Raw genomic sequence first — 141475 nt, 5'->3', positions numbered from 1 at the left:
CCTGCAGCAGAGGCCGCCGGAGGCTCGGGCTCGGGAGAGACCGACGAGGAGGAAGGATGGAAGGCCGACGCGGCAGGAACGAAGGGGCCCGCTGGTGCTGGCTGCTGCTGCTCCTGCGGGTACAGGTCGCGGTAGCACTTGGAGCAGAGGTCCAGCGTCGCGGGGCTGCCGAAGAAGCCGCAGTTGTTGGCGCACAGGCGGTGGCCGTCCTGCCACCTCTGCTGCTGCTGCTGCTGCTGCTCCTCCGCCATGGCCGCCGGACCGAACCGAGGGAACGGGAAGAAGGCTAGGTGGTGGGGGGGGGGGGGGGGGGGGGGGACGGGAAGCGGAGGGCGGAGGGCGGAAGGGATTAAAAAGGCGTAGCGTAAAGTGGGCGAAAGGTGGGGGGATCGATTTGGCTTTCGTTTCAAGGGACGGGAAGGGATAGCGACCACCGTACGACAAGTCGACCGCGGAGTGACGGCGATGGCGACGCCGGCGACGGTTGGCTGCCTGCTACGGCCGGGTGAGCTGTGACGGCAAGGAGCACGGCACGAGGACAACGGGGGGATCCAACGGAACGGAACGGGTGTCTGTTTGTTCACACTTCAGAGCTGCCGATGCCGACCCACCGTGCCGTCCAGTCAAGCTGTTAGCAAGGGCCTTGTTTACTTCCATCCAAAAACAATTTTTTTTTAAAAAAAATTCTCCATCACATCAATTCTTACGCCACATGCATAGAGTATTAAATACACAATTTATCTGTAATTTACAAGACGAACTTTTTAAGTCTAATTAGTCTATAATTGGATAATAATTGTCACATACAAACGAAAATACTATAATGGTCCAAAATTTTTCCGGCAGAGAACTAAACAAGGCATAGACTTAAGAAGATCCTACCAGATATTATATCACCCACACAAAGTGTCTTTGTTCTAGGTTGTCTAATTACAGATAATGTTCTCTTGGCATACGAGTTGACGCACTATCTGAATGCCAAGAGGAAGGGAAAGAAAGGCGTGGCTGCAATTAAGTTAAACATGAGTAAAGCATATGACAGACTAGAATGGTCCTTTTTGAGAAGTATGACATCTAAAATGGGTTTCAATGAAGGGTGGATCAAACTGATTATGAAATGTGTCTCAACAGTGACTTATCAAATTAAGGTCAATAGTGAATACATAACAAGAATTCATCTGCAACATGGGCCAAGGGAAGGTGATCCTTTGTCACCCTATCTATTCCTCTCATGTGCGGAGGGTCTATCAGCCATGCTGCAAATGGCTAAAGCAAATGAAAAGATCAAAGGGTTCTGCATTTGTCGTGGTGCACCAAGGGTAAATCACCTTTTCTTCGCAGATGACTCCCTTATTTTAATGCAATCTATATACAACGACGCTTTTGAATTAAGACACATCATGTCAATACATGAGAGGGTATGTGAGCAAGTTATTAACAAGGATAAGTCCTCAATATTATTTAGTCCAAATTCAGAAACTCGAGTCAAGCGGCACATTAGGGGGATTCTGGGAATAACACAGGAAGCCAAAAAAGAGAAATACCTAGGTCTCCCGGTGTCAATTGGTAAAACTTGCAAGAAAGCTTTTGAGTATATAAAGGAAAAGTTATGGGCACGAATTCGAGGTTGGCAAGAGAAACTCCTCTCCAAGGCTGAAAAGGAAATTCTTGTAGAGGCTGTTGCACAGGTTATTCCCACGTATGCAATGTCATGTTTTGACTTGACCAAAAGACTATGTGATGAATTAAGCACTATTATTGGGCGATATTGGTGGAGCCAACAAGACAACACACACAAAATTCACTGGTTAAGCTGAGAGAAACTTACTAGGGCAAAGAAGAAAGGAGGATTGGGTTTTAGAGATTTATATTTATTCAACCAAGCAATGCTGGCTAGACAAGCATGGAGGTTATTAACTTGTCCGGAAACCTTATGTGGACAAGTCTTGAAGGCTAAATACTTCCCAAACATGAGTATTCTGAATTGTCATGTTTGGGCTAGTGTTTCATACTCATGGCGAAGTATTATACATGGACTGGATCTTTTAAGGGATGGTATTATTTGGAGAATTGGAGGAGGGAATTCAGTTAATATATGGTTTGATCCATAGTTGAATAACATAAAATACATCATATAACATCGCATGTATACTGCGTGAATATCATAAAATACATCATAGAACATCACATGTATACATCTATCGTAGAACATCCCATGTATCTATGTGAACATCGCAAAAATACATCATAGAATATCACATGTATACTACGTAAATATCATAAAATACATCATAAAATATCATATAGATACTACGTGAACACCACATGTATACATGTATCATAGACCATCCCATGTACATACTACATAAACATCACAAAAAATCTTAGAACATCACATGTATATATTACATAAATCATAAAACACATTATAAAATATCACATGTATACTATGTGAACAAATTTATACTGCATAAATATCACATGTAAACATATAGAAATTAAATAAATAACTTAAAAAAGAAAAGAAAAAAAGAAAAAAGTCACATTTAATAAACAATAGGATATAAAACACTAAAGCATGAAAATGATTAAAATCAAAAACATATTAGAGCAAAATAGAAATAGAAAATGAAAACCAAAATAAAAAAATCCATATTAAACATAAAAATAGAAAGGAGAAGTAAATAAAGAAAAATAAAGAACATAAAAAATGAAACTAAAAATAATTAATTAGGGCAAAAGAAAAATAAACAAAAAAAAGAAAACAAGAAAAGTGGAAAGAAGAACAAAAGCCACGTGTAAAAAAATAAAAAGAGATAAAAAGAAAAGAGAAAACGCACAAAATAAATAAAATAAAAATAAAATAATAAAAAGAACAATAAAACAGAACAGAGAAAAGGAAAAAAAGGAAAAAGAAAAAAAAAAGAGAAACTGACTTATCGAAGGGATCGTGTCCAACTGGTCGGCAGTGGAGTACGACCTGACCTGGTCCTTAATACTGGTCCAACAGCCTAAAAGCCCAAACTAAGAAGGGCTTCTTCTCCATTAATTTAGGTTTTCTTCACCTAAAAACATTAGGAAAAAAATCCACATTACATTCCTTAATTTTTGCGAAAGTCCTTTTTTCTCTGTGAACTCTAAAATAAAAAATTAGGTAAAATATCTCCCTCAACTTTTAAAATCGTTAATCTTACCTCCCTCGCCTTATAATAAGGAGTTTTGAAGGCGGTTTTGTTTTTTTCATCTTTATTTATTTTGGCTAAATCTTTAAATCATTAAAAAATCAAGTAAATTATAAAATAGGAAATCTACTTTGTTAGACTTCACAAAAGTAGATCTACACAATAAATATATAATATGGTATGCTTTTTGTAAGTACAATCAAGCCCTATTGTGGGTTTTGGTGTTAATGACAACAAAATTAGAGGACTAACAAGTTTTATCGAGTTAATGAGCAGGGGATCAAACTATTGAAGTGATGTACATGTTGCTGGTTTTCTGAAAACATGTTTGAGCTGATTTAAACTCAAGGACGTGTTACTCCGTTTTACATTCTTTACTTGAGTTTAGGAAAAGCCGTACTATTAAGGGGAATTCTAGAATTGTTGATCAACTGTGCAACCAGATGCTCATCTTCTCAAAACAACTTCCTCTTTCTCAGCCAAAGCAGCACACAAAACAGTTCTCCTTTTTAACCTGCTCTGGCCAGGGCAGCAGTGCCGCCCATCATGGGCGGCAGTGCCGCCCTCTTCTGACCGTTGGGACCCAGGGGAGGCTTATACCTCTGGACGCTCCTCACAACGGTCACCACTGACCTCAGACGACTTATCTCTTGCTCAGACAGACCAGAGCTCTCTCTCTCTCCTCCATTGTTGCTCTTATTCCCTCAAGCAATCTTTGATTTCAACCATCAATCGTTGAGAGAAAAGGCAGCAAAACTCGATTGGAGAGTAGATCCATCGTTTCCAAAAGTCTAAGAGCATTTGGTTCACGTTTGGTCGGCGGTTTTAGGGTTTATTACTCTTCGAGCTTGCTCCTAGCCGGCTAGGCGTCGCCCATGAGCTTGCCCACCTGTGTGGCAGCCTTGGGATGTTTGTAAACTTACATTTGCAGCTAAGAAATTACCCCTCACTTCAAGAGTTTACTCTCTTGACTTGAGAACGAGGGTAGGGCAAGGCTTTGTGGCAAGCCTAAGCCTTTTGTGGCTTCCTCAACAACGTGGACCTAGGCAAGCCCTTGTGGTGAGCTGAACCATGGGATAAATCTCTGAGTCTTGTGTGCTTCTTGCAGATTATTACTCAAGGTTATACTCTTCTAGGGTTTGGTAACCCGATCTAGTCGTGTGAGACTTTTCTGTGGTATCCAGTCTTCGTACTGGATCTTTCCTTTGTTTTGCAGGATTGGACCCTTCTTAATCTAAGTTTTCTTCCTGCAAAGTTTTACCACCGTGGGCCTTTTCTTTGTAGTCCGGCAGTGCCGCCCTAGAAGGCCGGCAGTGCCGCCCTCTGTTCTAATAGAGTGTTGAGTCGTTTTTTAATAGGCCTATTCACCCCCCCTCTAGGCCTCTTTTACTTCGAGGAGATCCTACAAGTGGTATCAGAGCCTCGTTACTTCAGATACGCTTCACCGCCTGAAGTATGGGAGGTGGAAGAGGTTCAAGATCCGCCCGAGAGCCAAAAGATGATGATGTGCTTGTCGAGGATGCAAGCAGCGGCAGTGAGATGTCACTGTCCACAGCAAGCAATGCCACCCTCAAAGATGACAAGACCACCGATGCGGAAAGAAAGAAAGAAAGAAGAGCGAGAAGAGAAGCAAGGAGAAAAGCAAAAGAAGAACAACAAAAGCATGATGAGAAGCTGAAGAGAAAAGAATAAAGAAAGCGCATACGTGAAGAAAGAGCAAAAAGAAGGGCTGCAAGAACAAAGCAAGAAGAAAGAAAGACGTATGATGCTTCTTCTAGTGAGCTATCTAGTAGCTCGGAAGATGGTGATGATGATGCGTCGTATCACGTTTCCAAGGAACAAGAGAAGAACAAGAAAAAGGCAAACAAAGACAAGGAGAGCAGCAACAAGAAGAAATATTCAGCCGTATCCTTTAATTATTCTTACCTGACTAATCGTGACCGCAAGTCTTTCATTAATGTGCTTGCCAGGAAGTTGCCTCATTTCGATGGGACAAACTTTGCCAAGTGGAAGCACTTGATGAAAGCTTATCTTATCGGTCTTCACCCCGGTCTTTGGGAAATTGTGTGTAGTGGATTTCAAGCACCGGAGAACCCCGAAGAGCCAACAAATGAAGAGCTAGCTGCTGTCCACCTCAACGGACAAGCCACAAGCATTCTCCTTAGTGCTCTAGATGGAAATGAGTACAATAGAGTGATGAATGTTGATGTGGCAAAACAGATTTGGGAAACCTTGCATCTTGCACATGAAGGTGTAGACAAAGTGAGAAGAGCCAAAATTGACCTATTGATGGCTAAGCTAAATAGGTTTGTGATAATTGATGGAGAAGGTACTCAAGAGATGTTTGATAGATTGATGACCTTGGTTGGCAAAATTAGAGGGTATGGTTGTGAAGAGCTTGATGATCACAAGGTGGTGAAAATCATGTTGGAAGCATACTCACCAAGAAATGAGACCGTAGTCACCTTGATTAGGGATAAGAAAAAGTTTGAGCACTTCACACCAAATGATGTGCTTGGAAGATTGTTGACTTTTGACATGCAAAGAGAAGAAGCAAATGAAAGAAGGAAGCTCGGTGAGCTACAAGCAAAACTTGATGGCATGAAGATTAAAGAAGTTGCTCTCAAAGCCAACAAATCAAGCAAGAAAGGAAGCTCAAACAAGATCAAGGACAACAAGCAAGCATCAACTAGTCAATCCAAGGAACCAAAACAAGTGGAAACAAGAGAGGACACAAGTTCATCTTCAAGTGAAGAAGAAGAAACACAAGGGACTGATTTCAAGAAAATTGATGACATGGCCTTATTTATAAGGAAGTATCACAAGGGGCTGAAGCAAAATGGATATAATGTTGTCCAAAGAAAGTTTCCAAACAAGAAAAAGAGAACTTGCTATAATTGTGGCAGCACCGATCACTTTGTTGCTAAGTGTCCTTATGAGAAGAAGGAGAATAATTACAAGAGAGACAACACTAGAGAAGGCAAGTATGAATACAAGAAGAAAAATAAGCAATTGGGAGAAGCACACATTGGACATGAGTGGGATTCAACTAAAGAGTCAAGTGATGAGGGTATGAAAGTTGCAACCTTGGGAATTCAAGGATCATCCTCAATACCGAAGCTCTTCTCCAACATGTCCGATGACGATGATCATATCACCCCTCACATTTGTCTTATGGCAAAGGGTGAGAAGGTAAAAGCAAAATCCAAATCCTCTCTAATCCCTAGTAATATATCAAGTAGTGAACTTAGTGAAAGCTCTAGTGATGATGATCTTAGTGACAATGATGAATTCATTCAAATAACAAGAAAGTTAGATCCTAAGACCAAAATATTCATCACTAAACTATTGGAGGATTTAGAGAGTGTGCGAGCTGAGCTAGCAACAAGAGATGATGACTTACTTGAGCAAGAAAATATGTACATTGCTTGTAAGGAAGCTCTTGTGTTGGAGAGAAGTGAGGTGGACTCTTTGACTAAGGTTTTGACCGAGGAACAAAGAGAACATGCTCTCACAAAGAAGGCAAATATTGCACTCAACGATAAGTATTGTGTCTTAAAGGAAAAGCACAACAAACTTGAGAAGCAATATTATCTTCTTTTGGAGAGCAACTCACAGCCCTCTAATACAAAAGGCACCTCTAATTCCTCCACTAGTTCAAAATGTGAAACTTGCCATAACATTGACAAAAATAATTATGCTACTAACCTTATGAACATATGTGAAATGAGAAAAGAGATCTCAAGATTAAATGTTGTGATAAGTGAGAAGTGCAACAAGGTTAGTAGTGGCAAGGAGAATCCATCAAAGAAAGCACAATACAAGGAGGGAAGACACCCCTATATAAAGGATGGACTTGGTCTAAAGAAAGGGGCCAAGACAAATGGAAGAAAGGTAATAAATGGATATGAGTGTGTGAAATTTACTAGCAAAGGAAAAATGGGTACAGAACAGCCTGCACAGAAGGTGACACCATGGCTGCCCCGAGCAGCACTGCCAACCAAGAGCGGCAGTGCCGCCCCCCACAGAAAAGGGAAGGCTACCAATACCTTCTATGCTAGTGCAAGTCCAAGAGGCATATGTCTCAGCAAGAGAAAAAGATTTTGAAGCTAAGAGATTCAATCTGGGGCACACCAAGCAAGCTTAAGTACCAACCCAAGGCACAAATATTTCGACAAAGCTTGAACTCTAGTTTTGTGTTGAAAAACAATAGCAAAGGGGAAGTGATTGCCAAGTTTATTGGCAAAGACAGAAACATTTATCTTCACACCTCTATTTGGGTTCCTAAGATTCTTGTGACTAACATGAGAGGCCCCAAGAATGATTGGGGACCTAAAACTAGCAATTAAACTTGTTTTGCAGGCATACTCCTCCGGTGGATCAAGTTGGGTGCTTGATAGTGGCTGTACAAATCATATGACCGGAGAAAGGAGTATGTTTTCATCATATTCCCCAACAACAAACTCCAATGACAACATTGTTTTTGGTGATAACTCAAAAGGGGAAGTGATAGGTCTTGGTAAAGTAGCTATATCACTTGATCATTCTATTTTAAATGTTTTACATGTTGATTCGTTGAGTTACAATTTGCTGTCCGTTTCTCAACTTTGTGAAATGGGATACAATTGTCTCTTTACGGATAAGGGTGTGGAAGTCTTCAAGAGGGAGGATGCCTCTATTGTCTTTATGGGTCGGTTGAAAAATAAACTTTACCTTGTTGACTTCAGCAAGAGTGAAACCAAAATTGAGACCTGTTTAGTGGCAAAATCCAGCATGGGTTGGCTATGGCATCGCCGGCTAGCTCATGTTGGGATGAGGAATTTGGCCAAACTCTTGAAAGACATCACATCCTTGGACTAACAAATGTTAGTTTTGAAAAAGACAGGATTTGTAGCGCTTGCCAGGCCGGAAAACAAGTAGGTGTACCTCACCCACCAAAAAGCATAATGACTACCACTCAACCCTTGGAGTTGATACACATGGATCTCTTTGGACCGGTCGCCTACCTAAGCTTTGGGGGTAACAAATATGGTTTAGTAATTATTGATGATTATTCACGTTTCACTTGGGTGTTCTTTGTCTATGATAAGTGTCAGGTACAAGACAAGGTGAAAACCTTCGTCAGACGAGCACAAAAGGAATTTGGTCTTCCTATCAAGAAAGTAAGAAGTGACAATGGGACCGAATTCAAAAACACTCAAGTTGAAGAGTTTCTTGATGATGAAGGCATCAAACATGAATTTTCAACCGCGTACACCCCACAACAAAATGGTGTGGTAGAGAGGAAGAATAGAACACTTATCGACATGGCAAGAACTATGCTTGATGAATACAAGATGTTGGATATATTTTGGTGTGAGGCCATTAACACCGCTTGTCATGCCATCAATCGCCTCTATCTACACAAGAAACTCAAGAAGACTTCATATGAGCTTCTCACCAGTAACAAACCCAAGGTGTCTTACTTTAGAGTGTTTGGGTGTAAGTGCTTCATACTAAACAAAAGACCCAAAACCTCTAAGTTTGCACCTAAAGTAGATGAAGGTTTTCTTCTTGGCTATGGATCAAATGAGCACGCCTATCGAGTCTTCAACAAAACTCTAGGTAGAGTTGAAGTGTCGATAGATGTGACATTTGATGAATCTAATGGCTCTCAAGTGGAGCAAGTTGATCTAAGTGTTGTAGGAAAGGAAGATCCACCTTGTAAGGCAATCAAGCAAATGTCCATCGGTGACATTAGGCCACTGGAAGGACAAGTTTCAGAAGAGGAGGATCCACCAGCTGTTGCTGCACAAATTTCCGCTGACGTACTCGACAAGAATGTGCAACACACACCTGCTGGAAATCAGCAGGGCGGCAGTGCCGCACCTAAGGGCGGCAGTGCCGCCCCCTCCACCTCAGCAGCAGACCCTCTTGCTCCTACATCACAAGTTGAAGGAATCAACCTAGAGCCCATTTTTGAACAAGAAGAAGCTGAAGATTCAGAGGAGCAGACAAAGCTTGATGAGTATCCAAGACTTCGACAAACTATACAATGAGATCATCCCATCGACAACATTCTTGGAAGCATTCGAAAAGGGGTAACAACCAGATCTCATTTGGTTAACTTTTGTCAATTTTACTCGTTTGTCTCCTCTTTGGAACCACTCAAGGTAGAACAAGCACTTGAAGATCCAGATTGGGTCATGGCAATGCAAGAAGAGCTTAACAACTTTGAGAGAAATCAAGTATGGACCTTGGTTGAAAGGCCAAATACCAATGTTATTGGAACAAAATGGGTCTTTCGCAACAAGCAATATGAACATGGTGTGGTGACAAGAAACAAGACAAGATTGGTAGCTCAAGGATTTACTCAAGTAGAGGGATTGGATTTTGAAGAAACATATGCACCGGTAGCAAGGCTTGAGGCAATTCGGATCCTCTTAGCCTTTGCTGCCCATCATGACTTCAAGTTATATCAAATGGATGTCAAGAGTGCATTCCTCAATGGTCCAATACAAGAATTGGTCTACGTTGAGCAGCCACCGGGATTTGAAGACCCCAAGTTTCCAAACCATGTGTTCAAACTCCAAAAGGCGCTCTATGGGCTGAAACAAGCACCAAGAGCATGGTATGAATGCCTTAAGGAATTCTTGCTTAAACAAGGCTTTGACATAGGGAAAGCCGATCCTACACTCTTCACTCATAAAGTTCGTAATGATATATTTGTGTGCCAAATATATGTCGACGACATAATATTTGGTAGTACTAATCATTTGTATGTTGAAGAATTTAGTAGGACCATGACGAAAAGGTTTGAGATGTCCATGATGGGTGAATTGAAGTTCTTCCTTGGGTTTCAAATCAAACAAGTGAAGGAAGGAAGTTTCATAAGTCAAACCAAGTACACTCATGATATGCTCAAGAAGTTCGACATGGTGAATGCAAAGCCTATCAAAACTCCCATGCCAACTAATGGACATCTTGATCTAAATGAAGAAGAGACAGCCGTGGATATCAAGGTATATCGTTCCATGATTGGCTCTCTTCTTTACTTATGTGCATCTAGGCCGGACATAATGCTTAGTGTGTGCATGTGTGCTAGATTTCAAGCCATCCCGAAAGAGTGTCACTTAGTGGCTGTTAAGAGAATTTTACGATATCTAGTTCACACACCAAACCTTGGCTTGTGGTATCCTAAGGGTTCCAAGTTCAATCTACTTGGCTATTCGGACTCCGATTACGCCGGTTGCAAAGTAGATAGAAAAAGCACATCGGGGACATGTCAATTCCTTGGACGGTCCTTAGTGTCTTAGAGCTCTAAGAAGCAAAATTGTGTAGCCCTTTCCACTGCGGAGGCCGAGTATGTTGCAGCCGGTGCATGCTGTGCTCAACTACTGGATGAAGCAAACCCTTAAAGATTTCGGATGTCACTTCACCAAAATCCCATTATTGTGTGACAATGAAAGCGCCATAAAGCTTGCAAACAATCCCGTAAGCCACTCAAGAACTAAACACATAGACATCCGACATCATTTCTTGAGAGACCACGAAGCTAAAGGAGATATCAAAATTCGCCATGTGAGCACCGAAAAGCAACTAGCCGATATCTTCAATAAACCCCTCGATGAGTCAAGGTTTTGTGAGCTGCGTAGTGAATTAAATATCCTTGATTCTTGTACCGTGACTTGAAATCCAACACACATGTGTTTGTCAACCTAGCGACATAGGCAAAATCTTGAAAAATTGATTCACAAGTCTTTCAAAATGTTTATAAAATGTCTCTTAGTATTATGATCATAGTATGTATTGTTGATTGTTTGCTGATCATAATATTTAGAGATTATCATGTCCTTATCTAAAGTAAAGAATAGGAAAAGGTTTTAGGTGTAACCCTGCAAGTTGGGCAGGGCGGCAGTGCCGCCTATTAAGGCCGGCAGTGCCGCCCTTTGAATCCACAGCGGATTCGGGTCCAATTTGGCAGAGGCGCGGGGCCCATCTCCCTCTACCTCTTTTCTCTCTAGCTCTGCCTCTCTTCTTTCCTTTCTCTCTCAGTCGCGCACAACACCTCCCTTCTTCCTCTCCTCTCCTCTAGGGTTAGGGCAAGGTGCAAGTGCTCATAGCCGTGATCTCCACGGCTCTTGGCGAGTTCCCAGCCTCTCCTCTCGTTGCTGGTGACTTCCCCCCCACTCAAGCTTTGGGCATTGCTCTTCTTTCCTCTTCACTCAACGCATAAGGTAAAAGCCTAACCCTAACTCCTTCAATCCATGGAATGTGGTGCTCTGACTAGGGATTTGAGTTTCTAGGGTGAGCATGAAGGTTTTGGGAATGGTTTGTGTGAATAAATCGAGTTGATTTGGAAGTTCACTGTTAGGGGGATCTCGGGTAGGGCGGCAGTGCCGCCCCTAGCAGATTGAACCTGCTGGCTTGAGTTCTCTATGGCAAAGGACTCTTAAATGAATTGGATTTATTCTTACAAAGTATTTCACAAAATCTCTCATACTTACCCTACCAAATCTCTAGTTAGGGTTTCACTTATTGTTGGATAGAACTTTTTTTCTGAAATTGTGATGTGTAGTAGAGGTTGTTGAAACAAGGATTTAATTAGAATGAGAAAGATTTGACATGAAGTAGTGAAGCCACTGAGGGCGGCAGTGCCGCCCCTTCCAAGCTGATTCAAAATAGTTGGCTTCTTACTTCATATCCATTTTTCTTCTTCTAATTAAAACCTATTGCAGCCATCTTTACAACATACTTAAACAGTTTCTTATCCAGTCCTATTACTTCTTTGCCTAGATGGATCGAGGAGGAGATGATGCTAGAGGAAAGAGGAAAGTGTGGACAAAGCAATTGGCTCGCAGAGGCACGGGGAGGACAGCTGGAGGCAGTGGTGCAGCACCTCGAGCCACTGATAGAGCAGCACATGATCAATATGTGGATGAGGAGGAAATGAATCAAAGGATTGGATACACCATCCCAATTATGCATGGCACACCAAATCACCTCACGGAGTTTGATGACAGCTATATGAGGGACAATGAGGAGGAGTTTGTTCTCAGAGAGCCTCACAACAATGTGAGACATACAGTGGTTGACTATGGGAGGAGTTGGAAGGCTAATGGTGATGCCAGAGAGATTGATCCTGATGCTGCAGATAAGCTTTTGGGGGTTGATTACAGATTTTGGAATGTCTTCCACTCCAACTTCTATGCCACAGCCATCATGACAAAACCTAGGGGCAAAATATGCAAAATGCAATATGTTGATTTCAATGAGTTGCAAGATAGAAATGAGTTTGTTGCTGCCATAAAGACCTATGACAGATTCCAGTTGACTGATATCAAGAGTTTCAGGTATGATTGGAACAGAGAGATCCTTGCACAGTTTCATGCCACATATTTTTGGAACAAGGATGAGGACGAGATTCACTGGATGACAGATGGTAGGCATTATCACATTGATTTTGTCACTTTTTGTCGTATTCTTGGTTTCGGACAGATTCATAGATCTTTCAGTAGGATCCATGATGTGCGTCGTCTTGAACCACATGAGGTGAGTTTTATGTGGGAAGATCCTAGCAAGGCTGATGGGAGAAGGATAGGGTTAAAGGCCATTTACTATACCATGAACAACTTGTTTAGAATCACTCTCAATCCTAAGGACAATGCAACTGATCTAAATGGATATATCACTAATGTGTTGTCTAGATTCCCAGATGGTGAGAGATTCAATGTAGGGAGATTTATTTGGGTTGAGTTAGCCTATGCCATGGATGATGGAAGAAGGTCGCTGCCATATGCACCTTACCTGATGTTCATGATTGAGAGGGTTTCCGGACAGAGATTCCCCAAGGACTGCTTTCATGGTGTATACAACATAAAGAAGACACATGGGGGTAAGGGTAGCAGCGGGGCAGCAGCTGGTTCACCCACTAGAGAGACTTCCTTTGCTCACAGAGATGTTCCTGAGTCCTCTAGGAGTGGCAAGAAAAAGAAGAGCAAGAAGCTGGGGAAGATGAGTGAATGGATTAAGGCTATTTTTGCTACATGCACCTATGCTGCAAACACTGCTTATGAGGATCGTTTGGAGAACAGAGAGGCAGTTAGGGAAGCTAGGGAGTTGGCTGGTCTTCCCCCTCTTGCACCGGTTAGGCCTCCTCCTCAATTCCCTAACCTACCCAGTCTGTCAGACACATCTTCTGAGGATGAGCAGCCCCATGGAGATACACAGGAGCAGCACTTTGAGCAGCCTGATGGTGATGATAGTGATGATGAGGGGATCCGGGCAGCAAAGGAAGATCCACAGGTTCAGGCGACCTTGCTACGTGTCTACTCTCGTCGCCCTCGTGACCCTTCAGAGGCAGCTGGGCCCTCTTCGTCAGCTCCACCTTGCCGTTTAGGACGCTTCACCTCGACCACTCACGTTCAGGGACGGGCTAGAGTTGACTCCAGCAGCGACGACGAGTGATTTCTCTTCTTTTCTCTTCTCTTTTTGGTGCTTGACGCCAAAGGGGGAGAAAATTAGAGGGGTCAAATTTTTTTTTCTCGAGATCTAGCTGCGCTTCTTGTTTTATCTCTTGAAAGTAGTCTTTTAGCTTGTGAGAGAGAACAGTTGCAAAACTCTATTTTATGTATTATCGTTACCTTATCTCACTATTTGCTTTGGATATGGACATGTGTTTAAGACCAGCAGTTTCATTGTTCACTGTGTTGTTTCTCCTCTCTAGTTTCTGCTGTGTTTTTCTGTCTGTTTTATGACTGTTGGGTGATAGGCCGGCTGTGCCGCCCTTCTAGGCCGGCAGTGCCGCCCTATGCCTCAGCAGCCAAGCAACTTTGTTGTTTAACTGTCTGTGCTTCACGTCTTGTCTTGTGACACTTTGCACATCACTCCACAGCAGGCATGGATGTAGGGGGAGGCCCTTCTACCTGAAGATGTAAGACCTTGCATCATAAAGCAAGTTCTTAGGATTCAAAACTCATTTACATCTTCAGGGGGAGGCCCCTATACACCTAGCTTGTAAATCTTAATTCTTGTTTATATTGTTGAAAGCTCTAATTAGGTTGTCATCAATCACCAAAAAGGGGGAGATTGTAAGTGCAATCAAGCCCTATTGTGGGTTTTGGTGTTAATGACAACAAAATTAGAGGACTAACAAGTTTTATCGAGTTAATGAGTAGGGGATCAAACTATAGAAGTGATGTACAGGTTGCTGGTTTTCTGAAAACATATTGGAGCTGATTTAAACTCAAGGATGTGTTACTTCGTTTTACATTCTTTACTTGAGTTTAGGAAAAGCCGTACTATAAAGGGGAATTCTAGAATTGTTGATCAACTGTGCAACCAGGTGCTCATCTTCTCAAAACAACTTCTTCTTTCTCAGCCAAAGCAGCACGCAAAACAGTTCTCCTTTTTAACCTGCTCTGGCCAGGGCGGCAGTGCCGCCCTCTTCTGACCGTTGGGACCTAGGGGAGGCTTATACCTCTGGACGCTCCTCACAACGGTCACCACTGACCTCAGACGACTTATCTCTTGCTCAGACAGACCAGAGCTCTCTCTCTCTCTCTCCTCCATTGTTGCTCTTCTTCCCTCAAGCAATCTTTGATTCCAACCATCAATCCTTGAGAGAAAAGGCAGCAAAACTCGATTGGAGAGTAGATCCATCGTTTCCAAAAGTCTGAGAGCATTTGGTTCACGTTTGGTCGGCGGTTTAGGGTTTATTACTCTTGGAGCTTGCTCCTAGCCGGCTAGGCGTCGCCCATGAGCTTGCCCACCTGTGTGGCAGCCTTGGGAGGTTTGTAACCTTACATTTGCAGCTAAGAAATTTCCCCTCACTTCAAGAGTTTACTCTCTTGACTTGAGAACGAGGGTAGGGCAAGCCTTTGTGGCAAGCCTAAGCCTTTTGTGGCTTCCTCAACAACGTGGATCTAGGCAAGCCTTTATGGTGAGCTGAACCACGGGATAAATCTCTGAGTCTTGTGTGCTTCTTGCAGATTATTACTCAAGGTTATACTCTTCTAGGGTTTGGTAACCCGATCTAGTCGTGTGAGACTTTTCTGTGGTATCCGGTCTTCGTACCGGATCTTTCCTTTGTTTTGCAGGATTGGACCCTTTTTAATCTAAGTTTTCTTCCTGCAAAGTTTTACCACCGTGGGCCTTTTCTTTGTAGGCCGGCGGTGCCGCCCTCTGTTCTAATAGAGTGTTGAGTCGTTTTTTAATAGGCCTATTCACCCTCCCTCTAGGCCTCTTTTACTTCCAGGAGATCCTACGTACAAAGTTTTTGCTGTGACTTTAGATCTTTGTTTTTTGTAATTAATTAGAATAATTCATAGTTGTAGTTTCTATGCTCCAATTGTGATAAAAGTTTTATGGTGTGCAAATTAGTCTATGATTGATCTGTAGTAAAAATTTCATACTCATTGATCATACATAGCTTAGTTATAAATTTATTTATATTTAACAAGTATAAACCTAAATAAATTCTATAACTAAGTTATACATGATCCAGTGAGTATAAATTTTTTGTTGTAGTTTAATTATATAATAGTTAACCCACCATAAAAATTTCATCACAATTGGGCCATAGAAACTCTAGTTATGAATTATTTCATTTAATTACAAAAAAATATAAATCTAAAACCACAATAAAAATTTTATACTAAAGTATATAATATTATATGTTTCATGTGTAGACTACTCATGTGGAGTCCAATAAAGTTAGATTTTCTATTTTATGATTTTTTGTGATTTACTATGATTTGTTAAAGATTCAGCCAAAATAAATAAAAAAGAAAAAGACAAAATCATCTCTAAAATTGCTTATAACATATGAACGGTTTAAAAAGTTGAGGAACATGTCTTATTTGATTTGAAGTTTAAATAGAAAAAATAGAATTTTGTGAAAGTTGAGGCCTCGTTTAATTTAAAAAATATTGTAAAATAAATACTGTAACACTTTCGTTAAACTAATTAGGTTCAAAAGATTCGTCTCGCAAATTGCAGGCACATTGTGCAATTAGTTATTATTTTTATTTTTATTTAATGATCTATGCATGCGATTAGTTATTATTTTTATCTATATTTAATGATTCATGCATGCGTCGTAAGATTTAATGTGACGGGCTGAAATCTTTTGTAAAATTTTTTTGACTAAACAAGGCCGTAATGTCAATTTTTTTTAAAAAAAAATAGGCTGTCTCTGAAGTCTGAACTAACAGCTTCCGTGCCTTGATTAAGGCCTTATTTAGGAAAAAAAATTGCGACACTGTAGCACTTTTGTTTGTTTGTGATAATTATTGTGTATCATGGACTAACTAGACTTAAAAAAATTCATCTCGTCAATTCCGACCAAACTGTGCAATTAGTTTTTATTTTTATCTATATTTAATACCACATGCATGCGTCTAAAAATTCGATATGACAGAAAATTTTGAAAATTTTTAGTTTTTTAGGTGGAAGTAAACTTGGAAAAAAGAAAGCTTTCGCGTGGTCCACATAAAAACCATCGCCATTTGGTCACTCTTGACCCCTCCAAAAACCGCTAATTTCCTCCCTACTCCCCAGTCAATCCCCGCCCCGTGTCGCCGTGTCGGCCAGGCCCTTGCGCGGCCGCCGTGGAAGGACCCCCAGCGATGGGCTCCGGCGAGGAAGACACAGGAGGCGGAGGAGGGGCGGTGCGGGGCGCGGTGCTGAAGGCGCTCGTCGTCGGCGGCGGCGTCCTGCTGCTCCGCCGCCTGCGCCGCTCCACCACCCGTTGGGACCACGCGCGAGCCGTCGCCGACGCGCTCTCCGGAGAAAAGGTGACCCCGCCACCCTCCCTGGAGAAGTGTTTGGTTCCCGGGGCATTCCGATGCGGCCGCATTAAGAATTCGTCAGAAAAATTCCGTCCTTTTTCTTGTGCCGCGACGAGAAAAATCCTGATGCGTGGCGTCTTTTTTCTGAACGTAGATAGAGGAAAGAAATGCTTGTGTCTTAATGCGTTTCCTGATGTACAGTTCTCGAGGGAGCAGGCGAGGAAGGATCCTGACAACTTCTTCAATTTGAGGTCAGAATTTATTCTAACAAAAGCACTGTACTCGTTTTTCTTTGTTCGGATAAGTGTTTCCACTGCCCATTTGATTAGGCTTTTTGTCTTGGGTCTGGTCTGGTACTCTGGTGGTACCTATGATCTATGAACTAATCGTAGGCTTGTTTTGGGAGGGAGGTATATGCACAAGCACATCAATTGAATATTCCCTGCAAACTTTCTGTGTTGATCACTGCAATTCGCATTGTCGATAACCATAAATGTTGCTGACCATGGTTTGTGAATTGTGATAATTTAGCTTTGGTGATTACGGGTCTGTTTTTTTTTTTTTTTTTACAACTTGCTGGATATCTATAAAATGGTTTGAAAATGCAATACTTGTCACATTGGTATGAACACTAACTGTTTTGATTTGATCTCTTCTTTGTTGGGTTTTGATGCTCTGGGATCATCTTGTAATATCTATATTGATATAATAGTCGATTGAGGACAGCCATTCTTTTTAAATGATTTACTTGTGTACTGTCTAGCTGTTGTCTGTGCCAGCCGAATTAAAGCGCCATACAGAATCGTCTAGCAAATATGCAGTGGGGGCTGCACAAACGATGGAACTTGATAAATCATTGATGTTTAACAAACCTTTTGTACTTTTGTTGGATGTGAAAATGCCATGTCTTGTATTGTATTTCATGTTTTCAACCTTGAGCAAATTGTTTATGAAACTATATATCCTTTAAAAGGAGCTTTTTTTATTGTAGAATTCATAATTTTGATCTAGTGTTTTCAACCTTGGACAAGGTTCTTTTGATCGATCCATGGATCAGTGACTGAATGGTTACACTGACCTGTTATGGATTTCTTTAACTGTATCCTTGATTGCTCTTTCTAGTCTGCTGTTATCATTGACTCATTATGAATATTTTGCTTGGATGTAAGTAATTTGGTAGAACCATAGAAGTGATAAGCATTAATTATGCAGAAAAATTGCTGTTTATCTGCACTTAAGATGCAAAAATTGTTTACACACCCATAATCATGTACATTGCTGTTCTTTTTTTTAAATCCTTTTCAACTCACTTTTTCCATGCATGAGACAAGTATTTTTGAAGCATGTGCTGACGTGTTTGTAGTGACATAATGTCCTGCGTTGCAATTCAGCCTTCTTTTATTTTCAGAATGCTCACATGTCCTGCAACCGAGACGGTGGATGGTTCAAGGGTGCTTTACTTTGAGCATGTATGATAATTATCTCTTCCCTTTCTTCGTTATTACAGTGCCCCTTTTTGGTATCTCAATTCCATGGTTTCCTTTCCAGGCATTTTGGAGATCTCCAGAAAAGCCTTTTAGACAAGTAAGTAACTCTATAAACTATATGTCACTCCAACATATCTCCTTTTTGCACTTACCAATTCATATGTAGGATATTATTTTCTATAAGTCCTGAGTTATATAATGTTATGCTAGTCAATATAGTCTAAACAAGATGATATATAATAAGAATCTTCTGCTCAAATGCTTTATTTTACTCGTACATTATTTTGATGAACTTCCAGTACACCCATGTAACTATTTCCTTTTATTTTTAAATCCTTTCTTCCTGGTTAACCTAACCAGATGAAACATTTCTTTGCCATTTTGCATTATATATTCTTGCGATGTGTAATGCTTTTGTTTGGCCACTGTAATGATCTGATGATGCCATTAGTTTGGAGTATTGAGAATATGGTTCCATTATTCTGCAAGAAAGGCTTCATATGCCTGTTGATAGGATAGTATTCAGATTAAATTTGGATTTCTGTTCTTCTGTGTCCATTCTATATTTCCAATATCTTATGTGCTCTACATATATGCAAATAATGATACGTTCTGGTCCCTCCAGAGATTCTACATGGTAAAGCCCTGTCCGAAGGAGATGAAATGCGATGTTGAGGTGAGCTCAAATCTAACATAGTTCCTCTTCCTCTGAGATATGCAATGTCGTGAAGTTGATATACTGAACAAACTAATGCATCTTTACTAATATTTATCAGAATTTACCAGTAGCATTCAGTTCATTCTCCTCTACTTGTGACTTTTGTCAAAAAAAGAGAGACTATTTGAGCAAATGGTATATCCTATTCCTATTTAACTATAAACCAGGAAAATATGCATCTGGTTCCAAAACATGATGTTATTTAAGGCCATTCCCACAGTTGCAGTTCTCATGTTCAATACACGTGGTTAGGTATACTTAATGATTACTCAAAAAGCTTGTCCATAGTGGGAGCATAAAATGGTCTATTTAGAGTACATGGTATTTTCTACAGTGCTGCTTTTATTTGATTGTTCTGACAATTTTGTTGTTGTTGTGGCATTAATAACATTTAGTGAGTTTATTAATATCTAGAATCATTACCTTTTGTTTTCTGGTGTCTACAATGGCTGTGGCATTAAAATTTTGGTTGAAGTAATGCAACTTCTCATCGATGTTCCTGCTTTTAGGAAAACTGAAAGATTATAATATTTTAGAACAACTTTGTAGGAAAAGCTGACTAAAAAACATTTTAATTTCTTTTTCAATGGACAGTTGAGTTCATATGCAATTAGGGATGCTGAAGAGTACAAGAATTTCTGTGACCGTCAAAAGGATCAGAGGCCACAGCCAGAAGAAGTAATTGCGGTATGTCATGTCCGAACACAATCTTACTTTTCAGAATGTTTGCTTGTGAATTTTCCCCCTTCATTTACTCATGACTGTTGGTGACTAAACTCTTGAGGGACAGCTGCAAATGAAATGATGGAAATATTTTACAACAATAAGGTATTATCAGCTTAATGATTATTCTTAGACACCCTGTGCATATTAATGTGTTTAAAAGGAATTATGGACCAGGTAGAGTTGCCAATGAATGAATGAATGAATGAATGAATCCACAGGAAATAGAAATGCTGTTATTTGTATTATCAAGGGAGCAGGGGCGAAGCTACGGCTTGCCATTGGGGTCTGCTGACCCCGATGAATTTTGAAAAACAAAGAGAGAATCAATCTACATGATTGTTATTTGCTCTTATGACCCCGCCTTGCTTCAGCCAAGACCCCGATGGTCTTCTAGCCTGGCTTCGCCACTGCAAGGGAGGGATCACATCTGTCAGCAGACCAAAGATGATGTAGGGTAGTTCAATGGGTTTTCAATATGATTGATTTATAAGCCATGGATCACCATTTTTACTTTTAATATTCCTTTGCAGCCTTTGGTGTTTTGAATATGAACTTCAATGCTGTTGTGCTACTCCTGACCTATATTCAGGCCATTATGTGCTTCACTCAGTGTAATACTAGGATGACTGATGAGTACCTAGTTCCTGAATGAAAAGAGCATGGTCTCCCATTTTTTATGCGACATAACCACTTAGTTTTAACACATTCTGTAAGCTGTATTCACATCTACACTGTAACTCCATATGTAGTCATGTGTTGACTGATACAGCTTTGCATAGTTCATTCCTAGCTCAAGCTTTATACAACTTGTGATGTTCGTTTTATTCACACAAGGCACTGTGTAATGTTACCCTAAATATCTTATATATCGCTCTAGTATTTAGGTTTAACTTTGGTGTTCAGGATATCGCAGAGCATCTGACCACCATACACTTGTCACGGTGTGGCCGTGGAAAACGTTGCTTATATGAAGGATCTACCCCACCTGAAGGTTTTCCCAACAACTGGGTGAGCTAATTCCTCTCCTCTCAATTAGCAATTCAGCATATTCAGTTCTCTTTCTGACTGAATAATTTGCAGACATCTTTTTAATTTAATCTACATCAGAGCTCACTAGTGGTAATTCTTGTCCGCAATGTTTCGCTTGTTCCCATCTCAACATTGACATTTTATAGAATGGTGCATCATATTGTACATCGGATTTGTCCATCCACAAAAACGGTGAAGTACATATCTGGGACAAAGGTTTTGACGATGAAGGGAACCAGGTTATTTTCATATATCTTCACCTGCTAGTGTTCCAGTTGTTCTGCCAAGATTGTGTGAAAGAGAATCTTGACAATGTGCTCACTTGCTCAGGTTTGGGGAACCAAGGTTGGCCCTTACGAGTTCAAGCCTGCCCCCAAATCCAAATATGACGACATGTTCTCGCCATTAAATTTCTCCGCCCCTTTGTCACTAGAGAAGAAGTTGGATAAAGCATATGTAATTGATGACCAGTAGAGGCTGAGCCCAAAATTTTGTTCATAGGAATGCAAGAATAGCATGTATGTATATATTGTACTGAGTTCTAATGCATTTTTTTTGACCAACCTGTGGATCTTGGTTGTCCATGTTTAGTATGGTGAGGCATGATACCTAGTCTGAACCAATTTAAGCTAGTATGCAAGATGACCCAGTCGCATTGTATTTGTATCCTATGGTGTATTATGCCATGTCAGAAAAGATTTGTTCTAAGCAAATTACATCAGATGGTATATAGTGTACTATGACAGTGACATTAAGATTCCTGATGTATATCGAATTATTTGCAACCCTGGAGCATTCATTGATTGGACTTTAACTTGAAAACTCAATCTAACATTTGTTGAATTCATAAATTAGTTAATTTTCTATCATAATCCATCTTAACATATGTGGAATGAGGTGAAATAATACCCGGTACTTGGTAAGAGCAACTCCAGTAGGGTCCCTACTTAAGCCCTAATAGCTAAATATGGATGCTCAGGCTAAAAATATTACTGCCTCTGGTCTGCCCCTACTCCAGACCTCATATTTGGGTGGACACCCATATTCCTCTCTCAGATCCTATTCTGGTTGGCCCAACATGACAGCCCCCATCCTGCATCACGTGTTCTAGCCCCCCCGCGCGCTCCCTCTCTCTCTCTTCTCTTGCACGTGCACAACACCATGCTCCCTCTCTCTCTTCTCTTGCACGTGCACAACACCATACGGTCGTCGGATCAATCCTCCAATTATCCATGGGCCGATTTTCGTGTCGTACCGGCCCGAAAAGCACGAGGCCCAATAGTGCTTTGGGCTGGCCTATGGCCCGTTATATGAAAAAGACCAAATTTAATATAGAATTTAACAAAGATAAGTAAATCACATTTAATTCGTAGACATTAATATTTCACAATTCACGTAACACAATATACTCAAAGATCATATTTCACTTGTAAAAAATTACAAGTTTGACAAGTCACATAACGATACTTCAAGTTTCACAAATTTTCTGATACCGGGCCGACACCGTGCCTGCTGTTAAAAGTGGGCCGTGCCGTGCCGCTCGGCGGGCCGAGGGGTCGGCCCAAGCACGGCCCATTACGTGCTTCGGGCCGGCCCGGGCCTGGTTAGGATCGGGCCGTGCCGTGCTTGTGCCGAGTCAAATGACCGTGCTTTAGGTCGTGCCTTCGGTCCGCGGGCTGCATGCTCAACTTTAGGTGTTTGGTTGTCAGCTTAGGGTCCGTAAATTTATAAACTCATCGTGTGACCAAGGTTCTTCACAAATTTGTCTAATAGCTGATGTGTAGACTACTTCTACAGGTATTCGTACAATAACAAGGCTCTTCGTAAATTTTGAAAGAAAAAATGTGTGGGACATACCACTACCTATTTTGTCTTCTCTGTCCCCCCCCCCTCTCTCTCTCTCTCCCGATGTTCTCCTACCATTAATTGATGTAGCCTACCCTTGCGTCAACCTGGAGGTCATGAGCAGCCAGTTATGCGTTGACTAGCATGTTCTCTCTTGTTTCTCTTTCTTGCATCTAAAATTTTATTGAGAAATTTTGGGTTTTAGTTTAGCATTTTGCAAAATAGAACTAAACACCATGTAAAAATTTTAACAAAAAGGTAGTTATTTTCTATTTTAGATTTTTGTCTCAAGAGACCAAAAAAGCCTCAAAAGGCCCTCATGAGGACAATAAATTCTACATTTTTTTATGGAACTAAATATGATCCTGAAAATTTTAGCATTCCATAGTTGGCATATTGCATTTTGTTTTTTTTTGAACTAAACACCCCCTGAGTTGACTATTAGACAAGTTGACATAGTTTATTATACTTGCTCTCAATAGAAACACGATATATTAGTCGTGAACACTAGAGTTTATTAGTCGTTCCTTGTGTTGTGGGGGACTGGGGGTGGCAAAACAACTGCCGCCAGCTAATGATCGAACACTCGATCTGCAGCTCGTTCGAGGTCAATGTCTATCACTGAAGTAAACCATCTTGATGGTACTAGCAAGTTGTGCACATCATCGATTGGAATGGGCGCAGAGAACATGTGCTATTTATATTTATGGCACCGTTATTAACTCTCCCGTACAAGATTAATTATTTATTGTACTAATACTTATTGCGTGTCTTGGAATTTTATTTGATTTAAGATTTGGGTCAAAAATCTAATTAAATTCTAGTTAGCTCATTATCATTGATACAAGTATCATGCAATAAATTTATGTCACATTGCAACACACATGGGAAAGTTATTTTTGCCCTCAAGGGCATATGCTCCCACTCTCTCTACCACTGGATTCGCATTGAGATGTGTGTTTGCAAACTTCTCAATGCGAATCCACTGGTGGAGAGTGGAAGCATATGCCCTTGAGGACAAAAAAACTGCGTTCAACACACATGCATATTTGCTATGTAAATATAACACTGTAGCCTAGATACATAGTGCACACAATTGAAGAGCTATATATATATACATACATTATTGTGTATTTCGACATAATGTACATCTAAGTATATAATAAAAAATATGTATCTAAAAAAATCAAAATGTCTTATAATTTGAATGGAGGGTATAGACGTTTTGATTTTTTAGATACATATTTTTTATTATATACTTAGATATACATTATGTCGAAATACATTATAAAATCAATGTATAGAACAGATAGAGTAATTATTGAGGTAATTATTAACGCATATAACTTACGTTGCTCATATGATCATGGTTGGAATATCCGCAACACTGTAAAATATTTTTTTTGATATAATAACATATAGATGTAAATATATTTTTCTATAAACTTGACCAAAATTTAATTTAGGGTAAAATAAATAAAATAACTTACAATTTTTTTGCGAGGAAAATTAACTTACAATTTGAAAGGCAAGAGCGGAATATTAGCCGTGGCTGTCAGAAGCTCCCAAAAAGAGGGCCAGCCTAACGCAAGCCAGTGGTTGACTTTTAGCTTGTCCCGTGCACTTATATAATGGACCCTCATGATCAATCTGTAGCTCCCACCATATGATCGCACTGACAAGACGACGAAGCAGAAAAAAAGAACAGCTCGTTGCGTTTGAGATTGAGGATGGGCGAAGGGAGGGCCAAGGCTCAAGCTCTGCTGCTCGCGGCTCTCGTCCTCATGATGAGCTGCTCGGCGGCCGCCTCTCCCTCCAACTGCAGTACGTACAAGTTCCCCGTTTGAACTCATGATTATATCGCCTGCATCTATCTATAACTACTATATGATGAGTACTACTATAGCTATTGCTAGTTTGTTATACGCGCTACACTTGCATCTTTTACGTCATTATAGGAACCGAACTGTCATTATTTCTGGAAAGTTGCTTAATTAGTAAGCCAGCGAATGCTAATCTGCACATGTCATTACGGGAGGTTGATTAACTAGCAAGGAATTTGAATCGTAATTCGCAACATCGTTCCTTGCAGTTCCGAGGAGGCTGCTAATGGCGTCAGGGTCGTACTACCGGCGAGCGCCGTGCAACGACGACCCGATCGGCCGGCGTCCGACACCGAACGATGGCCATGAAGAAATCAGCGGGTCCAGGACCCCGCGGGTGGGACCGCCGTCTCCAACGTGGGGAACCACCCGAGCGGCCGGGACCTCCCGCCCCACACCCCCGGGGATCATCAACTAGAGCTGATGACACATGCTTTGAAGAAATAATTCACCATCATTGCCGCTGTTGTTACTCTATTCTTGGAACTAATTCTAATCTTAGTCAGTTTTTCCATGTGGATCGCGCTATTACATGTGAAACCTTTATATTGTAGTCATGAATATTTTAAGAATAAAATGTAGTTTCTCTATTATATGTCTCTAAATTTTTCTATTTCATTTATTATATTGACTAGCAAGAATACCCGTGTTTGCAACGGGAGAAAAAAAAAGCTATCAAATCTATATCGATATCTCTATTACCTAATTATATATAACTATACCTAATAATAAAGAGACAAAATTTCAGATTTTTTTTCGTCCATCCATTTCTTTTGTCTGTCTTCCTCTAACTATCGAACGATAGAGAGTTTCTTTTATCTAGACTTATATATATATATATATATATATATATATATATATATATATATATATATATATATATATATATATATATATATATATATATATACCCATGCTCATACGAGTTAGAATAACTTGCGTCTAAACTAATATGGAGTAGGAGTCCTAATATAAATAGATTCCTCACATCCTAATTATTTTAAATAGAACTCTTAATAGTCAAATAGAAAAAGATAAGAAGTACGTTCTTTATTTTGCTTCACTTTCTTTATTTAGTTAGATGTCAATTGGAGGCAAAAGAAAAATCAAAGTCTTAATTTTTAGTTGCTTCTTCTTCTTCTTCTTCTTCTCTAATAATAGAAAAGCAAAAATTTTGGTCGTTTTGGATTTTGGTCGAGCTCAACTATTTGCTTATTTCGGTCTAAAATTGGTTTAAACTCGTGTTAGGCTTCCGAGTTAGATTCAGCTCATAACTTTTATTTTTTCCCTAACCCAATTGGACCAGGAGTCCTCGTGCCATAAATAAAAAATAAGCTAAAAATAATAGGAAACTAAATCCGAACGAGAGGAACATCGTATAATTAATCTTATCGGTGGACATATAAAGATATGGTGGACTGAAATTTTTATAATTATATATTAAGAAAAGATTCCTATGATTTTCCTCCAAATCTGCATCCAAAGAAAAATTTCCTACACGGTTCTCATTCACGTGAACCAAAGGCATAAACAGTAATAATTCCCATAGGATTCTTAATCCTATGAACCAAAAGGAGGCCTTAGTAAGATGGTTTCAATTGTTGAAGAATGTAATCTAAAAAAATGATTTTCTCATTGATGAAGGCAAATCAGACTCACGAACCATATGTGAGGGGGAAAAGCCACCGAGCCCAGCAACGTGCAAGCCCACGGCGCGGTCTCACGTTTGCGGAAGGTGCGCGTGCGCGGCTTGTCTCACTACTACAAAAAAAATCTTTTGCATAGCGTTTTGAAATTATTTTCGGTGGCGGGCAGCACTTCGGACCGTCTCGGTAAATGTCTCAGATTAACCGAGGCGGTTAGTTTTTATTAACCGAGACGGTCACAAAAAACCGCCTCGCAAAATTTATTTACCGTGACGGTCATCTTAAGAAAACCGCCTCTAAAAATAGTTTATTTTTGAAAGCGGTCCTCTTATAACAACCGTCTCCGTAAATCTATTTTCGGAGGCGATTATGTATTAAAACCCGCCTCGGTAAATGAAGCCCCAACAACAACCCATATCGGCCCGATATGCGTCGACTGTATATATACACACGTCCGACCCCGAAACCCTAACATAACTCCTAGCCCAGCCACTCCCTCAGCCGCCTCTCCCCAGTCCCCACACACGGCCGACCCCGCCACCCGCTCCCACTCCCCCCCACATGCCCAACGGCTCCAACTCCACCCTCGACTCCGACCGATCCCCTCCCCTCCATCTCGGCTGCACTCCCCTTCTCTCTCTCCCTCACTCGCAACTCCCTCAACACACGGCGAGCAGTGCTCCCAGGCCTGGCAGGCCATGGCGCCGGCGTGGTCGTGGGCGAGGCGAGGCGGCACGAGCGAGGTGAGGCGACACCGGCGCGATTTGTGGGCACAGCGAGCAACGTAGGCGCGTGCATGATCCGGTGGCAAAGCTTCCTTCCCCGGCGCTCCTACACCGGCATCGCGCGCCTTGCCGTTGGTGGCCGGATCCAATGGAGGGTGGCCGGATCTCTAGTGGGCCCACTTACCTATGACGGAGGCCAGATCCGGCGGCGAGGCTGCTAGATCTAGTGGTAGGGAGGCAGATCCGATGAGTGAGGCCGGCAACGCTCCTCCAGCTAGCAATGGCGGCAGCGGTCCATGGATGGGCTCTGCGGGCCCATGGATGGGCTTAGCGGGCTTATCCACGTGTTTTCTTTTTTTTGTTTTTTCTACGCGATTAACCGAGGCGGGCAAACAACCGTCTCGAAAAATAACCGTCTCGGTTAATCAGTTTTGCCTATTTCATTAAATATTTTGTGTAATAGTGTCTTTTGTAGTGATGCCGCGTGGTGTGCGCCCAAGCCTGGGATGTCGACGTTTTCGTCCGACGGCCCAACTCGAGTTCAGCAGCCCCGGACTTACGGTCCGAGCTGGTTCTAAGTCGGTTAGTATATTTCGATTACGAGAAGGAATATTCTGCCAATTCCGGGCGACAGAAGATCGGCGGATGGGGCAGACTGGAATTTTCATAATTTATTATTAGGTATAGATAGATTATGAGAGATTGAGGGAAATATACTAATAACTGCTGGCGACGTGCATGTTACCTTTTTTTAATAAAGGAAAAGAGTATGGCTTCATCTCTTGAAACCAAGAGAATCAGACCAAAAGATACGAGATAAAAAAAAAGAGAAAGAGAAGCCACAAGTGTCCAACTCAAAGCTTCATTCTAAAATTGCTTCGACATCCAAAGTCGACAAAGAAGTTCATTGCGGCTCGACAAACTTGGGAGATTTGTTCCATGTCATTTTCACATAGCTGTAACTGCCCATTGGCGTAATCAATGTATTCCTCTAAACAATACCTGCAAAAAAATTTTAGGTTGACACTTATCAAAAAAACGACTTCGTTTCTTGTAAGCCAGCATATAGTCCAATAAATGGCTGCCCCTCCTATCAACACTAAGGAATTATTCAGACTGCCACCCTGTTTGTACCACTCATTGAAAAAGTTGTGAATATCTCCAGGAGGTTTCAGCCCTAAAACAAAGTACACTGCTGACTGCTCTAAAAAAATTAGTATGCATGCTGTCAAAAAGATGTGTTGTATAATTTCATTCCTACGACAAAAGGCACATAATTTACTTCGATTCCAATTCCTTACCGCTAAATTATTTTTCATAAGAGTAACCCTCTCTTTAGGAATCATAAGAAAATTTTAATTTCAAATGGTACAACCGTCAAATTTTGTGGGACATATACAACCCTGTGTTGATAAGGTATCTATACATTAAATTTACTATAAAGAACCTATCAAAAAAATTAATGTAAAGAATCTGTTTTTTATAACAAGCAAAAAAAGACATCCCTTTCCACAGTTAAATGTATGTTCACTATTCTAGCTGCTAGATGTTGCCACTTAGTCAACTTGTTTCCTACTAAGGCCCTTCTAAAAGAGACATTCAGTAGAGCTACAGTATTTTGTTTAGCCGAACAAATATTATATAAGTTTGGATATTGTGCTTTAAGAGGATGTCTTTCCAACTGGATATCTTCCCAAAACCTAATTTGGGAACCATATTTTCCAATTTAAATTTGCTTAGTTTTATAAATTGATCTTTCACTCCCATCAAACTCATCCAGAAATGTGAATCACCGGCTTTTTTTGAGCTGTGTTATGTTACCTACGGAGTACTCCCTCCGTCCTGTAACATAAGACATTCTAGCATTTAAAATTTATCCTCAAATATATAAGGCATTCTAGAAGCCAGAAATTAATTTTGCATTTAAACTTTCTATTTATCAACTAAACACCATTAATCTTACTGATGATAGCATCTTATTTAGAAATAAAGTGAGGGCACATGTGTCTTTTTTATTTTCTCTTAATCTGTTCTAAAATTATAGAATGCACTATATTACCGGACGGAAAAGTACACAACAAACTCTACTTTGACATTGCCACCACTACAGCAACGTTGACTACTGAAGAAACATTGATATCTCGATGATCACATTATTAGTGGAGCAGATCTAGGCCAGCACCAAAGGTTGACCTCAACAAAAAGTTAAGGTCCATGTAGGTGGACCGGATAAATTGAGGGCAATGGCAATCCAATGCAGGCCACCTTTATCTCGGTGCCATAAAACTCACTCCTTTCTCGGTCTCATGTTTGCTTTCCAGAGGAAAGTCACGACATGTTAGGGCAATTCCTTGCCACAACCACAACGCACATCTACTACCTCTGCTACTGGTGAGATGAAGCAACTGATGCTTCTGCATGACTCCTGACACCCTGTGAAAACCACCACTTGAAATGATATAGCTAGTTGATGCAGACATGGAACTTAATTACGGCAGCAATCTAGTGCGGTGCATTGGACGTGGCCTTATATGAAAATTGCACGTATGGCATTTTTATTACCATCATCAAGCATGAAGTTCTACAAAAATGACAAAAACTTCATGCTAATGTATCTAATGATAATTATTTTACGTGACAAATGAGATAAAGTGATTGGCATGTGTGTGCATGAGAGAGAGAGAGAGAGAGAGAGAGAGAGAGAGAGAGAGAGAGAGAGAGAGAGAGTCCAGGTCACGGACGACCAATGCCTTCATGCAATGCTCACCATCGACCGGCCCGGAAACGAAATCCGACGATAAGTAGTGGTTGTAGCTGCATCTGATGGACTACGATGTGGATGCACCGAATTTGGGGACAAATTAAACAGTGGTGGCGTCGGAGAGCAATTCTGAACTTTGACAGAGTTCGTCTGCTGCAGGCCTGCGTCGCTAGAGGTAGTAGAACCGTAGAAGAGGAGGCGCGGAGGTGCTGCCAGGCTGCTTGGGCTGGCTATTGCAGCTCGCAATTGGGCCGAACATGGGGCATACATGAACAGGCCGTGAAGGGAGTTTGCCACGGAAAAAGGGGGTGAAAGCATTTTGGTTCTCATTGACAGGATTTATAGAAACGCATATAAACTATTTCTACTTACAAACCAATTCATAAACTATTCTAATCACAAACAGAAAAATGCAGCACCATGAATACATCAAAACACAATATATATCCTATGACTAATTTGTGTGATTTAGAAAATAATATTTTCATTGGACAAGGGGTTTCGGCACTAGTAGAAAAGAGTACAACGCCGACGCCCCTTTTTTATACTACAGGCGGTTGTAGTTATCACGCGCCTGGTGTAAAAAGGGCGGTGTCAGAACTACGAACCGTCTGTGAATATGCATTTTTACAGGCGGCTAAACCGCCTGTAGAAATCATGTATTTCTACAAGCGGTTGTCCTAAGGAACCATCACTAAAAATCATATTTCTATAGGCGGTTTTTTTAACTAAACCGCCTGTAGAAATCATGTATTTCTACAGGCGGTTCTCCTAAGAAACCGCCCGTAAAAATCAAATTTCTACAGGCGGTTTCTTAAGAAAGCCCCTGTAGAAATATTTTGAAATTAAATTTTTTGAGTTTTTCAAGTGACCTTGTTTGAAAAAACTGTCAAAATGAAAGTTGTAGATCTCGAAAAGTTATGAAACTTTGTAGTTGATAATGTTTTCATTTGACATCATCTTGTCGTCGAAAACTGCGTTTGAATTTTATAAATTTGAAATTCAAATTTTGTAAATGACCTCGGATGGAAAAACTTCCAATATAAAAGTTGTAGATCTTAAAAAGTTATGAAACTTTGTAGTTGACAACTTTTCCATTGGAGTCCGTTTAGGGCCTCAAATAATCAATATATTCTCAGTTTGGGATAATACGTGGGGAACTAAACTCTAATATAGACACAAATAGGTGGAGTGGTAGAGGAGGCTACGCGCAAGCGCAAGGTCTCAGGTTCGAATCCCACCGGCCGCAAAGCACACGATTTTACGCGAAAAAAGCGCGACTTGTCAATGGGCCTTTCCTATAATTAAACTCTTTTTTTCCCGTTTTTAAAAGTCGATTTTGTATTTTCTGTAAAAATATTTCTACAGGCGGTTCACATAACTGAACCGCCTGTAGAAATTCATTTCTACAGGTGGTTCTTAGTTACCGCCTGTAGAATTGACCCATTTCTACTGGCCTCCAGTGCAGACGGGGCTGAAAAACGCCAGTAGAAATAGGTTTCCAGCCGCATGTAGAGTATGCCTATGTACTAGTGCGGGGTTGTCTAAAATTTTAACACAAAAAAGTTGTTTATTTTTTGTGTTTCATATTTACATCCCAAAATTAAATATTTTGTGGTGTCACAATTTTTATAGGTGAGAGGTAGAATACTTGGTTTTGTATCAAGAAGTTATAAAGTAGACCAACATGGGCAATTCATGATTATATAAACTTTTCTTTTTTTCGAAAATGATGCTCCATATTATAGTTGCTAGAGAGCATTGCTATAGAATTCATTTTCACCAACGATATTTTTACCGCCGGTTTGGCCCCAACCGTTGGTGAAATCATGAAAGTAGGATGATTACCACTACTTATTGATAACACAAACCATTAGTATATAGTCCATCATTAATATCGGTTCATAATAAAACTGGCAATGATAACCATGGTGCAGCACAGTAAAACTAATACCTTTTTCAAATCAAGCCTGTGAGCAATGACCACTGTAACACCCAAAAATTTACAACTTTTGAAATAGGTGAAAAATGATTTAATTTGGTATTTTGGTGCTCATGAAACATAGGAAAATAATATTTTTCATTAAAATAAAAATTTATCATAGGATTAGAAATATGGTTGTGCATTCATGCTGGAAAATTCATTTTTTTATTATGATGAGTGATTTTGACCAAAGTTCAAAATTGTTTCAAACTGATTTGAAAATGGTTTGGAAATAAAAAGAAAGAAAACAACTTTCCCCTCTGCTCTTCGGACGGCCCCTCTTTTCCCTCGGCCTCGGCCCAACCCAATGCGCCACCCCTTTTCCCTTCTCTCTCTGGCAAGTCGGCCCCGCGCCGTTAGTCTCTGCCAGGTGGGACCCGCAGGTCAGTGGCATCCTCCCTTTCTTCCTCGCCGTGTCCAGCAGGGACTCCCAACCGAAGGCAAGCATCGTCCAATCCAATCTTCCTGAGATTCTCCTGCCGAATCACGCACTACCGAGCCCTATAAAACATCGAGCAGCACCCCGCATGTTCCTTTCGCATCCAAACCAACTAAGTCGTGCCCTAGCTTCGGATTTCGCAAAAACCGGATCTCGCCGAACTCCGGATCAAGCCGCTGTCGCCATTGTCGAGTTCCATTGCTCTCGGGTAGTTGTAAGCCTCGTGCCGAGCCACGCGACGTGATCGCGATGCCACTGAGTCTTACCCCTCATGAATTCATGCTCTGTGACACTCGTCGCAGGTCGCCGAAGTGTTCAGGGAAACTCCCGTCCGCGGTTTGCGTCGCGCGCCTCTTCCGAGACCTCCCCGAGCGAAATTTTTTTTATTTTTAGTCCAAATTTAAAACATATTTCAAATTTAACTCGCTTATAAAAATATTTTCAAAACTAGGCCGTTTGGACCCGCCACCATGCATGGCGGGGCAAATACACAGAACTCCGCCATGTATGGCGGCGGGGTACTACCACTGACGTGGTATGGTTCAGCGGACACCTGCTGACATGGCTAACACGTGGCGTGGTACGTGGCAAAGAGTACCCCGCCACTCATCATGGCGGGTTGCAACCCCGCCGCGCATCATGGCGGGGTGCTCCCTGTGACAAAACGGCCCACCCTCTGCTTTCTCTGCGTTCCCTGGTAGCACTTTCGTTAATTTATGGTAATTATAGTCTGTAAATTACACTAATTATACGGTTTGCCTGTAAATCGTAAGACGAATCTTTTAAGCCTAGTTTTTATAATTAGATAATTTTTATTAAATAAAAACGAAATTGATACAGTGTTAAAATCAAAAAGTTCTTGGATCTAAACAAGACCAAAGAGAGAGGGGTCAGGCTGAGAGGCAAAGTGACCACATGAATAGTCTAGGGTGTTGGGTCTTGTTTAGTTTTCAAAAAATTTTGCAAAATTTTTTAGATTTCCCGTCACATAAAATCTTTAGACGTATATTTCTAACTTCAAATAAATTTATTTAAAAATTAGATTTAAATATCTATTTAATGATACTAATTTTATATTATAAATATTAATTTTTTTTAATAAATATTTATTAAAAAAAATTTATAAGAAACGAAAACGATAAATATTTAGGAATAAAGAGGTAGCAGCTACAGCGCTACAGCGCCTGCTACATTGCTACCGGCTTGGCCTGCTCCTGCAGTACTACAGTGCTACAGGCTTGTCCTGCTCCTACAGTGCTACAGGCTTGTCCTGCTCCTACAGTGCTACAGTGCTACAGCGCCTGCTCAAGTGTGTTGTATGCTATCTCTTTATTAATAAATATTTGTCGTTTTCGTTTCTTATAAAAAAATTTGATTAAATATTTATTAAAAATATTAATATTTATAATATAAAATTAGTATCATTAGATAGATATTTAAATTTAATTTTTAAATAAATTTATTTGAAGTTAGAAATATACGTCTAAAGATTAAATGAATGAAAGTGACATCCGGGAACGCAGAAAAAGTAGGGTGGGCCGTTTTGTCAGAGAGCACCCCGCCATGATGCGCGGCGGGGTTGCAACCCGCCATGATGAGTGGCGGGGTACTCTTTGCCACGTACCCCGCCACGTGTTAACCACGTCAGCAAGGTGTCTTCTGAATCATGCCATGTCGGCGGTAGTACCCCGCCACCATGCATGGCGGGGTTCTGTGCATTTGCCCCGCCATGCATGGTGGCGGATCCAAACGGCTTAGTTTTGAAAATATTTTCATAAGCAGGTTAAATTTGAAATATATTTTAAATTTAGGCTAAAAATAAAAAAATTCCCCCCGAGCTTCGATAACCCCCCAGGTGAGTTCGCAAGGGTCCTCTCTTGCTCCCGGAACTTTTCCCGTCAAAAACCGAGCTTCCTAGTGCCTTCTCCACCAACTCCGACGAGCTCTGCTCTTTTTCGGCCATGGAGCCACCGTGGACTCCCTCTGTTCCGGCCAGGAAACTCCCCTCACCCCCCTGAATCATTTTGAGACATCCGATCCAAAACCAAGGGCCGAGATTAGAAGATACATCTTCGGGGTAGATTTTGATAAAGAGCCCTCGAAGTTTTTCTAAATAAACCCGCAGTCCTTTACGCCTTTCTAGAAAGACGCTATGTCCTTTAGAAAACGTATTTTACCTCGGTATGATTCAAAATACGTTTTCATTAAATTACAAGTTTGCCACTGGATTTTTTTTGGCCATAAAATATTCATTCTAACTCCGATTTGACCCATTCAAATTGCGTTAAGTTCATAATCATGAGCTCTACATGTTAGTAAAATTGTTTACTCAGTTTAAAACTTTTTAATTTCGTGACCTTAAATAATTAATTACTTTTCTATCCAAAATCTTAGAAAATTCATAACTTCTATGTTTTAACTCCGATTTTCATGATCTTTATGTCTATGAAATCATAGCGATGCGTAGAATCATTTTATAAACTTTTCATACTGTTTTTATATGTTTGGTGTACTGTTCTAATTGTAGCCTTGTTTGCTTCGTGTATGCTTTCTCCGATTGTTTGTGTGATCGATGATCGAGTTTAGTCGGAGAGCGGTTTTTGATGATCAAGATCAAAGCTTTGGCAACAAGTAAGACCAGCAAAACCAAAAGGATAAGCAAGAGCAATTGGATTAAGACAAGTATAGCATTTGGATTTTATTTCTGTGACCATGATCCTTTGACTAGATTAATGTTAAGTAATAAATGATAAAAATGACTTTTTAGCAACTTGATGATTTGTCTGTACGTGATCACCCGGGACAACAGTGCAAGCATGAGGGTTATAATGGCTCTGGCTTTAGCTCAGTATGAAGACCTTTTCTAGCTTGTTAGAGGTTACCCGAAAGGGCGGAGGGGCTGAACCGTTTTGTGTATAGTGCGAGCCTCTGTCCTTATGTGTATAGGCTGCGCGTCATTGTGCCATTTGGAAGGGGGTATCTATATCTGCGCGCAAAGGAAACCTTGCGGCCTGTTAGACGAACTTTTGAAAGGCTTCATAGTGATCCCTGCCGACTTCCCTAGGACGGGGGTTAAGAGACTAGCTACCTCGGACGAAAGGGTAAATCATGACTCATGGGTAAAGATGTACAACCTCTGTAGAGTGTTAAAACTAGTATACTAGCAGAGCTCACGGTCAGAAGTGGTCTTGGGGACATCTACATTAAGGGTGATGATTCTTATGTGTTAAACATGCTCATTATTTATTGTTTACTGCTCTACATTATTTATGTCACATTGGTCATGAGATTGTGGGAGCTATACAATCTAGTTGCTATACTTGTGGAGTTCGACATAGACTCACTCTTGCCATTTACCTCAAACCTCAGGAGAAGTTTAGGCTTGTGATCAACCAGTCAGTTGGATCCTGTAGAGTGGAGTTAATACCCGAAGTTGGAGTTATCTTCCGTTGTTTGCTGCTTAAGTTTATCTCTAATTTATTATGTACGTTATATAATAATTTATGCATTGTCTTTTGATATTACCCCTTATTGTAGCTATATGTGAGATTTGACTTCTAAAACTCACATATGGTGCATATCTGATTTTGTCCTTAAAATCGAGTATTACAGCCACCGTGAAGGGTTCTGCCTTGGCCCAGCAAGTTAGCACCCGGGTCGTTCCCTCAACTGACGTTGTGCTAACTCCTAGGTCATGCAGACGCTCGTAGAGTTGCAACCGATAAAACCCCTCTCGCATGAGTTATACTCACAGGATCAATTGTAGAGTTATGTTCCACAAACCAGTCATCAAGACTCATATAATCGATATCATACCATTCATTAAATCAAGACTCACATTTATAATTATAAGTTACAAAGTACAAGGTGGAGTTTACCCTTGCAATACTCCTAAAACTAGGATTCTTGTTCATTCTCACTTGGTCACTAAACATTAGAGTAACTGGAACTTCGGAGGACACCCATCCGGTTATTTGCTAAATCTTTGGCTTCACCCTAGCTTAGCTTGGGTGGCCACCAAGTCTAAAGTACCTGTAATAAGCTAACGTACTACCATGAGCACAACTGTACTCAGAGGGCTCTAGTCACCAAAAGTTTTTAAGAAAATATTAGGCAATTAGTGTAGTGCTTTGCAAAGTATTTAGGCTAGTTAGACCACCATATTGCCACTTTACTCTAGACTTAGGATTAGTGTCTAATGAGGTTTGCATACCTATTGTCATTTAGTATCAGTGTGTTTTATACCGGATGGGTATGAGTATGGACACGGAAACTCACTCGAGGGTATAAGGTGAACTGGGTACTCAAAAAGATGTGGGTAAGGTACGGGTTTGATATTCACTTGTGGGTATCCGACAGGTAACCCATATTTTGAGAATGAATATGACCATTATGCATATCTTGTTGACATGCACATTTAACATAATTTATACTGTATGCATAGCATGCCAAACCATGAAGATAATATTTTTTATGAATAGCCGCCTAAAATGTTGTGTGAGCTATTAACTTGTTATTTTAGTTCTTGTATAAGTTATATTGTGTTATTTGTATGAGTATGAGAGGAACCATGCCATGAATTGTGATGTATTATGGCTTCTAGTTGCTCTATAATTTCCTAGTGAACTCTATGCAACTGAGCTTGCTATATTTTGTGTTGTTTAACTATAAATTTATTATTTTATGTCATTGTGATATTATTATTTAATCTCTCTCGTACCCATCATGCACAAGTGCTAGTATGAAATTTTATCCACCGAAACGCTCATGGGCAGGTAAGAGCATCCGGAGAAAACTCTAACCCCAAAAACTAGTTATTGGGGGAGATACAAAATATGTTTTAGTGTTTTAAGGATCTCTCTAGGAGAATAAGAAAATTCAATACCCAATGAGAAACACACTGGATTGGAGGAGGAGTTTCTCCTTTATTTGAGAAGTGGAAGACTATGATTTGAGAGACTGAGAAAAATTTTTCTCATTGAGGTTGCGTTTGGAGAACTACTGGAGTTATAAAATCTCCAAAATAATAGTTTTTTCATTCGTTAGGAAAATAAGCCATGACAGAAAGTACTATCTGGTGATTTATTGTGAGAGAAAAACACTACTAAATGGATGGTAGATTTGGCTGATAAACTCGAACGAATAGCCTATCACGGATGTAGGCATAATGCTTGTAGGTGGGTAAAAGCTAAGGTCATGAATATGGAGCATGTTTGCTTGTCTAAAAAGTCGTGGCTGAAAGTACTGTTTGTTGATTTATTATGAGAGAAAAACACTACTGATGACAACGAACACTCGTGATTAGTTAGGTGCGTTACCCACTTACCCTAACTTACCGACCCACTGTCATCCTACCAACGGGTGCAATTTTGAGATTTTTTAGTCTTTTACTACTCTCTTAGGTTATATTTGGTTTGAGGAGTTAAACTTCCATCACATCGAATGTTTAGACAATTACATAGACGGATTTTTAAGCCTAATTAGCTCATGATTAGACAATGATTGTCAAATAAAATAGAAATGTTATAATATCTATTAGACTTTAACACCCTCAACCAAACACCTTTTAATTGTTAGACATTCGCACTCTCCTAAAATTTCTTATAATTTGCCATGAGAGTGAAATTTTCTTACAAAAGACCAGCGTGCCCTTGCCCTCCTGTCTTCGTAATTTAGGCCTTGTTTAGATGCGAAAAGATTTTGGATTTCGCTACTGTAGCATTTTCGTTTGTTGGTGTCAAATATTGTCTAATCATAGACTAACTAGGATCAAAAAATTCATCTCGCGATTTACAGGTAAATTGTGCAATTAGTTTTTATTTTTGTCTATATTTAATGCTTCATGTCTTAAAAGCTTTTTGGTTTTTACAGTCAACTAAACAAGGCCTTAGTTGGCCTTTTTGGCTACGTGGCTCCATGTTTATGCTGCGAAAAGACCAGCGTGCCCCTGCCCTCCTGTCTTCGTAATCGTAGAAGAAAAAAGCTCGATTATTGCTGTCTTGCTGGAGGGAAGAGACTAGAAACCGCGAATCAAAAGGGTTTATCACCTGCACAACAGCGGCCGGCAGCACAAGGAGATAAGAACACGGACGACGAACGGAAGAATCTGACGAGACAGTGAGACGGACAAATCAAACAGGGCTGTAAAGCGAGGCGATGGATGGCCAACAGGCCGGCCAGGCCAACGAAAATCCCCGGCGGCTGAGTCGGCAAAGATGCCGCTGCTTGCATTGGTGCCTGCCCAGCCCAGGCACCGGTAGCTGGGTACCACAAGAGCCAAGAAGGCAACCTCTTCTTATCCAAGACACAAAACGAAGCTTAATTACCGCTCTCTTCGCTTAAACTCAATCCATTCAGCAATATTTATCTCTTATAACAAATCAACAAATAGTGATCAGAAATGTTTATCAGAGCGAGACGGCCGGCTGGCAGGTATGGAGGAGTACTAGTACTACAGCTGCTACCACTAGTCCACCAGCAGTTGTACTGCACACGGGGGGCGGTGTACTTCCGGTACTAGCGTACTACACCGCGAGCGGAGGGCGCGAGGCCGCCCGGCGCGGCGCAGGTCAGGTCAGGCATCTTGGGCAACAGCAACAACCGGGCCTGCTTTTGAGCTCTCTCTCTCTCTCTCCCCCATCCGTGCTTTGTGCGTGTCTGGTGCGCGTCCACCTATCGGGGTCACCGGCCGGCTTCTGCTTTCTTGCTACGCCACCGCGCCTCGTCTATTTATGCAGTCCCCCGATCCATGAAGCCGGGCCACGCCGAGGTCGAGAGTTGTCGACGACGTCTGCCGGTAGTCCTCCCTGCTAGCTCCTCCTTGCCGGCTGCCACGTGATCTTGGGTTACTCTCGTCTCCGTCGAGAGCCGTGAGCCATGGCCGCTGAGGTAACCAACACTGCCTCCTCATGTATATAGAATGGGTTCTCTCAATCTGTAAAATTACTACTTTTTTATGGTCGATTTAGGGATTTAGAATTAGAAGCAAAGCAAGTACACAACATTAGGAGAACACAACTAACTGCCTCAGTTAATTTTCTGAGTTTTTCAGATGGTAGGACAACACATTCGAGTTTCTAATATGCTAGTAATATTTGATTGTTTGGAACCAGAGCTAGCTAATTAATGTTAATTTCACAGGTCTGATTATCTTAGTTTTCTCTCAGTTCTTGATGTGCATGGACATTCAACCCATTGATTAATGTTGGGAACGAGAGCTAGCTAATTAATGTTAATTTCACTGGTCTGATTATCTTCGTTTTCTCTCAGTTCTTGATGTGCATGGACACTCAACCCCTTGATTAATTTTTGTGCTGGTGCCATATATGATATGAGAGCCTAATTAATATGATGTTTCGCTGGTCTAATTGTCTCCAGTTGACAATGCAGACTGTTGTCCTCAAGGTTGCTATGTCATGCGAGGGTTGCGCCGGGGCGGTCAGAAGAGTGCTCTCCAAGATGGAAGGTGTTTTTTTTCACTGTAATTTCTACACAAAGTCTTAGTGTCTTATTAACAGACCTATTGATTCTAAGAAACCCTAATAATCAATCATCACAATGTTAAAATGCTGATGCATTACCAGCTTACCACCCGTGGATATGATCGAGTGACCTACCTCTTACGACGCTTGTTCTTCTCGAATCAGGAATTGAGACCTTCGACATAGACCTCAAGGAGCAGAAGGTGACAGTCAAAGGCAATGTCAAGCCTGAGGACGTCTTCCAGACGGTTTCCAAGTCGGGGAAGAAGACCTCCTACTGGGAGGGCGAAGCCGTAGCCCCGGACGCTTCGGCTCCAGCAGCAGCAGAAGCAGCTCCCACCACCGCGGCAGAAGCGCCTGCGGATGCTGCTGCTGCTGCTGCTGTGCCAGAGATAACCCCAGCCAAAGCTGACGCTTGATCGACACACTATTGCTCACATGTGATGCTGCGATTCCTAAACCTTATAGAAATAGCTGGGGAAAACGAGTCTTGATGAGGTTTGCATCATGTTGCTGCCGGTCTAGCAAGTGACTAAGAATAATGGAATAAATGATAACCCAGTGTGTGTATGATTTCCATTATGATGAACACATCCCCTGCAGGGATTGTTGTTCAGTAGATTTTACTTCTACCGTGGCTTTGGAGTTCCCCCAAAACAATACTTGTTCAAGAACTTCTTCTCTGACAGAAAATAACATGAGTGCAGTTCATGCTTTATCTTCTAAGTGTTCCCTCTTAATTAATTAATGAAAAATGTGCTTGGGCAGGGTCGCTTACTTGACTTCATATGCTTAGGCGCTGTTTGGATTACATCAGTAGAGTATTAAATATAAACTCACTACTAAAAAAATATTTATCGCAACCTCGCAGCCCCGGTGGACGCTCAACTTCCTCTCCCTCCCTCTCGCAGCTTCCTATCCAGTCAGGGCTGGCCCTAGGCGTGAGGTCCAAGGCTTGACGACGAGCTGCGGCAACATAGTTCTGAGGTACCTTAGCTCTCCCCATCTCTCTCTTTTCATCTGTTCATCTCCTTCACTCTCTCCCTCACCGGTGCTAAGATCTACGGTGGTAGCGGGCCGATCCATGGTGGCTTCACGTGGAAGAGCCTCCCAACGGCGGGTGCTTACAACAGAGGTGCCTCAGCACTCCCTCCCTCCCTAGGATCCGCCAACCGGTGCTTAGATCCAGCGTCGGTGGTGGCAGTGATCTATTGGGCTTAGCGGGCCCGTCGATGGGTTCGATGGGCTCGTCGATGGGCTTTTTATTTTTTTGATTTATTTATCGAGACGGGCAATAAAACGTCTCCGTTAATAACTGTGACCTTTGTTCGGAGGCGGTTGTCTTTGCCTGCCTCCAAAAAAAAACAACCGTCTCCGTTAAGTTTATTGTAGTAGTGACTATTTATACGAAACTAAAAACACAGCTACAGAGTAATTTACGAGACGAATTGTTTGAGCCTAATCAGTCTATGATTAGACACTAATTATCAAATAAAACAAAAGAGCTACATTACGTATTAAACTTTAACACCTCCAACCAAACACGTACCCCTTACTTATTACTTGAGTGGCAAAATATCGAGAATACGCCCGAGAGAGCTGCGTATTTGCATTAAGAAATACGCATTGACAAGATAAAATGAAAAAGTTTGTTACAATGCCAGGAGTACACGCACCCACAACACTAAACGCTGTAGATTGTGATCACTTAGGCAGATGAAAACAATAAAAAACAACAAAGAAACGCACACGCTAATAAGAGTTCCTCATCGCACCCAGGCTACTGGGCTGAAGTTCACACAAGTGACCTGCGCCAGCATGAATCCAAAGGTCTGCTTCGCTTAGAATGTGCTCGAAGCTGGAGGGCTCGGGGTTAGCTAGAGGAAGCTGTATCCTTGACCATCTTAAATCATTCATGGGTGATATTTGGCCAAGTATGAGAAACATTGAGGTATGAGATACTTCTTATGTATGGACGAATCATATGAGTCGTATCCTCGTTTTTTGAGTGGGTAAAACATATACCTCTACGGAGTTTTGACTAGTATTATATATGCTCTTCGACATATATAATCACGTTATGTGACTTCTAGCTTATCTGAGTAGTATGCACGATGAAAGGCTTGTGGAATATCGATCGAGTTCCAACAAGGTGCTTAGTTATTTATGCTCATTCAGCCATGCTATGTTTAGAAATTAGATGACAAAAAAACTTTTACTTATTGCATAAATGCTTTTATGCGAAAACTAGCAAGATGCTACTCCTTGCTAAAGCCATTTATTTGCTAAAGCGAAGATAAAATGAAAACTAGCAAGGAAGGTTTTAGCAAGGAAGTGCGTGGTACCTAAATTTAAATAATAAGGATCATGCAAATGGCTTTAGCAAGGAAGTAAAAGTTGTGTACTCCTTTGGATACAAACTGTTTCATTTTATCTTGCTAAAGCCATTTGCATGATCCTTATTATTTAAATTTAGGTAAGGCCTGATAATAAGTACCTTCTTATAATCAAGATGTACCTTATTGTACTCAAGATGCTACTCTAAGTTGTTTTGCAAGTGCGAATGCCCCTGTTTAAGGTTTTTCCTATGCCCTAGATCCCTCGACACACTATGAGTACTAGATGGTCGGTGTATTAATCTTAGGCCCTTAGTACAGCATGGCTCATGGCCTCATTGGCACCTTATGCACCAATTTTAATAAACTTACGAGTAGTTGGATATGTGGATGTTAAACAGATGTTGTAAACTTGGATTGTGGTTTCATAATTGAACCTATACGAATTATGTGTGTGTCTCATGTGACATGATCCTTGATGAAGTTTGTCAAGTGTGTTAGCATGGATGATGCTACAAGAGGACAGTCGGGTTACCTAGATTAAGTTGAGTGTAGGTTAGTGAAGATAACTTAACTTAGTCTCATTGATTGAAGGGCTCTCGCAACTATGTTCCTAGGCAGCCACAATTTAAAGGGGGGAACAACAAGTGTTGCCCAAAGTGGCCATAATAATTAACCAATTAACATGGCCAGTTGTACTAGTCATAACATAGGTAATTAAATACGACTAGTTGGGCTAGTTGCAGCATAAGCCAAAAATAGACACTGACACCTCAACCTAAAACAAGATAGAGGCCAGGAGCCAGGAAATGCCAAGTCAGTCCACTCAAGACCACTTGCCATGGGCATAAACATCTCCCTAGCCTTGATAAATCCAAACATCCTCCTTGGCAACAAGCCACTATTGTCCTTATGTCACACATCCATAGTCAGTGAAACTCTAGTCAGAAACCGAGAGAAGAAGACAATACTACACCAAGAAGGTGACCTGTCATGAAAGTGTCGCGTAGTACCACATACTGTATATTGATCAAAAGGTTCCAATGAATCAGGCCCGCACAGCCTCTTCCTTGAAAACAAAACACGCCTAGGTCTCACCACATCTGCCACTGAAGTTCCACATCAAGGTTTTATTTTTGTACTGCCATCAAAAGGATGTGTAATGCCACCCCACAACCTCAAGATCTCCACCTTCTTCTAAGCTTCTTCTAGTCTCGACTACACCACAAGAATAGCCACCCAGAAGCCTCCAGAGACATTGATGTACACATTCACCATCGACAGGCTAGCATGCCAATGCTACCACTTGTGCCATCTTCGATGATAACCTGCACCAAACTAGCCCCAACTAAGCCAGGCTACCCACCACTGACTACTGCAAGTTGTGTTTCCAAGAAGTCATCACTGTTGCAAGCACCAATATTACAATGTTGTTTTGCACCACATTTGTCGTGATTCACTACAAGCAAACCTGGTTGACAAGAGTATGACAACCTCAAACAACTACCACACTAATCATAAACTAACTTCTATTGCTACCCTGCATGGCCGACACCTCAACACATAGAGATTCGTCGTTCACTATGTTGGATGTAGCCACATGTGCCAACTACATGTGGCCAAACTCCAAAGTCACCAAAACCTCACACAAAAGTATCCACCATCATAGCCAAGCCTCCATGCACAACCCTCCCCACTACAACCACACACCCTGACCCTCACCAACATGCCACTGCTCCAAGCCCGCATCAATAATCTCTACCATAGTGGCAACAATCTTGTTGTAGCAGCACACCCCCTTGCTCCATCCACATCCTTCAGACATGCAGTCTCCATTGCTACCACCACCCTCCATAAACATCAAGCTATAAGCCTAGCGACAGCTCAACCACAGCAAGCAATAGCCTAAATGGGAACACCACCAAGAAGCCAAAAAATGACTCTGGAAAGTAGGGAGGACACCCCTTGCATGGGCCATGAATATCAGAATCTCTAAGCCATCATGCTATCTAGGAGGATGTGGGATGCCAACATGTAGATCTACAAGTACGTCCTCATTCGTAGGACATTGGATCTAGGTGTGGAGGCCTCAAATCCAACTATTACGGCCTAGGTCAGTTGTAGGCCTTGTTGTGGTAGCATGAAGGAAGTTGCAGTGTGTGCTCCTTGGGGATAGCAGAGGAAGCCACTACATAGGCTCTCGACACCAAGCTCGAGCAGTAGCAAGATAGAGTATGGGAAGAAGGGATCTAGCAATGTGGAGGCCTAGCTCGCTGCCCTTGTCACCCAAGAGTGATATGAGAATAGAAGGGGGTTTGATGTTATGTTTTTTTATCTATTTAATTTATAAAATTTTTTGCAGTTACATAATTAGGCAATTTCAATATATGGCTAAACTTTGGATTAGCGATAAAGGTCACTTCAATGAATAGTGGTTTTCTTTAGTGGTCATTTTGCCTATTTGAAAACTAGTAAATGCATTATGATTCTAGGACTTGGTATTGTTGTTGCACTTAAGACATGGTGAAAAACTAGATGCTCATGTTCTTGATGATTGCACTCCTAGAATATTACAACACATGGGGTGAGAAGACCTTAACCATGCAGTCGAAGGCCATCTATTGGAGGACTAGTGCAATTGACAAACAATATGGAACTATGAACACCTACTACCAAGAGGGAAAACTCACCTTGTTGAGGGAACGAGAAGAGATGATAAGATATCATAGACTATGGCACATCTAATCAGCACCCTTCCTATTACATGGATCTATGTCTCACCCAATTAAGCATCTACATCATTAAATCCATCTAGCACTAACACAAACATAAAAATTAGGGATAACAAAATCTATATATAGGGTGAAATCACCTTATTATGAGCAAAGCGTCTATGATACTACACCGCATGAATCAAAAAGGGATAGTGTGTGGCATGAAGCAGAAGCTCCTGAATTGAATGAAGTGTTAGTGCGAATGGCATATATCATGCTGGCATGTGCACCAATAAGAGACCCAGCAAGAGTGAACGTAGCGGCAGATGAGGAGTAAAAGGAGCGACGCATGGGAGAGAAGGTTTGATGCACAGGGAGGGAGAAATAAACAACGGATGAGGAGCGGTGCATGGGCAGGGTTGAAGAGAAGAGGGATGAAGAGAATGGAGAAGTGCTTGGCTCAAGATGGTTCAAGAGAGCAAGATATTTGGTGTATAATAAATTTTTGAGACGCTGAAATCCCTGATAGGTATTGGAGGGTCAAAATGATTTTCATCGCTGTAGCCACCATGGCTAATGTGTAGTGGCAGAGGCAGAATTTCGAACCTGGGTGTTTCCACTTCCGTATAAAAAATTGAATCCATAGATACCTCACAAAGTGGTCTAGTTTGGGAAGGTAGAAGTTTGGAAAGCAAGTCAAAAGGCTATTTATTTGATCTTTTTTGGGTTGCAGTCAACGAAAATTGCACAGGATATTGCACATACACATTTATATATAACTATATATATACATGTATATATATGAAAGTACCCTAGAAAAATTAGGTATTCCTAAGAATATTGGGGAATACCTTTAGATCCGCCCATGCTAATAAGGGAGTGTCACGAATTTCTTGACTGTAAATGGTCCTCTTACTATCCGTGTGTGCTCTTTATCGTAGAAAAAGAAGCGCATACTTTGTTTGTTTGCTAGGCATTATACTGCCTTACTAGACTGCGATAGCAAGTTGAGTGTTACGTTCGAATATCAAGCAAGTTATAATCGAGGCTTGCATAGACGAAGCTTGCTTTTTCCTATCTAAGAGCCAATTTAGCTTTCCTAGGTTGTTACCAAAGCCAGTGAGACAAGACAAGCTCGGCAAAACGACCATTGTTTAGTTCCTCAAAAGATTTTGTAAAATTTTTTAGATTTTTCGTCACATCGAATCTTACGACACATGTATAGAGCATTAAATATATATAAAAAATAACTAATTATATAATTTATCTGTAATTTGCGAGATAAATCTTTTAGAGTAAAGTCCATCACCGGTCCCTAAACTTGGTCCCTAAACTTGTTCGGATGTGTTATTACGGTCCCTAAACTCGCAAAACGACCGTTTAAGTACCTAAACTTGTTTGGTTGTGTCATCCTGGTCCCTAAACTTAAAAAACTCCCATATAGTCCTCAAACTTGTTCAATTGTGTCATCCCAGTCACTAAACTTGTTTTTAAATCTCATATGGGTCAAAACACGGCGAATCTAAAAACTCTCTATTGAAAAATAATTTATAACTTTTCCATATCAACTTAAATGAAGATAAACTTTATATTATAATTATAATCAGCAACATGATCTACAACTTTGTAGTTGAAAAGTTTTAAAATTAAAATTGTTTAGGGTCCCAAAATATTTTTTGTAAGTTTACAGATTTTGAAATTTAAAATTTAAAATTTAAATTTGTAACACAAAAAGACTTCAAATAAAAAACTTTTCAACTACAAAGTTGTAGATTGTGTTGAGGACACAACTTTGGTATTAAGTTAATTTTCATTCGAGTTCATATGAAAAAGTTATGAATTATTTTTTGATATAAAGTTTTTAGATCACTTTGTTTTGACCCACATGAGACTAAAAACCAAGTTTAGGGACCAGGATGACACAACTCAACAAATTTGAGGACCTAAACAGGTGATTTGTAAGTTTAGAGACCGGAATGACATAAGTGAATAAGTTTAGGGACCGAGATGACACAGACGAACAAGTTCGAGAACCTCAACGATCGATTTACGAGTTTAGAGACTGGGATAACACAACAATACAAATTTAGCGATTGTGGTGGACTTTATTCAATTTTTTAAATCTAATTAGTTCATAATTAAATAATATTTGTTAAATACAAACGAAAATACTACTATATCTATTTTGAAAAAAGTAGAACTAAACGAGGCCGAAACATGCCCGTCACTCGCTGAGGCTACTTCGAGGGCGAAGCGTCGCCGTACAAATGCATCGAAGGCCGGAAGGAAATATCTGCCTCAATACGTGGGCCTTGGTCGATATGGGCTGGAAGCCTAGAAATAGATGACCCACATCATAAGGCCCAGGAATGGAGAGCCCATCTAAACCTTATCAGTTATCCCCGTCGTCCTCCTGTCCACTCCATTCAAATCCTCGTCTCCGATCGCAGCTCATCGCAGCCTCCAATGGCGCCTCCTCCTCCTCCTCCTCCTCACTTGCTGCCGCGCTCTTCCAGCTTCACGAGCAGCGTCATCACCCCCGCGTCCCCACACAGGGGCAGCCACAGACCCAATACGTCCGTCCCAAACGCCTCCACCACTACCGCCACCGCGGCGCAGCTCTCGCTGCTCCGCGCCCACGTCCGCGCCGGCCGGATGCGGCCCGCGCGGGAGGTGTTCGACGCAATGCCGGATCGAGGGAGGTCCCTCGTCGCATGGACCACGCTCATGTCCGGGTACGCCACCCACGGTCCAGCCTCCGAGGCGCTCGAGCTGCTCCTCTGCATGCTCGGTCTTCTCGTCAGACCCGACGCCTTCGTCTTCTCTGTCGCGCTGCGAGCCTGCGCCGCCGTCGGGAGCCTTGGACTCGGCAGGCAGCTCCACGGCGCCGTCGCCAAGCTCGGGTACGTGGGCGCCGACCTCTTTGTGGCCAACGGCCTCGTCACCATGTACTCGAGCTGCCAGTCACTCCGTTGCGCTGAGAAGGTCTTCGGCAGTATCACCTCTCCGGACCTGGTTTCCTGGACATCTATGCTCAGTGCATACACCGAGAACGGATGTGACGCCGAAGCGCTGATGCTGTTCATGGAAATGGCCCGTGATGGCATCGCGTGCGATGCTTTTACACTGTCGGTGGCACTCAGGGCAGCTTCGAGTTTGGGCCATGTGGGATTGGGCCATCAGCTACACTGCTGCATGATCAAGATGGGGTTGGTCGGCAAGGAGTTCCTGGATAATTGTCTGATCGGATTCTATGGACGGTCCGGTGAACTGCAGCTGATGCGAAACGTGTTCGATGAGATGAATGGCAAAGATTTGGTTTCTTGGAACACCATAATCCAGTGTTATGCTGAAAACTTGTGCCACGAAGAAGCCTCAGCTCATTTTCGTGCTATGATGTTTGAATTTGCAGAATGCGACGAGTTTACCCTGGGCAGCATTCTTCATGTTGTTACCGCAACTGGTGCTTTTGGTCATGGTATGGAAATACATGGCTACCTCATCAGAGCCGGTTTGGACTCTGACAAGCACGTTATGAGTGCTCTCATCGATATGTATGTCAATTGGGCTACTCTTCATAAGAGGTACCGTGTGTTTCCTTTGAGAATGTTAAAATATTATCTGACAGTCCAGGGCAAGCTGGATCAATTCATCGTGGCAAGCAGTCTGAAGTCATGTGCTTCTGGTCTAGATCTGGTAGCAGGGAGGATGTTGCACGCTTGCATTTTAAAGTCTAATATGAATCCAGATTCTTTTGTTACTAGTTCGTTGGTCGACATGTATGCTAAATGCGGTGCTCTGGAGGAATCAAATATGCTGTTTTCAAGAACCAAGAATCCAGGTACAGCTGTGTGGTCTGCTGCTATCTCAGGAAACTGTCTGAATGGCCAGTACGGAAGAGCAGTGCACTTGTTTAGGAGGATGCAGTCAGAGCATGTGCAACCTAACGAATTCACCTACACCGCTATACTTACGGCATGTATGGCTCTTGGAGATACTGATAGTGGTATGGAGATCCACAGCAACTCGATTCGAAGTGGGTATGGAACCAACACCTCTGTCCTGAAAAGTTTGATTACCTTTTACCTAAGACAAGGTAGGTACCACCAGGCTCTGAAACTGTGCTTAGCACTCTCAAACCATGATATTTCTTGGGACACATTGGTTGAATCATTTTCTCAGGTTGACCATCATGTTGGAATAGTTAATCTCTTTCATGTTATCCAACGTTGCGGTGCGAACCTTGACTACCATACTGCACGTCTCATCTTGAGTTCGTGTGGGAAGCTGGGACTTCTTGAGGAAGGGTTGCAAGCACATGCCTACATGACCAAGCGTGGCCTTGCTTCCACAGCCTGTACCAACAGCTATCTCATCGACATGTACTCAAGTTGTGGTAGCCTTAGACATGCGTTCGATGCCTTCAACTATATGCCTGACAAGGATGCATCTTCCTGGACCTCAATAGTGGCAGCAAACGTCGAGAATGGCTGCCCAGAGACTGCCATTCGCCTGTTTTCACAGATGCAGAAGGAGAAGTGCCGTCCGACACCAGAGGCATTTTTATCTGTGCTGAAGGCCTGTGCGAGAACTGGCCTAGTAAATGAAGCATTCAGGTTTTTTGCGTCCATGACGGAGGTTTACAAGATACAGCCCTCGGAGGAGCATTATTCCCACATGATTGAAGTCTTGAGTCGTGCGGGGATGTTCAAGGAGGCAGAGCATTTCATCGACAGTGTTGTTCCTTCTGAATCTGGCGCGTCGGCCTGGAGTTTGCTTTGTGCTGCTGCGAAACAGAACGGAAATGATAAGACGGTAAAGCTTGCAGGAGACAGACTAGCAAGGCTTCCTGGTGGATGCTGAGTGTTGAACGATGCTTCACTTTGTATGATGAACCTGCCCATCATTTACATGTAAAAAGAACTCCAGCACTACTAGAACTCAAGGAGTATACTCTTGGCACCGAGCCACTGACACGTGAAGTGAATACTGTAATTGGAGGCCGGTCTTGTACTCTTGCAAATCCAATACAGTTTCATACAAGATTTATCGCCTTACACTGGAGTAAAACTCTTAGAGCATGCAATCCACTTGTTCCATAGTCTAAAACAACTTTGGTGTGCTGATTGACGTTTATAAGAAGTGAGTCCAATTCAACCAGTGCGGGCACTTGTTCTCTTTAATAAAATTGTCTAATTTTTTCCTAGATTTGATCTTTTTTTATTGACGTTTACGAGAGTACGTGAACTCACATCTAGGTTTTTTTTAGCAAAACTCACAATGCTACTGGTTGTGTTTATTTATCTATGTGTAGCTAAATCATTGCTCCATTTATCCTAAAAAGACAGAAATCAAGCTTCTCGAGAAGTGAAACAATTCTAAATTTGACAAGGTTTCGAGCAACTCTAATTGTTTTTCTTAAACTTGCTCTATAAATCCTCATTTAAAGAGTTACTTGAATAAAAACCGCTCTATTCTTAAACTCGCTCTATAAATCCTCCTTTGAATAGTCATTTAAAGAAAAATCACTCTCTACATATTTTCATCCTCAAATAGTGTCTCTATATCTTATGCATACTTTGGGCAAAGAGCCCATTTGCCATCTTTAGCTAGTGATAAACCACTAATAAAAGGACTGGAAAAAAATGGCTCACAACAACTCATGAAGTTGTCATGAGCTATGCCAAACAAGCCCGTAGACTCATTCGATTGTTGATATTCCTACTCTGTTAGGAAAAGGAAGAAGAAAAGAAAGACCAAGTGAGAGAGAAGAGGCCAGATCCATCCATCCTTAAAATTAGTTACTATTAAGGTCACTTTCATAGATATTTTATAGGAGTTTTATAAGCAAATAGGATACTCCCTCCATCCCAAATTATAAGTCATTTCAAGAAACTTGCAGAGCCAAACAATCTCAAGTTTGACCAAACATATGTGATAAGAGAATAACATTTATGATGTCAAATAAATATCATTAGATTCTTTATTAACTATATTTTCATAGTATACCTATTTGATGTTATAAATCCTTTTAATTCTTTCTATAATTTTAGTCAAACTTGAAATGCTTTGACTCTCCAAGATTCTAGGAATGTCTTATAATTTGAAATGGATGGAGTATTAATTTAGCAAATATGCTTACTTGGCACAATGTTATTGAAAGAGAGATAATCAAAATTTCATAGGAACAAAATAAATTTATAGGATAGAATCAATCCACATAACACATGAGTTTTAGAAAACTGCCAGGGGTGCAAAATGGTATAAAAACTTTTCGACCATATCTGAGGCCGAATTCGTTTAGAAGAATTTAAATTCATTTATATCTGAGTTTGGATATTTAACATTCGATACATATCCTATATAGATACTCAAATTGTATATTTATAATATCGATATATATTTATATTCTATCCGACGTAGATGATACTCAAATTCGAATCTAAATAGAGATCTGAAAACAAATACAATAACAGCAATATCCATCTATATTCAATCAGTTTGCAACCTGGTAGAAAGCAAATACAGGAAATTTTAACTGAACGTGACCTATCAAACATAAAATTTTAACCGAGAGAATATTGATCTTTTCTTTTTTCTATAATTGTTGTCACGGCTTAATCTCGCCCACGTGGACAATAGTGCCACGAGTAATTAATGTCAAAATAAACTATTCGTTCGCGCCGTGGAGCCTCCGAGGAGGGCGACGAGAGGAGGTCGCCGGGCATAGGAAAACACGCCGTCTCACATTTACTCCTATCTCGGTCCCGATGCCAAGAACTCATCGACAGTGGAGATTTTTTATTTTTTTTTGGATAAAAGACAGTGGAGAGTTGAAATCACCATGACCGATTGACCATGAGTTAGAATTCCAAGTACTAGTGTATTATTTTATTCGAAGTAGTGTATTAGTAGTATTTTTTATATTGGAAGTAAAGAAAAGGTTAGACGCTTGGCCTGGCCGAGAACGAGACGGCCGTCCGGCTTGCCGGCCCGGAAGACGTGCACGCACGGTCCAGGCCTCCAACAAACCGCAGGCAGAGACAAAAGGAGTGGCAAACGCCACGCCCGCACGCCAAACGGCACCGCCGCCGCACGTCCGCACCACTTCTCCACCGCACCAGTACAACTCCGGCCGGCGGGCGGAAGCCGTGAAACCAAACCCGGGTCAACGGCCGACAGCTCACTGTCTCAGAAGAGAGACGATACAAAAAGAAGAGGGGCTCACCGTGACCGCTCTCACAAACACACCTTCGGCGCGTTTCCCCCTCCTCCTCCTCCTCCTCCTCCCCCTGTCCCCGACCCGACCCGACCCCACCCACACACCCTCTCATCCTCCGATCCCATCTCACAATTCCCATTCCCCACTCGCCGTCGCCGCGGGTCGCGCACTCCAGCTCCAGCGCGCCGCGCGGTGCTGCTCTCCCCGCCCATGTGACGCTCGCGAGTCGCGCTCCCCCCCCCCCCCCCCCAGTCAGCAGTCCCAGACCCCAATCCGCGGCGCCGGGCGGGGAACCCGGAGCGGGCAATAAAGACCCGAGGATTCCGTTCTCCGTGGCGGGGATGGGGCAGGAGGGGATGGGGTACAGCAGCAAGGGCGGAGGAGGAGGAGGAGGAGGGGGAGCGGGAGGGCTGCCGATGACGGCGCCGCGGCCGCGGGGCGCGTCGCCGCTCCACCACCACAGCCGGTCGCGCAAGATCCACCGCACTTTCAACAACCTCAAGATTACCGTGCTCTGCGGCCTCGTCACCATCCTCGTCCTGCGGGGCACCATCGGCCTCAACCTCTCCCTCCCCTCGCAGCCCTCCGACGCCGACGCGCTCGCCGACGCCAAGGCCGTCGAGGACATCGACCGCATCCTCCGCGAGATCCGCTCCGACTCCGGCCCCGACCCCGACGACGAGGGCGACTTCAGCGCCGCCTCCGGGTTCAACGCCTCCGCGCTCAGCGCCACCGAGGCCGACGCGGCGTACGCGGCCGCGGTCGGCAGATACGCGCTGGGCCCCAAGATCTCCGACTGGGACGCGCAGCGGCGACGCTGGCTAGCACGGAACCCGGGCTTCCCGGCCACCGTTGCCGGGGGCAAGCCTAGGATTATGCTCGTCACCGGCTCGCAGCCGGGGCCCTGCGACAACCCGCTCGGTGACCATTACCTGCTCAAGACTACCAAGAACAAGATCGATTACTGCCGCATCCATGGCATCCAGATCGTCCACAACCTCGCGCACCTTGACAACGAGCTCGCGGGATACTGGGCCAAATTGCCGCTGCTGCGACGCCTCATGCTCTCCCACCCGGAGGTCGAGTGGATCTGGTGGATGGACAGCGACGCGCTCTTCACCGACATGGCGTTCGAGCTGCCACTGTCGCGCTACGATGGTCACAACCTCATCATCCACGGCTACCAGGACCTCCTCTTTGAGAAGCACTCTTGGATTGCTCTCAACACCGGCAGTTTCCTCTTCAGGAATTGCCAGTGGTCGCTTGACCTACTGGACGCGTGGGCGCCCATGGGCCCCAAGGGCTTCATCCGCGACCAGGCCGGCAAGGTACTCACGGCGAACCTCAAGGGCCGGCCAGCATTCGAGGCCGACGACCAGTCGGCACTGATTTACCTCTTGCTCTCGCAAAAGGACAAGTGGATGGACAAGGTGTTCATAGAGAATTCCTACTACTTGCATGGCTTCTGGGCTGGGCTGGTGGACAAGTATGAGGAGATGATGGAGAATCACCACCCAGGCCTTGGTGACGAGCGGTGGCCTTTTGTGACTCACTTTGTTGGGTGCAAGCCATGTGGGAGCTATGGGGACTACCCAGTGGAGCGCTGCCTCAGGAGCATGGAGCGAGCGTTTAATTTTGCCGACAACCAGGTGCTTCGGCTATATGGTTTCTCACACAAGGGGCTGGAAAGCCCCAAGATCAAGAGAACCAGGGATCAGACAACCAGACCGATTAATGATGTGGAGAACTTAGATATGAAGGCCAAAATATCCACAGTTTCCTGAAAGTTCAGATGAGAGTTGGTGGTTTGGCAGTTGGATACTTGCTTTGACTATCAACAAGGTCAGAGCATTTTGTGATATGGGGGATATGGTTGTTCTAGTTTCCACTCTCTTGCTCTCTCTTTCCTTTTTGTTCACCAATCTTTATTGTTATGTGACAGCTAGAGATTGCAAGCTTTGTTTATTATGGAGTTAAACACGATAGGATCTCAAATCAGATGGAAATAGTCTCGCTTTTGTACTCTGCCATTTCATTTTTGTGCTAGGTTCTTGTGGAACATGCATCACTGATATGTGGAGTTTGTGCATGATATTAGACTAGTTGTTCTCTATTTAGTTGTTACCTTTCTTATCTTCCATGGTTGAATTATGAAGCCTATTGCTAACTAAATGTACCTAAGCATACATTAAGATTTTTCTGTCTACTTTCTGCCATATGATTCAAACTGCACTGATTATTGCAATGTGTCAAGTACTCCACAATGTATCCTGGTTTAGTGTTGCATCTTCATTTGGTGGTATTTTTAGCACTGTCATCTTTGATGCCTGATACTGGTAATTTTAGTACAAAATTATCCAGCCATTTCCCATTTGAACTGGAATTAGCACTCTGATAGTTATTCTGAAGTAGCAAAGCTCTATGAAAGGAAGGAAGCACGTCAAACCCTTGTATGACATTTTGAATAGCCATAAATCATAAGATAAAAGAAACTGGTACTTAGTACCACTGGTTTTGTTAAGTCAACACATCATCTTGTTTGTCTTTTTTTTTCTCGAACACGCACGAATGTGCGTATCTTTGTATTAGAAGGTAGAACAGTTTATGGTACAAGGGGTGCTGTCTTTTTTTTTTCTCGAACACGCACGAGTGTGCGTATCTTTGTATTAGAAGGTAGAACGGTTTGTCTCCAGCATCAATTCCTAAACCCTGAAGTGCAACTTAAAGGAGGAAATAACCATAGCATGTTACAGCCTCTTGTTACTATGTTTTGTGCGATTTGTGCTTTTCATAGATTGATGACACGCAGCTGTGTTATTGGAGAAACATTTATTTTCTTCTTTTATTCAGACATTCAACCTAATATTTGGAAGCATGCTATGGTTTCTACCAAGGGTCTAACGTATGATGTTGTCATGGTTTCATGTAAATGTTAATTTATACAATTCTTCATGTGTGACCCATTGAATATTTCATTCCTGAAGATGTTAAAGAGGTTGCTAATTGTAAGAGTGTTTCTACAGTTCTGCATTTTTTTATTCTGAAGAATAATTTATGTTGAACGTTTTCTTATGTTGTTTGATTTTGTTCTTTGTGCAGCTAGACATTTACTTCACAGTTATGATTTAGGTAGTAAAAGTGATGAAAATGGGGTTTCTCTAATCTCTATTAGTATATTCACACACAAGATTAATGTTGGAGATACGTAGTTTCCAAGTTGCTACTTATTTCTATCTGTTATAAGGTTTGGAGAAATTGTCTGTTGCTACTTATTTCTTTGTGTTAAGATTAGGAGAAACTGTATGCTAATAATTTTTTGATGACATGCTTGATCATGAACATGAGTTTGGATGCCCTTGTTACAGAGGCTATGTTGAGATCTTGAAGCAGCCATAATCACACTTGTATCTTACTAGTTTTCTACAGTCATATTACTTGCTGGGTTTGCTGATGCTTCAAAGACTTGCTGCTGTTAATTCCTTACCTACGACATGCTATTAAAAGCTTGCTGAAGAATTGTGTACTTGTTTTTCAATGGAGATTGCTCAATGAGTAGTTATGAACTCAGTAAGGATTTGAATCCCTGTTTGCTCATTCAAAATGTTGCTTTGGTTGTTTAGTTGGTTATTACTTCTGGCTGATTTAACCTTTGATATAGTTTATTTCTTTAAATTTTGAAATATGACGCTGTTGCTTGCTTTGGTCCTACTTTATTCAGTTTATTGGCTAGAAAATATCAGGAGCACTGGCAATTCACTGAAATAGAAGATAATTTCACAATTAGGGGGGGTGCTAGATAGTGTGCCAGGGATCTTATGCCTTGAAAGTTGAAAGTCTGATTGCGAACATTCAGGAATTAGGATCTGAGTGTAATTGTTTACCAACTTGAAAGTATTCCCATGAATCTATTGTTGCATCTTATGCACTCTAAGCAAGCACCAAGCAGGCATACATACACACGTATACTCCTATTCAAATTATGATATTTTGACTTTCGATATTGTATATTTAAGTGTAACATATCTAGAAAAGCTAAAATATATTATAATTTAAAATGGAGGAGGTACTAATTAATAGTCAAAGTTTAGAATGTTCCACTTACATTTTAAAATGGTGGGAATCTATAAACAAACAGGAAGCATTTGAAGATACGAAAGTAGCTTATACTCGGATTAGAAAATTCAACTTTTCCAAGCATATAAATGAATTGGCTAGGGTTTTGAAAACTGAGAGCGCCGTAGTTTGCTGCTGCTGCTGATCCGCCTCTGAAGCTGCTTCCTCATCGCAACTGGATCAAGTTTGATCACAATTCACAACTGCAGGCCACCCGTTTCTTTGGATTGATCAGATAAATTAATCAACCAGGGGGGCTGACCTGATCATGGATGCAACGTGGACTGAATGACGACGCACATTTCTGATGACAACGGAAAATTAATGGATTATTCAAATGAACTGGATCAAGATCTGGCCATCCGCTGCAACTACTGCTGTATGAATGTTTTTTTATTATACTTGAGGGGTTGTCCTCCTGCAGGTATATATCCTCTTTGTCATCGAATTTTGGGAGACATGGATATCAAGGAGCATTGACAGTAAGATCTGTGAAGACCTGACCATGTGCGGCTCTGCTTCTGTAACGCTGTCCTACCAAACCCGTGTAGGATCTGGGAAGACGACCGAACCATGTGCGGGATTCATGATTTTGACGATCATATATTATATAAGATTAAAAAAAAGAGAGTTTAATCTTGGTTAGTTTGTACTCCCTTTTACCTCATTTTCTGTACATCGAGTCTCAAAAAGACTTTAAAAGTTTTTTGTTACTATTCTTAGAATATATTTGATCCTACAAGCTAGTTAGGTAACGGTTGATCAAGGTTCAAGTGATCGACTGGCATTGATGCTTATATTTTTTGGGTTTATTCTTAGTTTTGACGATGTTTTTTTGGTAGGCAACGTACTTATCGATAGCGAGATATAGTAACTTCATTATTTTTTATTCGGACGTGTTTATAGCGGTATAATTGCAAGTTTGCTTGTATTCATATAGGTGAGTGTGTGTAAATGTGGTGAAGGTCTACATTTAAACTGTGCTTTATATGGAAGAAAAAATATTGACCTATTTGACTCAACTTGATATTGTGTATAGTCTTTTTTTTTTTTGTGAAAAGCTTATAGAAAGCAATTTCGATTACTCAATTCAATCATATTGGGTTCTGCTTATTCATAAAATCCTATTACTTGACATAACTTTTCTTAGTATGTAAAGTGTTGAGGAATAAGTTTTTTTTTCGAATTAGGGAGATTCCCCATTTCCATTACGAAAAACGGAAATACACCAGAGTTTTAGGTTCCAGAGTAGTAAAACATAGTAGAAAGACAGATGACTACATCCAACAAAAGAACAAAGGCCTGAAAAGAGAGCATCGGCCTCCACACTCCATCAACATTCCGGTTCTTGTTCTGCATCATCTTCATTGGCAGGTTCCGGTAAGGTTGGGTCGCAGCACCACTTGATGTTTCTCGGACAGTAACTATATAGCAATCTTGAGCATGCAGTCGCCGCCTCCTTGTCAACTTCTTTCTGAAGACCTGCCCAAAATTTCATAAACGCACAACCATGACATATGATTTCTATTGGGTTCTAGAATTTTTTTGCATCAAAACAAACTTTGTTTTTCATTTTCTAAATTGTCCAACAGATAGCTGCAATTCCAACCGCGTGAAATTGTCTTCTATTGGGAAGCAATCGCTCACACCATTTCCAACTCTGATAAAAAAGACAGGCATATTATTGGCGCCAATGCAAGTAGCTATAGTAGTCCAAATGATCTTAGCAACTGGATAGGTGAAAAGAAGATTAACAGTTTCATGCTGTTTACAGAAATAGCATAGGGGGTCTCCGACCATTTTCTGTTTATCATATTGTCTTGAGTTAAAATAGCATTATTAGCAACTAACCACAAGAAAATTTTGATTTTAGGGGGAATTTTTCCTTTCTAGATATATTTAAAAATAGGCCCCCATCAGAGCTGGTAAGAGCATTGTAAACTGATTTAACAGATAATGTACCACTATTCTCAAATTTTCAGGAAACAATATCCTGAGAAGTGTCTAGTATGATTGTCGAAGTTCTTCAACAATTTTGTTCCATTCAAGATTAAGATCATCAGTCAACCATCTACAGAAAGTAACCGGCATAGCATTGCTAATAACTGATGGACAAGAATGTTTTGCTGATCACAAAGTTTGGAAAGAACAGGGAAGAGGAAACACAAAAGATCATTGTATCTCTTTTCAGATATTTAAATCAAACTATATCTTGCCAGAGCCCAGATTCCATCTCTAATTTCCACCACTATTTGCAGAGAAGGCTTAAATTCATTTTCCTTACATCTTTAATCCCTAACCCTCCCTTCTTGCTCTTACAAATTTTAATCCATCTAGCAAGGTGAAACTTCCTTTTAGCATGGCCTCCTTGACAAAAGAAGGTTCTCCTAATCTTATCCACCTCGTTTATGACTGTCTTGGAGAGGATGTACATAGACATGTGATATATAGGAGCGCTATTCAAACTGGAAGTGATGAGGGCAGAGCGGCCAACAATAGACAACGAGGACCCTTTCTAGATGTCAAGCCTTTTCGCATTTTTATCCAAGAGGGGCAACCAATCCGCCACATGTAGCCTGCTAGGACTCACAGGAACCCCTAAATATTTGATTAGGAATCTGGCAATTAAAGATTTCAGCATAGGAGGAAACCACATTATTAAAATCATTAATCCCCACAATCTTACTCTTGTTAAAGTTGATTTTGAGGCCTACCATCATCTCATATAAGTATAGGAGAAGTTTCAAATTTCTTGCACCAACTAAATCATGCTTCAGACACAGATGATTGTGTCATCTCAGCATATTGCAATATGGCAACACCATTAGGAACAATATGTTCAATTAGACCAATGAACAATTTATTGGCTTGGGCCTGGATCGGAGGATCATTCTGTTTAACTAGCCACAAAATTAAACAAAATAGGGAATAAAGGGTCACCCTGTCTCACCCTTTTATGACTCTTAATGTAAGGACCAGTGATTTCATTCAACTTAACACTTACAGTCCCACTAGTTACCACTTGTTTAATCCAGTTGCACCAAGTCTCACAAAAACCTCTAGCCTTAAGAATGTTGAGGAATAAGTTGTGCTGAACAACACCATCATTGTCTATCATGCAACCTACTTTTCTATATAATGTACTTCTCAAGGAGTACTAACAAATTTATAAGGATATGTTCCGTTAATCTTCAATCCTAGAGGATTGAGGGGAGGGGAGGGGGCTAGGAGGGTTTGATTTGTAGGGGATAAAATTCCCCACAATCTAATATATCCATTTGAAACATGGCATTGGTTGTTGTTAGCTAATAGTTGTCGACATGTTTTGCTCCATAAGAGGTTTCTGAAGAAAGTTAAAATTTGAAAAAGATGATTCTTTATTTACGTTGTTTTATTTATTTGAAAGAAAATTGCGGCTCGTCCTATGTTGAAGCAGAAGTCAATGTCACAACGGGAGGTGGTGCACTGGTGCCTAATACTACACATGCTCGGGGGTAGGAAACCTGCCACATGCTCTGAAGTCCTGAATAAGAAAACTGTATAAAAACCGACAACAGAAATTCAAGAAAAGAGAAACTAGAGCTAACTAGGTTCTTTACCCGGATTAAATGTTATTTTTTAAAAAACAAGTTTCTAGTGGCTTTGAATTTGTCTCTAAAGTAGCTTTTGCTATGTTTTCTAAATATATATTTATTATAACAAAATTCAAATTTGTTATTTGGACTCATGTGGATCATTTCGTGGCTAAATGTAGTGGTGGTTCAATCTTGGTATGCTCGTGACGATTTTTTTTTCGAGATCGCGACTTCACGCGTTTTTCATTAAGAAGAAGAGCCGAAGAAACGGCAAAGTAACCGATACAAAGGATTCGCAAGTAATCCATGGATTACCAACGAAGTCCCCAACACAAACGAAAAGCAAGAACAAAGAGGGAGGGGGCCCTCCACCTGACAACCCCAGCTAACTGAACCTAATAAAAAAGGAACTCAACACTTTGGAAGCCAGCAGTGAAGTAAAGTCGTAGAAGACGATAGCGGCAAAGCAACCGCTAGAAACTCCAGGCGGCAAAGCATCCGCCCAATCACGAAAACCATCAACGCGGCAAAGCATCCGCGGATGGGGCCGACACACTCGCAGCAGTAAAGCATCTGCATGGGAGGGGGTCTAAACTCTGGCAGCAACATCTGCCCTATCACACCGGCGGCAAAGCAACCGCGCAAACAACACGACCATCAACGAGGCAAAGCAACCACGGATGGGGCCAACACACTGCTAGCAGCAAAGCATCTGCAAGAGGGGGCTAAACGACGACTACGACTACAATAACACCAGCTAGACAGACCGAAGTGAAGGAAAGCGAGACGCGCAGAAGGCACAGCGCTGGGACCACAGCAACAGACCAGCGACAGGTTGTAGGAGATTCTTCAGCAGCGCCTTCAGGAAGTAAGTGACGTCCAAGACGCCATCGCCGCTAGCCTTAGAGGCATCTAAGGCGGGGCTTTCGCCCAGAATCCGACGAAGGTGACCAAGGTTCAGAAACGACGCTTCCAAGGAAGAAAGTGACGCCCGAGGCGCCACCGTCGTTCACCTGGCCGAGCCAAGCTGAGCTTTCGCCCCGAACTCTTGCAATCACCGCTTCACCGTGGGGCCTACAACACCAGAGCACCGCCCTCGAACGCAACAGAAGCCTAGAGGAGCACCACGGCCGCCCCGGCTTGGCCGCCGAAATCGGAGAGGGGGGATGACTGCCGCCTCGCCGCAGGGAAGGAAGCCTTTCCTTTGACGCCCATGGGCAGCCGCCCCGGCCCCGGCCACCGGCGAGGAGGAGGGGGTGTCCGCCATGAAGCCCCCGGAACCGGCCCGCCCCCACGCCGGCCACCGCCACGAAGAGAGGGGGGGGAGGGGGCAGGCAGCGAGGGATCCCGGAGACCCAAATCTGGTCGGCCACCATCGTACCCGTCCGCCGGAGAACCTGCCACCCGCGGTGAGAGGAAGAGGGGCGAGGGGGCCGGGCCGACGCCAGATCCGAGTCCCGAGAGCCCGGATCCGGCCAGCCACCAACCACCTTGGCCGCCATGGGCCGGTCGAGCGTCGCACGTCGAGGAAGGTGGGAGGCCGGCCGACTGCCGCATGTCGAGGAGGGGGGGGGGGGGCGGCGGATCTAACCCGCAGAGGCCTCGATCCGGCCGGCCGCCGCTGTCAGCTGCCGTGGACGCCGGGTCAGAGTGGAGGGAGGAGGAAGAGCGGGGGTAGAGGACGACAAGGGGGTGCGGAGGTGCGGACGGGGCTCCTTTTTGGGAGCCACGGCGGCTGGCCGCCGCCGCCACCGCGGAAAGGTAGCCAGGCAGCGACGGCGGCCGGAGGGAGCCAGGGAGAGGTGCTTGCTAGGCGGCGGCGCGGAGGCCCCCCGAGTCGCCCGTTGGGGGCGCTCGGGAGGACAGAAGCAGCAAGATATGCTCGTGACGATACTAGCAGCTTCCCTTTGACATTATACATACATACATACAACTTTGGTCAACAAGGAAAAAGAACATTTTCTGACGCTCTCTATGTAATGGGAGAGCAATATATACACGTTACAAGCAATTAAAACCCATGCTGCCGGCCGCGAGGGCGATTCGTGATGCAAACCCCAAGAAAATTCAGGCTCCCCGGCCGCCCTCTCCCACGTTTGACTTTGAGGCGGCCTACTTGGCGACCAGCTTGCGCGCACGTTGGTTGGCTCCCTTCACCCTTGAGTTGAGCTCGTCCACGTCGCCTTGCAGATTATCCAGCGCTTCGTTTTGCCTGAAATGATGGGCAGATCAACAAATTACTTGGACAGTACTTGCTAGCCGTAGCATATTGCCATCCAAGATCCAAAGATTGCTGATCGAGAACATTGAGCTAATCGATCGATCTCGTTCAGAAACTCTATCAAGGAGGAGAGGCGACAAAAGCTCACCTGTCAAGCTCACTGCCCATGTCGACGGCCATGCCCTTGAGCTGGCCCAGCACGCCGCTGAGGTCATCGAGGGCGTCGTCCTGCTTCTTCTTCTCGATCTGCAGGATCCACAGATTAACATGGCTCAGTAGCTAGCTGCCGGGTCGCCATCGATTTCGCCGCCTTCGGTAAAATCAGTGAGAGCGCAGAGCATGCAGCCACGATCGACGAACCTGAACTTTGTCCATGGCATCGGTGGCCTCGGCGTAGTGTCGAGGGTCGCGCTTCCCTCGCGGGCTCAGCCCGAGCTTGTCCCTCTGCTCCATGCGGCTGGCCTTCTTCTTGAACGAGTCATCTGTTCCATTTCATTTTTTTCCCATCAGTGTATGTGTGTATATGACAGGAAACATCATCGGTTCGCTTGGGCCGTACTTTTTCTACCGGCCAGCAGTATTTTTCTTTTATAATAAATTAACAAATAGTACTTAGCTAGGGTACCTTACCTCGTGACACGTGCGCGGGTCCCTTGATCTGCTTGGTTTTCTTGGGCTTCCATGGCTTGGAGAAGAAGCCGCCAAGGCTGCCGAGAAGCGACTCGCTCTTGCTGAGGTCCTGGTCGATCTCGACGGCCTTCTCGTGCGTGCGGCTGATCTGCTCCCCTTGCTTGTGCAGGGTGACGAGCGTGTCGGACGCGTCCTTCTTGATGTCCTCGGCGATGCGCAGGCAGCCCTCGAGCGCGTCGGTGGTCTCCTCGGCCTTGTACGCGGCGTAGTGCTGCAGCTCCTCCACCGACTGGTTCTCCAGCCCGCCGGCGTCGCGGAACCCGTCCTTGTACCGCTTCTTGGCGTCGGCGGGGGCCTGGTACGCCCCGGACTTCTTCGCCGCCGGCTTATTATTGGACTCCGAGTCCGAGTCGGAGTCGAAGGGGTTCGGCTTCGACGAAGCCGCGGGCTTGCCGCCGAGTGGCATTTTTATTTTGGTCGTCCGCCCGCCCGCGCTCCCTATTATTACTTGGTCAATACAACAACACAAACTGACTTATAAGTTCATCCAATTAATGGTTCTAATGTAAACATTCCTTCATCCGATGAACACCTCTACATAGCCCATCAATGCCCATGTAATTCATACATCAAATGTTGTTATTATGCACCAAGACGAAATCAATATAGGATTGAGAAAGCAATAAGTCAAAGGAATATAAAATTGAAGATAAAATTGGACATGAATCTGCATTTCATCTTATTGTATTCCTCCGTACTAAATTATAAGTCATTTTAGCAATTCTAAATTCATAGCTTTTACTATATATCTAAACATCATATATCTAGGTGGGTAGCAAAGGCTATGAATTTAGAAATACAAAAATGTCTTATAATTTAAAACGGAGGAGATAAGATGAAACTAATACACTAAGAACCATCGGAAAACAATGAAAAGGAATTAACTCAAGAAAGATACATCGACATTATCAATCGACAAGGCTAATGATCTAACCAGATAGAATTGGTGCGGCCTCCTTCTCCTCCTCTCCGGACAGCCAAAGAGGAGGCAACAAAGGTGCCTTTATTTGGAAGCAAACTTTGTTTGTTTGCCGTGCCTTCCATCTATATATAGGTGCTATTTATCATTCACTCTCAAAAAAATTCTACTAAAATTGCTGTTATTTTTGGAAACTTATACGATCCATTCGGTGGCTGTGACACGAAGGTCGGTATAATCATCCTGCAATTTCTCACATGCTGTCACATCATGCAAAGATGCATGGAAACCACACTAATATTCCACAGGAGCTACCGATTCTGGCAGACTGCTTACTACCCCTCTAAAAATAGATATATGAAGGAAGGATATCCCACTTTATCTTTGTTCCGTCTCTAAATAAAGCACACCGGAGTACATGACATGCTTCTACCATATTTAAACAAATTAATATTGTAACTCAGTTTTTACTGGAATAATTTTAGTGGAAGGTGCATTTTTATTTGAAAACTCAAACTTTATCAATCCAATTAGTCAAGATATATACATTTTATCGTATACAAGCTATATGATTAGACTAACTCAAAATAAGTTTAAGATGATGTTGATGTGCTGCTAGTGACAATGTATATTGTCCGAGAAATCGAATATCAAAATTCTACTTTTGAAGACTTTTTCCTTGTATCAAGTATGCCTTACATTGATAGACAAAGTGGACACCTTGCTTCGCATATGGACGTGTTGATTTGCTTAGTTCATGTGACTTATAGGTAGTGATAGGTTACCTCACTAATTCCTAGCTTGGTCAGCTAAATACAACCTATCCGAATTGGACCGTGTTTGGTTTACATGGCCTGACAATTGGTTATGCTACTAGGAGCATATGTACTCCCTCCAGGTTTTTAAAAGAAGTCATTTTGAATAAGGTTTTGGTCAAACATTGGAAATATAAATCATAAATAACTTTTAAGTTATTTAGTTTAGAAATATGAAAACTATATGAATAGATTTGTCTCGGTTTGGCACCACTATCCTCATGTTGGGCAAGAACTGCTCCCCCTTTGCTTCACCTCAACCGTGTAATCGTCCTCCAGTACCTACCAGTGTCAAGGAAGGTGAGCACGCTATCGGAGACTGGGATGGAGGGTCCCCAAGTAGGACGGTGGTTATTTCATTTCTTCCTTAACACTACCTTGAAGAACAATGGGGTGAGTATGTGTGGGGCTATAAACCCCTATACCCTTACGGCTAGACTTAGGCCAGGAGGCTTAGCCCATTACGAGACGAGTTCGAGGCTTGATCCAACTACTCGGAGTTTCATACAAGGAAACAAGACGTGGAGATCAAGCCAGATTCTAGTCGGTTAGAATATGAATTGATATCATGTTATCTATGGCAATTGTAGCCGACTAGGATTAGTTTTCGGATTTGTAACCCTGCCCTCTGGACTATATAAGGAGAGGCAAGGGACCCCCCTAGGACATCTTATCTCAACTCAACACAATCCAATACAATCAGACGCAGGACGTAGGTATTACGCCCACACGGCGGCCGAACCTGGATAAAAACCTTGTCTTTGTCTTGCGTCACCATCAAGTTCGTAGCTTGCGCACCTGTCTACCGATAAACTACTACCGTGGGTATACCCCAAGGTAGACTGCCGACTAGCTTTTGTCGACAGTGGCACGCCAGGTAGGGGGTGTGCGTACAGCTTCCCAGACGAACAAGATGGTTATCATCCCAGCTTCCGCGGCCGTGGCTGAAGGTATCACGTTCACTGTCGGGCAGATCACTTGGACAACTTGCGACGATGGCCTTACGACCACGACTCTAGAAGGAACTCAGACCCAATCTGGGACAGCAGAGGCGTCGACCCCGATCACGCTGACTCCGAGGGCCCGACCTCCGCTCCCTCGCTACATGGCAAAGCGAGTCGACAACTCAAATCTTCTTCAAGACCTCGATCGCGCCGACCACAAACTTCTCGAAGCCTCCAACCTGGTGGATTCGATCTTGCGCAAACCCGAGCAGGCGGCGACATCAAATTTTTTCAACTCCCGATGACCAACTCATGTCTCCACGCACGAATGACTAGAGACGTCCCTGACGATAACATCGACCACCGCGGGACGGACTGTCAAGTTCAAGACAACTTCACCAGACTAGAACTTCCCTCATGGTCTGAGCAATGCGGCCGATCAGTTTTAGCGGCATACCGATTCTCTGTTCGGGAAGATAGGATTGTCGCCAGGACAAACCTGTAGGCCAGCTCGTCACTTTGTCAACATGGTATCCATCCGAATTCTACCAGACGACAAGGCCACCAGCACAAAGTCTAGCACAGGATCTGTCCCTACCGAGGTTTTATACTCCGAGGATGAAGACTACGACCTGGATCTACCATCTTATCCCCTGGGTTTTTCTCGCTTTCCAGTCTTTCCACCCCGACGAGGAGATCTGGTTTTCAACGTCAGCAATGTCGAACCAGTTGTCGACGACGAAACCGACGAACAAAGACAACAGCGCGAACAGCGCAACGCCGATCGTGCTCAGCGGCGAGCAGATGAGGAGCGGCAATTAACCCCAAACAACCTTGACGATGCTTTTGACATGGTTGGAAATCAGCAACTGTTCAAGATACCAAGTGCCAATGTGGCCGTCGCCATGACAAATCATGATCGACTTCCGGATACTCCAGAATATCAGGAAGTTCGTACCAACATACGGGCGCATCTAATTGTGGCCATGGGACAGACCGCTACTCTGCTAAAAAAGGTCCAAGCCGTCTCCTACATGGAGGACACCTCCAACCAAACTCATCGCAGTCGTACCTCACCACGAACAGGTGGGCACCGTTGTAGCCGTTCGCCTATCAATAATCGAAGGAAGGACACCCATCGTGACAATCGTGGTCAGGACGCTGGCAATTACCACGAACAAAGACGTGGACATGGTCAGGAGGTGAACCAAGACCAAGATCTACGACACAACATCCCTCCTAAGAATGTCCGCGAACGCATCAACAGGCGCATTACAAAAAGGGCAGTACACGAAAACGTGCGACGCATCGAGTACGATGCAGCACATGCCCCCCCGGCCTAAAACAGTTCTCCTGACACCTTCGCCAAGTCGTATGGCCCCGCAACTTCAAGCTTGAGAAGCTTAAAAAGTACAATGGCAAGGAGAATCCCGAAAACTGGATCACTCTTTACGAGATCATAGTCCGATCAGCAGCAGGGGATGAGCACGTCATGGCAAATTACTTCCCAGTCGTCCTCGACCAAGCTAGCCACCAATGGCTCCTCGCTCTACTTGAGGACTCTTTTGATTCTTGGGAGGAATTGCGCCAGGCGTTTATTGATAATTTCATCGCTACCTGCGAGCAGCCTAGAAACAAATATGATATCGAGCGAATAAGGGACAGGAAGAATGAGCCCTTGCACGATTACATCTGACGCTTCTCGGATATGCGCCTCAAGATTTCAAAGATTTCTCACGACGAGGCCATATCGGCCTTCATCAAGGGTTTACACTTCCACGAAGCACTAAGAAGCAAGCTATTGCGCAAAAGGCCGGCCACGGTCGCCGAGCTCCTCGCCACAGCCAAAAACTACGCCGATGCCGACGACGCAGAAAAGCTCATCCGAGAAGATGTAAGAGGAGCTGAGCAGCCTCCCCGACGAGACAACAGCCATGGGCGTTTTGACAACCGGAATCCCCACCGCGGCGACAACCGAGAAGGGTGGGACAGGCGTCGTGAAAATAGTGACGATTTCAGAGGCAAGCGACCTCGCGACAACGATCACGAGGTGAACACAGTTAAGCATCCCAATGGACGATGAGACTATCAGGAAGACTACAACACGACGCTGAAAGGACCGTGCCAACTCCATCCCAAGTCCAACCACACGATGGAAGAATGTAGTGTTCTTAAAAGCATCTACACACAGTGGGCCGCTTAGGGAGATGCCGCCAAGAAAAACGGGAAACAGGACAGACACAGTCAGAAAGACAAAGACGATGACCAGGATAGGGACCCACGGCACCAATATGTCAGTCCCACCGACGTGGTACACTCCATCTTTGGAGGCAAAGTCTCCATCGAGTCAAAACGAGAAAGAAAACTCTTGAAGCGGGCTTGCCTTAATGTGGACTGCGCCGATGGTTTGATCGCTGATCCTAAATTCCCTCCCTGGTCGCACCGAGAGATTTCCTTCAACAGGCAGGACCAGTGGGCCGCCATCCTAGAACCAGGGCGTTTCCCGTTGATTCTGGACCCGTGCATCAACAACATCAGGTTCGAGCATCTGCTCATTGACGGGGGTAGCTCCATCGATATCCTTTTCCGCAACAGCTTGCCTGCTCTCAAGCTAACTCCGGCGTAGCTGAAACCGTATGACGCTCAGTTCTGGGGCGTGTTGTTGGGTCAAAGTTCAGTACCCCTTGGCCAGATAACGCTGCCCGTCCAGTTCGGAACGCCAGACCACTTCCACACAGAGTTCGTCAACTTTGTGGTCGCCAACTTCGACGGGACCTACCACGCAATTCTAGGCCGTCCCTCGCTTACCAAGTTCATGGCAGTTCCGCACTACTCATACCTGGTTCTCAAGATGCCGACCGAGAAGGGCGTCTTAACCATCAGAGGCAATGTCTACACTACATACACTTGCGAAGAGGAAAGCTTCAAGATCACCGAAGCAATTGACCTCTCGATTCGCATGGCAGAAACTGTAGCACAAGCCACGCAAATTCCACCCGACCAGCTCCAACTACCCGAGCAGGAGACTCCAAGAAAAAGCTCCAAGTCCAAAGAGCACAAGGAAGTACAACTGGTCGACGGTAGCCTAGAGAAGACGGCTCTCATCAGAGCCAATCTGGACGCCAAATAGAAAGACGCGCTCGTCAGGTTTCTAAGGGACAACATAAGCGTTTTCGCATGGAAACCTGCAGACATGCCCAGTGTCCCACGAAGCCTGATCGAGCACTCCTTAAACGTCTCGAAGACCGCAAGACCTATCAAGCAGAAGCTACGACGGTTCGCTCGTGACAAAAAGGAGGCTATTAGGACAGAGATTACACGACTTTTAGCAGCCGTGTTCATTACAAAGTGTATCACCCCGATTGGCTCGCCAATCCAGTCCTTTTTAGAAAAAAGAATAATAAATGGAGAATGTGTGTTGATTACACTGATCTCAATAAACACTATCCTAAAGATCCTTTTGGTCTCCCCCGTATAGACGAGGTGGTCGATTCAACGGCCGGATGTGAACTACTCTCTTTTCTTGACTGTTACTCTGGTTACCACCAGATCTCGCTAAAGGAAGACGACCAAATCAAAACTTCCTCCATCACTCCTTTCGGTGCGTATTGCTATACCACCACGTCCTTCGGACTCAAAAACACCAGAGCCACCTATCAACGCGCTGTTCAGCAATGCCTCCACGACGAGATATGTGATGACCTCGTCGAGGCTTACGTCGACGACGTTGTCGTCAAAACCAGGGACGCGAGCACCTTGATCGACAACTTAGACCGCACTTTTAAAGCGCTAAATAAATACAAGTGGAAGCTTAACCCCAAAAAATGCATCGTCGGGGTTTCCTCTGGTATATTGCTCGGTAACGTCGTCAGTCACGACGGCATACGGCCAAACCCCTCAAAAGTCAAGGCGATGCTCGATATGCGACCACCCAGGAACGTAAAAGACATTCAAAAGCTCACGGGGTGCATGGCTGCTCTCAGCCGGTTTATCTCCAGGCTGGAGAAAAAGGGCTTCCCTTCTTTACAATTCTAAAAGCATCGGAAAAATTCTCCTGGACAGAAGAGGCCAACGCGGCGTTCATCCAGCTCAAAACTTTCCTCACCTCACCACCCGTCCTCACCGCACCTCAACCTAACGAGGGTCTGCTCCTCTATATAGCAGCAACTGATCGGGTCATTTCCACGGTGCTCGTGGTCGAGCGGGATGAACCAGGCCACGTCTACAAAGTCCAAAGACCAGTATACTTTATAAGGGAAGTCCTAAATGAGTCTAAGCCTAGGTATCCCCAGATACAAAAATTAATCAACGCCATCTTAATTACTTCAAGGAAGCTGAAGCACTATACTTCGATGGCCATCGCGTCTTAGTTACCACGAGTTTCCCGTTGGGGGACATCCTGCGCAACAAGGACGCCAACAGTAGGATTGTAAAATGGGCCATGGAGTTATGTCCATTTTCATTAGATTTCCAGAGTCGGACAACCGTCAAGTCTCAAGCCCTGGTCGACTTCATCGCAGAATGGACGGATCTCAACGCACCACCCCCCAGATGTCTTCGATCACTGGTCAATGTTCTTCGACGGGTCTTTAAACATCAATGTCGCTGGTGCCGGCATCCTTTTCATTTCACCAAACAAGGACAAACTACGCTACGTCCTTAGGATCCTCTTCCCGGCATCCAACAATGTCGCCTAGTACGAAGCATGCCTGCACGGCATCCGATTGGCCGTCGAACTAGGAGTCAAGCGCCTTTATGTCTATGGCGACTCAGTCCGGGTCATTAACCAGTTAAATAAGGAGTGGGACACGACCCATGAGAAAATGGACCTGTACTGCAAAGAAATCCGAAGATGGGAATCAAATTTTTACGGCATAGAATACATCCACGTGGTCCGGGACAAGAATCAAGCAGCAAGTGCGCTATCAAAGATAGGATCATCCCGGGCCCAGATTCTGCAAGGTGTCTTTGTTCAAGACATTCACACTCCAAGCGTTGGAACAGACCTGGTCGACAAGCCACACAACGAGACACTGCTCGTAGGAAACACCGCTCCGACAACCAATGGCAACGACTGGCGCGCTGCTTTCGTTAAGTATCTCTCGGACGGTTTGGGATTTCAAGACAAAACAGAGAACGAGCGCCTTATCCGACGCTCCAAAAATTATATACTGGTCGATGGTAGACTTATGCGTAAGAACGCAAACTCAGAAGTCTTGTTGAAGTGCATAACTCAAGACGATGGCATCAAGCTACTGGATGACATACATGTTGGATCCTGTGGCAACCACGCCGCCTCTAGGACACTGGTCGGAAAGGCCTTCTGAGCAGGTTTTTACTGGCCAACCGCAGTCGCCGACATCGGGAAACTGGACCGACATTGCGAAGGATGCCAGTTCTTCGCCAAATGGACCCACGTACCCGCTCATGAGATCCAGACGATTCCGTCGTCGTGGCCATTTGCCTGTTGGAGTCTTGACATGATCGGACCATTCAAACTGGCTCCTGGCAATTTCAAATTCGTGATCGTGCTAATCGACAAGTTCTCAAAGTGGATCGAGTACATGCCACTGGTCAAAGCGACTTCCGAGAAGGCTGTGGAATTCCTCAATCAAATTATACATAGATTCAGGGTTCCCAACAGCATAATCACCGACCTGAGCACTCAGTTCACCGGCACTACATTCTGGGACTTCTGTGATGACAGAGGCATAGTCATAAAGTACGTGTCAGTAGCCCATCCACGAGCCAACGGTCAAGTCGAGCGAGCTAATGGAATGATTATTGATGCTCTAAAGAAAAGGTTGTACACGGAAAATGACAGAGCACCAGGGCGGTGGATGAAAGAGTTACCGGCAGTGGTCTGGGGTCTCCGAACACAGCCTAGTCGGAACACAGGTGTATCCCCCTATTTTATGGTTTATGGGGCCGAGGCAGTGCTCCCCTCAGACGTAGCCTGTGGATCTCTAAGAGTCGAACATTTCGACCAGTCTTCAGCAGACCTCGCCAGAGAACTCGAAATCAACTGCACAGAAGAGAGACGTCTGACTTCTTGCCTTCGAACAACAAAGTATCACGATGCCATTAGACGATACCACAATAAGAACGTCAAAGACCGCTCCTTCATGGTCGGTGATCTGGTACTCAAATGGAAAACAAGCCAGGAGGGAATGCACAAGTTATCTACACCCTGGGAGGGACCTTTTGTGGTCGCCGAAGTTACACGCCCTACATCTTATAGATTGGCATACCCAGATGGAACAAACCTGCCCAACTCCTGGCACATAGACAAACTACGACGCTTCTATCCTAAGTTTCAGTACATTTTACTTGTAAATCTTTTTTGATGAATAATAATAAAGTTTGTCTTTTTTGCTATATACTTTTACATATGCAGAATACTCGACAAGTGCCACAATAACTTTCCTTGACAAGCTACTCAAGGGCAATCAGCATGATTCAATGATACATCACTCAAGCAAATTTATTTACAGTGCTCAAAACCATGGTTCTCAAAATTCAGACTTTATTACAAACTTTATATACAAAGTTTACAATAAACACCCCTCTGGGCGGCTTCTAGTCTACTCCTACAGACTACTCTATGAACCTACTACTCGGGCTGATCGCCCGCACGGCTCTCTCGTCCCGCCGAAGGGGTCAGGGCCACCGGCGCCTGGCTGGTCGAGACCGCAGGCGTCGACCGCCTATCTCCCGTAATCGACGCCCCCGACAACTCCCTGGCTGACCTGTCTGATCCCGGCTGATCGGGGGGGTTGACGTCCCGCAGAGGTTTATATCACCGATCACCATCGACGATAGGTCGAGCAGGCCGACGCGAAGGTCATCTGCCTCCTTCGGACCAACCTCCTTTGGGTATTCCCTCTCTAGCCGGGACAGATCGACCAGGGGGTAGTGAGCGCATACCATGCTGAGGACGTGCGCTCCGGCAAACTCCCCGGCATCCTTGACGAACTGCTGAAGCCAACCCCACGCTTGCTGCGCCTTCTCGACCGGGGTCAGTTTCGGTGCGCGGGGCTGGTCCTCGGGGAGCTCGGGGCTGATCAGGTCAAGTACTGGGGCAACTCCTCTCCAGAGCTTGATGCAGTTCGTCTTCCAGGAGTCCCGTTCCTTGACCAACTCATCGAGGTGCTTCTTAGTGTTGGCTTTAAGCACTATGAAAAAGTTTTCAAGAAAAACCATGCAAACAGTCAGCAACATGCTACGGCAATATAAGAAAAAGAGAGAGAACTGTGTGGTCGAAAAGGATAAAACAACTCTTACCAGCCAGCTCTTGACTCCTGGTCTTCAGCTCCTCGCCAACCTTGCGCTCGGCTTCCAGCGCACTGGCACGCTCCTGGTCGAGCTGGTCCCTCTCTTTTCGGAGACACTCGATCTCCTCCTCCAGACCTGAAGCAATAATTGTTGGTCATCAAAACCGACCACGCAGTTAACTGCAACTGCTAAGATCACTCGACTTACCCCTTTTCTCACGGTCTTTATCGGCTAGTCGCCGAGTCAGGTCCAGTAGACGCTCCTCCTGAGCCACCTTCTCGGCCGCCTCCCTTTCGGCCTCCAGCCGAAGGCGGTCCACCTCTGCAGTCAAGGCCTTGTTCTTGGCGACCACACCCTCGATTTGGTCGAAGCACCTTTTTCGGTACTTCGCTGTTTTCATTGCATCCTGCGGACATCAAACATACCATACAGTGAACAAACCATGGTACATATATACATTACTCCAGCAGAACATAAGACCACTCACCCTGACTTCATTTACGTGCCGCTTGGCAGCGCGCTCCACCCTCTTCGCCTCCTCGGTCTCAGCGATCTCCTCGTGGCCGGCCCAGTGATCCCCGCGCTGGCGCCATACATAAACGTGCTGGCGACCGTCGTGGGGACGCCCCTAGATTTCCTTCACTTCATCATCAGAAGTCGCCTGGGCCTCCTCGCCCTCTGCACTACCCCCAACCACGGTAACGGGTATCATTGGACCCTTACCCCGGCTAGGGGAGCCCTCCAGCGTGGAAGCCTCCGCCGGGGCTGGAGTTGGGTTCCTCTCTTCTTCAGCAGGAGGGGGCGACGGGACCTTGTCTTCCTCCTCCACCACGCTGCTCGGGGGAGGTGTCCCTGCGGTCTTATTGCCCCTTGTCGGGGTGCTTGCCCCGGCCTTGTCTTGGGTCGGGCTCTCCTCGGCAACCTCTACCGTAGCCGCAACTGCGGGCTGCTCGCGGATGGTCTGCTCGGCGGCATTATCATCGCCAACTGTTGGCTCGGTTGTCCTTAAGCCGGCAATGTTGCCTGGATCAACATCCGAGGCCGCACTAACAAAGAAGAGTTAATGCAAATTACCATACCAACATCAAACCTCGTAAAAAAAATAAAAGAGAGCGCAGCGACACTTTTTTGAACTTACGGGTCGGAGCTCCGATGCGCCGCGGTGAAGAACCTTCTCCTGGTCCGCCCAGCCGCCACTGCTGCTTCTGTTCCTCCAGGACGAATCGGCTCGACGTGCGTGGCAGGCGGGTCCCTAGTTACCCGACCAGCGTCGCTCGACGCGATGTCAGGACGGCTGCGTAGTCTCCGGACCAAGGACGGGGCCGTCTCGTCCTCTTCGTTGTTGTCGTCGACAATCCTCACAAACCGACGACGCTTGGGGGCATGGCTGGTCGTGCCTTGGCCCATCGAAGGGTCTACAACCATCCCCGCTGGAATTGCTTCCGTAGAGGATGGCTCCACAGCCATTGGCCTCTTCCCGGCCACTCTTTCATCCGTGGTCGGTGTTGGACGGCTCTGGTCCTCGTCGCTGCTGGTGTATTGGAAACACCGAGCAGCATTGTCTGCCGCGCGGGTCTACCCCAGCAGGATGGTCCATACCGGGTGCCAGCGACACATACACCATGCACCGGTCAATATCTCCTATCTGCGATACAAAGGCGACAAGTCATCAGCCAAAGGCTACAGTATTCAATAGCATTACAAATAAACCAAGGTATTCATTTACCTTAGGAGCTGGTCGCCCTAGCTTGAAGGCATGCATCCGATCATCACTTCGAACGAAGCTATTGTCAGCTAGGTTGAATAACTCGTTCATCCTCCGCTGGACCTCTGATTTTTCCAAGTTGTCTCGGTGTATCCTGGTCGGGTCTTGGCTTCCTGCGTACTCGTACACCGAGTGCACTCTCCTCTGGCAAGGTATCACTCGTCGAGCGAGGAAGTTCCCGACCACCCTTGGTCTATCCAGGCGGGACCAGTTGATTAGACCCATCAACTTCGACACCTGACCAGTGTACTCGGGCCGATCTGTCCAGCTGACCCTCTTCTCGAGAATGTAGCCAACATCGCAGAAAGTGGCGCTGCCTGGCTCCTCCCTAATATAGAACCACCTCTTGTACCACTCGGTGAGGGAGGTGTTCCATGGGCAACTGAGGTAACGGTTTTTCATCCCGTCGCGAAGATTGAGGTATACTCCACCTGCAATCTTGGAGCCTCCAACCACCCCCTTCTTCCTCAAACAGAACAAGTAGTGGAAGAGATCAAAGTACGACTCTATCCCGACAAAGGCCTCGCACAAATGAATGAAAGTGGAAACAAGAAGAATGGAGTTCGGGTGCAGGTTGCAGATCCTGATCTCATAGTAAAGACGAAGGCCTTGAAGGAAAGGATGAACTGGAATCCCAAATCCCCTCTTAAAATAATCTTCAAAAACTACAATCTCACCAGCACGAGGGTCGGCGTAACTCTCCCCTTCCGGTGCTCTCCAGTCGCCGAGCTCCTAATTGTGTAGAAGCCCCATCTCGACGAGGTCGTTGAGGGACCTCGTGTTGCTCCGAGACTTCTTCCACTCCTTGGCCATCATCTCAGCCCTTGTAAGTGCATTCACCCCCGATGTGGGTTTTGATAATTGATGACAATCAAATTAGGAACTAACATGTTTATCAAGTGTAATCTACAGGTGTTAGTTCATTGATGGAATCAAACAAACACATTTGGTGAATCACAACACCCCCAAATTTCATTATTTGAGCGATGTTTCAACTCAAGAAGCTACCTAGTTTTATTTCTTGTTTGAGTTATAGGAAACGCCGCACTATCAAGAGAGATGCAAATTGAGTTGGTAAGATGAGGATAAGGGTGATCATGTCAACTTAGCTTTAGTGCTTGAGAGACACACTTGCACGCACGAACAACTAGGAAATTTCTTCTCTCCCAGGGTGAGCCAGTAGTACCGACCCTCATGGGCGGTGGTACCGGCAGTGCCAGCCCTTCTCCTGAGTTTTGCGAGAAAATGAACTACTGGTAGTACCAGGCTCAGGCCGGTGGTACCAGCCAGCACCAGTAGTACTGTTGAAACGCCGGTAGTACCGGCAGGCCAAATCTGCGCTGACTTTGGTTGTGGAGATTTGAACTGCCGGTGGTACCAGCCTTCCACCGGTGGTACCGGCAATGGTCGGTAGTACCGACAAAAGCCCGGTGGTACTGGTAGGCTTATTTCTCGCAAATCCTAGAGACTTTTTACCGTTAGATCTGAGGTAGCCGGTGGTACCGGTGGTTGCCCCGATAGTACCGGCAGTTGTTCAGAACCAATGTATAAATTGCTCTTCCCTCATTTCTGACCGTTAGCTCTCCCATTTCTTCAACTCTACATCTGAGAAAACAGTCTCCAAGCTTTGACTCACCCACTCTCTCTCCCTCTTTGCTCCTAGACTTCACTCCTTGAGAGATTTGAGCTAGAGAAGTGAGATTAGAGAGTTGGGAGCTTTGTTTTGTGACTTGAGCACTTGGTTTCTTCGTCTTGCCGGTTTGGTTTGCATTTGTTACTCTTGGGTTCTTGGAACCCTAGCCGGCTAGGCGTTCTTCGTGGTTGCCCATGTTGATTCATTTGTGAGGGCACCCCGAAGTGTTTGTATCCCCCTTTGATTCTTAGTGCAAATCTCGAGCTAACCTCAGTGGTTGCTTGGGGAGGAGACCTAAGTGGTCGGACCTTCGTGGTCACCTCAACAACGGGGACGTAGGAACTCCTTCGTGGGGATTGCCGAACCTCGGGAAAAATATCTTGTCTTGCTGTGGAGGTAGCATCGACTACCCTTGTTCTTGTGTTCTTCGTGTTCTTCCTCTCTACTCCCTTTCATAGGTGAACAAGGGCCGATCTACGTTTTGGAGAAGAGCCGAGCCAAGAGAACTTCAACATCATCCTCTACTACATCTAGGAGAGTGGGGTAACTCTCAGATCTGAAATCAAAACTCAATCTACTCTGATTTCGTAGCTCTCATAGGGCATCGGTAGTACCAACAGTTGCGTCGGTAGTACTGGCTGTCTTACACCGGTAGTACCGGCCCAAACTGTCGGTAGTACCGGCAGGCATTTAACTTCCGCAACTTGAGCTTTTGAGTTTCAGGTTTTTAAGATACGCCTATTCACCCCCCTCTAGGCCAATTAGATCCTTTCAGCCCTCTTCTTTACGTCGCTCTTTGACATTTCCTTTTTGCGGAAAGCTTTGAACCCAGATTTGAGGGATTGAAGGTGCTGAGGAAGACGAAGGCTGGATACTAGTACGCGACTGCTAGGTATAGAACAAGGGTGTGACCTTGGGCTCTTTTATAACAATAGCCCCACCTCTACCACTTCTCGCCTTTTGGGGAAGTGGGCGGTCTTTTCGGCGGTTGCGGCGTTTCGGTTTTCAAGAGCTATCGTAGTAAATTTGGTGGCCGTTTTTTAGTAATTGTTGGTTTCCTTTCTTGATCCCCGCAATGAGCGGATGTGCAGATAGCAGGCACCTCTTTTTATGCGACAGACTGACAAGGTGGCAGGACGTTCCCGTCACATCGTGAATAATACAACGATACGACATTTTTAACAATTCAAGAAATTAATTTGTCGGTTTCATTCAAAGAGTCTGGGGACTGTACCGACCACTGAGCACGATATGCTCGGGGACTGGTCGACTAGTCCGCTCATTCGAAATTTCCGAGGACTGTACCGACCACTGAACACGATATGCTCGGGGACTGGTCGACTAGTCCGCTGATTCGAAAATTCCGGAGACTGTACCGACCACTAAGCACAATATGCTCGGGGACTGGTCGATAAGCCTGGCCATTTGAAAGACTGAGGACTGCTCTAGCTACTGAGCATGATATGCTTGGGGACTGTTCGATTAGTCTATTCCATTATATGTTTAGGGGTTAGTGAATTCAAATTCCATAATGTCTATTTGGGTAACTCTAAATTTTTAGACCTTGCTACAAGGCTCATATTTTGCCTTCCAGCAAGCTCGAGGACTACATCGGTACGATGCATCTAGTGATGCATCTCAGCATCAAATTTCTACGTGGACTTTACTTTTTAGACCCTGGCACCATGTGCCTACGTCACCTACTACCAGGCTCGGGGACTAAGTGGGCACACTTCACCTCACGGTGAATGTGTTTTCTTTTTGTGAGTGTTTACTTTTTACAAAAAGTAAAGTGGGCACACTTCACCAGGAAAGAAATCTTTTTTGTTTGAGAGCACCATGCATTTTTCGAACAACCTGCTCATTCGATATCAATGATTGATCAACTGTCTTTTGAGTTGGTCGAAATACCACTGCAACTTCCCTGCTTATCGAAGACGTTAAGCTTCACTTGTCGAAGAAGCTCAAAGACGGCGTGTTACATCACAATACACGGTGCTCGGGGACTAGCTGTGGGGGTATAAACCCCTATACCCTTACGACTAGACTTAGGCCAGGAGGCTTGGCCCATTATGAGACGAGTTCGAGGTTTGATCCAACTACTCGGAGTTTCACGCAAGGAAACAAGACGTGGAGATCAAGCCAGATTCTAGTTGGTTAGAATAGGAATTGATATCATGTTATCTATGACAATTGTAACCGACTAGGATTAGTTTTCGGATTTGTAACCCTGCCCTCTGGACTATATAAGGAGAGGCAAGGGACCCCCTAGGACATCTAATCTCAACTCAACACAATCCAATACAATCAGACGCAGGACGTAGGTATTACGCCCACACGGCGGCCGAACCTGGATAAAAACCTTGTTTGTGTCTTGCGTCACCATCAAGTTCGTAGCTTGTGCACCAGTCTACCGATAAACTACTACCGTGGGTATACCCCAAGGTAGACTGCCGACTAGCTTTCGTCGACAGTATCTAGAAAACCATTCCCTTCTTGTTGCTATTGTGGTTGGTGTTGTGATTCAAGGTAATTAGTTGTTGTAATCTAGCAGGACATTTTCTCTTATGTTTCTTGTTCATTGTGGATTTAGTTAGGGTTTAGCAATTTAATGTGAGTAGAAACACTTTACTTGATGTTGATTGTGATAGGATGTGTGGCACAAGGATGTTCTCATGGCCCTCCCTAAGTCTGATTGGATTAGTCTTGGCAAATTTGTTGTCCCCAAGTGCCATCACAACAAGCATTTCATGGTCATGCATTGTTGGGGTGAAATCACATTGACCAGCATTTCTTTGGTTGTGTTGAGAAGGTGATTCTAACCTCAACTTCCATTGATTAGTTCCTGCATTGTCATCTTATTTACTTCTCTATTTCTTGTTTCCCTTGTTTGTTTGATGAGAACAAGTGCAAGCTTGTTTAGTGGTTGTATGAGGAAGAGAGTGTAGCATGAAATGGAAGGAATGTGGACCAATCCCCAGCACCACATGAAGAGGAAGGAACTAGCCATGGAAGGCTAGGATGGTGCTCTCCAGCTCCACCTGAACACCCTGAGGAGAAGAAATTTCAGTAGGAGAGGATTGACAACATGATCATGTTATGATGGATCTGCCATGTCTACCATAAGAAGGCCAAAAGTTCTCAAGCTCATAAGAAGGCGCTACAAACCGTACTCTACCTTGTCTTCCTACCACCCTCATCGATCTACATGGGTGTGATCCTAAAGAAGTGAAGAATAGACCCCCAAGTTACCTTTTATGGGTATTGACTTTTGGAAGTTGAAGACCTCTTTTGCTCATGCCTTCTATATTTTTATGTGATTAACTTATGTTCAGTTAATGTGAACTCTAAATCATCTTATGGTTGTTAGGCATGATGCAATTGCCTCTTGTGAGGTCAACGAATGGCGATTAACATTGTTGGTGAATACTATAAAGGATAATATGATATGGTGTTTAAGTATTATGATCTGGTTTTGCTTTTTTCAATTCCAATCTTCTATTTGACGAATTCGTTTTGGATCTTTAATGTTTCATTCATATTGTCCACAAAATGACGGTGCACGCTCAAGTTCTTTCAAATTTTCTATTGTCTTTGTCATTTTGTATGCTAAGTTGTCAAAGGATTTGATGCAAGTCTCATGTAGGCATGAATGTCAAACACAATCATAGCTTGGCCTTAGTCTCCAATTTTATACAAGTTCATGCAATTCATTGTTCAATGATACTATTAGTTCTAGTTCATTAACTAGGACGCTTCGTACTAGTAACACAATGTCCACTAACAACACTAGAATTTCTAGGTCCCTATAGTTACATTCAATGTTGGTCGCAATTGTTTCTTTGTGATTTTCCATCTTATTTGCTTGCACCCTTCCTTGATCTCCCTTTGCACCATCTTAGGAAAGATAAGCATGGACTCGATTGCCACTTCCATTTTCCTATATCCCAAGTAGAAGTTTGATGGAAACCATCTACCTACCACTTGGTAGTTAGCCAATCATCGTAAACCATAGGCTTTCCTCCATGAAAGACAAAATACCACCTTATGAACTTACTACAAACACTCGTCGCAAAAAAAAACTTAATACAAACATGGAGAAAAATTTGTAGAAGAGAGTATCAATAATAAGTTACTTGACGCCATTGATCAAGTACTCAAAGGTCTCATCTTGCATTAAGGGGTGATAGGTAATGATAGTCCTACTTAGAGCATGACGCCTAAACATACAACCAAGGAGTCACTAGTACCACAAAGTGACACTTGGGGTGATCAATTGGTTGTGATAAATAGCATGATCCATGTCTAAAGAGGGAAAATGTAGCCAAAAATTAAACCATATGAGAGATAACGTCCCTAGGTGTTGTAACAAATTAAACCAACACATAAACCATAGCCACAATTGCGACCCCGACAAGGTGCACCACCCAATGGCATCATCTTGTACCCTCTACATGTTGCTTATGATTGAAGAACAAAATCATCATTGTCCATACAACCAAATGTTTAGAAGGGTCCACTACCAAGATATTCATCATCTACATATGTCGATCAACAAGCAAAGTGCTTCAAAACACCACCAACATTGACAAATTGATGAACTTCAAACCGTAGCACATCAGACAAGTAAATCTATGTCCAATACTTATAAGAATCACTTCAACTAGCACCCTACTGCAACAATGTTTCAGATCTATCCATTTCTAAACCAACACACAACAGGAATCATAGAAGAACTCAAAGACGAACAAGTTCGTAGAAAGGATAGGGAAGGGTGAGCGAATCCATAATAAACATCTCAAATATTCCGCTCCAGGGTTCAAGTTTGCATAGACACATTGAATTTGACAAAGTAACCCTCAAACTTCGGTGAAAATATAGTGGGAACGGTGGATAGACCTCAAGTGCACCTAGGCAGAGGAGAAGGCGGCAATGAGGAACGATAGACAATGGCCAAAAGGAGCCAAGGGATAAACTTCAAGGGAGCCAGTGGAGGTCATTCGGTACCTCAAGGGGCAGCCACGATGTGTAGGACCAAGCTAGCCTAGGATAGGCTCCACAACAGCAGCAATTTTAAGAACCCGGAGTAGGCTAGTAGAGACTAACACCCCTGGCTAGGCATCCAAACACCACGAAAGTGGCCCAACAAGGCTAGCTAGGGGCATAGCCATGCAACCAACCACTATAGTTTTCTTAAGGTTGATGATAAAGAACTCCCCTACTTTATGATTATACCTAACTCAACAATATATAACAATTTGTGCTTAAGATAATAAGACTCGTTTTGACGATATATGATGTAGTCATTCGGTTGCGAGGATTATTCGGCTGGCCGTAAAAGTAGCTAGGATTGTTCGGCTGGCCACGGCTGGCCATAAAAGCAGCTGATGTTGGGAGTAAAAAACATTGTTGGCTAGCCATACACTATTGGCTGACCACAAATATTTGGCTATAAAACATTGTTGGCTGGCCAAACACTATTGGCTAACCGTAAATGTTCGGCTGACCGTAAAAGCAGATGATGCAGATTTGTTATGAGAGAAAAACAGTTTTGGTTGATCATAAAATTCTAACCGATAAGTTCAAGCGAACAGGGTTGTGAGGCTAGTTAAAAATAACTGTAGTTTATTGTTGGCTTCATAGGAATATTTGGGGCTAGTAGAAATATGGAGGGTAAGTTCATTATGAAAGTTTATTTCAGGATTTTTTTTGAAAGAGTTTTGTCAGATAAATGGAAATTGGAATAAACTCTTTTATAACATTGTTGATAGCAGCTCTGACAGATCATGGGTTTCAAATATGCCCATAATAGTATCTGGAAAACCAGAGAATCGAGGTAATTCCAGGAACCAAAAGTTTTAAGTTTGGTAATGAGACTCCAGAAAACTTGTCATGCCAAATGAAGTGTATAGCAAACTACACGAGGCAGGTCTATGCTCAAGCAAGAGCTTTGTTGCAAAGCCAGATGCATCCATAATAACAGCATCCAACAGCAGGCACCTTCCCCATCAAAAATGCAACCTCATGTAAGTTTATATACAGGAACGATACTTCCTATAACTTAAAAATGCTAACTTTGGTTATTTGATGGAACTTGCTGCGAGAACTCACACAATGTATGTTTTCTTCAACACTTTCTTGCCCCGTTTTCTGTTTGTGCTCAAAGCATTAAGGATTTCTGCATCCTCATCGTTCCACAGAATCCTAGCAGCATCTGGTTTTTCTATCAGTAGCTTGGCTACTAGGAACCCAGCAATTGACCACGTTTGGTACAGCCGTGCCTGTTTCCCAATGAAGCGTGCTCTCTTGGTGTCGTAGTATTCAGGCCATTTGTCTGTAGCAATACGCCTCTCAGCTACCTCTATAGCTTTGGCTGCAAGCTCTGGTCTGTTCATCTTGATGCATGCCACTGTGAGCTGCACAAAATGATAGCAACTGCTCAATAACATTCAATATGAACATGATAATAGGAGCAACAAAATGTGAGTGGATAGATTGCCAGTAAATTTCAGCAAGTTTGGCTAAATGCAACAGTGTATCAAAATGACAACATGCTTTACATATGGACAAACAAAAACCAATTCAACATCAAGAGACAGTAAATCTACGGTAATAGAAAAAACAGTTTAGAGAATGCAAACCTGCCACAGTAATGTTGGCCAGGATCCTCCATTGTGGTACGACCAAGGCCTGTATCAAAAGAAATCGATAGTATGTGAAAAGGAACTGCACCATGATCCCAGGTAGAGGGTAAATAAAAATTGAGAATTATCTAAGGCTCACGTGTTTTTAGGATCACTCCCAGTGATGATTTTCCATTCCTGGTTCTCAAGAGCAGGATAGCATATCTTTAGTGGCATCTCTGCCACTAAATCAGACCATTTAGACTCGATAAGGTCTAAAATGGCATGCGACTGATGAGTTGTTGCCAAGCTGCTTACTATTGACCATAAATTTCCCAATGAAAAGAATCGGAAGTCCATATGAGCTGGCTGGAGGTTTCCAATAAAGTAACCCCCCTTAGGAGGTATCCACTCAACAAGCCATGGAGATATCTGATCGGGGTATATGTTGAATTTGTTGACAGCATCATAAGAATATTCTTCTGTTTTATATCGATATATCTCATTCAACTTTTGCATGTCAAGCCAGTAGTACTCCCTGATATGAAAGGACAGTGCAATAAGTCTATTGTTCAGGGCGCGGATTAAGTCAGCTGATCCGTCTTCTTGAGCCAACATCTCACGCGCACACAAGAGGGCTGAATAGAAGAGTGCCTGCACACAAAACAATGTGCATGAGCTAATAGTATACAGAAAAGTTGTGCTTCATTTTGTCTTTTTTTAGCCCAAAGAGCTTGGATTGAGTTTTTCATGTTTACTATCCTTGTAAACGCGTCTGCATTAGTAATTATATGCCATCACTATCCTAATCACAAATGTTGTCTCTGGGATCCTTGTTTCTTCTCTGCAGTACCATCCTCCCCACTACTGATGATTAACTTATCTATATATGCCAATCAATTTAGAAAGCTCATTGCTTCAGGCCATTTCCCAATACAAATTCATTCCTCACATATAAAAAAACCCACACCCCCCAATAGTATCCATGTTTTATTGCAACAGGCTTTGAACATTAAATAGTTCGATTCAAATGTTTTCATTTAGATTACGACAATCGCAAGTGATGTTAACTTTCTGGTAGAAAATACTTCACAATCAGCTCAACAATAACATCAGCTCAGGATTAGAACAAGACTTGTACAGACTCCTGACATACAATCTGCTATTTCAATAAATTTAAAGCTCAAACTAAAAAGAAGCTAATCTTTGGCCGGTGACGTGGACGCTAACAAGATTCTATGCTGATGGACATTAACAAGGCGTGAACTGGAGAGGGAGGGAGGGAGGGAGGGAGGGAGGAAGGGAGGGAGGGAGGGAGGGAGGGCATGAAAGAATATGATGTCAGGAGCTGCCAAGTAGGGAGGGAGGGAGGGAGAACATGAAAGAATATGATGTCAGGAGCTGCCAAGTAGGCTGGCCATGGAATAACTGATTATAAAGGATAGTACCCCGAGTGAACCAGTTAGGAAGATCAGAGATGTGAAACTCCAAATTAATTGCTAGAAAACCTAGATGGCATCCCCAGACAATTTTAAGCATGGTTTGTGTATTTCATTCTTCTATAAAGTTGCCTCGAAAACAATCACAACAAAAATCAATTTGAGAAACAAGGACCCATATGAAACAGAAAATATAACTAGGTGTAGCAAAAAGAAAACCTGAATTTCAAGTGGATGCCCATGGATTCCCATTCGACGATCAATCATGCATGAACCATCAGTTACGAGTAATGTAGGGAACATGTCGAAACCATCAGCTAAACAAAGCTTCAGAATCATTTTCATTCCAGTCTGGACATCAATTCTCTCCTGTACTGACAGATCCCCTGAACACTTTCCATATGCCCTAAGCAATATGATCCACCATAGACCTGATAAAGCCCATTTTTTATCAGGTACCCAATTAAAGTAGGGAATGCAGAGAAACCAAAACAAAAACAACTAACCCCATTATCAACAGTACCTGAATCAACAGGTGCCACACGGCCTATTGCGGCCTCCCCAAAATCAGGATCCAAGACCTCCTCAGTTGCATCCTCATCACCATCAAGCGGAATTGTCCGCACTTTGAAGCTGGCGGGCATTAAACCTTGACCTGGACTATGGCAGTCCATTGTCTTCTCCCAGCTCTATAGACCAGTTCAAGGTGTCAGACAAATTGTCACATCCAGAGGAATAATTCAGGACATGTAACTCCATTTAGTGGCAATTCAGGATTTTGTAGTTTTATATGTCTCATTGGCATGTGAAGTTCAGCCACATGTTAGTGAGACATAAAGTCAGAAAACATGAATGCCATTTAATTGAGCATCATATCCCAAAATATCACTACAATTCAGGATTTTGTACCTTTATGTCTCAGTGGCATCTGAAGTTATTGGAGCCACATGTCAGTGAGACATAAATTCAGGAAACATAAATGCCATTTAAATGAGTGTCATATCCCATGTTCAAAAAAAATGAGTGTCATATCCCAAAATATCACCATGTTAGGCAGTACATATTGCAATGTTTTTCTTTCTTCTGAAACAATTTATATTTTATATTTATATATATTTAAAAGCGACAAACTGCTTGAGCTATAGGATGCCAATTTTCGAAGACAAAAAAAAACAAGTATGCATGTCACTGTACATCAACTTTTACAAAGGCGTGTGTAGCCATATTTCCTGGCATCATATTCTGTATCTCATAGGTGATAGTCTTCACTGGTGTGCATGCTGAAACTTGGATGCATCAAGACAAATAACATATTTCTAAGCCAAAAAACAAAAACTCGACTATGGGCAGAAGACATCCCCTGGCATTGTCTTAACACTTAAGAGAGGAGAGTACCATTTCCTTTAAGGAAATACTCACACAACCATGTGAGCACCTGGATTCCAAACTTAGTGAGAGGCCTCTCTACTGGATGTTCCACCAACCAAGCTATTGCTCATTTTTCATTTATTATATACCAAGACAAATACATATAAAGCAACATAGCAAAGTGATAATAAGTTCATAAAGATGAAATCACCAAAGTCAAATTAAATTCTACTCCCTCCATTCCAAATTGTAAGCTGTTTCATCTTTGTTCTATGTCAAACTTGTCTACCTTTGACCAAGTTTATTGAAAAATATATTAATATCTACAATATCAAATAAATGCACTATCAAAGTATATTACATGGTGTATCTAATAAATCCAGTTTGATGTTGTAGATGTTTGTGCATTTTTTATGAAATTATTCAAAACTAAAGAAATGTGACTTAGGACAACTAAATAACATGATTTGGAACAAAGGCAATATAATTCTGTTGTTAGTCAAATGCATATGTTTTTTCTCGAACATTAGTTAAATGCATATTACATAAATAGCCACTAACATTATCATAATTCATAATAGGCACAAGCACAAGGACCTAAACCTAAACAACATAAAAGTAATAATATGTAAATAACAAGATAAGAGCAGTACCTGAAGCTGAAGGGTGTGTAGAATGAAATTACGCACAATTTCATATTCCCCCTTCAGTAGAAAAGCAATGCCAGATGGTATGAAGTCCCGAATAAACACCTGATCATAGTTCACCGGATCACTGTCATTTGGATCGTTGGCAGCAATTGTCCCAACAGGACTACCACAATAGTAAACCATTGACTCCTGCAGAAGTTCCCAGGCCTCATCCTCAACCGATGAGGACTTCCGCCTCTGAGGTGGAGGCTTGGCAACACTCCCATTTAGGCTACCATTGCCACCTACAGCCTGACCAGGCACGCTGATGTCGCCAAGAACCTGGCCGGCGTTATTCATGGCTTCCTTGACCCAAGTCCCATTCCCCTCTGTGACCCTCGCAATGTCGTCTATCCGCTGGCACAGCCGCCTGACGGACCTCAGCCTCGGAATCCTTAGGAGGCCTTGCAGTGCCCTGGTGTTGGGCACCGAATCAGTGTTCTTGTTCCTCCTCCTAGCGACTGCCCTGAGGGACAGAATGGATGCCGGGGAGTGGGTGGTGAATGCCCCCGGCATGGTGTGGAGAGCCACCTCCGCGATCCCCATTGGCGCCTTGTTCCCCAACCAGCCGAGCGTCTGCAAGAAGCGTGACGGCTACAATTAGCAGCAGTTGGATACCATTCATACCAAAAAAAAAAGATCTAATCAGAGCAACCCAGCAAGAATCGAACGGATTTGGAGTAAAACGAAGCGTGGCAAATCGCTATTAATCCAAAATTTCCAACGGAGGGCAAATCCAGAGTTTCTATGCAGGAGCACATGAACAAAAGGCAGCAACTTTTTTTCTCATCTCGTCCAACGAGGAGGGGATCAAACAAAGCTTTGCGTAACGGCAGGAGCAGCGCGTGGAGAAAAGCAAGGAGCTCTTACCGGATGACTACGACGCTTTCGTTGGGCTGCGCTCGCCGCCGGTCGCCAGGGGAGGCGGAGCGCGGGCGGGGATGGAGCGTGGCCTCTCGAGAAGGGAGAAGGCCAAGCGCGGCGGAGGGCGGAAGGAGGAAATAGGTGGGACGGAGGAGAGCAAGGGCGAGAGGGGATAAAAGGAGGAGGACCGGAGACGAAACGGGGAAGGCCACGGTCCTCCACCCCAACCAACCATCTCTCTCGCGCCTCTCCCCACGCCTCTTTCTACCAGTACTCACCTATTTTCTACTTTGTTTCTATTTTCCATTATTCTTGCGCGTAATGCAAGTTTTGTCGAACAAAATATAGCTCTTTGACACTTAGCATGTGTCTATTGTTAACATATTTAGAGCAAATTAAATCTTTTGCCGAAAGTTCCTAATTTCATGATTCAAAGTTGTAATGTTATAAAAATGAAGTAATAGTTTTATAAAACCTATGGTTATAAGATTGTTCTAACAAAAAAACCATGGATGTTGTTTGTGTTATTAGTATTTTCTCCATATAAATAATTGTATCATAAAACTTTAGCCCACCTTTAACATTATTTTTTAACTCATGGATCCCATTTACGTACCGACATGGCACGTATTGTAGGTTCGTATTAGATTGTGACACTAGAGTATCTTGGACCAATGATACCTCAACCAATCACATACACACCATGATGTAGCCCTATTCATCACGATCAATAATTAAATCTTAATATGACTTTATCTATCTATAAATTACTCAGGCGATGGTAAAAGGAGGCGTAAGTTGATTGCAGCGTTAAAAGATAGATAGGTTAGCATAGACCCCCAGCGGTTAACAATAAGGATAGAGAGAAGGTAGTGACACATCAAAGATGCACGCTGGAATGAAAAAATGTAGTGATACTAAATTTTGCTGCTGCATAAATGGTTCCTTTAAACACGCATAGCAGTTTGATAGTATATATGGACAAGAGTACGAGACATATGTGCTATAGGGCCTATAAATGGGGTTTGTATGTGACAAATAACTCTTCTTCAATGATGTGAGAAATATCTTGTTAAAAGTAATTGTACCTTATTGTGCAAAGGTGGATTCAACGTGACTCTGAGATTTGAGGCCTTGAACCCCATGTGGCGATGCAGTTGTTTCCATTCATATGTATGATAATGTGTCGTACCTAGATATTAGGTAGCCCAATATTGTTTTTTAATAGGGCGAGTGTTTCAATAGTAAAAAAAGATGTATGGTTGAGATGAGCTCTGTGTTATGGGTGAGATGCAACTCTCAATTTGTTTCAAGAGATATAAAAATATACAGCCACAGCAAAAAAGTGAGCTATTGAAGGATTGCTAAAACAAAAAAAACATCATTATCCCTAATATAGTTATATTTTCGGAGATGCTCATAGGAGTAGGATTTGTATACATGTGTTCATAGGGGTGAGTGTACATGCGTTGTGATTGTCTATGTTGTACTATGTAATTCTAAAAAATAATAATAATAAAAGGAGTTATCGTGAAACTATTAAAGATATTAAAGTTTTTGAATTTTAACACTGTAGCATTTTTATTTTTAGTTGACAACTATTGTCAAACCATGAACTAACTAGGCTCAAAAGATTTATCTCGCAAATTATAGACAAACTGTGTAATTAGTTTTTGTTTTTGTTAATATTTAATGGTCTACGCATATGCCGCAAGGTTTATTGTAATAGAAAATCTTGAATTTTTTTAATTTTTGAGGCGAACTAAATAAGCTTGCCAATGCACACAGGAGCGCATCTAAATCAAGTTGAACAACGACGGGTAGAGTCTTATCCTAAATCCTGTGCTTTTATATTATTTATTTATTCTAAATTGTAAGATGTTTGAACTTTCTATATATGTAGTTTTTACTATACATTAAGATAGTACATTATATTTAGATATATAATGAGAATAATATATTTAAAAAATAAAATATGTATACATTATGTTATGTTTAGATATACAATAGGAATAATATATTAAAATAAAATATTTTGTAATTTAAAAATAGAGGGAGTGCTATAAAAAACAGAGACAAGTAAAATCTTTGAGCTTCACGGAATTCATGCATCGACGACGTGGTGCCACATCTTTTATCCAAAAAGCTTGACAGGGAACATGAGGCCAGGACCGCAGGGCGTCGTCACCAGGGCCAGACCATCCAGATTGTGCCTGATGCTTCTTCTCGCCTTCACAAGTCATGAGAAGCACGGCAGGGCCTCCGTTAAGTGCATCCTCCTCATCCGTCCGATCGAGAGCGGTGAAAATGTTTTTTCTGCTGCGACGGAGACGCACTTGTCTTTCTACGACCTTTGCTCCTTGTAGTGGTATCCAATACCTTCACTATATACACTCGATAATTCTAGGTATCAAATCCCACATGCACACGACACGACTTGTACCCAACAGTGCACAAAACCAGATCTAGATATCAGATCAAGTCCAAAACAAAATCACATACATGAAAATCATGTATACCAAATAAAGGCCACCAACCATACCCAATCCCTCCCAAATCTATATTCCAAAGATTTTCCAAATCTGCAAGTAAAGTGCAAGGGACTAAACCGAGCCTGAATCAAAACCACCACACGGATCCAAATCCAAACTCATAAGAGCATCTCCAATAGTTTGGTATATCTCACTTGCCAAATGTTGTGTTTTAGTAAGTTGCTATAATAATTTACCAAGTTGAAAAGAAGCCATCTCCAACAATTCCCTATTTTTAACTTGCCAAATCAAAAAAAAGGAGGGCCCACTAGGTGAGGTTGTTGACCGGTACATCGTGCACGACCCCGACGCCTTCCCTTCGTTCGCGCGTGCATGTCCCGGATCGATCATCATGGATCAAATATTCATCAACAAACAATATCATTGATCAACAACTAACTCTATCATCGATTATCAACAAGGGTCATCGAAGATTGATCATGGATGGGTATACGTAGATTACCAGGATACAATATCATCTATCACCTAAATTACTGAACCCTACCTAGACTATCACAAGATGAGTATACGTATATTACTAGGAACCCTATCCTGCCTATTCGATCAAGGACACTAGAGCATATGCTATCGTACGAGATCGATCTTGGCCGGGTGGACATACGTACCTCAACGAGATCGGGTGGACGTCTTGGCCGGGTAGCTGCTGGATCCGATCAGGAATTATCGAGGCCGGGCTACTTCCTGCCCGCGACAGTGACCAGGACGAGGCCACGACTTCTGCGCGTGGAGAGACCTTGCGACGATGGAGACAGGTCTTGGCGCAGAACTTGTGACGACGGAGGCGCGGGAAGTAGAGGAGGACTCGCCTCGGTCACGCGGGAAGGAGAGGAAAATTCCTCGACCGCGCAGGAAGATGAGTCGCGGGCGCGCATGGAGGGATACGCAGTCGGATTCGCGTGCGCAAATATACGCGCGCGGCACCGAGGGATAGCAAGCTGAGAAATTTGGCAAGTCACTTTGGCAAACTGTTGGAGATTGATTTTTGCTTGTTTTGCCAAATTTTGAAGGATGGCAAGTCATATGCCAAACTGTTGGAGATGCTCTAAACTAACTCTAGAAAGCCAACTTATAAAATCAAATAAGACGACGGTGATAACTGCGGCCTCGGTTTCGCCAACGTTTGTCAGTGGGGTCGGTGGCGAAGAACCTGACGGTGCACAGCCTGCCGCATCCCAGGTGCACTACGGCGGAGCTGTTCCACAACCACTCCCTAGGCACTCTGAAGTCCTCCCACACACCGCACACCTCCGGCGGCGATGAGGCGGTGGCGGTGTCGAGGTCTGCGGCGCAGAGGCAGTGGTCCGGCGAGGAGGAGATACCAAACCAAAGGCTGCACCCGGGGACGTACTCCGCCTTGCCGTGGAACGGGAGTGCCCAGTCGCCTTCCTTCCGCCAGGCGCGGCGCGCCGTGTGGAAGGAGTAGATGCCGACGTCATCCACGTACGTCCAGATGGCTGCGCCGCGCCGGCGACGGCGTGGGAGAGGACGTGGGAGCCACCCGCCATCACGCCATCAGGACCGCCTAGCGGCCGGGCCACCGAGGTGGCTGGGAGAGCACCTAGTGTGGCGGGCTAGATGGAGCCGCGCGCAGGACCTGGTCGCGCGCGAGCATCGTCTAGCCGGTCGACATGTGCTACTAAGCCATGCCATGGCTGCCGTGCTCTCTCGCTGTCTGTGTAAGATGACGGCTGAGTAGGGGAGAAGAAAGTGAGAAGACTTAGAAAAGTTTAGGGTTTCATTCCCTTTTATATGAGTATTTTTTGTCCAAATGAATCACAACCATTGGATCGATTTGGTTGGCTCAGATGAGTTTACATTAGGGTTTTTCTTTGCTGGGCTGTTATTTGGGCCTTCAGGAGCCGTCTGGGCCTCTCATGGGAGAGGTCGAGCAGGCCATACGCAGTGGGCCACTGCTGGGCCAAATCTTGGCAAAGGCAAAATTTAGTTTTTTTCTAGAATTTAATTTTTCTTTATTATTTTTCATCAGCACAATTGTTTAAGCATTTTTATTAAGTTAATTTAGTTATGAGTTTATATACAAATTTACTAAACCTAATTAATCCGACAATAGCACATGTAGGTTGAAGCAATTATGGCTAATTATGGACTAATTAAGCTTAAAAGATTTGTCTTGCAATTTACAACCAAATTGTGCAATTAGTTTGAGGTGCACATGTAATGTAGTTATCGTAAGATAAACTATAGCTTTTAATGTTTATAGAAAAGATAAAATATAAGTAAATATGTAACATTCTATCCTTATTTTCTTTTAACATTTGATAGCTTTTTTCTCTCGTTGCAATGTATGGGCATTTTTGCTAGTATAGATAAAAAGAATAACTAATTGTGCAGTTTATCTGTAAATCGCGAGACAAATCTTTTAAGCCTAGTACTCCATGGTTGGACAATGTTTGTCAAATAAAAACAAAAGTGCTACAATATCAAAATTCAAAACCTTTTAAGATCTAAATAAGGCCTTAAATTGTCCCCAACAGAGCAGTCAAAGCGTGACTTAGGTAGTGCACAGTGTTTTGGGTAAAAAAAATAGTCTCCAACGACATATGCGAATCGAACACCTATTTTAGATACGAGCTGAGCCAGAAAGCAAAGATGTGTCGTCTCTCCCCACGATGCAATCCTCTTGCATCGGTAGTGGTGGGCCCAGACATTGAGGTAGAGACAATGATGATGGCGATGTGCTTCCATGGACGGTGAGGCGCGGACAACGACGACGAGCCCCTCTTGTGCATCCTCGTGGCGGAGTTGGCCCTCAAGGCAGCGGACGGACGCTTCCCCACGCACGCTCGCGTGCTTGGCAATGGGACGGAGGTTGGCTACGCGGCGGCGGGCCGAAGCTCCCCCATGCGGTCACGCGCGAAGCTCCCTCGTGCGCTTGCTCATGCGCTCGGGCCAATCTGGCCCACACTCTCTTTCTCGACGAGCTCGATCGCGGTGGCTCCCTCTTCTCTAGCAAGCTCGTCGGTGAGAAGGAGATGCATGCAAAGAGGCGTGGAGGGAGATGAGTGGGCCTCGACAAGGATGGTGACGAGCGGAGGGCCTCCTCCTTTGCCTTTCGGCTGTTGAAAAATGAAGTTTTTGGATCGGTAACCCATTTGTTGTGCAGGATCTAAATCATGGAATTGGTCATCGTTTTGTCTTTTGGTTGTTGGAGTAAGGGCAGTCACAATGCAGACTCTATCATAGAATTTAAAGTTATTTATTACCTCGAACAATGTGGACTTAGAGTCTAAATAAGACTTGGAGTCTTATTTTTTCTATATTTTTTTTTCAATAAATATAGTACGACATTAGCAAAATATTATAAATAATATATAATTAATTGTCTTGAACTCTGTGATAGAGTCTTGTATTGTTGTGAGTGACCTAAGTGTGGAAAGCCCCACTCGAGTCCATTCCACGGTCTCGACCATGTGGCCCACTTCGCAATTCCACGTGCAAGACAGGCGCACGAGGAGAGTACGTCGAATAGAACGTGGCACCATTGGAAAATCGAGGGAGGAAGCTGGGGCAAATTTGCAATCAAATTAGACGGTGTTTGGTGTGAGATGTTAAAGTTTAACAAATACGGTAGTATTTTCGTTTTATTTGATAATTAATGTCTAATTATGGACTAGTTAGGTTCAAAATATTCAGTCTCACAAATTACTCTCTATTTATGTTTTTAGTTGTCTTGTTCACTTGACCTTATCAGCCAAATTAGCTAGCTATTCAGCACTGTTTTTCTCTCACAACAAATCTTTCTATTATGGCTTATTAGCTGAACGAACAAGGAGTTATATTAGAACTCTATACATGTGTCAAAATATTTGATATAACAAACAGTAAACTTTAACTAGTAAAACCAAATTGGGTCTGTTAGTTGGCCGTGTTTAGTTCGTGGAGGAAAAAATTTCGCGACACTGTAGCACTTTTCTTTTGTTTGTGATAATTATTGTCCAACTATGGACTAACTAGGTTCAAAGATTCATCTCGTCAATTTCGACCAAACTGTGTAATTATTTTTTATTTTTAACTATATTTAATATTCCATGTATGCGTCTAAATATTTGATGTGACAGAGAATCTTAAAAAAAATTTAGGTTTTTTGTGGAACTAAACAAGCCCCGCCTCCTTGTCGCCTGTAGCAAGGGGAAGGAGCGAAGAGTCGAGAAGAGTCGTTGGCTAGGTTATACAAGTTTTGAAAAAATACTCAGCCCTTAGTGCCTTGAGAAAAAAACGTGGGTCGGTCGACGATCATCATTGGACAATTTGCGTTGCCCAGGCGGGCAGGCGGAGTGCTAAACAGAACTTTTTGTACATATTTGCTGACATAGTCCAGGCCAGCATCTCCCGTCCGTGTGCCCGAGTGAGCACAAAGAGGCCAGCATACGCCGCGCCCGCAAGCCCGCAACGAAGCCTCGCCCGCGACGCCGACTCCTCCGTCCCTCCTTTCCTTCCCCCGCGGCCTGCGCGACCCATGCGCGGCGAGCTCCACCTGGCGGCGCCTGGGCCCCACCTCGCCTGGCACCTGGCGCATTGCCTCCCCGGACTCCGCGCGGCCGCCCGCTCCCCACCGAAAACCGAAGCGCGATTGCCATCCCCACCCGACCCCACGCCACCGCCAAGCACCAAAGCACCGATCAGCAGGACCTCGCCACGCCACGCCACGCCGCCGCTGGAGCTGCGCGTGCGCGCGCGCGCTTGGACCGACGCGCAACGGCCTGCCTCGACCGCCCGTGCACGCCACCGCGCATGCAGCCGTCCGCTACTCCGCCCCCGTCCGTCCCTGCCCCGCACTGCCGCGCTCGCGTGAACGCTCACTCCCCTCACCGCGCTCCTCGCCGTGCTATATAGGCAGCAGCGAGCAGAGCCCCGCTTCCTATCCTAATTGTAGCCCCCTGCAGTCACCCAGAGCAGACCCGGATTTTGCTCGCGCGGTCGTGGGGTTTTAGCATTGCCACTGGTCAGCTCGATCCGATCCGCCTGCGGCGGAGGCGAAGATGGCGGCGTTCGCGGTCTCTGGAGCGGCGCTCGGTGGGGCCGTAAGGGCTCCCCGACTCACCGGCGGCGAGGAGGGGAGTCTGGTCTTCCGGCGCACCGGCCCCTTCTTAACTCGTATGATCCCGGCCGCAACTTCCTCCTCCTCCCCCTCCGATCAAGCGTGGGCCTGCCTCGGGTCTGTATGTGAGTGATGTGGCGGTGAACTGGTGGTGCGTGCAGGTGCAGGGGGTGCTAGAGTTGGAGGTTCCGGGACGCACGGGGCCATGCGCGCGGCGGCCGCGTCGTCCAGGAAGGCGGTCGTGGTTGCCGAAGGCGAGAACGACGGCCTCGCATCGAAGGCTGACTCGGCTCAGTTCCAGTCGGATGAACTGGAGGTGCGTCATCCACTCATCCCTTCCCTGCATTTTTTTACTGTTACATAATTCACCTGAAAAATATGTGCACTGCTTAGGCTGCATCCGCATGCTAGTATTTGAGAAGGAGACACACGATTAGTGAGATGCCCAAACGGTTAAACGTTCCGTGGAGTCACAAGTCTGTACTGTACCACCATTTTGAGTCGTCAATACAATCGTCTTCTGAACATTTCGTCCCTTCGGCACGGTTCCAGGTACCAGACGTTACTGAAGAGACGATGTGCGATGCCGGCGTGGCTGATGCTCAAGCCTTGAACAGAGTTCGAGTGGTCCCACCACCGAGCGATGGACAAAAAATATTCCAGATTGACCCCATGCTGCAAGGCTATAAGTACCATCTTGAGTATCGGTATGTATCACTTGCTTCTACTGCACATTTCAACATGTTCCCGTCTTTCATGTTATATATAAATGGCTGCCTCAAGTGTCAAGATCCTCGATCGTGAAGTTTATCTTAATTCTTGCATACGTAGTACCAGTAATTCTTCATGGTTTCGCTGGAAGGTCATATGAATATCTAGTCAGGTTCGTTTGCACCTGGAATCTTTCATACTGTTGTTATGCCTACAGTGTTACATATGGTTTCACCAAGCATTAGAAGTGAACGACGGACTAGATCTTTTTCCCTTTCAGGGGGATATTTACATAAATGTTAGCCAGATAATATAGAGGCAACAGTGGGTTCTACCTTCATTTCCATCCCTTCTGTATTCTTATATAACCCATGCAAACACTACTAGTCCACTAGCAATCTCATTATGCTTTCATGAATAAAATTCTTCTTATAAGATTGAGTCCTATTCCTACATATAACCCATGCAAACACCACTAGCAATCTCAGTATGCTTTCAACTTTCATGAATAAAAAAAACAGGTACAGCCTCTATAGGAGAATCCGTTCAGACATTGATGAGCATGAAGGAGGCTTGGAAGCCTTCTCCCGTAGTTATGAGAAGTTTGGATTTAATCGCAGGTACTCTTTACCGTGAATTAGTTATCTTTTATCCTATATACCAGTTAATAACTTTGTAGCTTGTCTTCCAATGTAGCGCGGAAGGTATCACCTATCGAGAATGGGCTCCTGGAGCACTTGTATGTTCTTTCTTCAGTTCTTCTAATCTTATTACTTATCATAATACAATACAAGTTCCATGTTTCATTACAAGAACGATCACTCTCCCAGCTACAAAGCTACTTATATTAAATTTAATATTTTTTTACCTTCCAAATACATTTATATTGTCAGACTTAGCTGCTAGTGTTATTCAGAACTGACTCCTGCTTTCAATTTCAGTCTGCAGCATTGGTGGGCGACTTCAACAACTGGGATCCAAATGCAGACCGTATGAGCAAAGTATGCTTATGGCTTCAGAAAACATTTTATATTTTACTTATTAGATTGGTTTGTTTATCTTTATTCATAAACTCCATATATATGCACTCTATTTTGAGTTGGATCTCTAGACCCGTGTAACATTTTTCTACCTTAATGAAATGGCGCGCAGATCTCCTGCGCTGTTTGAGAAAAAAATGCACTCTATTTAATCAACTTTCCAAAGGAAAGTGTATATATTGAATTCACTAGACTCAGTTCGTACAATTGATTTTAATCAACTTTTCCAAAGGAAAGTGTATATATTGAATCCACTAGACTCAGTTCCTACAGTTGACTCTTGCCATAAGTGTGCTACTAGATATTTGTGTTGTTGCTGCTATACTCTTAGAGTCAATGTTTCGAAATTGCACATGTTATTATACATATATTCTAACTGTCTAGATATCTTTACAAATTGCATGTTCCTATAATAGGATGAATTGAGTACTCATACTTAGTGGTGCATGGACTTGGAGTAGGTGTAATTCTTAATGATTCATCAAGAGTTACTGATGTGGGTGTGTTTGTTTGTAAGGGTTCTTACCCCCTTTATTTCTTCTTAATATAATGATACGCAGCTCTCCTATATGTTCGAGGAAAAAAAGACTTACTGATGCTCATATTGTCTAATCTGAGGTACTTTGTTCTTGCAGAATGAGTTTGGTGTTTGGGAGATTTTTCTGCCTAACAATGCAGATGGTACATCACCTATTCCTCATGGAACTCGTGTAAAGGTAGCTTCTCTTTTCCTCGGTTATTGTTTTTGGCTCATGAGCATTTCTCAAAATTAACTGGTGGATTTTTTACCATATATAGGTGAGAATGGATACTCCATCAGGGATAAAGGATTCAATTCCTGCCTGGATCAAGTACTCAGTACAGGCTCCAGGAGAAATACCATACGATGGGCTTTATTATGATCCTCCTGAAGAGGTCTTCCTTTCCCATATTCTGTACTTACAAATTTTAAATATTCCTTTGTTCCTACTTTGGGCTAGCATTTTGTTTCTTGGAAAATACCATTTATTTCTTTGTGGAACCTCTTTAGTGTATTTCAGTCAGTCCTGTTTGTTGTGGGATCTGTATTTTACTTTTCTCACTTGCTACTAATTAAAATATTTCACATGCATATGCAGGTAAAGTATGTGTTCAAGCATCCTAAACCTAAACGACCAAAATCATTGAGGATATATGAAACACATGTTGGAATGAGTAGCCCGGTATGACACCTTTTCCTTTTGATTCCTTAGACAATGATATCCATATGCAACACCCGTGGGACATCTTCCCCCCAGGGTGAGTTTTTTTTTTTTTTTTTTTTTTTTTGGAAAATGCTAGCTATATGCAGTTTTAGTTAATTACAGGCTTCAGTGATATTTAGATACTATTACCTTCTTACATTTGTCTTCCTTATTTAAGATGTGTAGTCTAAGTGTATATATATTTTTCATAAAAGTTCACTTTGCTACTATTTTAGTGAAGCCAGCAACATGTAATTCCAAGTTATTTCGGAATTTCGTTAATTAATGACGTTGTCTTGATTCAAATAGGATGTTTGAACCTCTCAAAAATGGATGTTCCAATAGTAAGAGAGAATTTTTACATTTTCTTGCAAATTACCGACAACTTAGAACTGATCAATGTAACTTTGAATATCATTTCTGCTCTGATTATGTTTCTATAGTTCATAGCATTATATAACATTTCAAAACAATATGCATATGTTTCTCATGTATGGTCATCAATATGTCGTTATATGTCTTATACTTTAAGTTGATACATTTTGCTTAATAATTAAAAATTAAATTCATATTCCCCACAATTACTTTGAGTCCATAAAAATAAACATAGCCATAGCACATGCACTCCAGATTTTTTTTCTAATTACCATGTGATTTCTTTATACATGTTCCTTCACTATTCATTATCCTTTTTTTTTCTGGCTATATAATTTTGTTTTCTTGTTTGCACTTAGATAATTCCCTGCATCCTTTTGTGATTAGGAACCGAAGATAAACACATATGCAAACTTTAGGGATGAGGTCCTCCCAAGAATAAAAAAACTTGGATACAATGCAGTGCAAATAATGGCAATCCAAGAGCACTCATATTATGGAAGCTTTGGGTAATTTCAGGATCTAGTTTTGTTTGTCCTGTATCCACTTTACACTTTTCCTTTTAACTTTGGTACCTGTTAAGTGCTTGGGAACTTCATCTATCATCGTCCTCTTTTTTACTGTCATTTCATGCCCCTTTCCACTTTGCTTCTATTTTGATAGCATTACATGTAATAGTTTGTTTTGGTCTTCAATAATCTATTGTATTTGGATGTATTCCTAGTAACAAGATTACACAGATATATACACAACCCCAACTGTGTGAACATGCTCTGATTGGATGGATGGTTGCATGATACTGTCAATATGGCATTTTTGCAACTCACAAGTACCAGTATCAATGCTTACTGCCTCCTGTCATAAAAACAAGTTGGTTAAGACAATATTTAGTCAAACCATGAAAACTACAAACACCGATAGCTTTTAAATTTTACTCAATCCATCCCAAATTATAAGTTGTTTGACTTTTTGAACACCAAGTTTGACCACTCGTCTTATTCAAAAATTTGTGCAAAATATCATTTCTTTTGTCGTGTCTTGATTTATTAATAAAAGTTCTTCAAGAATAACTTAAATTTGACTATGTTTGCGCAAATCTTTTGAATAAGATGAGTGGTCAAACTTGGGGTAAAAAAAAGTCAAACGACTTATAATTGAAAGCATGTAAGTTATATGTGTGGAATTGTATTGAAAAATACTTCATAAATCTCAGAAACTTGAAGAATTTGAAACCGAAGTATATATTCTCAAAGAAATCAGTGGTCAAAGATAAGCATCAAAGACCATGCAATGTTGAATCAAGTATTTTGACAGTAAGGAGTACGTTTCCAACAGGATGAATTTTGAGAGGGTATCCATCTGTTGAGAGATGGAGAAGATAGTATCCATCTCAAATTTTATTTCGGAATGATGCTTTTTCTTGGCAAACAATATTACAGCATTGATTTAATATTTTGTTACTTCTATTGCAGATACCATGTAACTAATTTTTTTGCACCAAGTAGTCGTTTTGGTACTCCAGAAGATTTGAAGTCTATGATTGATAGAGCACATGAGCTTGGTTTGCTAGTTCTCATGGATGTGGTCCATAGGTAATTGATAAATTTCTTTGTTATTAACTTATCTTCCTTGTATGCAATTGCCTTATTACATGGCTAAAACTAAATTTGATGATGTGTAATTCATAGCTCTAAGAAAAAGGAAATACAACAGAACTTCATGCAAGGTGGACATATAACCCTCAACTTATTGGACCCCACCTACAATTAATCCACAAACTCTATAGCGTACATCAAAAGATGAGAAACAATCGCCATAACATAAAAATTACCCTTACTAAGATATATGACAGGTCAAAATTTAGCTGTAATTTGCAGTGTTCTAAGCTAGATACATAAATTTTGCCATACTTAGATATGTACTATGTCTATATAATAGTAAAAGCAATGTATCTAGAAAAGCCAAAATGTCTTATAATTTGGAATGGAGGGAGTAGTATTGTGTGTGACCAAACAATCTTGTTATGTTAATTACTGTTTCATTTCTGACCTTCAGGTCAATTCAAGGATTGTGATGCAATAACTGATCTTTTCTAGTAGTGAATGTCTAATATTTGACCATCTTGGGTCATTATTCGTTTAGGTTCTTTGTCTCCATAAGGTCCAAGATCCTAGAATTACAGTGCTGTTGAAACCCTTTCTTTGATTTATTGAAGCTCCTTGGTTTCATACCTTTATCTTTGCTTTTGTGTTACCTGCAGTCATGCGTCAAGTAATACTCTGGATGGGTTGAATGGTTTTGATGGTACGGATACACATTATTTTCATAGTGGTCCACGAGGCCATCACTGGATGTGGGATTCTCGCTTATTCAACTATGGGAACTGGGAAGTACGGAACAAAAATACTCTATCTCCAATTTATTCCATTCTCTCCTATTTTTCTGCCTGTATTCTTCAAATAATTTTATCCTTACGCAGGTTTTAAGATTTCTTCTCTCCAATGCTAGATGGTGGCTTGAGGAATATAAGTTTGATGGTTTCCGCTTTGATGGTGTGACCTCCATGATGTACACTCACCACGGATTACAAGTAATATAAGCTTTGTGCCTATTAGTTTATCTTCACTTGCTAAGTCTGACTGGAATAGTGGATTATGCCTAGGAACTAGCTTTGTTCAGTATCATATTTGTTATATCATTCCTTCTTCTAAAGTCATGCAATTTACTTTAGGTAACATTTACGGGGAACTTCAATGAGTATTTTGGCTTTGCCACCGATGTAGATGCAGTGGTTTACTTGATGCTCGTAAATGATCTAATTCATGGACTTTATCCTGAGGCTGTAACCATTGGTGAAGATGTAAGTGCCGAGTTTGTTTGTCATTCAGTATGCATTCTCATACATATTTGTGGCAATATTTTTTTGTAGTCTAAAATGCTTTTTGTTTTTGGATCCCATGGTCTAACGTTTAGCCACTAAACTTGAGATCACTTTAGCTCTTGAGGGTCCAAACAAGAGGTCTAAAATGCTGTCTAAAGTTTAGCCAACCTTACAAAAACTTTAGACCATACAAGTGAGCTAAAGTGGTCTAAAGTTTTAGTCCTTAACTTTAGTCAACTAAATCTTAGACCATAGGATCCAAACAGGGGTTATAGAAATGTTACTTTGGATTTTAATATGAAGTGCACACTAAGTTACTGATTAATACTCCCTCTATCCCAAATTGCAAGTCATTCCAAGAATCTTGGAGAGAACTTTTCTAAGTTTGACCAAATTTATATGATAAAATAATTATTATTATGATACCAACTAAGTATCATTAGATTCTTCCTTAATTATATTTTCATAGTATACTCACTGTACGTTACAAATTTTAGTATCTCTCTATAATTTTGGTCAAACGTGAAAATGTTTTGACTCTCCAAGATTCTTGGAATGACTTACAATTTGGGATGGAGGGAGTATTATTCTTCATTTCTTCGGAGTTTCAGTCTATTTCAACTCCATTTATAATAATGTGCTTAGAAAGTTACTGTTTTAATTTTACATTAATATGTAATACAACAAGATCATGCTTTACAACATGTGTGTATATTAGATAAGTAGTTCATACATATGGAATGACTCCTTTGTGAAGAAACATATAGAATTACTATTAAAAAAACTATTTGCAATACATGAGGAAAGGTAATGGCTGAACTTACATTACAATGGAGAGAATACTAGAACTTTTGGGTTTATACTGAGCCTCAACTATAAAGAAGATTTCTCTTGAAGTTCAGAGAGGTTTACATTCTCGACTCAGATATTCTTTCCAAACTATTGGATGGATACCAGCTGATAAAAAAAATGTAAGCCACTCTGTTGCCCTTGTTTTCTCTCCCAGATTTAATTAAAAAAATAAATAAAAAAAACTCAACAACGGGGAGAAGACATCCCCTTGGAGGCTTTAAAGAGAGCAGAGTACTGAACCCTTTAGGGAAGTAATCACCTGAGCCTGACCTGCGAGCACCTGGGTTCAAGCAGGTGGATAGGCTTTCAGCTAGAGGCTCTACCAACCAAGTTATTGCTCGGTTCTCACCTAAATTTATTACAGAGATGAGCATTACCTGATGTGGAATCAGCAGGCTGCTAGGTGAATATTAGCTTCTTCATGCTAACCATTTCCAAAGTTCCCAAAATTTAAAAAATATCTTGAGTTTTTAATCCCTTTTGAAGTAGAAGCATGTTCCATATTGATAACATTTTGCTTTCCCTGGAAGGTCCTGATTTACTGAATGTGCGATTAAGTATACATTTCAACATCTACTCGCCTTGCAACCGAGTTGATGACTTTGTGGAGTTCAGGTCTAGGCGTGTGTTTATTTTTTCAGTAGGTGTGTAGTGGGTTTTGTTGGTGGTGTGGGTTCGGGCCCCCTGCCTAACCCACCAAAAAACTGTTTTTTGTATTTGGGTGATCCACCCTTTTTTTCTCCTTCTTAATATATTGATACGCAGCTCTCCTGCGTGTTCGAGAAAAAAAAAGTATACATTTCAACATATTTTTGGGGCCATAATTTGACAAAAATAGGGCAAGCCCTCCACATCATTGGCTTACATAAACCAATAGGAATTTGACGTATCTAAAATAATCTGTGACTTTTCTATTGGTTATTCAAAAAATTATATAATTTGCTCAGGTTAGTGGAATGCCCACATTTGCCCTTCCTGTTCAAGATGGTGGGGTAGGTTTTGACTATCGGATGCACATGGCTGTGGCTGACAAATGGATTGAACTTCTCAAGTATGTGTTTCATATGTCTGTGGATGATCATTATTTTCTTGTATTGGCCTGCATTTCGAAATAATTCTCTTTTTTGGCATAAAACATTCAAGTACATACACTAATGTTTAATTGCATGGGCTGTGTGCATATGCATTTTTTGTTGTATTTTTCATCACTTTTGTGGTTTAATCTACATAATCATAAAAATAATAGGTTTTCACATGAGATGATTTTTATGCACATTTGCATGTGGCTGCATACATGATTAACACCACCAAATATACCTCGAGATTGATGTATATTTTCAAATTTGAAACCAATGAACCCATCTGATACTTATTGTAATATTGTTGCACAAATCTTGAAGTTTTTTATGCATAGGATATTGCAAATACCAACATATATCAGCGGTGCATATATATTTTGTATAGCTAACATTACAATATTCACTATGTTTACAAATAAACGGGTAAGCTCTATCTGTAATATACCGTGTGCGTTCACTTTGAGCTATGTGGTGAGTTTCAACTCTCTTTAACCGCACAGGCAAAGTGATGAAGCTTGGAAGATGGGTGATATTGTGCACACACTAACAAATAGAAGGTGGTTGGAGAAGTGTGTAACTTATGCTGAAAGTCATGATCAAGCATTAGTCGGTGACAAGACTATTGCATTTTGGTTGATGGACAAGGTTACCACTCATTAATTTTCTTGGTGTACTTTACACATTTTTTCTACAATAATTAATTATATTTATTTTCTTCAAATTCATGATGTATTCATGGTTCCCACAAAACAAATGTTATTTAAAAGCAAAGAGTTAGAACTTTTGTTAGTTTTCTTTAATTTGGACTTGTGTGCCCTGTTTTTCTGTTATAACTCATGAGCATTATAGTTGCAATTTCATTTCTGACAGTTCTGAGTGAACTATGATTTATTGTTTTAATACTTCATTGAGTAGAACACATCGGCTCTTCCTCATCCTATACTTTCAGAAAATTATATTTGGTCTTTTCCTTCCACTATTCTCTGAAAAATACATGTAGAAACACAGAACAATACTAGAGGGTGACATGAGAATCTCACTGGTTCTATTTATGCAGGATATGTATGATTTCATGGCCCTTGATAGACCTGCAACTCCTACCATTGATCGTGGGATAGCATTACATAAGATGATTAGACTTATCACAATGGGTTTAGGAGGAGAGGGCTATCTTAATTTCATGGGAAATGAGTTTGGACATCCTGGTGAGATTTGACTACTTTGTTTCATTTAACATTCTTTGAGTCTTGTAGAACAGTACCTCATCTAACAATTATCTTGCAATTTATCTTTTGTTAGTTATATTGGTGTTGAGGACTTGAGGTCATTGTTCTAATTTCTATTTTGCAGAATGGATAGATTTTCCAAGAGGTCCACAAAGACTTCCAAGTGGTAAGTTCATTCCAGGGAATAATAACAGTTATGACAAATGCCGTCGAAGATTTGACCTGGTAACTTTCTTTGAGCTATTGTGCTTGTGCATCAGTAAAGTCCAGTTTGTATTTACTTTTACCACTTATCGAGTGCTTTAATCAGCAAGGTACCATTATAATAGTTCCTTCTTTGTTCATATTAGTGTGTTTTCAAAAGTACAAATTTTACTGCCTTTGCAAAATTTTGCTTTAATTTCTGTTGTTATGTTTGGTCAATAATTGATCATTGTCGGAATTGTGTTATTTTTACATTGTCAGGGTGATGCGGACTATCTTAGGTATCGTGGTATGCAAGAGTTTGATCAGGCAATGCAACATCTTGAGCAAAAATATGGAGTATGTTCTGTATTTATTTTTTGATTTGGTTCTGCAAGTTTGAGCTATTGTTTCTACTAACATCATACTTGGTGGGGATTCTTCTTGTAATGTCATTTTTAAAAACCATTTCTCTATTTTACTAAGCTTTAAACTAGGAGAAATTTATTATGAATTCTTTAATGTTGCATCAGCAATTCTATTTCATGGTGCTTGATTTTAGCTGTCCTTTTATCCCAATAATCTATGCTCTAGCTGAGTTGGTTAGGTGGCTTGAGTTTGACTCCCCATGGGAGCAAATTTTAGGCTGGGGTTAAAAAAATCCCCCCTTCTGTTCCATGCAATGCACAGGTCTAAGGACCAACCCAGGTTGTCACATGGGCAACAGTACCACTGTGTAGGTTGTGGTAGGGGTTCGGGGTTTTTTTCCACATGTGTGAGATGGTTACCTTCAATCTTAAACAAAATGCCTAGGGGTTGTCTTACACCTCGTAGGTCAAGTTTTTTAAAGCTGGCAAATCTATCTTAGGTTTTCCATGATCATTAGTAGCATTGTGGACTCTAGAGAACACGGAAATTTTTCTGATGAAACTTGCTGTATAACTGCAGTTCATGACATCCGATCACCAGTATATTTCTCGGAAACATGAGGAGGATAAGATGATTGTGTTTGAAAAGGGAGATTTGGTATTTGTGTTCAACTTCCACTGCAACAACAGCTATTTTGACTACCGTATTGGTTGTCGAAAACCTGGGATGTATAAGGTATGCATCAGTTGTGCATTCCCTATGCTGAAATTGCATTTCTTTTCTTGCTAAATGAGTTTGCTATACGTAGTATCATGCTGCAATTTAACAAGTGTCATTATTGATCTGAAAAGTCTTGGCTGAAAGTACTGTTCCCTGATTTGTTGTGGCAAAAAAAAACACTGCTGGCCGGCTTATAAGACAAGTTGCTCCTGATTTTTTGGTGTCAGCAATTTATTTAATTTGCTTGGACACTAGATTTGGATTTTTCCAATTTGTTATGCCATACGAGCAGGTAAAGGTAGCAAAATACTAGTGTCATATAGAAAAAAACAAAAATATGAACAAGGAGTACCTGTTATGGATGGGGATGGCCGCATGCTCGTTCTCTTGGTGCCTCTGATATTGGAGCACATCCGTTGTTCGAAAACTAGCTGGATTAGTTTCTCAAAATCCACTTGCTGAGATGCTGACAGCAGCTGCTATTTGTACCAGGTGGTCTTGGACTCGGACGCTGGACTATTTGGTGGATTTGGCAGGATCCATCACGCAGCAGAGCACTTCACTACCGTAAGTTTTGTGGCACACATGATATCGCCTTTGGTACACAGATGTCAATTTGTTCCTGACAGATTTGAGCTAACTTCTGTTACAATATTGGTCATTACCTGCAGGACTGTTCACATGATAACAGGCCCCATTCGTTCTCTGTTTATACACCAAGCAGAACCTGCGTCGTCTATGCTCCAGCGGAATGATAGCAAGGTACTGGTTGCTGGGCGGCATGTGTGGGGCTGTCGATGTGAGGGAAAAAAAAAACATTCTGCCAACACCGGCAGATGCATGCATGGCACAATAAGGTTCTGAAAATTCAATCGTTGCTGGAAAGCCCAGACATCCCGCTGCGTTGTCATCTCTATATATTTAAGACCTTCAGGATGTCAATTAAACATGGCCTTTTCTTTTTCGTTTTCCCTAATGCTTGATGACTGATTGTTCACACTTCTTTCATTCCGTTGAGCACTGATGATCGAGTTAGAGAAACAATCGACTGGAGCGCCTAGGTCTTAGTGTAGGTCTCCAGGCTGTGTTGCATATCTGTCTCTGTCCGACTACAGAACAGTCAGCAATGAGCGGTGTTGCCCTCCTCTGCTTATTCTTGACTGCTACTCCAAATTACCGAGTCATTCAGACACGCTCGATCAGCACTAGCGCTCCAATGTACCTGATGGAACTGCACATTCCCAGCTTGCCGTTGCAGGTATACCTCGCCTGCCTTCCTTAGATGTTAACCCTACAACTATAGACATGGATACGGAGTTGCGAAAGGAAAATGGCTGCAAGGCTAAGTGACACTGTTTCACTAACACTTGGACGCATGACGTATCGTATCCTCAGAGGAAAGCAGAAGGAGACGATCACGCGTGCATTTGGTCACACACCAACTGGTGACAGGGAATGTACACTAGATTGCTCAAGAGTTACTCCTACTCGACTTCTTGGATCGCCGCAGGGCCTTCCTCATCACCTAACGCTTTTCATGATATGATACTCCAGCTCACATCACATGTACGTGGAATGATGCTGTCTCTCAGGTCATGGCATACAGCTTTGTTGGTTTTATTTCCTCCATCCATGCCCAGGACAGGAAGCCTGTGCTATCATCATCGCCATAAGCAGCTACTAGTATGAGTTATGAGTGACAGGTGACACCTGCATGAAGATAAATATAACATCAAACAATATAACAATTCTTACAAATCACCGGTGCTTGCTTAAAGGTTCAGACTTCGAGTAGCTAGTAGTATAGGACACTAGCTAGTACTCGGCTCTCGATCGGTTGCAGAACAATAAAAAGGAGAGAGAGAAAGAGAGAGAGAGAGGGAGAAGACGCCCATCAGGGGGGAAGCTGGAGGAATAAATAGACGAACGGTTGTTAGATGCAGGCTACTCCAATTTCTTACACGGCTTAGGGCGCAAGAGCTGAGCTAGCCTAGCAGCGACGACGACACGATCACGATGCAGCAGGGCGATCAGCAGATGATGGAGTGCAGCGGCGGCAAGGAGCAGCAGATGCAGATCGTGTGCGTGCGGAGCTCGTCCACGGGCGGCGAGGAGGTGGTGGGGGAGTGGGCCGCGGCGGAGGAGCAGTCGTCGTCGCGGTCGTCGGCGCTGTCGCTGTTCAAGGAGAAGGAGGAGGAGATCGAGCGCAAGAAGGTGGAGGTGCGGGACAAGGTGTTCTCCATGCTGGGCCGGGTGGAGGAGGAGACCAAGCGCCTGGCCTTCATCCGCCAGGAGCTGGAGCTCATGGCCGACCCCACGCGCCGGGAGGTGGACGCCATCCGCAAGCGGATCGACAAGGTCAACAAGCACCTCAAGCCGCTCGCCAAGACATGCCTCAAAAAGGTACTGTACTGCACGTTAAATGCACTGCAACTGCAAGTGTTTTTCCATTATTCGATTTCACTTTTGATCACAGGCAATGATGAAAACGGTATGGATATTTTGCGATTGTTTTCGAGACCGAAATCATTTAGAAGGGTTTAAATCTGTCTATTTCTAAATTCGAATAATCAACATCCGATATCGTATTTGAATACTAAAATTATATATTTATAATATCGATATTCAATTATATCTTATCCGATATGGTTGATATTATCCGCATTCGAATCTGAATCTAACTAAAAATATGAAATAAATATGATATCAGCGATCCATGTTCATCCCTCACAAGTCTAGCAAATGGCAACACCGATCGTAATATTTGTCTCCGAACGTGCAGGAGAAGGAATACAAGATGTGCCTCGAGGCCTACAACGAGAAGAGCAGCGAGAAAGCCACGCTGGTCAACAGGCTAATGGAGGTTGACTCAACTGCTCGATTTCAATTCCGAGAACCGTCGTTTCAGTAGGCATAAATATTTTGTTTTGAGGAAAAGAACAAAAGATTTGCTGTTTCCAATCAGCTCAATCCGAATGAAGGATAGAATTGGATGGGCCATTTCCATACTAGGGCTAACTAGACAGGCCGGAGCCAATATACTTATCTTTTTTTCTTTGCTTTTTTTTTTGGCAGCTCGTAAGCGAGAGCGAGAGGCTGCGGATGAAGAAGCTCGAAGAACTCAACAAGACGATAGAGTCCCTCTACTAGATCTGCTCTCATGGAAGAAGAGAATGATGATGGTAAGGTAGTCACTTGTATTCTGACCCACCGGGAAAACTAGCATTGCCAATAACTCAACGTGCAATTTTTTTTCTGCGACGTGCTTGATGATTGGATTTGTGTAATTTTACACGTGATTTGTAACGGATGGTTTGTATCCATCGCTTTTGTAATTGCTCTGCGTGGCAGCGTCACATAGTCGTGCAAACGAACGTTCCTACAAAAGGTATTTTGTGAGCAGGGGACACGATCTTTACCTACCACGACACAAGAGGTGAAAATAAATAGAACTGCTCCGGTACCCTCCGGTTAGGAATCTCGTTGCTATCGACATTTTTGATCTTCCACTTTTTTCGCGATGGGATCTTCTACCCATTTTTCAATAAGAGGAAGATGTCAAAAGAAAGACCGGACTATATTTGAAAGTCAATTCGCCATCTAAAAGACAAGATTTTTCATTTGTAGGGAAGAACAAATTAAATATTTATAGCTTATCGCGAATGGCAACATAGGAAAACACATATTTTCCGATTGGAGCAAAATAATAAGATCATTAGAGACAAGGTTGAACTAAAAGAGCACATAACCTCGTGCTACCAAATTTTCTTGGGCACACCAGGAAAATAAATATTCTACAATAGAGAGTAGAGTTGATGACATTTTTTACTAAAAGTTTATGAGGCGGATAATGATATTGTCGATGTTTCAAAATCACCAACTAGTAGATGTGTAATTGCGCATCTAACTCAGATGGTATGCTCAAATGACACAAGGATTATATTGGTTTAGGCGGAATGTGCCTACGTCCAATTCGCTGCTACTTTTGTTATTGGCACTAAGATTTGCAATAAGGGTTATAAACAGGCAAGAGGGAGGAGGACCCAAGTCTCTAGGGTTCGAGTGAAGTGGAGTTAAAGTGCTAGCTAATGCTTGCTTGTGAGCTTAGATAGGTTGCCCTCTATAGGGCTCCCTGCTTCTCCGTTTATAGGCCAAGGGGAAGACATGAGGTACATGAGAGAAAACTGAGGAAAAGAGGAAAGAGAAAAATAGAAGGGAGAAGAACAAGGAGGAAAAGAAATACTGAGGCCGAATCATCCTTCATCTCCTATGCGCGGGTCCTGTTGGCCTTGTACGTGACGTGCAGGGACGCCTCCATGATGTAACCCTGTTCCTCAATGGCGTTGCATGCGGGTGTTGTCAGTCAGCCGTGGCGTTCCATTCTGCCCTAGCGGACGTCAATAGTTGCCCCCGTGTGGGAGACGTGCAGGAATTAGGCACAATAGTGTCGGTCCGCCTGGCACTGTTGGGGGCGTGCACTCCTAAGCATGGCCCATCATGGCTACGGGTCACGTCAAGATGTGTCCACACCTTTCCTAGTGTCACAGGCATGGCCCTAGGTCCACAGCCCCACGTCCATAGTGGTTGGGAACTGTGCGAGCCCCTATAGGGGCCTGTGCTTTTGCCCGACGCCAGGGGCACCTGAAAGGTCCTAATGGCTAGAGAGGGTGAATAGCCTAATAAAATTTTCTACAACAACACTAGAAGCACTTGATTTGTATAAAAGATGGTGGAGCGAATTTGGCACTAGCTCTACAAGAGTGATGCAAGCCTCCTACCCAATCTAGTTTCTATAATCTTTAAGGAAGCACACCGAGACTATATGACTACTTACTCCTAGGTGATAAGCTAAGCTAAGCAAGAGAGCTACCCAAACTAGCTAGCAAAGTAATGCAAAAAGGGTTAGAATTGATGTACCACCGCATAGAGGAAAGAGCCAATCAATCATAATAGAGAATGCCAATGAAGACCAATCACCTCGGAATCAAATGCCGATACAATAATTTTTTACCGAGGTTCACTTGCTTGCTGGCAAGCTAGTTCTTATTGTGGCGATACACTCACTTGGAGGTTCACAAGCTAATTAGCATCACACACCAAATCCTCACTAGGGTGTCGCACGACCAACACAATATGAGAATCACACAAGCCACAAGCAATCCACTAGAGTACCTTTTGGCTCTCCGCTGGGGAAAGGTCAAGAACCCCTCACAAACATGATGATCGGAGCTGGAGACAATCACCAACCTCCGCTCGATGATCCTTGCTGCACCAAGCCGTCCAGGAGTTGGCAAACTCCAAGAGTAACAAGCGAATCCCACAACAAAACACAATCACCAAGTGCCTCTAGATGCAAACACTCAAGCAATGCACTTGGATGCTCTCCTAATCTCACAAAGATGATCAAACAATGATGCAATTGAGTGGGAGGGTGTTGGCTAGGCTCACAAGGTTGTTGTGCCAATAAAAATAGCCAAGAGAGAGAGAGAGAGAGACCCCAAGCCAGCCAACACCTATTTATAGACACCCAAACAAATAGAGCCATTGGCTCTCTCTCACTGCACAAAAATCAGGGGCGTTGAAAACTCCTACGGTTAGCCATCAGATACTAGCACCTAGCGTCTGACACACGAATGGCGGCCATGCATCCCTCTTTTGAATCTCGCACATTGATCTCTAACAGTCACAATCCATCAGTGCTGCAGTTAAAGGGGACATCAGATGCTCCAACAAAAACCATCGGACACTGAGCCTTCACATCGAACACGTCAGTCGGGTGTCCATCGGACGGGCCAATGTCCAATGCGTGCACCATTAAAACTCCTTGCTCAGACCTTGCTGATGTCACTACGTGTCGAAGTCGAACGATTAATAGTGTTGCAGCAACGTCCAGCGATCGGGCATGGTGCAACACCCTACGCTGCACCGAAGCACCTAGCACGTGTTGGATGTAGCCCTAGCATCCAACGTGACACGGAGCCGCGCTCGATGCTCATAACTTTGCCACCTCTTCAAATCCACCTCCCATGCAGTGAAAAATAAGCATTTCATTTCCACAAAAATATCGAATCCCACCGATCCCAAACCCCTCCCTATCCCTCAAACTCCACCTCCTTTGCAAATGTCCCAACACCATGTGTAAACCATGATGTTCAAGTGTGTTAGAATTTTCACAAGTATTTTCTCAAAGGAGTTAGCACTCTCACTAGATCCTAATGCATATATAAAGAGTTAGAGCATCTAGTGGCACTTTGATAACTGCATTTTGATACGAGTTCCACTCCCCTTCATAGTACGGCTATCAATCCTAAATCACTCACACCCTCTATGTTGTCTTGAGTGCAAACCAAAAAGCTCCTAACCAATTATACCTTTGCCTTGAACTTTTTGTTTTTCTCTTTCTTCTTTTCCAAGCCCGAGCACTTGATCACCTTTCCTATCTCATGAACACTAAGAGAAATAGGTTAGCACATATGGTTTCATCAATTCACCAAAACCAAACTAGAGCTTTCAATCTTCCCCTTTTTAGTAATTGATGACAACCCTTTTACAAAGATATGAATAAAATCATTTTTGAATCCATGTTGCTTGCCCAAGCATTTGTAAAGGAATTTGGGCAAGTTTCATGAATTTGAATTTGTAGCATTGCTCCCCGTACATATGTGCTGAGAGTTTGGATTGAAGCTTGCACATATGCTTAGATAGGAAGTATATGATGCAATGTCTACCAAATTACGTTAAGATATAAGAGATGGACCTTTGAAGCGTGATACCAATCGGAGTGCACCAATATACCATCCTTAGCACCACTGCTACTTAGATACTGTTGACGGTCGATAACGTCAACTTTTATTAGAACTTTAAACTTGAGGGACAACATGAAAACACACTAGTCTAGGGTTTAAACTGACAATTTCCACGAGTTTTGCATATTCTGTATTTTCTATTGTCTATTTCTAGAAAAGCTGAAAAGAGGGATTCAAGTGCAAAATAAACACGAAACTTATCCGCCGTGAAAAAGATCATGAACAGGACGTGGGAAGACTCTGGAAGACACCAGAAGAAACCGAGGGCCAGAGGCCGCTAGGTTCAAGATTATCACTTGCTTCTTGGGAGCCATTAGTTTCATCAAATTCAACATCAAATGTTTCCTCAACCATGTTTGTGGCATGGTTAAAGACCCTATATGCCTTGGACTTTGATGAATAGCCAACCAAGTAGCCAATGTCACATCTTCTTTGGAACTTTCCCAAGTGTTGGCGCTTCTTGTAGATGTAGCATTTGCATCCAAACACTCTAAAGAATGAGACATCGGGCTTCTTCCCATTGAGTAACTCATATGGTGTCTTCTCTAGGAACTTGTGAGGAAAGAGCCGGTTTGAAGCATAGCATGCGGTGTTGATTGCCTCGGCCCACATCTTCTCCAAAGTGTTGTACTCATCTAGCATTGTTCTTGCCAAGGTGATCAATGTCCGGTTCTTTCTTTCTACAACCCCATTTTGTTGTGGTGTGTATGTTGAGGAGAACTCATGCTTGATTCCAACTTCATCACAATACTCTTCAATGTTGGTGTTGTCAAACTCTTTGCCATTGTCACTTCTAATTTTCTTGATCTTCACATCAAATTGATTTTGAGCATTTTTTGCAAACTTCTTGAATATTGATGCAACTTCAGCCTTGTCTTGCAAGAAGAATGTCCAAGTGTACCGGGAGAAATCATCAACTATGACCAAGCAATATTTGTTGCCACCAAGACTAGCATATGTGGTTGGTCCAAACAAATCCATGTGAAGTAGCTCAAGCACTCTTGAAGTAGAGAGATAGGCTTTGGTTGGATGAGTGTTTGCAACTTGTTTGCCCGCTTAACATGCACTACAAAGCTTGTCCTTCTCAAATGTTACATCCTTCAAGCCTCTAATCAATTCTTTCTTCATCAACTTCTTGAGTGTACCCATTCCAACATGTGCTAACCTTCTATGCCACAACCACCCAAGTGAAGTTTTGGTGAATAAGCAAGTCTTGACATCAACTTCATCGGATGAGAAATCAACTACATATAAGTTGTTGTGCCGGAAGCCTTTGAATATCACTTCATTGTCATCTTCCTTGGTCACTATTACTTCCTTCTTCTTGAGTAGGCATTCAAATCCAAGATCACAAAGTTGTCCAACCGAGAGCAAGTTGAAACTCAATGATTGCACATAGAGCACATTGGTGATGGAGTTGTCATTTGATATAGCAACTTTTCCTAGTCCCTTGACCTTTCCTTTTGAATTGTCACCAAATGTGATCTTCTCTTGGTTGTCAACATCTTCATCAAGAGAGGTGAACATCCAGGGATCTCCGGTCATATGTTGAGTGCAACCACTATCAATTACCCAATGTGATCCACCGGTCTTGTAGTTCACCTACACACAAGAGATCAAGCTTGAGATTTAGGGACCCACATTTGCTTAGGGCCCTTGACCTTCTCTACTAGTTGCTTTGGCACCCAAATCTTCTTTGGCCTTCGCTTGTTGGGCGGCCCCATGAAGCTAACCTTGACCTTGCCACTTTTGTCTTTCCTTACAATGTAGTGAGCATTGAAGGCAAATGGTCTTGCATGCTTGGGCAAGGGTGGTGGTAGTGGTGCCTTACACTCATGAGCAAAGTGTCCTTCTTGACCACATTCAAAGCATCTCTTTGGCTTTGGCTTACTTGGTTGATCATGAGTGGCTAGAGACTTGATGAGCTTTGTTTGATGAGCCTTGTATCCAATCCCACTCTTGTCTATCTTCATGACGGTGTTCATGAAAAGCTCACTTTGAAGGTCTTTCCCTTTAGTGAACTTGGCTAACCCCATAGTTAGATGTTCCTTTTCTTTCTTGAGCTTGTTGTTTTCTTGAGTTAGCTTCTTGATGATTGGGTCATTGTTGCTAGCTAACTCATCCAAGATGAATGTCTCATCTTCTTCTTGCTTGTCATACATCAAACCAAGCTTGAGATATTGATTTTCTTCCTTGAGCAACTTGTTCTCATATGCAAGCTTCTTGTCTTGATCAAGTGACTCAATCACAATGGTCTTGTGCTTGGCTTGTTCTTACAACTCTTTCTTGAGCATGACAATTTCATCCTTGAGCTTGATAGTGTCCTCATAGCTCTCGGCCACTACCACTTTCTTGCCCTTGCAATCAACACATTTGGTTGTGCTCTCCACAAGTAAGTCATCACAAGATGTGGCTACATCAAGCTTAGCAACATTGTTAGTAGCAACATGTGTTTCATCAATTGCAAGTTCATAAGCAACTTCAAGGTTGTCATAGTTTGCTTTTAGAGTTGATAGTTCTTCTTTCATTGCTCTATATCTAGTGATAAGCTCATCATGAACACTCTTAAGTTTATCATGTTTTTCTTTGAGCTCTTTTAGAGAGAGTTTGAGCTCCTTGAGCTTAGTGGTCATGATCTCATTTTGGTCTCTAAGCTCATCACTAGACTTAAGCTTTGCTAGAAGTGTGTCATTTTCAAGTTCAAGCTTTTCATTTTCACTTCTAGCCTTTCTTATGACTTTTGTGTACTTGTTAAGCAATTTTACAAGTTCATCATAAGAAGGTGATTCAAATTCACTATCACTTTCACTACTCTCATCCTCACTTTGTACCTTCCGGTCACCCTTAGCCATGAGGCATAGGTGCGTAGAGGATGTAGATGGTGGTGAAGATGATGGTGATGGAGCATCGATGGCAATGGCGGCAACCTTCTCATCATCACTTTTATTGCCGGAGGAGTCACCACTTGAGCTCTCAATGTCGGTGAGCCAATCACCAACAATATAAGCCTTGCCATTCTTCTTCTTGTAGTGCTCCTTCTTCTTGCCACCTTTCTTCTTATATTGCTTCTTCTCATTCTTGTCATCATCACTTGAGTCATCTTGCTCTTTGTTCTTCTTCTTGTATTTGTCCTTCTTGGGCTTTGGACATTGGTGAGCAAGATGGCCAAGTTCACCACAATTGTAGCAATTCATCTCAGAGATGGGCTTTCTCTTGCTACTTGTGAAGAACTTCTTCTTCTTGGAGTCAAAGTTGACTCCATTCTTGTTGAGCTTCTTCAACATCTTTGTGGTTCTTCTCACCGTGAGGGAAATGGATGCATCATCATCACTTGAAGTTGATGACTCAACTTCAATCTTCTTGGCTTTGCCCTTGTGAGAAGCTTTGAGAGCCAAGTCCTTCTTCTCCTTCTTGGCCGATGAGGAGCCATCTTGGGGGTTCATGTGCATGTACATCTCATGAGCATTGATCTTCCCCAATATGGCGGTTGGTGTAGCGGTGGAAAGATCCCCTTGATGGAGTACCGTTACTATGTGCCCATATTTCTCAATGGGAAGCACACATAGTATCTTCCTTGCTACATCCGCCGCACTCATTTGAGTGAGCCCAAGTCCATTAAGCTCCTCTACAATGACATTCAAGCGAGAATACATTTCATTAGCATTTTCTTTAGGAAGAATCTCAAATGTATTAAGCTTGTTCGTCACTAAGTGATAGTGTTCCTCGCGTTCACTCTTTGATCCCTCATGGAGCGCACAAAGTTCCTTCCAAAGTTCATGGGTGGTTTTGTGGCTCCGAACGCGGTTGAACACCTCTTTGCAAAGGCCTCTAAAGATGTGGTTTTTGGCCTTTGCATTCCACTTCTCGTTTTCTTGCTCTTGTGGAGTAAGAGCGGCGTCTTTTGCCGGAGGAGTAAACCCTTCGGTCGCAGATTTTAGGCACTTTACATCGCATGCCTCAAGGTATGACTCCATCCGTATTTTCCAATATGGGAAGTCATCCCCATCGAACATGGGTGGCGGTCCATCCCCGTTAGACATCTTTTCTCTAGGCGGTGAAGCCTAAATAATGAGCACTAGGCTCCGATACCAATTGAAAGGATCAAGATGCCCAAGAGGGGGGGTGAATTGGGCTTCTCTAAAAATTTAAGCAACCTATAAGCTCCAATTTCACCCCTTGTGCCTAGTGTGACCTAGAGAGCTACCGGATAAAAAGTTTTGCAACCTAGTTCCAATCCTATTCTAGCATGGAAATTCTAAGAATGTAAAAGCACAAAGTAAAAGCTAGAAAGTAAAGGAGTAGTGGAAGAAAGTGCTCGGCGATGTTTTGCCGAGGTATCGGAGAGTCGCCACTCTCCACTAGTCCTCGTTGGAGCACCCGCGCAAGGGTCTTGCTCCCTCTTGGTCCACGCAAGGACCAAGTGCTCTCTACGGGCTGATTCTTCGACACTCCGTCGCGGTGAATCGCCCAAAACCGCTCACAAGCTTGACACGAGCCACTCACAAGAACTCCGGGCGGTCTTCGTGCCTCCAATCACCACCGAACCGTCTAGGTGATGGCGATCACCAAGAGTAACAAGCAAAGAACTCTCACTTGACCCAAACAAGGCTCTAGAGAGTGGTGGATGCACACTTGACTCTTTGAACTCACTAGAGAATGATTAACTCAAGAAATCGCTCAAACTTCAATCCTCTCTAGGCTCTTGCTACTCTCTTGCTCCACAACAAGTTTCTCTGATGTTCAAATGGGCAAGAGACCTCTCATGGACGAGGTGGAGGAGTATAAATACTATCCACAAAGTCCAAAGGTCGGCCAACCGTTTTCCACTGAAAACGGGGTCACCGGACGCACATTATGTTGCACCGGACGTACTGCACCGAGCGTCCGGTGCTTCATAACGGCTAACTGTACTTCTTTCTGACAGGTCACCGGACGCTAACTTCCAGCGTCCGGTGCACCGTCCGGTGCTCGGGGAAACTTTACAAGCTCCCTGCACATGGGACCGGACGCTACCCGGTGCGTCCGGTGCTAGCGTCCGGTGCTCGGGGAAGGCTTGCAACCTCCCTGGGTATGGGACCGGACGCTACCCGGTGCGTCCGGTGCTAGCGTCCGGTGCCTAACCCTAAGCACGGCACTGTTCCAATGGCTAAGGACCTCACCGGACGCACTCACAGAGCGTCCGGTGCAGCGTCCGGTGCCCCCTTGGGCACCAAAACTTCGTCGAAACGCGATCGCTCCAAAACGAAGTTGGTTTCTCTCGATCTAAGGACTATCTCTGAGCTGCCTAGCGCTAGGTTTACCAAGTGTGCACCACACCTAAACCTAAAGCCTTGCCTAAGTCAAGCTATTAGATCAAAGCCCTCTTAATAGTACGGTCAAAGGAAAACAAAGTCCTAAACTACTCTAAGTGCCCTTCTTCGCCATATGGCACTTAGACCTAGTCTAGTCTTGACGATGTCCATCCATCCTTTGAAAACCGAAACGATTTCCACTATTAAGTAGGCATGTACGTCCCTGTCCATCGAGTACCTATTTACCATGACCTTACCTATGACTTTGCCTCTGCAAAACACACGTTAGTCATAGTAATCAATAATGTCATTAATTACCGAAATCACTAGGGGCCTAGATGCTCTTTCAATTGATTGAACTTAGAGACTATAACAACTAGAATTATTGGATAGGTGGCTTACAACCCTTGTAGAGCTAGAGCAAAATTGCTTTACGCCTTTTGTTGTACTAATCTTTTGCTCTAGTGGTTTGTAGATTTTTAAATAGTGAAAGGATCTAAATAATGCCTAGAGGGGGGGTGAATAGGTGTATCTAAAAAATTATACATAAAATTCAAAGTCACTTGTCAGCAACTGTCGAAAGTCCTGATAATTTGGGTCACAACTTCCGACGTGTCAGAAGTTCCCACGCAAATTGTCAACAGTTCTGACACCTACGGGAAATGAACTACAAGTGATCAAATGAACTTTATAAGATCAACAACTTACAACACCACTTGGTAGTGGTTAGATGAGGATATTGAACAACTTCCTTAACACCGAGAGCCCTCTAAATCGTAGATCGAGACCAAACCCTAAGAGTGAAGATGAGAGAGAGACACAAGTAAACTCAAGTAATAACAATCAAATAAAAAAACAACAAGCACGCGGGACGCAAGAATTTATCCCGAGGTTCGGCAACCCCACAAAGGAGTTCCTACGCCCTCGTTGTTGAGGTGACTACTAAGGTCAGAGTCTCTTTCAACTCCTTTCCTCTCTCTCTAGGCAACCACAAAGGTCACTTGAGATTTTCAGTATGAACAAGAGGGTAATACAAACTTTCCAAGGCTCTTCCACAAGATGGAAGCTCTTGGACGACGCCGGCGAGTTACAAGAACCCTAGAGTAATAGACGCAAAACCTGCCGGCTTGACGAAAAAAATCAAGTGCTCAAGCTTTTCAAAGTATTGCTCTCACTTAATCCATTCTCCAAACACTCTAATCCTTAGGAGAATCAAAGTTGGGAGCAAATGGAAGAGGAGAGGGGAGCCTTGAATGCCTGGGAGCTATTTTGGCTGAAGGTAGCTCACAATGAATGAATGGGTAACGATTAGAAATGAGGAGAGTTATTTATATTTAGGGGAAAGTTGACTGCTCAGATCTACGTCGGAAGATCTCGGGACTTCCGACGTACACTAGAAACATTATTCGAGTGTAAGTCAGAGTCTGTGTGAAAAGCCAACGTTGGAAGTTCCGACATACGTTGGTACTTCCGACGCGTCAGCACTGCTGACACGCGCCAGAACTACTGGCACGAGTGGGAGGGCAGAGCAGCCCAGAGGGCTTGACGTTGGGACTTCCGACGATTGTCAGGACCTCCGACACGTGCGCGCGAGAGACCTAGCGTCGGGAGTTCCGACTTACGTCGGGATTTCCGACGACTACTGTCCTTGCGCAAGATGTCGGGATTTTCGACTCGCGTCGGGACTTCCAACACCAAAAGTCACAAAAAAAATATTTTACATGTCCGTGAAGTGCTAGAGTGTCTCTAATTTAATTTAGTTAATAAATTTGAGCACTCTATCTTCCCCAAACCAACAACTTTTGCATCCCTCTTAATAGCACGATATTCCTAAACCCAAAGCGAAAAAGAATAAACTTTGAAGCTTTGAGTCCGACACCATTCTCAACTCTATAAACTTGAGCCATACCATTTCATCTTTTGTCAATCTTTGAATCTTTCACGTGAACGGATCTTCAGGCACGAGTCCAACCAATCAGTACGGCGCTAGTGGATCATTTCTTGTAGCCGTTCAATCCATAAATAAACACCTAATCATATGACTAAACCCCGCGCGCGCACACACAACGAACAGGCGATATGTAGAGTTAATCTTAAACAAGGTGCATGCATGCTTGCATTTCACATTTCACTCGCCATGCCGTGTCATCTGCTCTGACGGTGTATAACAGTTTAAGCACATGGTTTGCCGGGCAGGTTGGCCACAGTTTGGTCACTCACGATCAATCAAACGAAAATAATAAAATTCAAAAAAAAAAGGTCGGTCACAACTCATAAATCACGATGTGCCGCGGACGACACTGCGAATACTACAGTAGTACTATATCTCACAACCTGCCGCAAGGAGCGAAAAAATCGACACGGCAACGGCGAAAAAGATTAACAAGGCAGCGAGCGGGCACCACCGCGGGCTCCGGTGAAAGCGAGAGCTTTCACTTTGCTCCCGCAGTTGGGCCCCCCTCCAATCTCCATGATTGACTTGCTGCTAATCGCGTGCTAATCCAACGAGCGCATTAAACAATGGGATTGGGATCAGATTCCCCGCCCCCGGTAGGAGTAGTACAGTATATGATTATCGCCGCCGTGTCCTCTGCGGTCGACAAGTGAGCATAAATTATTTTATTTATCGCGATTAGGAGAAGCTTAAAAAAAAGAAAAATTAAACAACTTCCCGTAGGAGCGGCAGGCGCAGGGCACACTCGCCGTCGCCATCGCCATGCCGGCCTCTATCCGCGGCTATTCCTCCTCCTCGTCGTCCTCCTCGAGCTCTTTAACTACCCTGGAACGGCGGGGCGGGATGCAGAGTGGATAGCGCGTCGTCCTTGCAGGCGGCGGCAGGCCACGCCGAGGGAGGAAATCGACGTCCGTCGTCCAGCGGTCCAGTCCAGGTACGCTCGTAGCAGTGGAGCGAGAGAGAGAGTGAGGCCGGCGGCGGCAAAAAAGAGCATGAATGAGCGGGGCTTTGATCGTTGTTGCGCAGACGGCCGGCCGCGCCGGTTCTGAGATGCTGGAGCAATGGGAGATTCAAAGGGCGGCGCCGGCGGCATGGGCATGAACATGGTGACCACGGTGATGGCCTTCTCGGTCAGCGCCTTCTTCGTGCTCTTCGTCTTCACCAGGCTGCTCTGCGCGCGTCTCCACCTGTCCAGGGCGGCCGCCGACCGCGCCGCTGCCGGCGACGCCTTCGCCGTCAACGTGAGGCGTTCTCCCGACCCACCCGCCGTGCTATCTATCCATCCATCCATCCTTCCGCGCTCTTTGATAGCGACCGTGCACCAGGGAGGGGTTTTGGATGAAGACGAATGCGAATCAGAATCGTTTTTTTTTTTGTGTGTGTGGCCGTGCAGGTGGAGCGCGGCATCCACGGCCTGGAGCCGTCCGTGGTGACGACCTTCCCCACCGTCAAGCTCGGCGACGGCGACGGCGACGGTGGCCAGCAAACGCCGCCGGTGCAGGAGGAGTCGCAGTTAAGATATCCAAAGCCTTTTTCTCTTGCTCTTCCTTTGCTGCTCGTCTTGTTACCAATAGCAGATGGACTATGGACCAAGTAAAGTTGCATTTTGCCACAATTAAAGTAGCTAGCATCCTCCTCGGCGTGCTAACCTTTGCTACCATTAGTACACCATGACATTGGCAGTACACAATTCATAAACCCTTTTGCAGCCAATATGGCAGCCTACAAGAAGATTTTTTTTTAATTGCTGAAACATAAGTATATTGTATTCCAGTCTAGGTGCTGTGCATATGCAGTTCTGAAACTGGGGCCTTGTTTAGTTTCGAAAAAATTTCGGATTTCGCTACTGTAGCACTTTCGTTTTTATTTGACAAATATTGTCCAATCATGAACTAACTAAGATCAAAAGATTCGTCTCGCGATTTACAGACAAACTGTGTAATTAGTTTTTGTTTTCGTCTATATTTAATGCTTTATGTATGTGCCGCAAGATTCGATGTGACGAAGAATCTTGAAAACTTTTTGGATTTCGGGGTGAAAGGCCACATTGATTGCCAATTTGGGACTCTGTCACTGAGGTTGACATTGGCACACAGTCAAGTGAAAACAACATTGGCCGCTGCCCTGCTGGCTGCTGCACAGTAGCATTTCTTTTCAGTACTTTAACAAGTAACATCCGTGCTGAATACATACACGACGGCCACCAATGACGTAGTAACTCTGACGAATTTGCAAGAGGAATAGGGCCTTGTTTAGTTCCGAAAAGATTTCGGATTTCTGTACTGTAGCAAAATATTATCCAATTATAGACTAATTAGGATCAAAAGATTCGTCTCGTGATTTCCAGCTAAACTGTGTAATTAGTTTTTGCTTTTGTCTATATTTAATGCTTCATACATGTGCCGTAAAATTCGATGTGACGGGAAATCTTGAAAACTTTTTACTTTTTGGGGTGAACTAAACAAGGCCTAGAACAACAGTTTCCAGATAGAAGAACAGCAGAGTTTTTTCATTTTGGCCTCCATGGACTGACTGACAAGAACGCGCGTGGTCTCTGTGGCGGTGCAGGTGCACGGTGTGTCTGGAGGAGTACGAGGCCAAGGACGTGGTGCGCGTGCTCCCCGCCTGCGGCCACGCCTTCCACGCGGCCTGCATCGACGCCTGGCTGAGGCAACACCCCACCTGCCCCGTCTGCCGCGCCTCCCTGCGCGCCAAGAACGGCACCCGCGCCGCGCCGCTCGACTACAGCCTCCTCGTCGCCGGCGCCGCAGCGAGGGGCTCCGCGGCCGCCGCCCAGCAGGTCGTCCCCGCGTCCTCCTCGTCCTACCTCGGCGCGTCACCGCCGGCAGCCGGACACCAGCACCAGACGGACGACATGGGTGCCGATGGCCTGCTGGAGATCATCTCCGAAGAGCCCGCCTCGTCGGGAGGCCCGAGCCCTGCTGCTGCTGCTGGCGGTGGTGGTGGCCATTCTCGCTGCGCGGACGCGGCGAGGCAGAGCGAAGGCAGCGCCGGCTCGTCCGAACATTGCTAGCTAGTGCATGCTTGCTGACACACACGCTTGGGAAAGTGAGACTGGGACGGAACTCTGTGAATTGAGATTGTACTTAGGGAGGGGGCTAGTCTTGGGAATTCGATCTCGTTTAATTTTAACAGGATTCATTCTGATTTCCTAAATCGCGCTTGCTTGTACAGTTTTAGTTCAATTAATGGATGCACATGTCTGATCCTGATCCTGATCCTGATCCAATAGCCTGAGTTGAGAGTTTGAAGCCCATGCTCCCGGTATGTTTTTTTTTTTTTCATTCACTCGGAAGCGTATATCGTATACAATCTGAAGTTCTGAACTGACATGGAAGTATGGAACGCGTAGGCATCATTTATCCGCCAAGCAAATTCATCAGTTGATTGAGAATCGGACGAGAACACAAGCCACGAAATTGGGCCCGGACGTGCGAGCCCACTAAAAGTTTGGCCCACGGAACATTGCGCAGTTCAGGCGCGGAGCGCGCAGATGCAGCTGACAGAGACGGCAAGCTGGCTAGGTGCGCTCATTTAGTACCACCTCGCTTGCCTGAGGAGAGACAGACGTGAGGCCTTGCTATAAAAGAAAGGCCAGGGGCGACGTTGGTCCATAATTTAAATCTAAAAGACGGGGTCATGGCCGATCATGAAGGGCCATGGCCTGGGTCTGTGGCCCATAAAATGTACTTTTGTGGGTGCGTAGGGAGAAGAATTCAGTAACTTTGCTCCATAAAGTCACATCGTAACTTTCCTTCCATCCTGTTGTCCATTCAAGATCCAACGCAGTCTGGACTGCTGGGCACACGCTATCCAGGCTTTGTTTAGTTCAAAAAAAAATTAAAATTCTTGTCACATTAAATCTTTGGACAGTATTATATATAGATAAAATAAATACTCTCTTCATCTTAAATTATAAGTTATTTCAAAAATTTTAAAGAGTCAAACCATTTTAAGTTTGACTAAATTTATATGGTAAGATAATAATATTTATGGTGTGAACTTAATATCATTAAATTCTTCATTAGTTATATTTTCATAATATACCTATTTGATGTTATAGATCTTTGTATTTTTTCTCTATAATTTTGGTCAAAGTTAAAATGCTTTGACTCTCCAACTTTTCTTGGAATGACTTATAATTTAGGATAGAGGGGTAACTAATTAGACAGTTTGCATGTAATTTGCAAGACGAATCTTTTAAGCGCAGTTAGTCCATGATTGAACAAGAAGGGTCAAATACAAACAAAAGTGCTACAGTAGTTAAAATCAAAAGTGCTACAATTTTGTCCAATCATGAAGTAACTAGACTTAAAAGATTCATCTCGCGATTTATAGGCAAACTGTGGAATTAGTTTTTGTTTTCATCTATAATTATTGCTTCATGCATATGCCACAAGATTCGATGTGACGAAGAATCTTAAATTTTCTTTGGCTTTTGAGGTGAACTAAACAAGGCCCTAGTTAGTTCTTGGTTGGACAATAATTACCACAAACAAACGAAAGTGCTATAGTGCCGCAAAATTTTTCCCTTCAGAAACTAAACAAAGTACTAAATATAGATTATTTACGAAATTACAAATACAATTAAAGAGTAATTTGCGAAATAAATCTGTTAAGTCTAATTAATACATAATTAAATACTAATTATTAAATAAAATAAAAATACTATAATAACTATTAAATTTTAAGAACTCCAAAACAACACCCTCGGAGAAGCGCGCAGCGGCGTGCACAAAGAGCACCAGGCGGTGTGCGGCATGGAGCGCTCAAGGGCCAACGTACCCTGCGATGCATTCTCGTGTGAAGAAAAGAGACACAACTTGATCTCCACCGTTCGACCTCGATTGGAGGGTGGATGACAGAGCTAAAGTTACGACGTGACTTGAAGGAGTAAAGTCACCAAATCTGTGTCCGGTGCGTAGGCCTATCAATCTTCCTAAGCGGGAGAGTGGACGTCATACTTTTTGACAGAGGGGGCCACGCGTTCACGTGGCCCCTACCAATTCAGTAGGTGAGTTTTGTTACAGCGTGCGGGTATTCAATAATCTGCCACTGTGTTCATCCTTAAAATTATTATAAGGATTCTATATAATCTTTTTTTTTTGGGGAGCAAATGCTCAGCCGCAAAGCTGAACAGCTCAAAATACCTGGGCCTTACATGGAATTGAGCTCACATGGAATTGAGCTCAAAATACTTGGGCCTTACATGGAATTGGGCTCAATTCTAGACAAAATGCTCGGAGCCAAAATTGGATCTCTCTTTCCTTCAATCCAATCCAAACCCAACAATCGGGCACACCCGAGCGCCGCCGCCGTCCTCACCGTCCTGGTGCTCTTGGCCCTGCCTCTGTCCTCTTGTCCCAATCACGGCGGAGACATCCATGCCATCGGACAGCTCCACATCTCAGTCGCCTTCGCCTCAGGGCCTGGTTACCTTCGGAAGGAGTTGGTGAGCTCGACGGAGCTGAAGGACCCCAGGTTCTTGTACAGGCCCGGCGAGAGCCCGTCATCGGCGGCGCCCATCTGCCTTCTCGCGTCCGCGGCGGTCCGCCGCCTCCTGACCCACACCCTGTACGCCCCGAACGCAGCAGCAGCGACCACCGCCGCGACGCCGACAACAAGCAGCGCCGCCTTGACCCCGCTCGCGCGCCCACCGCCGTGTCTTCCTTCCTCCTCCAGGCTCCTGACCTTGAAGTAGCCCATCTTCCTGTCGTCGCCCGCCACCAGAAGCTGCGCCGGGTAGTCCATGATGTAGCAGAATCCGGTCCCGTTGCTGTACACCGCGCCCCAGCAGCTGCAGTTGCGCTCGCACCGCGCCTCGCAGTCCGTCGCCGACGCCGCCTGCTCGGACCACAGCAGCTCCTTGTTCGCCGGCTCCACGCCCTGCCGCCGCACCGCCCAGTACAGCCCGCCGACTTCCCCGCCCGTGGTGCCGCAAAGGCTGCTGCTCCCGATCCCGACGGCGCAGCCCGAGCCATCGGTCGCGTTGGCCAGGCACTCGCAGCGGCCGCTGGGCTCCGCGCAGATGCTGTAGGCGCCGCAGGTGGTGGGCCGCTGGCATGGGTCGTTGATGGCAGTGTAGTCGAGGGCCCACCGGGCGCCGTCCCAGTAGTAGGCGCGGAGGTTGCCGCTGGGCTCCAGAGTCATGCGGCGGAGGGCGCGGACGCCGCGGTTGAAGGTGTCGAAGGAGAGCACGTCGGCGGGTGGCCCCTCCCTCTGGTACATGGCGAGGAAGCCGTCGGGCTCCACGCGCGCGTAGGTCGGGCCGCCGCCGGCCACGATCTGGGCCTTGGCCTCCATCGCCGTGTGCCTGAAGTACATGGCGGCAGCGACGCCGCCGCCCGAAGACGGCGGCGGCGGCGGCGGCTCGATGTAGAGCCCGAAGTAATTGGTCCCCAGCCGCATGGCGAAGCGCCGGTCCAAGGAGTAAAGCGTCGTCGCGGAGGTGAAGTTCTGGCCCTGGACGATGGTCTCCGACGGGTAGTCGAAGCTCTGCCACACGACGTCGGGCGAACTGGCACCGGTTCTCTGGATTTGGAGGTTGGACGTGTTGAGGAGGACGGCGCGGTCGCCGGCCGAGGCAGAGGTGGACCAGAGCACCTTGTTGGACGCGCTGTTGGTGAGGACGAGGCCGCCGTCGAAGGAGAGGGAGGCGGGTGTAGACCATGGCGCGAGGCGGTCGGGGATTGCGCGCCAGAGCGGGAAGGCAGACGGGAGGTGGAGGACGGCGAGGTCCAGCATGGTGGAGTTGACGCGGAGGAAGCCGAGCGCGAAGACGCCGGTGGGGTCGGCGAGCACTGGCTTGAACTGCGAGTAGGACTGGTCGTGGGCGACGGAGAAGCCTTGGCGCAGCTCCTGCGCCGCGGCCGCCGCTGCCTCGCCGGCGGCGCCGCAGCCGGTCAAAGAAGATATCAGCGCCGCCGCAGCCACGCACTGCACCAGTACAAGATGAATCCTTCCCATCACTGCTTCCATGTTAGCAGTCGATGGTCCGTAGTCTTTTGAGATCGGATTCTTGCGTGGATTCTTGAAAAGCAGATGAATTTTAACCAGCACAAGGCGGTGGCTACTGATCGAATCAGTGACGGACGAGGAGGAGCAGACAAGAGCCGGGAATATTTATTTGTCCAGTGACCATTGGAATGGTGGGGTGGCCGCTGGCCCTGTGAGCTACCAGCCTACACTGAATTGAGCATTGAGCACCGAGGACACTGAATTGATTAGTACTCCGTATTTGGCTTCTTCTTGTCCATGAGATTACGATCGGCAGCACGCATTTATATATACTCCTTCAGATTGCCTACTTGCAGTAGGACAGCAGGACTTGCCACCAATCATAAGATAAACAACAGCGGCGCTCGACGAGTATATAAATCATGATGCACTTGGGACTTGGCAGTGTGTCTCCTACGGAGTACTATATTTGGTATAACATATTCATTTATCCTCTTTCAGAATTAAGTTGACTACTGGAATTTGGGATATGTCTACATAAGGCCATCAACACATGATTCTTCATGTATCCACGCAAATGGAGATCCGTCGACGATCTGCACGTCTTCATCCACATGAGCTTGATGAATCAGGCTGCTAACCGGATGATGAGTTGACACCTTGAAGCTTGCACGAACAGGAAGTAGTACATACATATATAAAATACGATATTGCTAGAACACTTGGTTGATTCTTAGCTTTCCTCTAAATTAGTGGCAAGTGGCATAACCACTGGTTAATTAGCAGTTTATATATCAAACCAAATCTGCACAGCAATATAATCCGGTTGCTCAACCATCAAGCTGGATGCAAAATGGTATGGTACTTTCTCATTTTTTATTTCGGTCCAAGAAGTTTCAACTGAAAGTCTGAAAGCCTGTCCACCTGTTATCTTCTGCAGTACTGTATTATTGTAAACTGGTGATCATGTTGGCCACAACGGACAATTATACTCGACACCATGTTCATACCAACCGTGCGGAGTACATTGTTTTTGTTGACTGCCGGGGCATGTTGCACGTAGCAAACTTGAACAAGCCTCCTTGATTTGACTAGGGATGCCATCCTACCCGATTTTCAGTGTCATCTCGAACAAGATGCATGCTTCACTTCACAGGTCAAAATTAAATCCTTCTGGTGATGAGAGATTTGGTTGCATGGGTTTTCGTTTTGTTTGTTGATGCTTTCCATTCCTCAACCTGTTCGCTTGGCTAATATGTTGTTTCTTCCATTTCTTTTTATTTTCTATAGCTCACTAGGTGTGTATATATAGAGAGTTCAACATGCAGATGTTCAGACTCTTAATGCCCTTCTTTAAATGTTGTTTGCACAATGCAGATACTTCTCGCAGTGTTCTGAATCATAGCGCACGTGTTTCGATCAGTGCTTCCTTAAGTACCTTCGGCTCAGGGACAATAAGAAGTCAAATAAAGCAAGCGTGCCTACTGGTAAAAGAAAATTATCTTGACTGGATAGTGACATTAGCATCATAAAAGTGGTGTTTGGCTCTGAATGTGCACTGCTGCGTTGCAAAGGTATTATTGGTCCAGCTCATGATCTGCAAAGATAATGGCTAGTCCACTGCTATGGAAAAATGCTAGCCGACTTTCTTTCAAAAAAAAAAAAAAAACTAGCCGACGCATTTTTTTAGTTCCCTGTCCTTCAAATAAAGTCAACTTCTGGATGCCTGTCACTGACTGTGAGCAACACATGCCAGAGAGAGCCCCATGCCTACGATATCTTCCTGCAGATCCACCCATTATTTGGTCAAAACTGAGAAGCCGTGCAGCTGTGCTGGCGTTTGTGTCAACTCCATTTTTTCTAGACCTGGTTTGCATCACCGTACCCACTATGCAACCTCTGTTGACTAGTGGCTGCACATGTTGCATCATAAAAGGGCAGCTCACCCTCACACCTGTAGTACAAATTTGCACTTGCTGCTGCTGGTTGTGGTTGCCGCTACAGCAGTTGAGCTGCCAACCGCCCGCTGGGCTGTTGATTCAGCCACGATCAACAGGTGAGACAGGTATGCCTATTCTTACCCCGCGCGTCAGCATTGTAGGCCGTTGGCTCATGGATGTCATCTCCTTGGTTCCTTGGTCCAGTGAAGCCGGGCTCGAGCCTCGATCGACATTGAGCTACACTACAGCTGAGAGATTCATAGCAAACTAATAAACTTAGTTATTATTAACTCATTATCTAATTTGGTGTAGATAATGGGATAGTTGTTATCTAAAGGTCCAACTAGTTTATTATCTATAAGACTATAACTATTGGGATCCAAAAGAGATAGATAACTACTGCATATTGAGATCCAAACAGACCCTTACAGTGTATACTCTAATAATTTCGGTGGGCAATCTAGTGAACTGAATTACGCTCGTAGAGGGACGGAAACAAACAATGATCGGACTGCTGTGATATATATTACCACTGCAAGTTTTTTTTTTTTGAGACAGAAAGCACAGGCAGTACTTTATCCTTTTTAATTGTCTTTTGGAGTAACGGGTGCACTTTGTTATACAGTACATGTTTTTTTTCTCGATCACGCAAAAAGTTTGCGCGTTTTTGTATTAAGAGAAATGATAAAAGTTTTTACACTACGGTCAGATTCAGAATATGAAGCAACAAACACCGGCCCGACCCCTAGCACTAGAACTACTAATGTACTACTCCCTGCATTAAACTTCCAAGACCCTTGGCACCGGCTTCCACCTAGAGTTCGCCTTGGTGCTTGATGGAGGCCACTAGCTGCGTTGATTGTGTCACTGCGCCGCAGAAGAGCCGAGCATTTCTCTCTTTCCAGATGTCCCAAGCCACAAGAGCGAAGATGGAGTCTACCCTTTGCTTGGACTCGCTCGCCCAGAGGCCGCGCCAAACCTCTCACCAGTCCACGAGTACATGTTTTTTTTTTTAACTTCACTTTGTTATACATGTTGACATCTCTTTTTTTTTTAGCATACATGTTGACATCTCTTGGAGATACCTTTCGGCAAGCCTGAAGAGGATGAATGCGTATGCGATGGAGAATTTCGTGTGCGTCAGGATCCTCTCTAGATCTGCTCAATGTCAACGGTGTTAAATGCTAACCACGTCTCCGCAGAGATTTTTTGACTTGCTTTAGGCCTTGTTTAGTTCGCAAAAGTTTTCAAGATTTTCCGTCACATCGAATCTTTGGTCGTATGCATGGAGCATTAAATATAGATGAAAATAAAAACTAACTGCACAGTTTACCTGTAATTTGTGAGATGAATCTTTTGAGCCTAGTTACTCTGTGATTGGACAATGTTTGTCAAATAAAAACGAAATGCTACAGTAGCCAAAAACAAAAATTTTTGCCAACTAAACAAGGCCTAATATATCAACCTTTTTCATCATTTTCGTTACTTCGTTATCAAGATGGTTGGAAGCTCGGAAGTACATGCATGGCTTCTTCACTCCTTTTCGGGCTGGTCGGGAAAAACGGCTGATGTTTTTTTCTTTATTATTGTGTAATATTTTTAAAATCTAAAAATCCAGAGAGAAATCACACAATCACTAGGGACTAGGGAGCGAACAAGACTCATTGTTGCAATCTTTTTTCTCATATAGTCATCCCACTCTACCTTCCAAATTATATATAGTTCATCATTTTGACTGTATTCTTAGTCATAGTTATATAAATTTGACTAAGTTCAAATATATTAACATTTATAAGTTCAAAGAAAATGTTCTATTAAAATATCGAAATATATTTTATGGAGAGGTTAATAAAATTAGTTTGATGTTCTAACGTTGGTGTAATTTTTCTATAAACTTATGTCATGTTTGGATGAATAAAATAAGTTGTCAGCTGCTAAAAAACAAAAACTCAATTGATGTTGATCCAAATAGCCCAAGTCTAGCATATAGACATTTTTGAACTATTCGATCACCCACTTATTAAAAATTATTAGTTGATTCCCTCCAACTGTTAGGCCTAGTTCAGCTAATCCAAACGAGACTCTAGTCAAAGTTAAAAAAGGTGACTGTTTGGGATTGCTCCACAAACTCTGCTCTATAAACTCCACTATGGAGCAGCTCTACAAAAAACTGAAGTTTGTGGAGTACCTCTTTAGGTGCTCTCACAACTCCATTCTTTTTCCTCGAACTGAGTGCGTGGAGCTGAAACCGTTTGGCTAAAAAATATGGAGCGGAGCTGAAAAACATGAAGCAGAGCAGTCCCAAACACCCCTTAGTCCAAAAGAAAAATTGAGCTAGAGAAAAGTACTCCCTCCATATTCTTTTGTAAGGCTTATTATCAGTATATTTTTCATCTATATGCTCTAACATAGGGTATTGCAGCAGTGCCAAGGCAACCATTAAGAGTTGTACATTAATCAAGCATGGGCAACGGTCAATGGAACACGGTATCTGGTGGACAACTAATCAATCATGATGTGATCTTTGTATCTGGATTGAACGTTGGAACTCTGCACGTATAATAAAACAATATGGAGAGACACTGGATTTTTTGTCTAGTGGTAGGAAGAAAAAAGAACAAAGAAACGGTTTTTGCGTGTGACGATGTGAGAAAAGAAGGAAGCATTTCTCAGTCGTGCCCTTATTACGAAGGAAAAATACACTTGGGCCTGGGCCACTGTTCGTATCATGCTTTGTTGTGCTGACATATGCCAAAGCTAACTAATATGCTTGAGGTCATTTCGGCCTAGTCCAGTATTAGAATCTGTCCAAATATGTTCCACTGTTGACCAAACCCAAAATTTCTCTGAAAAGCCTAATTCTATACTATCTCTATCCTTAAAAAAATGCAACTATGGGTTACATGTCATTTAAAATAGTTCACATTTGATCAGATTTCTAGTAAATAGTATTCATATCTATGACTTTAAATTAATTTATTGTGAAAATACATTTCATACTTAATTTAATGATATTTATTTAATATCATAAATGTTGATACTTTTTATGTAAAACTTAAGAAATAAAAACATGACATTTGTGTTAAAAATATATTTTTTATGAGACGACAGAGGGAGTACTCCGTCTGTCCCCGAAAAACATGGTGGGATTACCAAGAAAAGGGGACCCGTAATTCTTTTCTTAGTCCATCGAACAATCTAAAATTCATTCAAGGGAAATAATATTACTTAATTCATCCCGAATAAATATAAGACGTTTGACTTTTTGACACTAAGTTTGACCGCTCATCTTATTTAAAATTTTGTGCAAAATATAATTTTTTGTCATGTCTTGGTTTATTAATAAAAGTTCTTCAAGAATGACTTAAATTTAACTATATTTGTATACATATTTTTGAATAAAACAAGTGATCAAACTTAACGTTAAAAAGTCAAACATCTTATAATTTGTGATGAAGGGAGTAATATTTATGACATTGAATATGTATATAATGAAAATATATTGCTTCACAAACGTAATGATTTGTTTGACAATGTAAATATTAATAACTATTTCTGTTAATTTAGACAAATCTATAAGAAAGCTGGTTTAGTAGTAAATGCAAAATATTGTTGCGAAGGTCCACCTTGGAGACGAATTGCTCACCGTCCACGAGGGCAGCCAGTTGGCAGCAAGTGGCACTGTGGCAGAGGCGGGTTTTCTCGTCGGAGCACGAGGCGCGGCTAGCGAGAGCGATGCATGCACCTGACGGTCCTTTGATGATGGGCACTCCCACTTGCCCATTCCGCCGGTCGAGTCCTCGTCACCCTCCGGGTCTCCGTCTCGTGCCGTGTCTACCTGCCGCCGCATCGCGCTGCCCCGGGACCGGGACCCGAATAACCCGAGTGCGGACTGCCTGCCGCCTGCCTCCTCCTCCTCCTCCTCTTTCCTTTCGACGTGCTCCGAGAATCCCAAACCCGCCGCCGCGTGCCGTGTGCTGTGCGCGCTCCACCCGGCAGGCACCCCCGCTCCTCGACGCGACTCCCCAGTCCCCACTGGCCACCAGTCCTCCGTCCATCCACGAGTCAGCGTGTCCCCTCTCCCTCACATGCGGATGCGGGCGGCGGCGGCGCCCAAGGGCGAACTATTACTAGTAGTTGCAGAAGACTTGCAGTAAAAAGGGCACGCAAAAAGCGAGCGAGCGAGCGCCCGCACGCCACGACCCACGAGAGCGATCGACGGATCGGCCGATGCGGAGGACCTAGCAGCGGGCGCCGCCCCGCCCGCCGCGACCTCCATCTGCACCAGCGCCGCACGCCACGGCCAGTCGCCAGATGATGAAGGATGCCAAGTGGCCGCACGCGGCGGCGAGCGTCGGTGGGAGGCGAGGGCCGGGCCCCTCCGCCGCCTCATCATCATCCGCCGCGGGGCCGTCGTACACCCTCCTCGCGTCCTCCCCGCCCACCACCGCCAGCAACGACGGCTGCTCGCCGCACTACCCTCCCGCGCCCGCGTCCGACGACGACGGGCCCTCCTCGTTCGACGCGTCCGTCGCTGCCGCGAAGCTTCCGTTCCAGCACCAGCCGCACAGGAACAGCCCCCAACTCGGTGTCGCGGATTGGCTGCGGCTGCAGCGGCAGTCCAGCGGGAGCAGCGTTGGGGCCGACGACGGCGAGGTATCCTCCACCGTCTCCTCCACCTTGGCCAACGCCGCAGAGTACAGGGACAACAAGGGCGACGCGGACCGCCCGCCGAGCAGCAGCAGCAAGAGCTGGGCGCAGCAGGCGGAGGAGGCCTACCATCTCCAGCTGGCCCTCGCGCTCCGCCTCTGCTCCGAGGCCTCCTCCGCCACGGACCCCAACTTCCTCGACTCCTCCACCGCCGCCGCCGCCGACCACCTCCAGCACATTGCATCGCCTCAATCCCTCTCCCACCGCTTCTGGGTCTGCACATTTCTCTCCCTCTCTTACTACCGCTTCCTGAAATGCGGCGAATGTCTGAGTTCTCCGAGTGACCCCGCGTCATTCGCAGGTCAACGGCAGCTTGTCCTACTCCGACAAGGTCCCGGATGGCTTCTACCTCATCCAGGGGATGGATCCCTTCATATGGACGCTCTGCAACGACGTGCACGACGGCGGCCGCGTCCCCTCCATTGAGTCTCTCAAGGCTGTCAATCCCACCGATTCTGCCATCGAGGTGGTCATCGTAGATAAAGTAGCGGACTATGACCTGAGGCAGCTGATAAGCATGGCCATTGACGTTTCTCGGAACCGTGCCGACTCCAAGGAGATCGCCACTCGACTCGCTGCCGTCGTGTCCACAAAGATGGGGTGAGTAATGCAACTGCATTTCTCGTTTGGTGTACTTGCTGTCTATCTTACGTGCACATTTCCGTCGAAGGGGATCACTAGCAGCTACCGAGGAACACGAGCTGGGTCCCCGGTGGAGAGACTCTGTTGGGTTCCTGAAGATTAGCTCAGGGTCTGTTGTACTTCCCATCGGAAAGTTATCAATTGGCTTTTGCTGCCACCGAGCATTACTGTTCAAGGTGATCTTGCTTCTTGCTCGTACATTGTGTACTGAGCAGATGCTGACATGTCACTCCATTCACAATATATTATGACATAGTATTGAAACATAGTATTTGTCTTAATTATTTCTTTGCAAAGATTCTAAGCTGGCCTTGTGTGGCATTCTCGTTCTCTCTGAGCTGGCCTTGTGTGGCATTCTCGTTCTCTCTGAGCTGGCCTTGTGTGGCATTCTCGTTCTATCTGAAAAGCTCATATCATGAATAATTTTTCTAGTGTTAATCCAATCATATTAATCTTTTATAAGGAGAAAAGCTGCTCCACCTTGAAGTATCATATATGATTCACTATTTTGTTTATCATCACCCTATTTTTGTCAATTTCATTTTCTTGCATTGATCCTGCCTGCTTTCCTTGCGAGCAAAACAAAAAGACCCTGGCGGACTCCATCAATCTGCCCTGTCGCATTGTGAAGGGATGCAAATACTGCAAAGCTGGTGCTGCCAATTCTTGCTTGGTGCGCTTTGGTCATGACAGGTTGTATCCTTTCAAATGAACTTTACTCTTAGTACTATTTCGAACTATAACAAAGATGAGAATAACAGAATACTTAAGTGAAAGTTATGGTACTCTTATTTTGTGCACTTGGTGAAAGTTCTCAAGTATATCTGAAAATCTTGAAAATGAAAGATATAATTGACATGCATAATGCATTTCCCAGATAACTGACTTTGCAGTGATACATAAGCATGAAGCTGGTCCTGCTGATATCACACTCTTTTCTCAACTGTTTAAAACTTTGGAGGATAAGATGGATACAAAAATGTAGCAGTCATTCTTGAAGAAATTTAGATGGACATTCTAATTTTAACATATTTTCACCAGATTTTATTTTGTTCATGTTGCAGCTGTCAATTTTGGCAGATGTAGACGGTGCTTAATCAGTTATTGACTTTTTTTTTTCTGATACAGGGAATATCTAATTGATTTAATTGGGAACCCAGGATTCTTATCTGAACCTGACTCCCTCTTGAATGGACTATCATCCATCTCTGTTTCTTCACCATTGCGCCCACCAAAACATGACTCAGCTGACATTTCTGATAATTTTAAGTTGTTGGCCAAGCAATATTTCCGTGATTGTCAATCGTTAAATCTCATGTTCAGTGACCCAGCAGCTGGTATCTCTCTGCACACTGAACAATATAAGATTCAGGATCTCTTGGAAATGTCATCTGATATATATACATTGAATAATTTTAGGAACGGTTATCGACTTAGATGAGGCTATGGGATCAAATCTAGGTCCAAACTCATCACATGCAACAAACAGTGATTGTCAAGCTACCTTTAAGGCTGGTACTCAACGCGGTAGTCAAGATGGGAATTTTATAATGCAGAGGAGGTACTCAGATAAGATTCTATCTAAAAAGTAAGGTTGATTTTTCAATATCCAAAGTTGATTTTATTAAAAACATTTCCAGTTCCCCAGAGGATACTCAATCTGGACTAAGTGATCCCTTTAGCGATATGTCCCTTGAGATAGAAGACTTGATTATCCCATGGAGTGAGCTTGTTCTGAAAGAGAAAATTGGTGCAGGTGTGTTTCTTCCTGAATTCTGTACTTACCAGCTGTATTTAGGTTTTTATCCTCCATTGTTACAGTATAACAATATACACTTTTCTATTGCATTATGTCTACTCTTTTAGCCAAAGTTTAATTGTTTAGCTGAATCGAGGTTTTCAGGTCCTGTAGACCAACAATAAGTCATCTTTTGAAAATTTAAATGTTGTGTCTATTTTTATACTAATGAGGAAAAGTTCCAGGTTCTTTTGGTACTGTGCACCGTGCAGATTGGAATGATTCGGTATGTTTTTTGTCACTTATCACAAGCATGTTTTTGCAGTTCGAGATAATGGATACTCTATCTCGGTAGAGACATAAACACATTATTTTAATATGGGACATTTTAATTATGTTGTTACAAAACAAGGTATTCAGCTGCTTATATTAGTCAGCATTTTTTAATAAACACCAGTGTCCTGAATTTATCACTATCAATCTATTATTTACAGTAGTAGTCTGAGAAGGATGGAAGGGTTCAATTAACGGGGCTAATTCTTTAACCCAGGATGTCGCAGTAAAGATTCTAATGGAGCAGGACTTCCACCCAGAGCGTCTCAAAGAATTTTTGAGAGAGGTATAACTACGAGATAGCATTTTGTGCACATATCAGTCACAAGTTCCCGCTGAACTTTTTCTCATGGTAGCTTTGCAGCTTAAGAAACAGTGTTCTGAATATGTCGTACTATAAATGGATTATGCAATGTAATAATGTACCCTATATATGACTAGATGCTTATTCAGATTAAATTTTGTGTCCATAGAAATCAATGTCCAGAGGATTCTTCAAACATTGTATACTTACACTGTTGCCTCATTGAAGAACTATAAATATGCATTGCTGTAGCATTTCGATGTTCATTTGTCATTTACTGTCATGGGCAGCCAACGCCTGGGCTGACGGGCTGATAGTTTGGCCCAGTTATCTTTATCTTTATAAGTTTAGTTATCTTTGTATTTGCAACTTATTTAGTCCCAAATAGGTTATTTAACAAAAGAGGTGAAGTAGAAGGGACATAAAAATATGTAGACTCTATTGATATAATGAAGCAATGAATTATGAAGAAACAATTCTAGTCTCCCTCAATCTCTCAAGCTCTTGGCAAAGCATAAGGCCTAGTTATCCCAAAATACCTAAGCTCTTGGCAAAGCATAAGGCCTAGTTATCTCCCAAATATCCATCACCATTACATTTACTGTGTTGAGGATTCTTCTGTGTAGGTTGCAATTATGAGAAGTTTGCGTCATCCGAACATCGTTCTTCTTATGGGTGCTGTCACTCAGCCACCTAACCTTTCAATTGTGACTGAATACCTGTCAAGGTGTGTTTTACTTTCTGATTACTTTTTCAAACATACTATCTGCACGCCCCTAGAGCTATTCCAAGGTTCCAGGACTCAACCTGTTTATTTCCTATGTGCAGAGGTAGCCTGTACAGACTTTTACACAGGCATGGTGCAAGGGAAAATCTGGATGAGCGGCGCCGCTTGAGTATGGCTTTCGACGTGGTAAAGAACTTGTTTAAATAACGCTTACTGAAACTGTGGAGTATAGTGGAGATGTGGGTTTATAGTGAACGACATATTTGCAGGCACAACATGTTTGATTAGATTTTCATAAGCATGAAGCTATCAATTTTGGGTTTTATGTGCATCTTAAGTCCTTGAGTGATCAAAATGAAAGATGGTTAAAATGCAACAAAAAAAATCATACATGAAAACTGAATTATATTGGCACTGTAGAGCATGGCTATGTACTATAAGCTGTAGGCGACCATAGAGGGTCATGGAAGGGTACACTACACTGCTATGGTACTGTTGTTGTGCAGCAGTGTGTTGCTGCCATTGCTATCGGGGCTATGGCACCGCTATAGTAGGCTGTTCGGAAGGATATGTACTTTCTTCAATAAAGTCGACATTGACCTTTCAGTTGAAATTCAAGCAATCGTCGTTTAATACTCTATTGTTTGTGATCTTCTATGAACAGGCAAAAGGGATGAATTATCTTCATAAGCGTAATCCTCCAATAGTCCACCGGGATCTAAAGTCTCCAAACCTGTTGGTTGACAAAAAGTACACTGTGAAAGTATGAAATTTCTGATTTTGCTTTTACTTTCATTAGGAAAAGAACTTGCCTTCAGTGACTTAATGATCGCAGTAATAAAATTTATAACTTTATGATTCTTCATTTATATTTGTGTAATATTCTTGTTACAAGCTATAGAAAAAAAAGATAGAGAGGATAAAGTGCAGTGTATTTTGATGACCCTTAGAATGCCCTTTTTCTAATATGATCATTTGCTACCAGTGTAATATCATGTCTTCTCTTCGAACTACCTTAACTGAAGTACTCCTGCTATTCTGCAGGTCTGTGACTTTGGTCTCTCCAGATTGAAGGCAAACACATTTCTGTCTTCCAAGACTGCAGCAGGGACTGTAAGTTGTATTGTTTTATTGTTCTGTTTAGTATATTTTGTTTTGTTATGAAATCTATGTGGCTTAAGTGTTATTCTGTGTCATGTTTTCTAGCCTGAGTGGATGGCGCCAGAAGTTCTTCGTGACGAGCCCTCAAATGAGAAGTCTGATGTCTACAGCTTCGGTGTTATCCTATGGGAGATTATGACATTGCAGCAGCCATGGAGTAATTTAAATCCAGCACAGGTTTGTGTCTCATGCTTTATGTATCACAGTATCACACTGACGTTTTCTAGCTTCAGATAGACCTCATTGAGCAAATCCTTAAGTTCTATCTTTTTTGTTTTAAAAAAAATAACTTTACTTGCAGGTCGTAGCAGCTGTTGGTTTCAAGGGACGAAGGCTTGATATCCCAAGCAGTGTTGATCCGAAAGTGGCGGCAGTAATTGAGTCCTGCTGGGCCAGGTATCTAATACTTAACATACCTGCTATTATGCATCTTCTCATTACTCAACTATCAAAGTTATTTTGATGGACCATTTTATTTGTGTTCTCAGAGAACCCTGGAGACGACCCTCTTTTGCCAGTATCATGGAATCCCTGAAACCTCTCATCAAGACATTACCACCCAATCAACTACTGGAGGAAAATTAGTTACACTTCGCAAAAACTTCAACATCCAGTAGACACGAGCTTCTGACAGCTGAGTCAGCATAGGTGATTCTCAGTATTTATTAAGAATAGAGGTTCCAGTTATTCTTTATATTATCATTTGTGTATCAAATTTATTCAGATTATAATAGATCCTACAAACTGCCGCACTTGTCATATTCATCAAGAAAGCGGATTTCATGACATCATACTACTCCCTCCATTCCAAATTGTAAGTCATTTCAAGAATTTTGGAGAGTCAAAGCGTCTCAAGTTTGACCAAATTTATATGGTAGGATAATAACATTTATGATATCAAATTATCAACTAAGTATCATTAGATTCTTCATTAATTATATTTTCATAGTATATCTATTTGATGCCACAAAATTTTGTAATTTTTTCTATAATTTTGATCAAATTTGAGATGCTTTGACTCTAAAAGATTCTTGGAATGACTTACAATTTGGGATGGAGGGAGTATATTGTAGTGTACTCTCTCTGTCCCAAAATAAATGCATATATCCCTTTTCGAGGTCAAATTTTTTTAAAAAGTTTGACTAGCTATATAGAGAATTGTATCAATATTTGTATCTTCAAATAGGTCTTTTCAAGGTCAAATTTTTTAAAAGTTGGACTAGCTATATAGAGAATTGTATCAATATTTGTATCTTCAAATAGGTTTACTATGAAAGGATATTCCATAATAAATGTAATGATGCTTGTTACACATCATAAACATCAATACTTTTGTGTATATATTTGGTCAAGCTTAAAAAAAGTTTGACTCTTCGATAAATGAGATATGTATATTTATTTTGGGGGCAGAGGGAGTACATAGAAAAAGTAACAAGCTCCGAATAAATTCCATCACTACAGCCTTAAGTGCTTAACGTAATCTTTATTGAGCGTAGCTTGATTTCCTATCCCCGTAATTCCTTATGAGATCTTCTGTTTTTTAAACTCCTTATGGTATATTAATGTGGCACAAGAGAGTTTTATTATATATATCATGTTATTATTGCTTCCTGTGGTGGACGTTTCCTGTGACTTTGTAATAATTTATACTTATTGATGTATGTAGAGATTGGGATGTTTTCTTGTTCCATAATGGGATAAATTCAACCTTTGCTTTGGATCGCAGATCTTCAAATGCCCAAGAGTTGTTACTTTGGATTAGTGGCTTAGGATATATGGATGTAGTCATGTTATGGGCTGTATGTAGCAACTAGTTGTACCAAAAATGTTAAGTTGATGGAGAAATGTTCACTTATATTTTTCACTGATGATTTATGAGGATCCAGTGGTGGAGCTAGGATTCCCAAGTTGGGTATTCCCAACATATAAAAGATACTCCCTCAGTTCCGATTTATGAGCCACTTTGACTTTTTTGGTATGTTGAATTTGCTATGTATTTAGACCATAGTTCTTATGGCGTAAAGGCGAGTGAAGGGTCGAGATGGCGGACTAGAGGGGGTGAATAGTCCTTTCTAAAAAATATTACGTCGGCTAACCGCGGAATTAAAACTATCGGTCTAGCTAAGACTACACCCTTCTATCTAAGTTCTCTAGCACCTTGAAAAGATCCTAAACAAGCAAGCAAGGTGCTACCTTAGTAAGAGCCCACCTAACTAATTCTAGGAGCAAGGTCACACGAACATATGCCACTAGTACTTTGCAAACCAGGGAGCTCCTACATAACTAGTAAGCAAAAGCACCAAGCTCACTAGCAATGCTCAAAAACAAGGCAACCAATACCAAATTAGAGAGCGTAAATTACTTAGTTACACAAACTAAGCAATGTAACTAATAAGGTTACACAAACCGAATTAGCCACGCAAGGGAACTACTTCTAGCTACACAAGCAAGAAGTAACTAGCAAGCTACACAAGCTAAACTAATTACAAGAGCAACTACACGAGAACAAGTATATTGAATGTAAATACAAGCTTGTGTAAAGTGAATGCAAACCACCGAGAAGAGTAGACAATGTTGACACAGTGATTTTTACCGAGGTTCACTTGGTTGCCACCAAGCTACGTCCTCGTTGTGTCGACCAACACTTGGTGGTTCGGCGGCTAAGAGGTGTTACACGAACCTCGTCCCCACTAGTACACCGCAAGAACCTACCCACAAGTGAGGTAGCTCAATGACACGCACGATCCAATAGAGTTGCTCTTCACGATTGGGTTGCCTAATCGGTTAGCGGGCACTTTATAAAGCTTCGGGACTTCTTCGCACCCTCCTTTTCGCTTCTAAGTCGCCGATCTCGAACCCTAGCCGCCGTTCAACTCGAACCGGATCTCGCCGAGCATAAGTTCAAACGCTCCCGTGGCGAGCTCTCCACGCTCTCTCTCGGGCCAAACCACAAGGGGTGAGTTCGGGGTAAGCTCCTCCTCCGCTTGGTGAACTTCTTTCAATTCCTAGCGCTCTGAATCGCGAAAATGACAACTCCGGCGAGCCTCTCCCATGGCGCCGCCGCGCCGGACTTCTGGGAGACGGCCGGCCCGCCGCGGAGTCCCCTGGGAGCGATCTCTGCCGTCGGATCGAAAATCAACGTCCGCAAATAGAACTTACCCCTTCGGGGTCAATCTTGCTAAAGAGGTCCCTCCCTTTCTTTCTTATCTAACCTGCGGTCCCTGGCGCTTTAAGCAAATACGCATTGTCCATTTGAAAACGTAAAAGCTCTCGGGTTGGTTTAAAATACGTTTTCAGTATTTACAAGTTTGCCACTGATTTTGTTTTAATCATAAAATGCTCGTTTCAACTCTGATTTGACCCGTTCAAATTGCGTTAGATTCGTCTTTGAAAGATCTACATGTTAGTAAAATTATTTACTCAGTTTGAAACTTTTTAATTTCGTGACCTTAATTAATTAATTACTTTTCTATATAAAATCTTAGAAAATTCATATTTTTTCGTTTTAGCTCTGTTTTTCGTGATCTTTACGTCTGTGAGATCGTAGCGATGCGTAGAATTATTTTATAAACTTTTCATATTGTTTTATCATTGTTGGTGTATTGTTCTAATTGTAGCCTTGTTTGCTTCGTGTATGTTGTCCCCGATTGTTTGTGTGTTGATGATTGATGATCGAGTTTAGTCGGTGAGCAACTCATGGTGATCAAGAGTGCTTCAGTGATCAAGATCAGAGCCTTGAAC

General features: G+C 43.3%; 13 protein-coding genes across 20 annotated transcripts in view; 9 read left to right on the top strand and 4 right to left on the bottom strand.

The window, feature by feature from the left end:
* LOC8059626 (zinc finger A20 and AN1 domain-containing stress-associated protein 5) overlaps positions 1-296 on the bottom strand; it is a 735-nt gene extending 439 nt beyond the window's left edge. The window contains exon 1 of the mRNA XM_002452152.2: positions 1-296. This exon is cut by the window's left edge and continues 439 nt beyond it. Coding sequence (XP_002452197.1) covers positions 1-251 — 251 coding nt within the window. The 5' untranslated portion in view covers positions 252-296.
* On the top strand, positions 16689-21686 carry LOC8059625 (chromophore lyase CRL, chloroplastic). 2 transcript variants are annotated; one of them, XM_002453885.2, is made up of 9 exons: positions 16689-16957; positions 17153-17202; positions 18360-18420; positions 18500-18535; positions 19064-19114; positions 19751-19843; positions 20786-20890; positions 21058-21150; positions 21242-21686. In XM_002453885.2, exons 1-9 carry the CDS (start codon positions 16790-16792, stop codon positions 21383-21385), a joined length of 801 nt encoding a protein of 266 aa, XP_002453930.1. In that variant the 5' UTR covers positions 16689-16789; the 3' UTR covers positions 21386-21686. The 2 variants fall into 2 exon arrangements, with proteins under 2 accessions (XP_002453930.1, XP_021316279.1); XM_021460604.1 differs by having other exon boundaries at positions 16690-16957; positions 18315-18420.
* LOC110435150 lies at positions 24203-25222 on the top strand. Its single transcript, XM_021460571.1, has 2 exons — positions 24203-24580; positions 24849-25222. The coding sequence occupies exons 1-2, from the start codon at positions 24487-24489 to the stop codon at positions 25055-25057; spliced, it is 303 nt and encodes a 100-aa protein (XP_021316246.1). The 5' UTR covers positions 24203-24486; the 3' UTR covers positions 25058-25222.
* LOC8059624 (copper transport protein ATX1) lies at positions 38546-40398 on the top strand. Of its 2 annotated transcripts, none has more exons than XM_002453884.2 (3): positions 38546-39082; positions 39584-39659; positions 39841-40398. In XM_002453884.2, the coding sequence occupies exons 1-3, from the start codon at positions 39071-39073 to the stop codon at positions 40092-40094; spliced, it is 342 nt and encodes a 113-aa protein (XP_002453929.1). In that variant the 5' UTR covers positions 38546-39070; the 3' UTR covers positions 40095-40398. The 2 variants fall into 2 exon arrangements, with proteins under 2 accessions (XP_002453929.1, XP_021314850.1); XM_021459175.1 differs by having other exon boundaries at positions 38814-39082; positions 39572-39659.
* On the top strand, positions 47139-49811 carry LOC8059623 (pentatricopeptide repeat-containing protein At3g63370, chloroplastic). The gene has a single exon (XM_002453883.2). The coding sequence runs from the start codon at positions 47192-47194 to the stop codon at positions 49586-49588; it is 2397 nt and encodes a 798-aa protein (XP_002453928.1). The 5' UTR covers positions 47139-47191; the 3' UTR covers positions 49589-49811.
* LOC8058637 (probable glycosyltransferase 2) lies at positions 51974-54080 on the top strand. Its single transcript, XM_002453882.2, has one exon. The coding sequence runs from the start codon at positions 52289-52291 to the stop codon at positions 53729-53731; it is 1443 nt and encodes a 480-aa protein (XP_002453927.1). The 5' UTR covers positions 51974-52288; the 3' UTR covers positions 53732-54080.
* On the bottom strand, positions 61521-63560 carry LOC8058636 (SNAP25 homologous protein SNAP33). Its single transcript, XM_002452151.2, has 5 exons — positions 63481-63560; positions 62487-62984; positions 62217-62338; positions 62005-62102; positions 61521-61847 (listed from the first exon to the last, which is right to left on the bottom strand). The coding sequence occupies exons 2-5, from the start codon at positions 62950-62952 to the stop codon at positions 61748-61750; spliced, it is 786 nt and encodes a 261-aa protein (XP_002452196.1). The 5' UTR covers positions 62953-62984; positions 63481-63560; the 3' UTR covers positions 61521-61747.
* On the bottom strand, positions 81675-87116 carry LOC8058635 (neutral/alkaline invertase 3, chloroplastic). Its single transcript, XM_002452150.2, has 7 exons — positions 86887-87116; positions 85981-86592; positions 84483-84648; positions 84179-84390; positions 82681-83174; positions 82539-82587; positions 81675-82313 (listed from the first exon to the last, which is right to left on the bottom strand). The coding sequence occupies exons 2-7, from the start codon at positions 86560-86562 to the stop codon at positions 82005-82007; spliced, it is 1812 nt and encodes a 603-aa protein (XP_002452195.1). The 5' UTR covers positions 86563-86592; positions 86887-87116; the 3' UTR covers positions 81675-82004.
* Positions 94053-106147, top strand: LOC8059621 (1,4-alpha-glucan-branching enzyme 2, chloroplastic/amyloplastic). The gene is made up of 22 exons (XM_002453881.2): positions 94053-94547; positions 94653-94807; positions 95044-95198; positions 95724-95822; positions 95899-95941; positions 96144-96203; positions 96878-96958; positions 97041-97157; positions 97361-97444; positions 98228-98349; positions 99313-99432; positions 100101-100230; positions 100320-100430; positions 100572-100700; positions 102521-102624; positions 103153-103297; positions 103710-103857; positions 104003-104103; positions 104344-104421; positions 105010-105165; positions 105643-105717; positions 105822-106147. The coding sequence occupies exons 1-22, from the start codon at positions 94433-94435 to the stop codon at positions 105903-105905; spliced, it is 2412 nt and encodes an 803-aa protein (XP_002453926.1). The 5' UTR covers positions 94053-94432; the 3' UTR covers positions 105906-106147.
* On the top strand, positions 106805-108628 carry LOC8059620. Its single transcript, XM_002453880.2, has 3 exons — positions 106805-107553; positions 107933-108013; positions 108226-108628. The coding sequence occupies exons 1-3, from the start codon at positions 107167-107169 to the stop codon at positions 108298-108300; spliced, it is 543 nt and encodes a 180-aa protein (XP_002453925.1). The 5' UTR covers positions 106805-107166; the 3' UTR covers positions 108301-108628.
* LOC8058634 (E3 ubiquitin-protein ligase Os03g0188200) lies at positions 119762-122451 on the top strand. Its single transcript, XM_002453879.2, has 4 exons — positions 119762-120135; positions 120228-120442; positions 120595-120713; positions 121770-122451. Exons 2-4 carry the CDS (start codon positions 120263-120265, stop codon positions 122233-122235), a joined length of 765 nt encoding a protein of 254 aa, XP_002453924.1. The 5' UTR covers positions 119762-120135; positions 120228-120262; the 3' UTR covers positions 122236-122451.
* Positions 124656-131969, bottom strand: LOC8059619 (PAN domain-containing protein At5g03700). Its single transcript, XM_002452148.2, has 2 exons — positions 131766-131969; positions 124656-126251 (listed from the first exon to the last, which is right to left on the bottom strand). The coding sequence occupies exons 1-2, from the start codon at positions 131967-131969 to the stop codon at positions 124656-124658; spliced, it is 1800 nt and encodes a 599-aa protein (XP_002452193.2).
* LOC8059618 (serine/threonine-protein kinase CTR1) lies at positions 132285-139688 on the top strand. 6 transcript variants are annotated; one of them, XM_021459884.1, is made up of 18 exons: positions 132285-133042; positions 133131-133429; positions 133500-133647; positions 134061-134164; positions 134600-134808; positions 134891-135032; positions 135112-135227; positions 135455-135495; positions 135760-135828; positions 136473-136573; positions 136675-136759; positions 137238-137336; positions 137618-137686; positions 137780-137911; positions 138036-138130; positions 138223-138382; positions 138459-138548; positions 139461-139688. In XM_021459884.1, exons 1-16 carry the CDS (start codon positions 132434-132436, stop codon positions 138317-138319), a joined length of 2415 nt encoding a protein of 804 aa, XP_021315559.1. In that variant the 5' UTR covers positions 132285-132433; the 3' UTR covers positions 138320-138382; positions 138459-138548; positions 139461-139688. The 6 variants fall into 6 exon arrangements, with proteins under 6 accessions (XP_021315559.1, XP_021315557.1, XP_021315558.1 ...); XM_021459882.1 differs by having other exon boundaries at positions 139401-139688; XM_021459883.1 differs by lacking the exon at positions 138459-138548.

This window comes from Sorghum bicolor, chromosome 4 (genome assembly GCF_000003195.3).
Source record: "Sorghum bicolor cultivar BTx623 chromosome 4, Sorghum_bicolor_NCBIv3, whole genome shotgun sequence".
NCBI lineage: Eukaryota > Viridiplantae > Streptophyta > Magnoliopsida > Poales > Poaceae > Sorghum > Sorghum bicolor.
This window is presented reverse-complemented; position numbering and strand designations above follow the sequence as displayed.

Bases quoted from the DNA above. Each gene is read 5' to 3' on its own strand.
- LOC8059621 (XM_002453881.2), top strand. From the start codon at position 94,433: ATGGCGGCGTTCGCGGTCTCTGGAGCGGCGCTCGGTGGGGCCGTAAGG. The intron at 95,199-95,723 runs GTATGTATCACT...TAAAAAAAACAG, and splicing joins AAGTACCATCTTGAGTATCG to GTACAGCCTCTATAGGAGAA. The intron at 103,298-103,709 runs GTTACCACTCAT...CTATTTATGCAG, and splicing joins CATTTTGGTTGATGGACAAG to GATATGTATGATTTCATGGC.
- LOC8059623 (XM_002453883.2), top strand. From the start codon at position 47,192: ATGGCGCCTCCTCCTCCTCCTCCTCCTCACTTGCTGCCGCGCTCTTCC.
- LOC8058634 (XM_002453879.2), top strand. From the start codon at position 120,263: ATGGGAGATTCAAAGGGCGGCGCCGGCGGCATGGGCATGAACATGGTG. The intron at 120,443-120,594 runs GTGAGGCGTTCT...GTGGCCGTGCAG, and splicing joins GCGACGCCTTCGCCGTCAAC to GTGGAGCGCGGCATCCACGG. The intron at 120,714-121,769 runs GTTAAGATATCC...GTGGCGGTGCAG, and splicing joins CCGGTGCAGGAGGAGTCGCA to GTGCACGGTGTGTCTGGAGG.
- LOC8058635 (XM_002452150.2), bottom strand. From the start codon at position 86,562: ATGGGGATCGCGGAGGTGGCTCTCCACACCATGCCGGGGGCATTCACC. The intron at 83,175-84,178 runs GTTTTCTTTTTG...TTTTGTGTGCAG, and splicing joins GGCATCCACTTGAAATTCAG to GCACTCTTCTATTCAGCCCT. The intron at 82,588-82,680 runs GTGAGCCTTAGA...CTTTTGATACAG, and splicing joins GGGAGTGATCCTAAAAACAC to GCCTTGGTCGTACCACAATG.
- LOC8058636 (XM_002452151.2), bottom strand. From the start codon at position 62,952: ATGCCACTCGGCGGCAAGCCCGCGGCTTCGTCGAAGCCGAACCCCTTC. The intron at 62,103-62,216 runs GTTCGTCGATCG...TGGATCCTGCAG, and splicing joins ATGCCATGGACAAAGTTCAG to ATCGAGAAGAAGAAGCAGGA. The intron at 61,848-62,004 runs GTGAGCTTTTGT...CCATCATTTCAG, and splicing joins ATGGGCAGTGAGCTTGACAG to GCAAAACGAAGCGCTGGATA.
- LOC110435150 (XM_021460571.1), top strand. From the start codon at position 24,487: ATGGGCGAAGGGAGGGCCAAGGCTCAAGCTCTGCTGCTCGCGGCTCTC. The intron at 24,581-24,848 runs GTACGTACAAGT...CGTTCCTTGCAG, and splicing joins CGCCTCTCCCTCCAACTGCA to TTCCGAGGAGGCTGCTAATG.
- LOC8059620 (XM_002453880.2), top strand. From the start codon at position 107,167: ATGCAGCAGGGCGATCAGCAGATGATGGAGTGCAGCGGCGGCAAGGAG. The intron at 107,554-107,932 runs GTACTGTACTGC...CCGAACGTGCAG, and splicing joins CCAAGACATGCCTCAAAAAG to GAGAAGGAATACAAGATGTG. The intron at 108,014-108,225 runs GTTGACTCAACT...TTTTTTTGGCAG, and splicing joins TGGTCAACAGGCTAATGGAG to CTCGTAAGCGAGAGCGAGAG.
- LOC8059625 (XM_021460604.1), top strand. From the start codon at position 16,790: ATGGGCTCCGGCGAGGAAGACACAGGAGGCGGAGGAGGGGCGGTGCGG. The intron at 18,421-18,499 runs GTATGATAATTA...TTTCCTTTCCAG, and splicing joins GGGTGCTTTACTTTGAGCAT to GCATTTTGGAGATCTCCAGA. The intron at 19,115-19,750 runs GTGAGCTCAAAT...TTCAATGGACAG, and splicing joins AGATGAAATGCGATGTTGAG to TTGAGTTCATATGCAATTAG.
- LOC8059619 (XM_002452148.2), bottom strand. From the start codon at position 131,969: ATGCGGCGGCAGGTAGACACGGCACGAGACGGAGACCCGGAGGGTGAC. The intron at 126,252-131,765 runs GTGAGCAATTCG...CTGCTTTTCAAG, and splicing joins ACTGGCTGCCCTCGTGGACG to AATCCACGCAAGAATCCGAT.
- LOC8058637 (XM_002453882.2), top strand. From the start codon at position 52,289: ATGGGGCAGGAGGGGATGGGGTACAGCAGCAAGGGCGGAGGAGGAGGA.
- LOC8059618 (XM_021459883.1), top strand. From the start codon at position 132,434: ATGATGAAGGATGCCAAGTGGCCGCACGCGGCGGCGAGCGTCGGTGGG. The intron at 134,809-134,890 runs GTATCTCTCTGC...GAATAATTTTAG, and splicing joins GTTCAGTGACCCAGCAGCTG to GAACGGTTATCGACTTAGAT. The intron at 136,574-136,674 runs GTGTGTTTTACT...TCCTATGTGCAG, and splicing joins GTGACTGAATACCTGTCAAG to AGGTAGCCTGTACAGACTTT.
- LOC8059624 (XM_021459175.1), top strand. The intron at 39,660-39,840 runs GTGTTTTTTTTC...TTCTCGAATCAG, and splicing joins AGTGCTCTCCAAGATGGAAG to GAATTGAGACCTTCGACATA.